The 128,082-nt window shown below is 43.6% G+C and overlaps 6 protein-coding genes and 1 non-coding gene across 16 annotated transcripts in view; 5 read left to right on the forward strand and 2 right to left on the reverse strand.

Annotated features, from left to right (window-relative positions):
• Nucleotides 1-14,985, forward strand: part of slc8a3 (solute carrier family 8 member 3) — a 174,163-nt gene extending 159,178 nt beyond the window's left edge. For 4 of the 8 annotated variants that reach the window (XM_086158582.1, XM_086158562.1, XM_086158553.1 and 1 more), the window contains 4 exons: nt 1,446-1,567; nt 2,195-2,294; nt 5,698-5,970; nt 7,423-14,985. In XM_086158582.1, the coding sequence (XP_086014708.1) occupies nt 1,446-1,567; nt 2,195-2,294; nt 5,698-5,970; nt 7,423-7,799 (872 nt within the window). In that variant the 3' untranslated portion in view covers nt 7,800-14,985. The remainder of the gene's footprint in view (nt 1-1,445; nt 1,568-2,194; nt 2,295-5,697; nt 5,971-7,422) is intronic. The other 4 variants (XM_086158603.1, XM_086158571.1, XM_086158611.1 and 1 more) reach the window with 2 other exon arrangements.
• A 1,482-nt stretch (nt 14,986-16,467) lies between these two features.
• Nucleotides 16,468-40,056, forward strand: map3k9 (mitogen-activated protein kinase kinase kinase 9). Its single transcript, XM_086158623.1, has 11 exons — nt 16,468-17,356; nt 19,632-20,045; nt 24,618-24,798; nt 26,162-26,310; nt 30,234-30,409; nt 30,472-30,712; nt 31,439-31,561; nt 31,633-31,774; nt 32,454-32,566; nt 34,719-35,450; nt 35,596-40,056. The coding sequence occupies exons 1-11, from the start codon at nt 16,954-16,956 to the stop codon at nt 36,048-36,050; spliced, it is 3,129 nt and encodes a 1,042-aa protein (XP_086014749.1). The 5' UTR covers nt 16,468-16,953; the 3' UTR covers nt 36,051-40,056.
• A 570-nt stretch (nt 40,057-40,626) lies between these two features.
• On the reverse strand, nt 40,627-40,698 carry trnae-uuc (transfer RNA glutamic acid (anticodon UUC)). The gene has a single exon. It is a non-coding gene; the product is annotated as a tRNA-Glu (tRNA).
• A 3,718-nt stretch (nt 40,699-44,416) lies between these two features.
• On the reverse strand, nt 44,417-51,386 carry ttc9 (tetratricopeptide repeat domain 9). Its single transcript, XM_086158634.1, has 3 exons — nt 50,690-51,386; nt 47,060-47,242; nt 44,417-45,337 (listed from the first exon to the last, which is right to left on the reverse strand). Exons 1-3 carry the CDS (start codon nt 51,192-51,194, stop codon nt 45,255-45,257), a joined length of 771 nt encoding a protein of 256 aa, XP_086014760.1. The 5' UTR covers nt 51,195-51,386; the 3' UTR covers nt 44,417-45,254.
• A 3,923-nt stretch (nt 51,387-55,309) lies between these two features.
• med6 (mediator complex subunit 6) lies at nt 55,310-60,453 on the forward strand. The gene is made up of 8 exons (XM_086158644.1): nt 55,310-55,352; nt 56,690-56,849; nt 57,130-57,221; nt 57,578-57,660; nt 57,752-57,860; nt 58,218-58,333; nt 58,495-58,522; nt 59,341-60,453. Exons 1-8 carry the CDS (start codon nt 55,331-55,333, stop codon nt 59,469-59,471), a joined length of 741 nt encoding a protein of 246 aa, XP_086014770.1. The 5' UTR covers nt 55,310-55,330; the 3' UTR covers nt 59,472-60,453.
• A 1,667-nt stretch (nt 60,454-62,120) lies between these two features.
• pcnx1 (pecanex 1) lies at nt 62,121-105,388 on the forward strand. 3 transcript variants are annotated; one of them, XM_086158655.1, is made up of 36 exons: nt 62,121-62,428; nt 65,884-66,098; nt 69,864-69,969; nt 70,965-71,001; nt 71,799-71,864; nt 71,949-73,682; nt 76,598-76,727; nt 78,756-78,949; nt 80,792-80,885; nt 82,186-82,243; nt 83,567-83,802; nt 84,783-84,936; nt 85,480-85,512; nt 86,983-87,154; nt 88,350-88,460; nt 88,611-88,702; nt 89,361-89,470; nt 89,812-89,917; nt 90,711-90,803; nt 90,886-91,036; nt 91,401-91,542; nt 92,452-92,629; nt 93,470-93,578; nt 94,222-94,351; nt 94,459-94,517; nt 95,689-95,904; nt 96,718-96,971; nt 97,054-97,284; nt 98,447-98,547; nt 98,819-98,969; nt 99,053-99,283; nt 100,112-100,386; nt 101,168-101,346; nt 102,132-102,562; nt 103,252-103,392; nt 104,096-105,388. In XM_086158655.1, exons 1-36 carry the CDS (start codon nt 62,276-62,278, stop codon nt 104,234-104,236), a joined length of 7,014 nt encoding a protein of 2,337 aa, XP_086014781.1. In that variant the 5' UTR covers nt 62,121-62,275; the 3' UTR covers nt 104,237-105,388. The 3 variants fall into 3 exon arrangements, with proteins under 3 accessions (XP_086014781.1, XP_086014791.1, XP_086014798.1); XM_086158665.1 differs by having other exon boundaries at nt 83,582-83,802; XM_086158672.1 differs by lacking the exons at nt 62,121-62,428; nt 65,884-66,098 and adding an exon at nt 68,770-68,880.
• A 1,178-nt stretch (nt 105,389-106,566) lies between these two features.
• Nucleotides 106,567-121,636, forward strand: lgmn (legumain). The gene is made up of 14 exons (XM_086158684.1): nt 106,567-106,667; nt 106,962-107,114; nt 108,956-109,053; nt 111,714-111,795; nt 111,886-111,968; nt 112,372-112,447; nt 113,363-113,425; nt 113,568-113,634; nt 114,399-114,517; nt 115,713-115,802; nt 116,607-116,816; nt 117,552-117,722; nt 118,352-118,419; nt 119,238-121,636. The coding sequence occupies exons 2-14, from the start codon at nt 106,974-106,976 to the stop codon at nt 119,278-119,280; spliced, it is 1,311 nt and encodes a 436-aa protein (XP_086014810.1). The 5' UTR covers nt 106,567-106,667; nt 106,962-106,973; the 3' UTR covers nt 119,281-121,636.
• Nucleotides 121,637-128,082: the final 6,446 nt, after the last annotated feature.

Genomic DNA, 128,082 nt, shown 5'->3' on the forward strand with positions numbered 1-128,082 from the left:
GTGTGTGTGTGTGTGTGTGGGCTCCTGGTTTATTATGCATGCTTCCATGCATGTGTGTGTGTGTGTGCACGCTGGCACGGCCTCCTATCAAAGGGAGTTGGCTGCGATCTTTAATGGCAGAGTAAATATTTAATGGGAAGCCTGTTGTCAGCAAAGAGCAATGGGCTTATATAAAAGACGACAAGGTCTCTGCACCAGGTGGCTCTGGTGGGAGTGGGAGTGGGAGTGGGAGTGGGGGGTCACACTCAGAGCGAGAGGAGACCCCCTCCACTCGGGATGGATGGATGGATGCGGGAAATGTTGGGCGTGCAGCTGGTTTTTCTGCAGGAAGTGTTGATGAAGCTGTGCTAAGACCTGATTAGCATAAGGCTAAAAGAAATAACTCAGGATGCATGTATGTATGTATGTATGTATGTATGTATGTTTATGTGCACTAAAATAAAGGGAACACTAAAATTGCATATCCTAGATTTGAAGGGATAAAATACTCTTATTTCAATACGTTGTTCCTTACATCGTTGAACGTGCTGACAGCATAATCACACAAAAATGATGAATGAAAATCACATTTATGAACCCGTGGAGTTCTGGATTTGGAGTCACACTCCTAATGAGAGTGGAAAAACAAATCCTGAAAACAAGTCAGTGATGCTTTCTAAGTGGAGAGATTGATTTAACACAAGTGTGATTCAATTTTATATATATATATATATTTTATAAATTAATTGTTTTAATATATATTTATATTTATACATTATATTTATACATTTTTTTGATTTAATTTATATTTTTTCATTTATATTTTACACTTTATATATATATATGTGTGTGTATATATTGTTTTTTTATATATCTATACATTATATTCTATACTTTATATATTTTTTTTTTATTTCATTTATATTTTTCATTTATTTTTCATACTATATATATATATATATTTATTTTTTATTTTTTATTTTTTTTTATTTTAACCAGTCACCAGTCTTATAGTGCTTATTTTCATTGTTTCTCTTGGATCTGAATTTTGTGGATGTGTACTATATCCTTAAAAACAAATGCATTATTATTCTTTTTATAATTATTTTTATTTATTCATTTTTTTTGAGAAGCGGGATCGACACAGGACATATTGTGAACTTCTCACAACTTTCAGATTGAATGTAAAAATAAAGAATCACGGCAAACAAGTTGTAAAAGGACTCGTCTGGATCCAACGGCGAGTCATAAGTAAATAAAGAGGGTCAAATCGAATGCAGGTCAAACATGAAGTTCTTCCAGGATTGGAGGTTCTTCACGTCCTGTAGCGTCATGGAGACGAGACCTTCTCTGGAGATCATCAGGACCACAGGCCTTCAATTAAAACGCATCATTGTTATTATTATTATCATCATTATCGGGTATAAAATCCCACCTGAGGTCTGACCTTCTCTTTCTTCACCCAGACGTTGACAGAAAGTTGACGACGGACGAGGAGGAGGCCAAGCGCATCGCCGAGATGGGGAAGCCGGTGTTGGGGGAGCACGCCAAGCTGGAGGTCATCATCGAGGAGTCCTACGAGTTCAAGGTCGGGACTTTGTTTTGGGGGTCGCGACCTCCTGGCGTGTTGACGTGTTGCCAGCGTGGAGATGACGGAGATGTTTGCAAAGCAGCTCGACTAAACTCGCGGGCAGCACTGCACCCATGTGGCCAAAACACGTACCTTCACCCTCGGCCCTCAAACCTCGATGATGATTTATTTAGGATTCTTGACATTCTGAATATTATGGTTATAACTATAACTATAATTCAGATATATATATTCAGATCTAATAAAATTGATTTTTACCTTTAATTATCTACTATTTATTTGACTTTTATTGTGCGATACGCGATAGGTTTAATTTGACAAACATTATTACAAATTATTTTGATTATCATGCGAATTGTGAGAGACAAAGAAGCGTCAAAAAATGGTGAAATGAGCAGGAAAAAAAATAAAAATAGAGCAAAGAGTCAGGAAGAAAAGGAAGTAGTTTATCGAGCCTCTCGCCTCTCGGAGTCCGATCCGTTTATTGCCGTTATTTAATTCACCGTGTTCTACAAAATACTGTCAGGTATCGATTGGATGTGGAAACGTCAGGCTGAAAAATGTCTCACTGGAGGAGGAAGAAGTGGGTTTAACTCCAAACCCCGCTTGTGTTTGACGCCGCAGAGCACGGTGGACAAGCTGATCAAGAAGACCAACCTGGCCCTGGTGGTGGGAACCAACTCCTGGAGGGAGCAGTTCCTGGAGGCCATCACCGTCAGCGCAGGTACGCCGGCCGGCCCCGGCGGCCATCTTTGTTTTGGGCATGACTCCGGTTGAACCTCCTGAGGACCAACTTCTCCAAAATTAATCAGTTATAATGGTTATTCTTCACATACAAACCGGTGCCCTCGAAAGTATTTTTCTTTTTAAACTAGAGAGGATTAAGTCATTTCAAACTGATTATTGGATTATGGATTTTTACATTGCCTTTATGTCTACAATTGAGGATAAATTTCATAAAAATACATATATATATAGACACATTATATACATTTTTATGTATTTCATCTATTAAATCAACAGCACCCAGAAACTGTGACAACCTAAAATTGTTTTTTTGTTATTCAGCTTTATATAAAAAACAAAACATAGGCAGCCTCAACAAGAGCAGTAAAGCTGATTGACATCAGCTGGAAACATCCCAACTGTGCAAGAAATTATTTGAAAAACTAAGTTAAATATATTTAAAAAAAAGACGATCTTAATATTTCTTAAAAATGAAAATCACCCAGAACTTCGATCGGAAGGAAAATAAAATCCCAAACAAGAAATCTCTCAGAAATCAGAGGAAACTTTCTGTCAGAAAAAAAAATAGACAGATATTCTCAAAAAAAAAAAAAAAATCAGCAGTTTTCAAGCAGCTTTAAATGTTATGAAATCATCTTAATCCTAAACCCAAACACCGGCCCGGATAATCTAATCCGCCATCGCACGACGGTGCAGAAATATTCAATTTGGGTGGTGTTTTGTATTTTTCATGCTCCTCCTGTGAGGAGCTGGAAGCCGACCAGCAACCCCAACCCAACCCGCCGCCCCGGGTTTGGTATTTTTAGCCGTCGAAGGACGACCCCCTTCAATCTGGGCCAGCTCGACTTTTCGGGCGGCGGCGCCGAGTCCTTGAAAATCAGGACAAAGTCATTTGTTACAGCCGTCTGAACGCAAAGACATAAGTAATTACACATTAATGACAACTTGCTAAATCATGTATGACGGGGCATTTAGCTCATCAACGTTGACCTTAAGATAAATCGAATGAGCTTTTAGGTTTTTATTTTCGGCGAGAAAATACTTTATACTGCTTTTTTTGTTTTTGTAAACATCCTGTAACCCAGAGGTGTCGAAACTTTAAGCAAAGAGGGCCGTATTTGGATATTTGGAGCCGTGAAAATGTGTACAATTTTTTCAACCATTAACATTAAATGCAAATGAATTTTTTTAGTGCAAACGGCATACTTTTCATGTCTTAACACAGAACACAAATGTAAAGTTTTTACCCAAATCGCTGTCTTTCATATTTAAGTTGATGGGCCATACAATGAAGTTATGGGAAAGAGTAGTGGAAACTAGACTGAGAGCAGAAGTCAGCATTTGTGAACAGCAGTATGGCTTCATGCCTAGAAAGAGTACTACAGATGCACTATTTGCGTTGAGAATGCTAATAGAAAAGTACAGAGAAGGCCAGAGGGAGCTGCATTGTGTTTTTGTAGACCTAGAAACAGCATATGACAGGGTGCCAAGAGAGGAGCTCTGGTATTGTATGAGGAAGTCTGGAGTGGCAGAGAAGTATGTTAAACTGGTGCAGAACATGTATGCTCGCTGTGTGACACTGGTACGGTGTGATGTAGGGGTAACAGAGAAGTTGAAGGTGGAGGTGGGACTCCATCAGGGATCAGCTCTGAGACCCTTCTTGTTCGCAATGGTGATGGACAGGCTGACAGATGAGGTTAGACAGGAATCCCCATGGACCATGATGTTTGCGGGTGACATTGTGATCTGTAGTGAGAGCAGACAACTGGTTGAGGAATATCTAGAGAGGTGGAGGTATGCTCTGGAAAGGAGAGGAATGAAAGTTAGCTGCAGCAAGACAGAATATATGTGTGTGAATGAGAGGAACTCAAGTGGAACGGTGAGGCTACAGGGAGTGGAGATCAAGAAGCTGGAGGATTTCAGGTACTTAGGGTCAACAGTCCAGAGCAACGGAGAGTGCGGAAAAGAGGTGAAGAGACGGGTCCAAGCAGGTTGGAATGGGTGGAGAAAAGTGTCAGGGGTACCAAGAGATAGAAGAACATCAGCCAGAATAAAAGGAAAGGTGTACAAGACAGTGGTGAGACCAGCGATGATGTTTGGACTAGAAACTGTTCCAATGACCAAAAGACAGCAGGCAGAACGAGAGGTTGCAGAGATGAAGATGTTGAGGTTCTCTTTGGGAGTGACCAGGATGGAGAGGATCAGGAATGAGTCTATCAGAGGGACGGCACATGTTCGATGTTTTGGAGAGAAGGTCAGAGAAGCCAGACTGAGATGGTTGGGTCATGGACAGAGGAGGGATAGTGAATATATTGGTAGACGGACACTGGAATTGGAGCTGCCAGGCAAGAGGTCTGGAGGAAGACCAAAGAGAAGATATATGGACGTAGTGTGAGAAGATATGAAGGTAGTTGGTGTGAGAGAGGAGGATCCAGAGAATAGGGTTAGATGGAGAAAGTTGACTCGCTGTGGCGACACCTGAAGGGAAAAGACCAAAGGAAAAGAAAAATTTGTCACAGGGATGCAGGACATGTATGACCGAGACAAAGTGATGATTGAGATGGTTTGGACATGAACAAAGGAGTGTTCATGGTGAAGATCTGGGTAGAAGGTTGCTGAGGGTGGAGCTGCCAGGCAAGAGGTCTGGAGGAAGACCAAAGAGAAGATTTATGGACGTAGTGAGAGAAGATATGAAGGTAGTTGGTGTGAGAGAGGAGGATCCAGAGAATAGGGTTAGATGGAGAGAGTTGACTCGCTGTGGCGACACCTGAAGGGAAAAGCCGAAAGAAGAAGAACTGTCTTTCATATTTGAATACCACATAAAATTAGGAAAAAGAGAAAAAAAACATTCAGAAACATGAAACATATCTAAGTTCTTTTGAGACACAACATATTATTCTCTATTAAATGCTCACTTATACATATATATAAAGTGATATAATAAAACAATAACAGTGATACTATTCAGAAATACAAAACACTGAGTATTATTGATTTTATGACAGAGGCCGCGGGCCGGTGTGGGTTTGGACACGGGCCGCATTTGGCCCGCGGGCCGGACTTTGGTCCTGCCTGCTTTAAGGTGTGTTCAGACCTTCATACTTGTAATTACTAGGTAATAACAGATTTTCAAACACACGCTTACCAAACAACTGATAGCGCGGATGAGCTGATCCCCCCACCGGACGGGACGGCGATCACGTCTGAACCACGGCGTCTCAGCTTCGGGTCGTCCCTCCTCGTCGGATTCTGAGCGTCAGCCGCCGTCGTGGAAACGAGAGGCGTCTCTCTGAGGGATCGGCATTTTTAAGTAACTTTTGTTCTCCTTCTCTGTCGTCCATCTTCCGTTTCCCCGCCGCTCTTCCTCGCTTTTCCCCCAGAAGACGAGGACGAGGAGGACACGGGGGAGGAACGTCTCCCCTCCTGCTTCGACTACGTCATGCACTTCCTCACCGTCTTCTGGAAGGTCCTGTTCGCCTGCGTCCCTCCCACGGACTACATGAACGGATGGGCCTGCTTCATCATCTCCATCGCCGTCATCGGCCTTCTCACCGCCGTCATCGGGGACCTGGCGTCTCACTTCGGCTGCACCATCGGGCTGAAGGACTCCGTGACCGCCGTGGTGTTCGTGGCGCTCGGAACATCCGTCCCAGGTCCGTCGCCCGTCCGGAGAAGCGCGATTTGACTTGATGATCGCTCGCGATGATACAATTAGGTGGACGTCCTTCTTATCCTTGTGATAAATAGGTGATAAATCCTTCAAAGACGTCACATAATCACATCATTTCCATTCGATGTCTGTGACTTTCAGTGTCAGGTGAAGCCGTGAGGCAGGACAACCGCGTGCCTCACCTAGTGGCTCCCCGAAGCCGTTTTACAATTGCACAGGACAAGAAACTAGTAACATGCGTACAGTTGCTGACAAAAAAAACACCGTACATTGCAAAACAAAACATTTTAGCAGCGACACACAGAGAGACGGCAATGCGGACTTAGCGCACAGCATCATTGCGCAATCCAAGTTGAGGCTCAACAGTCGGCAGCCTCACCGCACGTCTCTTCACAGGATTTGAACAGTAAATGTAAAAATCCAGTCACTTTGAATAAAAAAGAATCTAAAAGTGAAATGAAAAATACGTTAATGTGCAAATCACCGATCAATATAACCAGTTCGCTCTTTTTACTTTTTGTTTTTTTCCAAGATTGGCAAGTGAGGCACGGCCTCTCCTGCCTCACCTGACTGCAGCTCACTGATGACTCCAACCACAGCTTAGTTTTTAAAAGTCTGAACTTCGGTGTAAAGAGCCGATTCGAGACTTACCTCTTTATTATTAAATATTAATGATTCAACAATCATGGCTCTTGTCACACGTTAGCGACCATTCATGATAAACATCACTTCAAATTTAAAATAGTGACTTACGTTGCAGAGGTAATCTAATCAATGAAGTCAGTACAATTATGTGCTAATATTAATATTAATATTATGATATAATATACACTATATATAATGTAATATATAATATATATAGAGAGAGAGAGAGAGAATATAATATATAATATTAATATTAAGGTTTTAGTCATCCCTTCAAAGTTAATGTTTATTATTATGATTTATGATTCAAATACGATATTTTAATCTAGCATTACCATCGCATTGGTGTTCAATACGATGACTATATTAAACACCGATGTGATGGTAATGCTAGATTAATAAAAATATCATATTTGAATCATAAATCATAATAATAAACAATAAACTTTGAAGGGAAAACCTTTATGATTAGCAAAACATCCATAGGAAGACCTTATGTTGTCGTCAATCATGAGGTTAATAATCCTTATACACCTTAACTTTATGCTACAATATTAGCACATAATTGTATTGACTTCATTGATCATGTCAAGAGTCCGTGGCTCTCGACGACAGGGACGTATTTTCCCTCGTATTTTCAGATTCGACCCGTCGGCTGTCGATCGCAGAGCGTCAGATCGACCGATCGGAGGGCCGTAAAGGTCCATGTCTATTTAAACGCTATTTCCGGCCGGTCGTGTGGACTGAGCTCAGGTGGATGAACCCGATCCTGTCCTTTATCCCCCTGCAGACACGTTCGCCAGCAAGGTGGCCGCCGTGCAGGACACCTACGCCGACGCCTCCATCGGGAACGTGACCGGCAGCAACGCCGTCAACGTCTTCCTGGGAATCGGCGTGGCCTGGTCCGTGGCCGCCATCTACTGGCACACGAAGGGGAAGCCGTTCGTGGTGGAAGCCGGCTCGCTGGCTTTCTCCGTCACCCTCTTCACCATCTTCGCCTTCCTGGCCATCTCGGTGCTGCTGTACCGGCGGCGGGCCCACATCGGGGGGGAGCTGGGCGGGCCCCGCGGACACAGACTGGCCACGTCGGGCATCTTTTTCAGCCTCTGGTTCCTTTACATCCTGTTCTCCAGTCTGGAGGCGTATTGTCATATAGAGGGTTTCTAGGAAATGAATCTAAAGGGGGGCAAGTGGGGCGACCTGGGGGTCCAGGTGGGACCGTCGTTCCCTCTCTTTCTCTTTCGCCCTCTCTCCGAACCCCCTCTTGTGAGGATGCTCGACGGTAGTTCCCCCCCCTTCCCGACCCCCAACTCCGCTATCGAGGGGTCCGGGGATCTGGAGCCCGGTCAATCAGAAGTCTATATTTTTCTCAATGTCCGACAAGAACTGAATTCTTTTTTTTTTTTTTTCTTTTCTTTTTCTTTTTTTTTTTTTCTTTTTTTTTTTTTTTTTTTTAAACAAAACCAAAAAAAAAAAAAAGAAAGTATTTTGGGGATAAAAATACAGAAAAAAAAAAAAAAAAAATTAGACAAAACAGACACGCGGGAAAAAAAAAAAAAAGAGTCAAAGGAACTATTTTCTGAACAGCGTGTTGGGATAATAGATTATATTCCGGATGGGATTACGTGGCAGGAGTGACGGAGTCATAGTATTTATTTTTATTTGCATAGTTTTCCTAAGGAGCTGAAATCTCAGAAATCACACAGAGGAGGAGAAGACGGCGGCGACGATGATGAAGGCGCGACGGCGGGAGAATCGAGGCAGGTGAGGATGAGGAGGGACACGGCGGACGTTCAAACTGCCCTGGACATCGCTTCCGTACTCGCTACGTATCTATATATAATATATTTCCATATTTTCTGTATATTTTGAATATTTGTTCAAATGTGGTCACTTCCAACAGAGGATTTGCTGTGTCTTTGGTTGGGGGTTGGGGGGCGGAGTCAAGATCTGGGGGCGGAGTCGGGGGCGGGGCCTCAGGCAGGGGGCGGGGCCAGAGTTGGATCGACTCTTGCAGGAACGATGTCTTCGCATTTCTAAGAGTAACATGTCTTATATGGTTTTAAAAAAAAAGAGTGCGACATTGTATTTTATTTAGTTTAACAATATAGCGGCCTCTCTCTCTCTCGCTCACTCACGCACACAGACACACACTTAACACCAACACGCAAACACACACCTTTTCAATCAAAGAGAAAAAAAAAAAAACAGCTGTTGCTGTAGAGAGAAATTGAGTCAATCCAGATGTATTTTTCTACTCTTCCTTCCATGCACTTTGCTGTATAGTTCTATTTATTTTAATCGAAGTCGCCCCTTTCGGAGGGAAAACGAAACGTAAATCACCCGCCGCTTCGGCAGCAGCTGAGGAGTTTCCACTAAAAATGGATGTTTGTGTTTATAACGGGTTTTACTGAGGTCACAGTAGTATCCCTGTCAGCGATTGGTCGATTGGACGGGTACGTGTTTTCTCAACCAATCGGGCGGCGCCTCGGATCGACCGAACGCCAGCTGATTGCTCCAAAGGCCCGCGGCGTGCAGAGCGATGGTTTTTAAAAAACCCTCAGCAGCCAAATTGAGAAAATTTCCAGAGAAACCAATCAATGAATAAGGTCAGCAAAGGAAAACGTGTTAGCCGCTGATAACGTTAGCATTAAGAAGAAAAACATCAACAAATTTAGAATTCAATTTTTTTACTCCGGTCCTGCTAGTAATCAATTTTTTTATTTAACGCTAATATGGCGTTCTTCAGTGGCAGGCAGTGCGTTTCACACCTTCAGCGGTGTTCCATTTATCAATCCACTCCTCAGTAATTGTTCTTATTATGCAGAAAAAAAGTTACAGACAAATGCCTTTCCTCGCAGTTGCTGGCTGCTAGCTTCGGAATAGCCCGACCTTTTTAACGATGTCCAGCTTTTCTTGAAAAAAACCTTTGACTAGTAACGTGCAACCATATCTTCTCTTCCTTCAGCCGTCATGAGTTGACAGATTAGCCATTATATCAACACAACTATGTGCAGCTCGCTACAGATGCAGCCTGCTTGCTCTGGCTAGCGCACTCTGACTATCGAAGAGCGTGTGACACGCTGACGTTACCATCGCCTTCTAGAAGGCCTTGGTGTCAAAACTCAAAATCGGATCGATTGAAGCAACAGTTTCATAGGCACTTCTTTTTTGCCAGAGCGCCTGCGAATCTGATTCTGCAGGCTTTCTTTGACTTTGACCCTGCCTGGCAACAAATAATGGCTGAAATGTGATTGGTTAAAAGCTTTAATATGAAAATACATGACTGGAAGCAGCGCGGCGCAGGAAAAAGCTATGAAAGGAAGCGGACGGACCATTTGGAATTATTTAATATTAAATTAAGTAATATTGAAGTATTTTTGGACAAAACATAATTAAAATCAGTCTGCGATTCAGCAATTCAGATATTTTTTAGGCCAACAGAGAAGGCCGTGCACTGGCGATCTGACATTTCCGAGAATTTTCCGAAATGATCGATCATTAGCTTCTCTTCGTCCAAAGTATCTCCCAGGCCCATTTTTAGAGGGAACTCCGCAGAGCCGGTGAGGTAGCCTCCTTTGCTCCTCCCAGAAGCAGCAAAGCAGCTAGAAATTGAACGCTTGTTTATCACAGACAGGTGCTTTGCTTTTTCCAAAAAAAATAAAAAATAATGTAAAAAGAAAAATATTCAAAAAAAAAAATCCTCGAGAGTAGCAGAATATCTTTATTGGTGGCTAATATATTATTTAATATATTAAATAAATAATATATGACAGTATTAAATAATATATTATTTAGATATAAATAAATTCTCTAAGATTTTCACCAAAGAGGTAAGAAATGAGGGTGCAGTGACACCGTGCGTCCACAAGGGGGCGCCAGTGAGCGGGCCCTCTGCTCCCTCCTCCTCCCTCCTGCACTGAGCGGTGATGTAAATAAGTCTCATGGCTGAATTTGGAGTCGTCTTTTTCCCCGGCCAACATCACCGACACACACCTGCTCGCCTCACGACCGCCCCCAAACACACACACATCGGGATGAACACACACTTAGACACACAAGTGCACGCACAATGGGTAGAACCATGGGTCTGCTACTGCACAAGATGGAGGAGCTTCCCATTGGAACCAACACACACACACACACACACACCTTGTACATAACTCTCAGTGTATGTTTACATGGATACTCTCACCGGTGTCCGGAAGTGAAAAGCATGTCAACAACTGTCACGTCTCATCCCACCGCTTCATCTGAGCCAACTCGCATTCTTTTTATTTGTTTTATTCTTTTATTTATTTTTTTTTTTTTGTTGTTGTTTTTTTCTCACTCGTGTTTGAGTTTTCCCTCTCGGAATTTGCTTTCGTCATCCTTGTTAAAATCAAGAGAAAATGTTTAATGGGGAAAAAAAAAAATAGGAAGTGCTGTGTTTTCTCTTTGCAGAGCTGGACGACATATGGAGACGTATATTTCTATATAACTCCGTCAGCGGTTCGTCCATCTATGATATCGTGTAGTGATTTTGTTTTGTTTTGTTTTGTGCTGCAGATTTAAAAAAAAAAAAAGTCTTGGTTTGAAAATCAAATATCTAGTATTCTAGTAAATTGTTTTGACTCTTGTTTTTGTTTTCATTTTCCTTTTTTTTCCTCCGTAAATCAGCGCCATCACGACAAAGTGACGACAAGTCAATAAACCAACCAGACCAATGGGACTCGTAAACAGGAAGTGACATCATACCAGGAAAGGTGATGTAATAATTAGCAATACAATTTAAAACAATCATAAAAATAGGAGGCACGGTGGCATAGTGGGTTGAATTTTCAGCTGGAAGGTCCCTGGTTCCACTCCTACAGGCCTTTTCTGCGTCCAAAAGTCCAAAAACCCCAAAATCTAGCAAGTGAATGGTTGGATGTGAATTTTGCAACCTCTTGTCCAATGACAGCTCCTGCAGTGCAAGATAAATGCTATAAATAATGATAAAGATAATTCAATTCATAAAAAAAATAGGAATGTAAATAAAATTCTATTGGAAAAATTGCAAAAAATTAGTCAAAAATTAACTGTTTCACCCTCAAGTCGCTCAGGTCTTGTATTATTGATTTGGTGTGTGTGTGTGTGTGTGTGTGTGTTGGTCGCTAGTGTATGAGCAAAATGTTCCAGCCGCATAAAAGAAGCTGTCACACACACACACACACACACACACACACATATGCATACTTTTCTTTCCTCTGTTTTATTGCTCCTTTCTCCTCCCGTCTCTTTTTTCCGTCACAGCAAAGAGGCAAATTTAAAAAAGAAAAAGTGTGTTTTCCCGACCCGGGATGAGATGTCAAAATCTTGCCTGAAACGATCAATTCTTTTAGTTTTCTTCTTTTATTTTTTGATCAGGCTTGGCACACCTGGAACTCACGTGCTTTGCTCAGAATTTTCAATGTGAAACTTTTTTTTTTTTTTTTTTCACCTCAGAATATGAAAGAAATGTTTTCAGGCTTGTGAATAAATTGAATATCACTTCTACAAAATAGATCAAATCAAATCTGAACAACCATCTTGAGTCGTTTCAACCTTAAAATTGATTTTGTTGCTTTAAATAATCATCTTTTCATTTCCATCAGTGTAGACCGTAAATTATATTTTATTATCATTATTCCCTTTCGTGCACGCTTTCATTGGAGTTTTAGTCTCCCCAATTTAATGTACTTTAAACTTTAAATTTTATTTTGAAAGGAAGTTTTCCAAACATCCTGTCGCAAAGAACGGATCAAGTACTTTCAGACTTTGCATCTCCCAAATTTGGTCGCTCAGGGTTTGTGAGGTTAAAAAAAAAAAAAAAAAAGCACAAATGTGTGTGTCGTATCTTGTCGTTTTTTTCCACCTTGTCATTAAACTTTAGTTTATCTTCTGTGCGTCTCATCAGACTCTGAAACCTCTGAACCTTTCTTTTTCTCCAAGATGCCGTAAAACCAGCCAAGAACTGCTTTTAACCCGTAAAAGATCCTCATTCCTTAGTTTCTACAAAACAAAAAAATCTTTTTGAAGGAGCCAAGTGAGAGAAAAACAGATCGTGGATGAAAATGTTTTCAATGTCCCAATGAAAATGTAGCTTTTCCTCTTTTCTCTCACGGAAAGACTGAAGAGGCACATAATGTAGCATCCGTGAGGAATAATCACTCAATAACAATCTTTTAATGCTGTGTAACATCAACTGCGTTTTTAACGCTTTACACTTCATGTTTTAAAAACATAGCTTGAAATGAATTGACCCATATTTAGTCATAAATATCACAATGGTTTTGCACTGTTTAATGACAAAGCAGAACTAATGATAACGTGCATCCTTAAATATAATAGATGCTTTAATCCACATACATTTCATTTTTAACACTTTGGTTCTCGTAACCGTTTCCGAAATTCCCAAATTGAAAAAGAAACTATTCAATGGTTTGAAATAGAATTGTTTGAAAAGAACAAATCATTTTCTAAGCTTATCTCGGTATGATAATGAAAATGACAGTATTGTTACTATGGAAACCAGGCAAATGGAAACCAGCGGAAGCATTCAGTGCAGAGTCTTGTTAAAAAATGTAAACTTTTCACCGACAGTGTCCAGCTGTTTCCTGCTCCTCGACCCCATAATGTCTACATTTTACAGCTTCAGACTCGAGAATAATACATTTGAAACCGAAATTTTCTCCCCCCTGGCCAGAAGGAAGTTCAAAATGTTCAAGTTATATTTTATAATAAAGTTCCTTGACCTTTGGTGAAGATCCAGAACTTGACTTGGGATTTGAATTTAACACCCGGACTTAATTTCAAAGACACTCACACACACACACACACACACACACACACACACACACACACACACACACACACACACTCGACCGCGTGGCGCCAAGATAGGAGTCAGGTTCAGGTTTAGAAAACATTCAAGATTGTGTTTTCAAAATAAGCAAACAGATGTCAATCAGATTAAATAAAACACACATTTGAACTGATTTTTAAACATGATTTTAATGGCAGGAACAAGTTTATTCGACGATGAAATAACCTTTTACCAACTCTGTCCAAACAATTTTTTTTGTTGTTTTTTTTACATGTGCGTTATTCAAAACAACAGTTGGAAAAATATTGAATATTTTCCGTCAAATTTTACCAAATTTTCTGCCTTTGAAATTTCCCGTGGACGAACAACATTAATTTCCGAGTGAAATTGTAAACCTTTCATTGAGACATTGACTGGAGCGAAGTCATATTGTGTTGGATTAGGACATGATATCTGAAATTAATCAATGCTATATTAAGATGAAAAGACGCTAGTTAGCTTAGCATAATGAACGGACCACTTGCAATCCTCCGTCGAACCTTAGGAGTTCCAGTCACCGGACCCAAACTCCCTTCGGAAATCAAATGTTTTAAAAATTGTTTTCTTGTTATCCGCTGCTCAGACGTGACAACGCAGGAATGAAATTTCAAAAGACTCAGCATTGTGTTTTTGTTACATCAGCTTTTTTTTTTTACAGTCAACTGTGATTAAAAAATTGGAGACAGCTTGCCAGACAGGGCCGCAAACTCAAATATCTATTCTCACTATCGTATTGGTTGTATTTTATATTTTGTGTATTTATATTTTGACATTTTTGACAAACTTTTCGTCACACAACTGTTAATTTTACATCCTCAGGTTCTCACAGCTTGGGATTTTTTTGGTCTGTTTTCCATTTTTAGGACGCAAAGGTCTTCCATATGTTGTCGTGTTTCCCATTTGCTTCCTCTGTCATATTTCATTTCCCTCATTTCTTGTAATTCACCGTCTTCACACACTTGGAGATTTTGTGATGCATTTTTATAATAGACGTGCATACCAATCCTTGTGAAACGTGTGTGTGTGTGTGTGTGTGTGTGTGTGTGTGTGTGTGTGTGTGTGTGTCGCAGTCAGTCCTCATCATGCTGTTTCTTCCTCATGTCTCAATTCGTATAATACTTTTAGTTTGTGATCATCACGTTCAAATGAAATCAGTAAAACTGATGAAAAATGATGTTGAACAAGCTATAAGCACACACACACACACACACATACACACACACACACACACACACACACACACACACACACACACATTGTCTTTGTACTCTCTTTCTTGGCGTCATTGAAGCTGTGATTTTTCTTGTTGATTTCCTTTGATATGCCGACTGTTTCTAACTCTTTGCCGTAAAACCTGATTTTATTTTATTTGGGGGAAAATGCATGAAATTTAAGTTGAATATTTAGTTGTTTGATTTGTCTGGTTCTCTTTCTTTCTCTTGCGGGGTGTCCATAACTTAATAAAAGAGACAACTTATCAGAGGATAACTTATTTTGTGCATTTGACTGGTGTGTATATGGTTGTTTTCCATTCAACATGATTAGGCTGATGACACATTGTTTTATATTTGCATATATATCAGCGACTCGTTGGTTCTAGCAGCTGAAAAACACACTGTTTTACCATAGAATTGATGAAAATCTTCTTTCTTGGTCTTCTGAAATTACAAACTCTTGCAGAATCTTTGTGAATCAGCTCTATTTTTCGCTCGTGTCCAGTTGTGAGTTAAAACCCTGCCATTTTTTATTTCAAATTTGGATTTAATCTCCAGTAATGCATTCATGGATCTCGTCCCGGTCGGATCACTGGGACGAGCGTCACCGACGCGTCCATCCACTTCATTTCGAATCATTCGAAACGCTACTGATCAGACAAACTTATCGTTTTTAAAAAGTTTAATGATTACTTTCTAATGTTATAAGGGCTAAAAAAGTCAAATTAGCCAAAACATCCTGATACCCTCTTGCAGGCCCTCAGCCACTATTTCCCCTCTTGAGATTTAATCCAAAGGATCTGCAAAAACACTTATGCCTCCAAGTCACTTTGAAAGCATCACTATATCCGCCCTGCAAAACTGATTTTACTGTTTGTGTCTCATTGAACTCTATCATGATTCGTTTCAACTGTTTGTCTGTTGTTTTTAATTGTAAATAAAACACTTTGGAACTTGTTTTTGAAAAGCGCTTTCAAAATAAAGGTATAATTACCACATTGGCTGCTTATCTCTGCTTCCCGGGTACTGCTCGGATCACAGAGGTTTGGATTAAAAAGGTGAAAAGGGTCTGATGGTCCATCAAACCTCTTATGTCTTTAAATGATGACATTACAGTGTGTGTGTTTGTGTGTGTCTGTGTGTGGGTGTGCGTAAGTGTAAGCAAAGGAAAAATAAAACATTTGAATTATAATTAAATAAGCAACCATAACAAGGTTGAAATCAAACAAATTAAGATAAAAGTGTAATTTCTATATTGCAATCCTGATGCTTTTATCTGCCTTTGTAATTGTTATTTTTGATTTATTTATTTTAGATGGTTGATTCGCTGTGGCAACCCTCGAAGGGAGAAGACAAAAGGAAAAGAACAAGAAGGTTTTTCGTTCATGTATTTTGATTTGTACAATAATAGTGGTTGAAAAAGACATGGCAGAAGACAGAAATTTTATTTTAACCAATCTTTCCTAACTTCTTAAATATGAACAAACACAGGTAAGTCTCAACATGCGTCGAAGACATCCAGACTACATGAGGGAACACACACTGGGGGATTTGGCTTTCTGGTTTTCCAATTAGATCTGCAAAAGTAACTATAAGAGTATAAGAATAAGAATAAGAACAACTTTATTTATCCCGAAGAAAATTGTTGTGCCAGAGTTTCAAGTAAAACATAACAATAATAAATAATAGTAGGAGGGAGGGAGAATAAGAAATACAAATAAAACTATAAAGCGTCAAAGTCAAGGCTATAGGTGTTTTAAGGTCTTAAAAAGTACAAAGATTTGAATATTAATAAGAATAAAAGAGAGAAACACAAATTTATATTTTAAAAAGCTAATTAAAAAAAAAAAAAATCATGAACAGGAAAAAAAATCTGTGCTTCCGGGAGGGGCGGGACCTTGGGTTATTGACGTGTCTGTCCACCAGTAGAAAGCCGGACCAGACCCGCACATTCGCACAATTGGCTAATCCCTCCAGGTTCCACGCTCTGATTGGCTAAGGGATTGTGCATGGGGGCGGGGGCGGAGAGAAGGGAGGCGGGGATCCGCTCGGCGTCTCTCCGCGTCCGGGCGCCCGCCGCCGGTGACTGACAGGCGGACAATGCGGGGAAGCGACTCGGTCGGTTCGCTGCGGCGTCCGTTTGCGGGATTAGCCGCTACTTAGCTCGGCGTGCGAATGCGTGTGTGCGCCAGGTAGGTGGACGCGCCTGCAGTGATCCCGGCCGCACCTATGGATCGCGTCCATGGACGTCTTCAAGCCCGCCTCGGATAACAGCCCGAGTCCCAGGGCGCGTCTCTCCTCCGCGGGGGAGGCAGATGTGTTCCGCTGGCCCGTACCTGACGGCGGCGGCGGCGGGGGAAGAACCGCCGCGGCTTCCGCCACCGCCACCGCCGCCGCTCCGGGATTCTGGACCGCCGTATTCGACTACGAGGCGTGCGCGGATGACGAGCTCAGCCTCCGCCGGGGAGACGTGCTGGAGGTGCTGTCCAAAGACTCCCTGGTGTCCGGGGACGAGGGCTGGTGGACCGGCGTGCTGGCGGACCGGGTCGGCATCTTCCCGTGCAACTACGTCAGCAAGGGGAAGGGCCTCCCGGAGGAGATCCGGGGCGGCTCGGAGCGCCGGTTCTCCGTGCCTCCTCTGCACCGTGAGTACCGCTTCCCCTCCCGGTTGTCGCCGCCGCCGCCGCCGGAGGCCGGACGTGCAGCTGCTGCGTCACGGTGCCTGGAGCCCGCAACCGTCCTCACACTCGCCCCGCACGGGGAGCAGATGTGCGAGGAAGGCCCCACCGTCAGACACACACACACACACACACACGCAGTGTCAGCTTCACTGAGGTTTCGAGCCTGACTGGCACCACATTACGCATTTATTATGTGTGTGTGTGTGTGTGTGTGTGTGTGTGTGTGTGTGTGTCCTTTATGTTTCCTTGATGCTTCATTTCCAAGTTGGTGCTATTTGATTCGATTTTCAGTTTCTTTTTCAACTGAATTATGCAGGTAGATGGGATTCATCCAGCTCTTGAGGTCCCCAGTGTTTTACATCCTTTTTGGATATTTTTGTGTATTTCTTGCAGCTTTTTGCTAAATTCTGAATTAAGGCGGCTTGGCGCAGGAGGTCGAGCTTTCCCGGGTCGATTCCCGGCTTGTCAAAGTGTTGTTGAGCAACACACTTGAACCCTTAACCCTCACTTTTCATCCAGGACGGCTTCATTGCTGGGAAACAATTTCCCCACGAGGGATTATTAAAGGATAAATTATTATTATCATTCATTTCCCAGTGTGTTGCAGTGTGTCTCGCCGTTTCTGCAGGGGTTTCCTCCGGGTTCCTCCACAATCCAAAAAACGTGCAGCAGGTTCCACTGCCACCCTGAAGATAAAGAATCAATGGATTTATTCGTTTCCCACCGTTATTAGTGTTGATTGTCATTCAGGCCATTTCTCACGCATATTCAAGTCATTTCTTGCTGCATTCAGAATATTTCTGCACCATTATGGAGCCTTTGTCCTGATCCACGGCCATGTGACAGAATGAAATTGTTCTTGAATTCAGTGTTTTGCAAACAAAAACGTCCGATCGTGGAGTTCACTATCGTCAAATCACCATTTTAAGTAGCTAGCTCGCTAGCTAAGAGCCACACCTGATGTCAGGGAGAATTTAGAAAGACACAAACAAGAATGAGACATGAACTTGTTCTAGCTTAAAACCCATTCATCGCTTTTAAAGATGTGGGAAGGAGAGCGAGTTTGCAACAACGCCAGGAGGGACTTTTCAAAACAAAGCTGCAGGGCATGATGTCATAATCAACAAAGATGAAATTCCGCGACGGTCGTTGCAACGACGACGTCGCCGACGGACGCCGGAACATCCGCGTGAGATTTACAGTAAATTTCCACCCGAGCGTTGCGTGGCGTCTGCGGAGCGGAGAGGAGAGTGGGTTGGTGTGTAAACGTCCGCCTCCTCCGCTGGCTGCTGGCCTACTTTCACCACCAGCTCACCTGAAATATTCATCAAGGTCAGTCTGCTCGGCAGACGGGCGGGAATCTGAAGGGACCCCAAAACATCTTCCTCCTTTTCTTCTTTTTTTTTTTTTTCCCCCAGCCTCCTCTTTCGGCGTCTTTGCCAAAGGTGGAACCGGCTTGGAGGACAGATGTTTGGGGCGACGGGCAGAACGCGACCCAGTTTCCCCACCAGTTTGTTCCCACCAGCGCCTGGAAAACCAGACACTTTCTTTCTTTCTTTCTTTCGGGGCGAAACAGAAGAAGTAAATCTTCTGGAAAATGATCACAAATAATAATTCCCCCCTGGATTTGCTGTTAAAATGACCTTCACTGAGCGTCATAGATGACACGCAGATTCCTCACGAAGGATACGGTGCAGATGCTCGACTGCAAATCCCTCCTCGCCGGTGCCCCAGCGGTGACCATCAGGCCTCTGGAGCTTCTTCAGAAGGCAGCAGCTCACCTGGTGTTCCACCGTCCCAAATTCTCCCACACACTCCCCTTCTTATGTCCCTACACCGGCTCCGGGTAGCCGCCCGCATCACGTTTAAGACCCTGGTGCTCGCCACCTCTCGGCGACCATCCACCCCGTCGCTCAGAGCCCCTCAGAGCCAACTCCCGAAAAAGGTCAGAACAGCGAGATCGCTGCCCATCTTTCGCCGTGAGCTGACAACATACCTCTTCACCAAGCGCTATCCTGCTAATCGCACTGATCCCACAACCCCACACAAGAAAAGAAATATATATGTATGTATATAATTCTGAGATGGCTATTTGGTTGAGCGATCACTTCTGACTTCCGTCTACTGTCAATGACTGTCATGCAAAAAAATGTAATGCGAAGGCCAAACGGCGCCGTCTTGAAGATGGGTTCGCGATGGTCTCGGTGTTGACGCGCCGCCGCTTCTTCTCCCCCCTCAGTGCTGGAGATCGACTTCTCCGAGCTCACCCTGGAGGAGATCATCGGCGTGGGCGGCTTCGGGAAGGTCTACCGCGCCGTGTGGAGGGGGGCGGAGGTGGCGGTGAAGGCGGCCCGGCGCGACCCGGACGAGGACGCCGAGCAGACGCTGGAGAGCGTCCGACAGGAGGCCAAGCTCTTCGCCATGCTCAGCCACCCCAACATCATGGCCCTGCTGGGCGTCTGCCTGCAGGAGCCCAACCTCTGCCTGGTCATGGAGTTCGCCCGGGGGGGGGCCCTCAACCGGGCTCTGGCGGGGAAACGCATCCCGCCGTGCACGCTGGTGGACTGGGCGGTGCAGGTGGCCCGGGGGATGCACTACCTGCACAGCCAGGCCATCGTGCCCATCATCCACCGCGACCTCAAGTCCAGCAACAGTAAGATCCTCATTTTTTTACCTACCTCTGCAAACGCCGTGATCCCGTATCCCGGCAACCGGGTACGTCCGCCCGGCTCGTCTCGCCGGTAGCGCCGTTCCTTCGGACAAATGTTACAGATACAATGTCTGTGGAAGTTCTCAGTCATCCAGGTTAGGGCGAATTATTGTGGAAATCTTCTTGTCTTGGCAACTGGACTTGAATTTCTTCACTTGAAGACGTTTCGCCACCTCATCCCGGAGGCTTCTTCATTTCTGAACAACTTGATTTTATTTTTATTTCTATTTTCATTTTCATTTTTATTTTTTATTATTTTCATTTTTATTTTTATTTTCATTTCCATTTTTATTTGTATTTTTATTATTATTTTCATTTTTATTTTTATTTTCATTTCCATTTTTATTTGTATTTTTATTATCACTTTCATTTTTATTTTAATTTTCATTTTTATTTTTATTATGTTTTCATTTTTATTTTTACTTTTATTTGTGGAGGTTCTCAGTCATCCAGGTTATGGGGAATTGTTGTGGAAATCTTCTTGTCTTGGCAACTGGTGAATTTCAAGTGAATTTCTTCACTTGAAGACGTTTCGCCACCTCATCCCAGAGGCTTCTTCACTTCTGAACAACTTGATTTTTATTTTTATTTTCATTTTCATTTTTATTTTCATTTTCATTTTCATTTTCATTTTCATTTTTATTTTTATCTTTATTTTTAAATTTTATTTTCATTTTCATTTTCATTTTCATTTTCATTTTTATTTTTATTTCTATTTTCATTTTCATTTTTATTTTCATTTTCATTTTTATTTTTATTTTTAAATTTTCATTTTCATTTTCATTTTCATTTTTATTTTCATTTTTATTTTTATTTTTATTTGTGGAGGATCTCGGTCATCCAGGTCATGGTGAATTCTGGTCGATATCTTTCACCCTTCACCCGAGAGACTTCTTCACTTCTGAACAACTTAATTTTAATTTTATTTTCATCTTTATTTTCATTTTTGTCCGTGGAGCTTCTCAGTCCTCCAGGTCACGGCAAATTCTTGTGGAAAATCTTCTTGTCTTGGCAACCGGACTTGAAGATTTTTCGGCCTTCATCCCTTCTTCAGTTCTTCTTCTTCTTGACTTCTTCTTCAGAAATGAAGAAGCCTCTCGAATGAGGTGGTGAAACGTCTTCAAGTGAAGAAATTCATATCCAGTTGCCAAAACCAGAAGATTTCCACAAGAAGTGAAGAAACTTGTCCTACATCTGGTGGCTTCTGTTGTCAAAAAAACATTCACCGTTGGCTTATATTGACTAACGCCAAACAATATTTGTTTACAAACAATTGTTCAGATACTGTTTTCGTATCCTGACAGCGATGGCAGGTTTTCTCATCGGTCTTCATTTGTCGGGAGGTGAGTTGAAAAGGAAAAGCGGTTTGCCTGTTTGACCGCGGGGACGCTTGTAATCTTGCATTTCACCCAACCGGATCCCCTAAATCCCAAGCCTATTAGCGCGGATTTGCCCGGCGACCCGCCTCCCTCTGGGCTCCCATTGGACGCCGCCGCGGCGCACACAAGCAGCCGCGGCCCGCCATTGGCCCGCCTTCCCGAGCTCTTCACTTCCCATTGGCCGCTTGAGTCGTACGGGTTGCCATCCTTCCTGGTCATGTTCTTTTCAGGGTGTTAGCCGTCCAATATGGCGTTCGGCCGATTCCGTCTCTTAGCGTCTGTTTACTTTCCAATTCTATGTGTTTCCCAGAAGCTGCGAGGACGTTTACGTTGGTTTTACCGTCAAAAAGACGATCGCCGTTTTCCACATTTCCATATTTGACGTCTGATACGTCCAACATTATTTTCCCCCCTGTATTATCGCAGAGAGCAGGATTCACTGATTTCCTTTGGTACGGTCAATTAACCATTTTTACTCGATGAGGAAAATCTCCTGGGAGGGAATAAAATAAAAAAAAGCACACCGGTAGATTTTTGGGGGTTTGATTTCAAAAATGTTACAGCAGCAAACAGAAAATGAAAGCGTTTAAAGAGTCAGTTTCGTGTCATTTGCTCCCCCTCTACAATCTAAGTCTTACTTCCTTAAGATTTAACAATAAGATCAATATAAAAGCAACAAATGAATAAATATAAATATAAAGTGAACGTGCACGGTGATGTTACCGGGTTTCAAATCCGGGTATTCTTGGTTCCTAGGATGTATTTAGCTCAAAGTGGTAAATACATAAATTCATCACAATAAATGGGAAAATCCAGTAATATCATAAATCTGAAGTTGTTGTTAGATTGTTTGAAATACTATCCCAACCTCTAGTTGTCAATATTAGCCAGCGTCGTTTCTCAAGACAATTGTATTTTAATTACTAACTTTAATTACTAATTGCTATCATGAGATGATGATGATGATGATGTCATCTCATCTGATCATAAAATCAATGCTAGAACACCAATTCAGAGTCAATAGTTAAAAAAATGAAATTAAATTTTATAAACAGACACCCCTTTGTATTCCAGCTGCAATGTAATGAAAATAGATTGTGGCAAATTCTAATTTTTTATTATTATTTTGCAGGATCAGAGTGCATTAAAAATGTATTCATCTTTTTTTTTTCCATCTTCCGACCCTCATCAATAACCCAGAATATTTGAAATTAAACGTATTTTGTTCTTTTCAACAATTCTTTTTTTTTTCTTTGTTCCACTGGTGCTCCGGCCAAGCATCTGGAGCTGTTTTTACAACGTCACAAATCCAACCGTCTGTGTTAAAAAAAAAAAAAAAAAAAAAAAAACAAGCTTGTGGCATCTTTGCGGTTTCCACGGCGACGCTCGGACGTCCAGCTGCGGGTCGCCAAAGGAAACGCCGGTTTCCCGCGGCGGCACACAGCTGTGAATCTCCCATGAACCCGCCCGTATTTTTAGACGGCGGGGCCGGTGACCCCGATGTTTAACCCCGGGGCTAATTGTCGGTTGCAGACGTCCCTCAGAAGTTGCCGTGGCGACGCTGAGGAGGATGTGGTCAGCCGGACACACCCTGTGACGTCACCCGATGGCGCCTTCACTTGCAGGTGGCCATATAACTCCGTTTGTAGCAAAACTCTGAACACAGGGCCAAAAAAAACAAACAAAATTACATCAATCCACCCAGAATACATAATTCTAATCATATATTAGAATAACCAAAGATCCCTTTTTTCCCCAAACCACCAGCGTCTGTCAGACTGCTTAACCCCAGTGCATTTTGTTTTGACGCCACACTTTTACATTAAAACGTAAGGTTTTTCCACTTTGCTCTGTTTCTTAGAAACACCGAGGAGGCACTCGACCCGCCTGGTCTTTCGCCAGAATAAGTCTGAGTGCTTCGCTTCCTGTGACGGCAATATTGTTTCATCGACTGCAGGAACTTTTAAAAGCCGATCATTGATTTTCGCCGGCCCTTGATGGGTTTCGCTCGCCGTGGTTGGATGCGCGTTGGAAGCGCTGCGTGTTGCGTCTTTTACACATCCAGAAATTTCCAAAATAATGCAATGGAGGTTCATTGGAGCTCCTTCATTTTATCTCATCGACGGACGTTTTGGTTCCAGGCTTTTTGGCCAGAAACTAGAATTTGGCTTCTTGCTGATGTGACTTCCCCAAACTGGCCACTAGAGGGCAGCACTCCGATCTGGATCTGAAGATGCTGCGTTCAAGTGCAACCCGGACTAAGAAGAACAACTCAAACAACGTCGTCTTACACATGTTATTAAAAAAAGATCTGTCATTTCCAACGCTCACCGCGATCACGCTCTTAGGGTTAGCCTTCGGTCCCGGCCGGCGCCGGAACATCACTTCCTGTTTCTTGATGCCACGATGTCACAACAAAATGAGTTTCCTGAGCGCATCGGACAGAATAAAGCAAATTAAAATGAAAGGTGATTAAAAAAATGTGTACAACAGCGCATTGTTTGTGCAATTAGCCATGTATTTTTATGCACTTTGGTGGAAAAAATATAAAAACCTAACTGATGGATGGGTTTACGGCCTGCAGTCGGTGCATTTAATCTTACGTCCTCCCCACCCCACTGTTTTTGACGTTCGGCTAAAATTTGAAAGGAAAGAAAAATAGCGCGCGTGTTTAGAGCCCGTTGGTTCACGGCTCCGTCTTTTTGCGACGCGCCCGATTCCCCCAAACCAGACGGTGGGGGTTTTTGTCGCTCTGATGAGCAGCAGATGAAGGGGAGGCCCCGTGGACAGCAGATGGCACCGGTTCTAGAGAGACAAAATGTTTGGTTGCTCTTGTTTTTAGCGTTTATTAGCGTAGCCGGGTGTCGCTACGTCGTTCTCAGCTTCATTCAAACGTTTCTCTTTTCAAAACCACCGCTTTTCTCACCGTCTCCTGGTTTGTTCTTCCTCTCTCTTTCCCTCCATCATGCCCTTCCCCGTTCTCCTCATCATCCCCACGTTTATCTTCTGCTTTGTGTTTGCACGTGCGCCTTTTTATTTTCCGTACGATCGACGATCGCCCCGCATCCTCCGAACTCCCGCCCGTCCTCCCAAACACCCTCCATCCCCACCCCGGTGACCCACATATTCACTCCAGTCCTAATCCTGGAGCGGGTGGAGATGGAGGACCTCAGCAACAAGACCCTGAAGATCACTGACTTCGGCCTGGCGCGGGAGTGGCACCGCACCACCAAGATGAGCGCGGCGGGCACCTACGCCTGGATGGCGCCGGAGGTCATCCGCTCGTCCACCTTCTCCAAGGGTAGCGACGTCTGGAGGTGGGCAGAGGGGGAGTTTTATCTGAGCCCTTACGGTGTGAGCTGCAAATGGAAACATGTATCCAGAGAGGGGAGGGGGGGAACAAAAAAAAAAAAGTTAGTCTCGGGAAGCAGTTGCCATGGCAACTAAGCTCGGGAACAGTGTGTGTTGGGATTGGAGCGGAGCGCACGGAACCTGTGCCGGAGTGTTCGTGATGGAGACGACGACCAAACGTTTCAAACTGAGACAGAACGAAGGGGAGGAGGCGTTAGCGACGTTAGCGACGTTAGCAGACGTTAGCAGACGTTAGCAGACGTTAGCAGACGATACATCCTATATTTCCCATCCAAATTCAGGACTGCAACTTAAACAAAAAAAAGAAAATCAGACCGAATAAAAAAAAAAAAGCCATCCGAAAACGTGGAAGGATCTAAACTGAAAATAACGTCTAAAAACAAAGGGAAACGACAAAGGAAGTGACATCACAACCCCAACAATTATCTCCGTCTCTCCTGCAAGGGAAGCCCCCACTGCTCAGCTTTCTGTTGTTTTTTTTTTTAATTTCTCATTAAATTTTGACTTTAATACGACAGGATATATTCCACTCTCCTTAATATGTCAGTCCGAATGACAAATGGTGGACAGAAACTCACGATTGCACGATTGCACTCACTCCTTCTGACAAGGGTGGATGAGATTAATGAACTACATTGCAATGTCAAAGTCATTAGTTATTATCTCTTAATTTGGATCAGTTCGTGCGTCACTATATCTAATAGTGAAGTGTGTGTGTGTGTGTTAATCCATTTACTTTCATTAGTAGTTTTGTTCTCCGAGCCTGAATATAAACAACTGCTCTTTTTCTTCATTTCTTTAAGTCATATCTTATCCACGGCTCCAGTTACAGTGTAATAAATGTTTTATTATCCAAATCCTAAGCTTATCCGTAAACATGGTTTCCCAGCTTTGGGAAAACGGGTTATTTGGACAGAATTTTGTGTCCCGGGTTTCCCGAGAGACTTATTCTAATGTTTGATTTGACCCGCGGGCGGTGATTTCTTTGCTCGCTTCCATCCGGCCGCCGCCACGTCTGCGATTCTTCCATTCCCTCCTTCTCCGTCTCCCCGTGATATTTTCATCGCTCTCCTTTTCTTCTAATCCACTTTTTTTTTTTTTTTTTTTTTGACATTTACAGAAGCAAAGTAGGTCACACGCCCGGCAAACACCCCTCCTTTCCCCGCTTGACATTCATTTTATTCACACACACGTTTTGATAACCCAGGGATTTTACCCAGGCTTGTAAACGCTGGCAGATGATAACCGCTTTTTTATTTATTTGTTTATGTCCGTTTTGGATTTTTCTTTTTGTCTAACCTTTTAAAGTTACGGCGTGCTGCTGTGGGAGCTGCTGACGGGAGAGGTGCCGTTCCGGGGAATCGACGGCCTGGCGGTGGCGTACGGCGTGGCCATGAACAAGCTGGCGCTGCCCATCCCTTCCACCTGCCCCGAGCCCTTCGCTCGCCTGATGGAGGGTGAGAAGACGATTCTCACATTTTATTCCCTTTTTCGCGGTTTTGGTCGCGCGTTTTCAGGAAGTCGGATTTTAAACGGTGACGTGTGAATCCGAGGTAAATACAGTCATTCAGAAGAGGCAATATATACAGGACTGTCTCGGGAAATTAGAATATTGTGAATATTAGAATATGTTAAAGTTCTTTATCTTTTGTATTGCAATTCAAAAAATGAAAATGACTTTTTCATGATATTATAATATTTTGAGATAGGATTTTTGAGTTTTAAGAATAAGAATAAGAACAACTTTATTTATCCCGTAGGAAATTGTTGTGCCAGAGTTTCAAGTAAAATATAACAATAATAAATAATAGTAGGAAGGAGGGAGAAAGAGTACTGCAGATGCAGTATTTGCGTTGAGAATGCTAATAGAAAAGTACAGAGAAGGCCAGAGGGAGTTGCATTGTGTTTTTGTAGACCTAGAAACAGCATATGACAGGGTGCAAAGAGAGGAGCTCTGGTATTGTATGAGGAAGTCTGGAGTGGCAGAGAAGTATGTTAGACTGGTGCAGGACATGTATGCACGCTGTGAGACACTAGTACGGTGTGCTGTAGGGGTAACAGAGAAGTTCAAGGTGGAGGTGGGACTCCATCAGGGATCAGCTCTGAGACCCTTCTTGTTCGCAATGGTGATGGACAGGCTGACAGATGAGGTTAGACAGGAATCCCCATGGACCATGATGTTTGCGGGTGACATTGTGATCTGTAGTGAGAGCAGACAACAGGTTGAGGAACATCTAGAGAGGTGGAGGTATGCTCTGGAAAGGAGAGGAATGAAAGTTAGCCGCAGCAAGACAGAATATATGTGTGTGAATGAGAGGAACTCAAGTGGAACGGTGAGGCTACAGGGAGTGGAGATCAAGAAGCTGGAGGATTTCAGGTACTTAGGGTCAACAGTCCAGAGCAACGGAGAGTGTGGAAAAGAGGTGAAGAGACGGGTTCAAGCAGGTTGGAATGGGTGGAGAAAAGTGTCAGGGGTACCAAGAGATAGAAGACTTTCAGCCAGAATAAAAGGAAAGGTGTACAAGACAGTGGTGAGACCAGCGATGATGTTTGGACTAGAAACTGTTCCAATGACCAAAAGACAGCAGGCAGAACTAGAGGTTGCAGCGATGAAGATGTTGAGGTTCTCTTTGGGAGTGACCAGGATGGAGAGGATCAGGAATGAGTCTATCAGAGGAACGGCACATGTTAGATGTTTTGGAGAGAAGGTCAGAGAAGCCAGACTGAGATGGTTGGGTCATGGACAGAGGAGGGATAGAGAATATGGAGCTGCCAGGCAAGAGGTCTGGAGGAAGACCAATGAGAAGATTTATGGACCTAGTGAGAGAAGATATGAAGGTAGTTGGTGTGAGAGAGGAAGATCCAGAGAATAGGGTTAGATGGAGAAAGTTGACTCGCTGTGGCGACACCTGAAGGGAAAAGACCAAAGGAAAAGAAAAATTTGTCACAGGGATGCAGGACATGTATGACCGAGACAAAGTGATGATTGAGATGGTTTGGACATGAACAAAGGAGTGTTCATGGTGAAGATCTGGGTAGAAGGTTGCTGAGGGTGGAGCTGCCAGGCAAGAGGTCTGGAGGAAGACCAAAGAGAAGATTTATGGACGTAGTGAGAGAAGATATGAAGGTAGTTGGTGTGAGAGAGGAGGATCCAGAGAATAGGTTTGGATGGAGAAAGTTGACTCGCTGTGGCACCTGAAGGGAAAAGCCAAAAGAAGAAGAAGAAGAAGAAGGAAGGAGGGAGAATAAGAAATACAAATAAAACTATAAAGTGTCAAAGTCAAGGCTATAAAGTGTTTTAAGGTCTTAAAAAGTACAAAGATTTGAAGATTCCCTTCGGCTGAAGAAAGAGGAATTAAAAAGTCTGATAACCTCGGGTAGGAAAGACCTCCTGTGGCGTTCAGTGGAGCTCCTTGGAGGTATCAATATAGTGTGAATATTAGAATATATTAAAGTTCTTTATCTTCTGTAATGCAATTCAAAAAACAAAAATTACTTTTTCATGATATTCTAATATTTTGAGATAGGATTTTTGAGTTTTCTTAAGATGTAAGCCATAATCGGCAATGTTAAAATAATAAAAGTCTTGCACTATTTCAGTTGATTTGTATTGAATCCAGAATGTATGATATTTTTGTTTTTGTAATTGCATTACAGAAGATAAAGAACTTTATCACAATATTCTAATTTTCTGAGACAGTCCTTTATATATTGAAAATCCTATTGTATTCTAGAGACTCCTTTTTGAATATTGAAAATTGAGATACTTTTATTTTAGTGTCTGCATCCAGACAGGATTCATTTTTCGGGTTCAAATATCAGAATATCATGAAAAAGTAATTTTTGTAATTGCATTACAGAAGATAAAGAACTTTATCACAATATTCTAATTTTCTGAGACAGTCCTGTATATACACTGCTTGGAAAACGAGTCAAACTGGACGGTTTGATTTCACAGACTTGGAGTTACATTGTGTTGTTTACATGTTCCCTTTATTTTTTGGAGAATATATAATTCACACAGATATATCAGCCAGAATGAAAGCGAAGGTGGACAAAACAGTGAGACTGTACGGTTTGGAGACGCTGGCAGTGACCAAAAGACAAAGGAGGTCAAAAGGATCAAGATGTTGAGGTTCCAGGATGGAGAGGATCAGGAATGAGGGACGGCAGGTGGTAGATGTTTTGGAGAGAAGGTCAGAGATGGTTGGGTCATGGACAGAGGAGGGAGGGTTGGTAGAAATTGGAGGTCTAGTCCAGGGGTCGGCAAGCCGTAACACCCAAAGAGCCATTTGGACCCGGTTTCCTCGGAAAAGAAAACACTTGGAGCCGCAATTACTTTTTGACGTCTAAAATAAAGGTACCACTGTATATATTGCTTTTTATTACCTTTACACTTTGTATAAACAAGTGTGAAGTGTGTTGATTCTGAAATTCACAAAGTATTACGGAGAAAATTAAATTTTATTTATGTAATGAACTCATTTTGAGCTTTGGGCTTTCAGAGCGTGTAGCGGAGCCTTGACCTGAATTTTAAAAATATATCGGGAAAAAATCACTGTGTCGGTAAACAATAAAAAATAAATATTTGCAAAATATCTTCATAAATATTTATTTTACCCGGTTTATGGGTTTATGCTCCTGAACTTCTGCGCACAGGATCTGCAAATCGGGACTTTACCGGCCGGCGGGTATACCGGCTTCCGTAAGTGTGACGTTATTTTGAGCGGCGAAAAATAATAAATACAATTTTATTTAATATTTCAAGAACTAAAAGTAAAAAAAAAAAAAAAAAAGAATTAGAACAAATGAAATACACTTCAATTAAATATTTATAATTTATTTTCCCAAGCCACTCGGAGCCGCGGGTTGCCGACCCCTGATCTACAGGAAGGTTGTCGGTGTGAGAGAGGAGGATCCAGAGAAGAGGGTTAGATGGAGAAGGTGGATTGGTTCTGGAGACCCTGAAGGGAAAAAGCCCAAAAGAAGAGAGGAGATCCAGAACCACCGGGGTATCTTTCAAGATGTTTTCAGAAAGTCTGATTTTAAACAGTAGCAGGGTTTGCAGGGCATCCAAGTTAAATACGTCAACGAGCTGTTGGGATTCAGATGATCTCGATATCACAGGAGACAATATACATGATATAAATAGATCAAATCGAAATAAATCAAAATAAGCAACTCGGAGTCAGCAGACCTCCAGCCTTTCCCTCAACGTGCGATCAGATCGCGGAACTTAAAATTGTTTTCGAACGTGTCGAGCGGGAAGAGTTACGCTCTCGTCCGACTTTATTGCGCTCAGGTCGTCATGGTAACGTCTCCGCGAGCGGCGTCGGGTCGCGTAAGTGAAGGCGAGCCTCTTGGTCATGTGTTGCCGCAGACTGCTGGAGCGCGGACCCCCACTCGCGGCCGCATTTCACCACCGTCCTGGAGCAGCTGACCGACATCGAGGAGTCGGGCTTCTTCGAGATGCCGGCGGAGTCCTTCCACTCCCTGCAGGACGACTGGAAACTGGAGATCCAGGAGATGTTCAACCAACTGAGGACCAAGGAGAAGGTACGGAGGTTTTATCGAAACGGATGTCGGGTACGACCTGAGCGCGACCTCCGCCGCTTCAGGAGCTGCGGTCCTGGGAGGAGGAGCTGACCCGGGCGGCGCTGCAGCAGAAATGCCAGGAAGAGGCGCTGAGGAGGCGCGAGCAGGAGCTGGCCGAGCGCGAGATCCACATCCTGGAGAGGGAGCTCAACATCATCATCCACCAGCTGTACCAGGAGAAGCCCCGGGTGGAGAACAGACAGGGCAAGTTCCGGCGCAACCGCTTGAAACTCAAGGACGGGAACCGGATCAGCCTGCCTTCAGGTACCCGCCGCAAACACTACGTCTCGGTTGAAGATACAAAAAACAATGTTAGCGAGCGCTTCCTCAAAGAGTACTACAGATGCAGTATTTGCGTTGAGAAGGCTAATAGAAAAGTACAGAGAAGGTCAGAGGGAGCTGCATTGTGTTTTTGTAGACCTAGAAAAAGCATATGACAGGGTGCCAAGAGAGGAGCTCTGGTATTGTATGAGGATTATGTTAGACTGGGGCAGGACATGTATGCTCGCTGTGTGACACTGGTACGGTGTGCTGTAGGGGTAACAGAGAAGTTCAAGGTGGAGGTGGGACTCCATCAGGGATCAGCTCTGAGCCCCTTCTTGTTCGCAGTGGTGATGGACAGGCTGACAGATGAGGTTAGACAGGAATCTCCATGGACCATGATGTTTGCGGATGACATCGTGATCTGTAGTGAGAGCAGACAACAGGTAGAGGAACATCTAGAGAGGTGGAGGTATGCTCTGGAAAGGAGAGGAATGAAGGTGAGTCGCAGCAAGACAGAATATATGTGTGTGAATGAGAGGAACTCGGGTGGAACGGTGAGGCTACAGAGAGTGGAGATCAAGAAGCTGGAGTCAATCAAGATTTGTGAAATGTCAATTTGACCTCCGCGGTTCCTCCATCCCTGTTGCGAATAACTTAACCATTTTTACGATTTTGCACGTCAAAAAAAGGCCGGACATACATTTAAAAACTTCATTTCTTTTTCAGATTTTCAGCACAAAATCACGGTGCAGGCGTCCCCGTCGCACGACCGGCGCAGGAGTTTACTCAGCAGCGGCTCCAGCCCTCCGACCAGCCCGCCCATCCTCCCCCGCCTGAGAGCTATACAGCGTGAGAATACACCCGCCGTTAGCAACCGCGGATTCAAGTAGACAAAAATTAAAAATGCCCTCTTTTGACAGTGACCCCCGGCGAGGGCTGCGCCGCCTGGTGTCGCGGCGGTGGTTTCCAGCAGCACGAAGACGAGTGCGAGAGGAAGGGGTCCAGGAAGAAGGGGAGATCCCGAGGCAGCGGCCCGCTCAGGGAGCACAGCGCCGACGCCAGGTGACACCATCCACGCCGAATTGACGATAGTCCTCGAATTTTGAGCCTTTTGAAAGCAGGACATTCAAAAAATATGAATGAGTATTTCATTAAAAATGTTTTTTTTTATTTGAGTTTGGTCATTTTTTTTAAAAATGGCGTTTTAAATTCGAAGATTATGGCGATGTTGTAATTGCAAAATAAAATATTTAACACGTGCCAGTAAGAGGATGACAGTGCACGAAAAGAGGACGGCATTTTTGGTTTGCTTCCTCTGGATAATTTAAGTTTTTTTTTTTCATAAATAAAAGAAGGACTCAAATAGGCATGGACTATTTTACCTAAAAGTAACCTTCAACCCAACAGCTTTTTTTTTTTAGATTTCATTTTTCATGCATTTATGCATGAAATTAATGTCATTTTGCTTTCTCTGCAGTTGTTCATTGAGTTAAAAAAATGCTTATACATAGCATAAAATGCAAAAAAAAAAAAAAAAGTTTTTTCCCTGTGTGCATTCATTTTAAATTTCAAAAGGGTCGTGTGTCTCCCGGTGTTTTCTTTACTGCAAGGAATCAGCTCCAAAAGTGGTAAATGTTCCTTCCCGGAGCTCCTCTGCCCTCCTGCATGCCCGACGTCGGCACGAGTCGCACATCTGGACACCTGGAATCTATAATTCTTTTTGTTTTCTCCCCCCCGTCAGCGTGAAGCCGGCGCCCGAAGGGTGCAGGCAGCGTTCCTGCAGCGCCCCGAACCTCCGCAGATCCCCCAGACACAGTCCGGCGGTGCCCGGCGTGCCGAGCCTCGTGGAAACGGGTGAGTCGGACCGCCCCGGCAGGTATTTTCTCGGGAACGCGAGCGGCCTCGTCGGAAAGGTTACGGGCCGAGGGAGGTTTCTTGGAAAACACGTCACGGGAATGAGAGGGAGCTACTTAGTGGTTGACCTGGGAAACTCACAAAGCTTAAATAGGCTGTTGCTGAAAAACCATCATGCAGACTCAGCGAACTTCATCTGCATGCATGCAAGATAGAAGCGCTCCGGTCTCTTCATGTTTAAAGGATGCCCTGCAGAATATTCATAGCGACCTAAAAAAAAAAAAAGGGTGTCTGACATACTTTTGGCCGCTATGACCGCTTGAAACTCCTTAAAATGCCACGTACTCCTTCATTAAAATTCAAAGAACACTGGATTATGGAAATCATTATCTTTCCAGAAGTAGCACCGCTTGACACTGGATAGCTCCTTCAGATTTAGGACAATTATTAGCGGTCGTAAATTGAATCTAATGTGTGTGTGTGTGTGTGTGTGTGTCCAAGCTGCACGAGGACACATCACAGTTCTTAAATGAATTGCTGCTGTTGACATTTTCACCTCATTAACATCTTGTTAATGCCAAATTAACTCCTAATCTAATCTTAATCCGTTCATCAACGCTCACCTGGTGAGATCGTAAATTAAATCTATTGTGATCAAGGATTAGCTGCCGACACACTCGATAGGTTCAGTTATTTCTTGCCGTTTCTAAACGTAACACATTAGATCAGATTTGATGTTTCACCCCGGCACGGTTTTCAGTGTCACCATGACGACCGGTGTTTGTGTCCTGCCACCATTTATTGGATGGAAGTTGGCATCAAAATATGTGTGTCAGACTCTGTACATATGTTATATATTTATTCTACGGTTGTACATAAGAGTCCTGTGTCCGTTGCCATTTAGTGGGGATGGACGGATCCTATTTAATGCAAAACGCTGTTGTTACACAGGATGGCGCAAACGGCAGATGGAATAATAAGGATAATATTTGTTGAAAAGTTTTCAGCTGGACGTCGTCCGGGCCGACATGCAGATACCTGTTCATAAATGCTAAATCCTCCCGTCACTCACCCTGAGGATGATCTTCAGAAACCACTAAATCTATCTTTACACCGCGGCTCCGAGCGGCTTGGGAAAATACATTATAAATATTCAATTGAAGTGTATTTCATTTGTGTTGGTTCCTTTTTTTAACGTTTAGTTCTAAGTTGGAATATTTTTGTGATCTTGAAATATTAAATAAAATTCTATTTATTATTTTTCGCCGCTCAAAATAACGGCACACCATTAAATATTTGCAAATATGAAGATATTTTGCAAATATTTCTTTTTTATTGTTTACTGACATTGATTTTTTTTCCCGATTTATTTTTAAAATTCAGGTCAAGGCTCCGCTGCACGCTCTGAAAGCCCAAAGCTCCAAATGAGTTCATGACATAAATAAAATTTAATTTTCTCTGTAATACTTTGTGAATTTCAGAAGCAACACACGACATACTTGTTTATACAAAGTGTAAAGGTAATAAAAAGCCAAATATTCAGTGGTACCTTTATTTTAGACGTCAAAAAGTAATTGCGGCTCCCAATGTTTTTTTTTCCGCGGAAACCGGGTCCAAATAGCTCTTTGGGTGTTACGGGTTGCCGACCCCTGGACTAGACCTATAAACTTTTTGCCTCAGGGGCTGCATTGACTTCTCAAATTTGTCAGACGGGCCGGTTCAGCACAAGATACGATACATATTTTAAAAAAAAAGGGCATTTGTTAACAGTCCATGTCAGACTCGTCTGACGTTTGCTTTGAAAATAAAACCAGCTCGGTTTCGAAGGCTTTCCCTCGTAGCTTCACGTGCAGCTCATTCATGTGTGTCAGTACGTCCGCAGCTAATGCTAAATCACAAAGACAATCTGTGTCATTCAGCTCAGGAAAACTCAAGTCTCTCCAAATAATCCCCCGTTTGTGGTCCCACATTCATTGATTCGATCTTTCACTCGTTCACATCAAGTATGAATTCCGTACCGATCTTTGGCGGGCCGGATTTAAAAGACCAACGGGCCAGATTTGGCCCGCGGGCCGTAGTTTTCCCACCCTTGCGCGATACAATATGAACCTATCTGCAGTTTGGCAATCAGCCTGTGAATGATGCTTTCCAGAGAACGAAGACTGTTGCTTCAGCGTGGAGCCAGGAGCAGCTTCTGGACAGTCCTACCTCTGCATCCCCTTCCAGAAGGACGGCCAGGCCTCTTCCGACGCCGTCGGGGAGGAGCACTTCCCCGGCGGCCCGACCCCCGGCAGGAAAAGCCCGGGGGGCGGCCGTCGCTCCGACCTGGTGCTGCTGGGCTGCGGGGCCCTGCTGGCGGCTGTGGGACTGGGCTGCAACCTGCTAACGTTGGCCCAACCGGAAGAAAGCGTCAAATCGCGTTGGGAAGGCTTCTTCCACAGAGCCGCGGGCCAACGGAGGAACGTCAGCCCGCAGACCCACACACTGTTCAAGCGGGATAGTCCGCCGAAGCCGTCGCTACCGGAGCGAGGCGCCCCCTCCTCGTACACCCCGCTGTCCTTATCGCCCATGTCCGACTGCAACTCCACCCGCTCCCTGCTGCGCGCCGACAGCGAGGAGCTGCCGGTCTTCCGTCGGGCCTCGCCGCCGGCGCCGCCTCCCGCGGCGAAACTCCTCATCCAAACGCCCGTCAACCCGCTCGTCAACACCCAGCTGGAGAGCTTCAAGCGCAACCCCCGCCAGTCCCTCACGCCCACGCATGTTCCCGCCACGGCCGGTTCCTCCAGGAGCCTGCGGAGGACGCCGTCAGACGGAGCCATCAAGAAGAGCTGCCTTCCCAATAATCTCGAACCGTTGCCAGAAAAGTCGGCGTTAGAGAACACAGGTAATCCCCCGTTCTGTGACCCCGGTCCCAAAGCCGCCAAAAGTTATTACCCTGAAATACCGTTTCCTAGGCGCTAAGGCGCTCTCTTGTATTTTGGAAGTCAATACATTTAAATCTGAGACGTCCTTGTCTGATTTTTCTTTAGGTTGCTTTAGAGATTTTAAGGAAGACTGTTCCGAGGTTCCCCGGCTCCCTGATCCCAACGTGGTGTTCCCCCCGACCCCTCGTCGTCGCTGCGCCCCCGAGCGCCCCAAAACCCTGGACTTTGTGGCGCGTCCGCGGCCGTCACCCCGCGTGCGCTGCGACGTCTTCTGGGCCGATCCGCGACCCAGGGGGAACGGGATGACCCTGGGCAACGGCGAATCCCCGGCGCACACCTCCAGCACCGAGACTCCTCCCACGGTGGAGTTCGGCAGAGACCCCGTCCTCCTCCCGACCCCCATGGAGGTACCGACACCTCGCTCTCCCCGCAAGAACGAAAACCTGTTGGATCAGCTGGATGAGGGACAATGTCGGGACGGAACCGTCCCGCTCTGCAGACCCGATATCGGCCTTCCCAAAGACTGGCAGTACCACTACCGAGCCGGATACTGGTCCTGACTTTGCCTCGTCGGTCCCGAACTCTTTGCGGGCGGAGCTTCAGGTGGGGACTCTCCGCGCTACAACTACTAGCCTTTGAATATTTGGAGGTCCGGGTCCATTAGCAACGTGTTTTTAGCTTTAACCAGTGCTCGACGGGAGCGGTCGTCCTTCATCACCGAAATCACAGGAAGACTTTTTTCCTTTACCTCGCTGACGTTTCCTTCGATTATCGTTTGTGTCGGACGCCGATAAATCGGTAAAGCGAAACCGCTAAGCTAGCGATTCCTCGCAGTTGATATACAGTTCGATGCAATTTTTGATTTCTTTTTTTTTTTTTTTAAAAGGGATGATTTGGTGGTTTTTATTGCACTGCGAAAAACCAAGTCTCGCCAAGTACACCGGTCCAATTCCTTTTTTTTCATTTTTAATAAAATTGTCATGAGACTTTATGTTTGACAGAATCTTAAAACTTTCTTCTGTTAATGTTAAACAACGGCTGACCTAATATTATTTTCTTACGTAGCATATTTCTCCTGAAATACTGTTGCTACAAGTGCAATGATCTATTTATTTATTGATTAATTTATATTTCACCCAGGCGTTTCATTAGCAACAACGCCAAACTGTGGCATTTTAGGTTTTTAATTTCTCTTGAAGATTTAACGGCAAAGGGTTTCGCTGCACTGTCTCAAAATCTTGCCAAGTATATTTATCTTGTTTCTCATCTGGAAATCCGATTACTTGTTATTTAATATCTTAAGAATAACATTTTCCCAGGTGGCATTGTGTTTTCCCTCTTAAAAGCTCGGGCTGAAAGTTGGGACGAATCTATCGGCGAAAAGCAGCATTTGGTGAATTCGATGGGGTTTATTTTGGTTATTTTATCTCACTTAGTCATCTACCTCCTCAAAAGTTGGCCTCAGTGAAAAATCAATGTGACGGCGAGTTAACAGGCAGGGATGTCAAGCCAGGTTAGCGCATCATGCTACGTTGAAGAGACGCTAGCATCGCTCGGTCTCCGATCGACCGTCGTAATTCTGTGTTTTCTCTGAAATTCTCACGGAAATACCAACGATGCAGCACAGAGGGCTTTCTTTTTCCGTCTTCTTAGCGTAGCTAGCTGCCCCACAGCTAATCAGTGGGAAGAGCCATTAGCTCACTTAGCCTAGCGTGCTACACCAAAGGCTGCAGCCCGATATCCATATCGCTCTTCGTTGTCGCATTTTAGGTAAAATAATCTCCCGAAGCAAGCCGACGCTACTCGTACTCGTTTCTTTCCCATCGTCTTTAGTTTTTTTCTAGGCGACTTTTTCTATTTTCCCGGTCAGTAATCAGACATAAATATACTTGTGAGACTTTGCGTCTTTCCCACGTTACGACCGCACGTTCAAACAAACATCCACACGGCTTTACAAAACCTGAGTTGAAGATTGTGCGTTTAATGAAGTGTACTTTTGGAAAGCGCCATGATTGTAAATCTTCATGTTGTGTTTGCTTTTTCTACAAAAAAAAAAAAAAAAGGTTTACACACTGTGTCTGTCTGTGAGACGGATTGGCGTCGGTTGGGTTTGTCACGTCCCGTCACCCCTGCAGAAAAGGACGCTCTTGTAAAATGCGAGCACTTCTTTCTTTTAAACACCGTCGTGAATCCTTGTGTGTACCATAACGTCCAACTGAGGGCTGGGCGATGTATTGATTATATTCTGAATATTCGCTCTAAAACTGCATCCCAGACGTTTTTATTCTTTGTTGTTGTTTTTTTTTTTTTTTAAATGAATATTGTGATACATAATCACAAGTCGGTTGGAAAATAGTAGAAATCATCAGAAATGCGGCGGCATGGTGGCGCAGTGGTTAGCTGACAGTATTCCCGTCCGCGTGGGTTCATTTTAAATTCGTTCGAATTTAAATCGAATTTGAATTGGCAAGTATTGTATAAAAAAATATATGAAATTGGGATTAAAATGTGCGCAAACTGGGGAAAAAAAAGGGCATGACGTCTGCAAATCTAATGACCAGGGAAGTGAAAAGACATTTAAAAAGGTCTAATTATGGTTTCTAGAGTTTACGTGCTTGCAAACAGCTACTTTATTGTTTTTCTCATGTTTATTATCAATCCACACCTTGCAGTTTCCATGTTTTGACACTGGATTGTATTTGCACACCAATAGCGGGAGAGTTTCAATGCAATTTGCTAATTCGACCATCGGGTTCGGCGTCTTACCAGAGGATTCTTCCACATGCAGACAGGAATCGAACCGCCAACTTTCCGCAACTGAGCCACAGCCGCCGTCGAAAAACAAAAATAGATTTGGGATGAACCTACTCCGCATTAGATTTCGGCCTAATTGAATTTATTCGTCGTGTATCGGACTTCGGCGCGCATAAGTGCAACTTCACGATAACAGTATAGAAAAAAAGATGTCCTCTGATATTGTGATATTAATATATATATATATATCGCTCAGCCCTTGTCAGAGTGAAAAACAAATGTCTTTCGCTGCGCTGGGTTTTAATTGGCACCCAAAAGCTGAGAGAAAACCAAAAAAACGGAAGTTTGAAAAGTCTGCATTGCAAGCCTGGCGAGCGTTGAGGGATCTGTGTTTTAGATTCTGTGAGCGAGATGAGGTGAAGCCCTGGCGGCAGGACCAAGTTCACGCCACCTCATGTACAGTCATTTGTTATATAACTTATGAATATATTTTTTCAATGATTGCATTTGCCTTGATTTTTTTTGAAGTTCTTCACTGCAGGTCTATATTTTTATTTTATTTTATTTGTTGAGCCTGATGAGGCGCCTGAGAAAATGCATTCATTCACTTTTTTCCATGTACGTATCCGGCATGAGACGCTTCTTACTGTCTGTCAAAGTTTGCATCGCACATCTTGTTTATTTTTCTTCAAAACCCTAATTTATATCCGCAGTTTTGCCATGGATCGGCAACGTAATGTCAATATGTCCACTGACTTGCAAATGTTTTTAGGATTTGGAAAAAAAAAAACCACCATTGGACAGCATTTTGATTATTTGTTTATTGTAAAATTATGTCAGGTATGTGCTCTAATTCATACATGCTAATATAGGATATTAAAAATTAGTCCAAGAATGTAATTTCAACAATATTTAACAAATGGGTAAAAAAAGAATATACATATAGATATAGATATATATATATATCTATATGTATATATGTGTGTGTATATATATATATACACATATATATATACATATGTGTATATATACATATGTATGTACATGTATATACACATATATATGTACATATATATATACATACATGTATATATACATGTATATACATACATATATATATACATGTAATTTCAACATTATTTAACAAATGGGTAAAAATATATATATACATATATATATTTACATACATACGTATGTATGTATGTGTATATATATGTATGTATGTATGTATGTATGTATTGACTGCAGCTTTTGGAGGAAAAAAAAAGGCAGGAATGAAAAGAAATTCAACTTAAGTTTGATACATTTTGTTTCCACAGTTTGTGTGTTCGATGATCACGTCTGTTGGTTCTGTTGATTTGTAGCGCGACCCACCATGAGTTCACTGCACCGAGGGAGAAATGACAAATCCTTAGATTGTAAAAAAAAATCAAGGAAATGAACACGCATTCACGTACCATTTTGAACGATATAATTTCCCGACCCCGGTCTTGATGCCTGTTCCTTCGAGTTTGTCCCCAAATGCCAAGTGGCCTCCAGAGGTTTGATCTCTCCAAGTGTGAACCTGCTGTTTATGCAAATGTGACCGCTTTCTCTCCGAGGCTGCAAGACGTTCGAAAAACACAGTATTTCAAAGAAAGGGTGCCAAGCGAAGGTGTAGCTAATGTGTCGCTATGTGTCTGAGACGTTACCACGAATAAGCTGAGCTTCCCGTCGTCGATGGACTTTGTTTCAGACTGGAAATCAAACTGTCACTGACTGACTTGTATTTGCACTGGAACACACTGATTTGAGTAAAACGGTAGTAAACGATGCAACCGGCTGGTCTGTTTATTTTCATCTGCAGGGGAGTTTTATTTCATTTTTTTTTCATCGTTTGGGAATTCCTTGAACTCTTTTTAATCTTGCAGTAAATTACGTTTAGAACGAGAATGGTCATATTCTGGAGGGGAGAAAAAAAAAAAAACGATTATCTCGGGATTTTTTAATCTTTGTCTTCCCTCTGAGTCCAATCAAATGAGAATGAGAACAACTTTATTTATCCCGAAGGAAATGGTTGTGCCAGAGTTTCAAGCAAAAACATAACAGTAATAGATAATAGTAGGAAGGAGGAAGAATAAGAAATACAATGAAATATAAATTGTCTTAACTGTTAACTGTTAACTACAAAGATTTGAACATTCCCTGCAGCTGAGGGACGAGGAATTAAAAAGTCTGATGGCCAAATATGTCTCTTTAACCCAAAACTAAACTTTACTTTCACCATTCTAATTTGACGGCTTAAAGATAACAATTTATGAATCACTTCGGGGGAATTATTCTCTGCAACCGCAAGTATCTTGCTCAGAAATTAAACCAGGACTGCTCTACCTGGTGAAGGCGTTCCCTGACCGGGAATCGAACCCGGGCCGCAGCGGTGAAAGCGCCGAATCCTGACCACTAGACCACCAGGGAACGATTTCTGAAGAAAGTTTTTGTTTATCGACACACACAGATATGAACGCAGATATCCACAACTGTTTCCATGCATGCATACATGTTATTTCATTAAATCCTGGGCTCTTGTGGGTCGGCCACGCCCAAGCAATCGCCCAAGCAATCGCCCAAGCAATCGCCCAAGCAATCGCCGGTCACAGCCCAGGTCCGGATCTCCAGCCAATCAGGACTCCTTTTTGAAAAGCCCACACCTGTCCTGAGTTTCCCTGATTCATCTCACCTGTTTGGGTCGCTTTAAAAGAGCCCCTTTGAGAAGGTGTGAGTTGGTGATGTCGATCATAGGATTCTTTGACGGTCCCAGTGTTTTGGATGTTGTTTAGAGTCTCAGGCTTCTGTTTGACGTTCAATCCACAAGGTGCTGTCTTTGTTGACTTGCGGGTTCAGATTAAGATTGACATTCTCGAGGGTTTGTAACAGAAGATCAGGGACTTGGCCTCCAACCTATTGCTGAACTTGTGACTGAGCCTTGCAGTGCATGTCTGCAGTCGTCCCACGACGATCCCAGTAAGCCACCCTTTGTCTTTCACCCTCTGCTTGCAATGGATTTTTACCGCGGTGTTCACCGATTTGAGACGCGGCACTCAAAGTTCCTGACTGAACGACCAAGTCCTCCAGACCGAACCGTTCACAGCTTGATTGCTATCAAGGATGGAGGAGTTGCTGGCCTGGGCAAGAATGAAAGCCATAAAAGAGCTGGGTGAGATCCTCAACCATCGCTACAGGAGGTCGAGCCCATCAGCTGCAGGGGGCAACACAAACCCCCAGTCACTGCCCCAATGCCAGGAGACCTTCTGGAGTTAAAGGGATGAAACGTGGATGAAGGGGGATCTCTGGCTAATGACCCAAGGCCACTGGAGGAGACGTGACAGGCAGAGATACCAACTACCAGGCCACCAAGTCCCTTTGCAGTGAAAAGGCTGACAAGACTCGACCTGGATGAAGGAGAACCTCCACAGGCCCAATTTGGGACGACCACTGTTTGACATTTGTGGTAGTTGGACAAGACTCCCAGAAAGAAGGGCCTGCATTTCAACTTGCAAAATAGGGTCACACTAAACAGCCTACATGTACTTTCCTTGGACAAGGGACCGAGTGGAGAGCCTTCAGAAAGTGCAATGAGAAGTCCGACACACTTCATGGCTGTTCTGGAAATCAAACCCACTAGGAAAAGGGAAGAAACCTCCCAGTTCGTACATGGATGAAATAAGCAGGTTTATCGAAACCGCACAGGTTGGTCAACATGACACCCGCAGAGAGACAAATGGGATCCTTCAAAGCAAACTGAGTAGGTCCAAATTAAATACTCCCATGGAACAGGACTGACAAGAAGTGGGTAACAAGCTAAACCCCATGGATATTGGCATCCTTTCTAAGAGCCTGAACTTTGCAGTCACACCTGCCGGATCCCAACGGTAGACCTTTGCACAGCAATGGCGATACGCAACACCCACCTTTCCAATACAGAAGCTGAGCAAGTCTGCCTCAAGCTCCACTCTAGTGCCAAAACCACCCCTGTCCAATCAAACACCCGAGGAGAAAAATGCACTTTTCCCCCACTCCAGAAGAACGAAAACCTCCCAGCCGACAAAAGTAAATGCAGTCGTACTGGATAGCATAGATGGACCGTTGCCTCAGGGATGCTACCTATTAAACAGGAGTTACAAGAAGTGGTCAGCTGGCTACGGCATCTCAAAAGATACCACCATAGACAGAAACCATTAGCTCACGCATAGTTTTTAACCTATGCAGGAAACTGAAAGCAAGGCCCTCGCTTCCTTCAGGGGAGCGTCTCCAAGCCACCGGTTCAGGTATGCGGACGATATCGATCGGGAATAAGAGGTGGACGCACTTACTAATCACCAACTTGATTGACACCACATTCATCACAAGGGATGACGGACGACCGCAAATGACTAGCTTCCTTTCTTGGACTGTTGCAATATTTGACAGGGACCTGGACATAAAGATTTGCCAAAAGCCAAAGCATACAATCAACATTCGCTCTGACTCCTCACCCCCTTGAACACGGATTTGGGGTTATCAGAACTTTACACCACGTCAGGACTCTGCATTCCATCTACAGCTGAAGGATAAGGGCTGTTCCTTTTCAAGACTCAAGGTTTGCATCCTGGCTACAAGGAATGTTGTGCACTTTTCTACTCTAGCATAACATCGGGCACCGTTTGTGGTGCAGTGGACGAGGCTAGGTAAAAAGGAAAAATTGTAGTGTAGCTGTTATGAAATATTGCACAGTTTTTGTTTTTTTTTAGGTTAAAGATAGGTTTTTCTGGTTGGTTTAATGTGAACATACAGTTCCTATCATCAGTATTCAACCCCTTGGATGTTTTTGTGCTTTCATAAATCAGTCAGTAGAATTTGGCTTTTAACACAAAATTTATGGGGAAAAAAAACTAATGTCAAAGTGACTAATTGACAAAGTAATGTCAATGAAATATGATTTTTTTTTTTTTGTGGATGCACCTTTGGGTGCAATCACAGCAGTGAGTCTGTGTGGATAAATATCTAAGTCTTGTTCATCTGCCCACAGCAATTTTGCTCCATTCTTCCTTGCAGAACCGCTCAAGCTCTGTCAGGTTGCTTGGGTATCGGGCATGAACAAGTCCAGCCACAAATCCTCTACAGGATTGAGGTCTGGGTTTGACTGGGTTCGGATCATTGTCTTGCTGGAAAATAAATCTTCTCCCAAGCTGTACTTCTCTTATAGACTGAATAAGATTTCAGTATATTTTGCAGCATTCATTCTGCCGTCTCTTTCCAACCCCTTCCAGGTCCGGCTGCTGAGCAACTTCCCCACGGTACGATGCCGCCACCACCATGCCGAACAGCAGGGATGGTGTTTTTGGTTTCCGTCAAACATGACGTCTTGTCTGATGGCCAAAAAGCTCAATTTTTGGTCTCATCGGACCAAAGAATCTTCTTCCGCGTACTTTTTGGCAAACTTTGCTTTATGCAGTCTCACCCATCTCAGCAGCTGACGCTTGTAACTCCTTCAGGGCAGTCGGAGGGGTGAGGCGAGATCCTGGACCTGCTTCTAGAGTTCCATCAATCCCAGCTCGGCCAGCAGGGTCGATCACCTTCCAGGGCCATTCCTTAGGAATCGGGGGCAGTAGAGAGCTCAGCCTTTGCCTCATAGGAGTCCATTAACTGGCCACATCCACTCACCTGGTCATCCCTGTGTTCAGCTGATCAGGACTCCGTGCGGTTTCCTTTAAAATTCCACCAGGCATGAGTAGTCTGGTCTGGTTTGAGAAGAGTCCTTTGTTTCCCAAGTTCTGTCCGCTCTTGTGATTCCTGAGGCTTCCGGTGTTTTCGAGCTACGCTCAGTCGTTTAGTTTGTTGTACGATGTTCAAGGGGCTGTTTTTTTTTTGTTGAATCGCCATTAAACATTAAGAACGGAGCTGTTCTGAGTGACTGCAGGTCCATAACAAAAGTGTTTTATTCTCAAATGTCAAGTTTTGACAAAAAAAATCCAAAAATCAGGTTTAAGAATTTGTCCATCTTAAAGTCCGCTGAAAATGACCTGGAGAAGGGTGCGCCATGGATGTTCTACTTTACCCGCAATGCACACATTTAGCAGGAATAAACTGGAAGCAGCTTCAAGAAAAGGACAATCAGAACGTTGGGGAGCAAATAATTTAAAAACCCATGTTTCCGTTAGCTTTGTATCACGTGTTTTATTTACATATGTGCTCTCATTAGCATTTCGCCACAGTCATTTTGTCTCGCGAAATGAAAACCACTAAATTTTATTACAAACCACGACAAAACAAAAACCACTTCCCACGATACACGTCTATCACACTCGTACTTGCACGGTAAACTTGGACACACAGTATTTGTCGATACTTTAAATGCTGTGAGTGAAGTGCTTTGTTTCTTTTTGGCCTTAAGTCATCAAGATGGAAATATCACGTGATTTCTATAAAGTTGCCTATTTACACGGTGATATGTCTAACTGTTAAATCAAACTGGAGTTAGCAGCCGTCTGCGCGCCACGTCCTCGCCGTCCGTGTCATTGAGCACCGTTTGTTCGGAGTCTAGCAAGATCACAGAAAAAGAAAAGTCTGGATCTGTGCGTTTAAACTCCGAGTGTGGGCTGTTGTGGCTTGTTTGGTCCGCGCCGTCGAAGGCGGGCGATCGTTTCCCGTCTATCACAGGTGTCGGCCCGTATTTTGCAGCGTTTGTACTGGCAGTGCTTCACTTTCATTGTTTTTTAAAAAAGAAAATGGGGTTTGAACTAGATAAACTTAGTGATCTGGTGAAACTCGGCTGGTATGTTTTTTTTTTTTCTTCCTGTTTTTAAATATTTCGAGCACACTGGTTAAATTTCAATCACATAACTCGCAGCCTGGATGCTGTGCAAGGCAAAAGCAAACGAACATCAATTCACACCGAGGGCCCCTGACTGGCGGTGCTTGAGTTCCCCGGTGGCGCGATTTGTTGAACGGAAAAAGTTACCACGGGTTCAAAAGGTCATCTGACTGGCGGACGCTTATGTCGCATCTTTCTTTTCCCTTTGCGCGTTTCGGCGAATCTTCATCTCGGTCAGCTGGATGTAGCGGATGACATTGGTGTCTGGAAAACAAAGACAGGAAATTAGACCGATTTATTTTGCGCTGGGACAGGAAAGTCCGTGCAACTTCCATTTCGACTGAGAGGAGTGTTTGGAGGAGAAAGTGTAAACATTTGTTTCAAAACTATGTGTTTTTTTTTCGGCTGCTCCCTTAAGGGGTTGCAACAGTGAATAATCGTTCTCTATCTAATCCTATTCTCTGTCGTGTGTGTGTACATTGTTTTTAAAGTGTTCACGGCGTTATGTTAATTGGAGTTGATCGGTAATTTCCTTGAAATGCAGCAATTCATACGCACTCATAGCCTAGCAACGAGTGTTGTTTAGCCTGGGAACGGAGCGCCGTAAAAGGAAAGAAGAAAAAAAAGGAATTTAAGTTACAATTACATGAAGAGGAATGATAAAATCGTGGGGTTTGTCAGATCTAAAGCAAGAGATGAGTTTAGCTTAGCGAATGCGTTCATGTTCAAGTTAAGCGGTAGCGTGTCTGTTTTGTTCTAGCTAGCGGCCCTTAAGCTAGCTAACCTTTAGCGGACAACCGAGGAAGAGGAGGAAGAGAAACATGGCTTCCTCCAGGTAAGACGATAAAAAGAGCTGCTTTGTTGGCTTCGGTTGACATTTGGGTCACAACAATTAGCCTTGGTATTTAATGGGGAGGTGCTGTGTTAGCGTAGCGCCCAGGACGGGGGCTACGGCTACTTGAAGTACTCGGCAATATTTGTCTATCTGCTGGAACCGTGGGGTGTTATTATTCTTTTTTAATTGCAACAAAATAAAAAAAAGACTACGCATTCTGGAACTAATGTAACAAACAGTTAATATAAATTACAACAAGGTGGAGAGGAAAAAATTCCAGCTGTTTTTTAAATCTGAAACTTCAGATTAATATATGTGACTGTCAGATATAAAATCCTCATTATATAATTGTCCTAACATATGGGAACGTGTGTGTGTGTGTGTGTGTGTGTCACTGGGTGAGATGCAAGATTAAACCTAGATATGTCACCTGTCGATCACAGGACACGTATAAAAACATCCGACGTTCACCCTGTCATTCACACCTACGCACAGTTTACAATCTTCAACAAATATGCAACATGTGTTTGCACAAACGCGAGGAACCTGGAAAGAACCCGTGCAGACGCGGGGAGAACATGAGGACTAAACGTTCCTTGTTAATAGGACGGTGCCAAAATGATGCGTCGGAGGTTTTCTTTAAATTGGCAAGATTGATATTGTAGAGAAACTACCCAGAGCCTGAAAAGAAGCCAAGAGTTGAGGTAAAATCAGAGGGAAAAATCAGCCAAAAATGAAAAGATCTTCCAATAAACCAGCAGACCTCACCATTAAACAACAACTCAGCTAAAACTGTGCAAGATATTATCACCGGGAAGTTGCAGAATAAATCAAAAATTGCTTGCATAGCTTAAAAGCTACAATATGACTTCAGTTTTCATTAAAAATATGCTCTTGCCCAAGACAGCAGGGATAGACTTCAGCATGGATCCACACAAGAACAAATCATCAGAGGGATTCATTGAAAATACTAGAAAAAAAAAAAAACGCCATCCCAAAAAAATTTGTAATCTCTCTTATTTTGTGCACTTAAAACGTAAAAGAACATTCGGCCGATTTTTGCAATCCTTAAAAATAAGCTCATGCGTATAATTTACAGGCTCCTCCACGTGGAAACCTCTTGCAGCGTGGCTCCGAGCGCCGGCCCTGACCTGAGGGTTCCTGCTTGTGCGACTCCTTCAGGTAGTGCAGCGCCTTCTGGAAATCCCCCAGGTGGTAGTAAGCCACGCCGGATCGATACAGAGCCTTGAAGTTCTTTCCCTCCTTGTGCAGTACTTTCAGGCAGTATTCCTTCACCCGCTCGTAGTTCACCAGCTCCATTTGCAGCAGGCAAGCTGTGCGGAGAGAAGAGGGAGGTGAACACACGCCGACTCGCACTACTTTTAAACATTTGTCCACGGAAAGTAGCGACCGAAGCCGACATGTTGTGAATTCTGTAAATCATATCGGCGGATGTGAATGACAACCTTTCATTTATTCGTCTTTAAATCAGGGGTTTCAAACTCATCATGGTTGCTCTCAAAGGGCCACATGTAACAGTATAAATGTAACCAATTATAATGTACAATAAAAGTAATTTATCCTGAATAACTGAATTTATTAGTCATTCAAATCCAAAATGAGAGATGAGATGAGTACAACTTTATTTATCGCGAAGGAAATTGTTGTGCCAGAGTTTCAAGTAAGAAACATAACAGTAATAGATAATAGTAGAAAGGAGGAAGAATAAGAAATACAATGAAATATGAATTGTCTTAACTAAATGTTGCATATGCATTTCCATCTTTCTTGAAACAGCCTTCCATCTGCATCGACTTTTCCTGAGCTTTTAGACTTCTTTTTTAGACTTTTTTCAGAATTTTTAATTCCTCTTCCTTCAGCTGCAGAGAATCTTCAAATCTTTGCACTTAAAACACTTTATAGCCTTGACTTTGACACTTTATAGTTTTATTTGTATTTCTTATTCTCCCCCCCCCCTTTTTTCATTTTATTTAACTGTTATACAATTTCCTACTATTATTTATTATTGTTATGTTTTACTTGAAACTCAGGCACAACAATTTCATCCAGGATAAATAAAGTTGTCCTTATTCTTATTTAGGGATCATTTTTCACTTGTTGAAAATCCTCTTGATGTGGATTCACCGCGATCACTTCACGGGAACATGATCGTCATGAATCGTGTGAACTGTAGTTTCTGGTCAATGCATGCATTTGAGTTATTCATTTTAAGATAATCAGACCTTTTAAGATGTTCTTGCGCGCCACGTTTGGCCCGCAGGCCTTGAGTTTGACACATGTGCTTTAAGTGAATATAATTTAAAAAACCCTGCTTGATGTCAAAAATGCACTGTCCAATCGTAATAATAAATTGAACTTAAACAAACAAAACCACAGATATTGACAATTTATAACTACATTCATGTAAAGTCATTAAGTTATATTGTTTGGTTTTTTTTTTCTAAATATCAAATGCAGCATTGTGATTTATAGGAATCAAAATGTTCAAATCATAATCCAAAAGTAGGTTAAAAGTTATATAAATTTTATATAAGATTATTATATAATATTAATATTAAAGATAAAGTTTATTAATTTGCTATCTGTCAAGAAAAGAAATTTGTTATAGACGTCCGTGGCTTCAACTCGAAGAAACCCACATTAGCTTCTCGGGGTGGAGGGAAGGATTTCTCATTTGAAGAAATGACAATATTTAAAAACAAAGTTTGTTAAAGTGTTTTGAATTAAAAATAGTGATTTTTTTTTATTTATTTAATTTTTTTATTTTGATAGGTGAGCACGTGCAGGTCTTCCTTCCGCAGTCCATATTTTAGGACCGGGATCTGAAGACTCCCACTTCACTCACACTCTGTGAAAAGTGTCGCTATTTATAATGGCGTCACTATTGTACCTCTCAGATGTTTGACTGCCATGAAACATGTGGCTAAAACCTCCAAAAAAAATGCCAATCATAATGAAACATGTGAAATGGGATATATGTCACCTTAAAGAATGAAAGAAAAAGAAAGGCTAGGTGGGTGTCGTTCTTCTTTAAAACTAGAGCAGCAACATAGTGACCTCATATTCCAAATAAAGTAACCCCCCCCAAAAAGAAACTAAACATGTGTTCAAATCAACAAGAAATAATATGAAACTGCCTCGCCTGTAAATTGGGACAAACTGTATGTGACCTTGTGAATGAGAGCAACAAAAACATCTTCAAATTAATAGAGATAAAATTCTGCATTCAACGGCCTTAATATTGATTAAATAGCATTCATGATGAAGATCTGGAATAGTTTGATCCATCTTAGTGAGACAAACACCATGGATACTAGATAGATGACTAGTGTGTGTGTGTGTGTGTGTAATGTGTATGTCTATATGTATTTGTGTGTGTGTGTGTGTGTGTGTGTGTGTGTACGTGTGCATATATATGTGTGTGTGTATGTCTATATGTATTTGTGTGTGTGTATGTGTGCATATATATGTGTGTTTGTGTATGTGTGAGTGCATGTGTATATGTGTGTGTATGTATATATGTGTGTGTACGTGTGCGTATGTACATATGTTTATGTATGCGTATTTACGTATGTGTGTATATGTCACTGCGTGTGTGTATATGTGTGTGTATTTATATATGTGTTTGTATGTATATATGTGTGAGTATGTACGTATGTATGTGTATACGTGTACCTGTATGTTTGAGTAGGTAGATGCATACGTGTACTTGTGTGTGTTCATGTGTGCGTGTACGTTATTTGTGTGTGTGTGTGTGTGTGTGTGTGTACATATGTTTATGTATGTGTATGCGTGTACATGTACCTGTATGTTTGTGGAGGTAGATAGGTAGATGCATACGTGTACTTGTGTGTGTTCATGTGTGCGTGTATGTTATTTGTGTGTGTGTGTGTGTGTGTGTGTGTGTGTGTGTACACATATGTTTATGTATGTGTATGCGTGTACATGTACCTGTATGTTTGTGGAGGTAGATAGGTAGATGCATACGTGTACTTGTGTGCGTGTGTACGTATGTTTATGTATGTGTATGCATATACATGTACCTGTGTGTTTGAGTTGGTAGATGCATATGTGTAAATAGGTGTGTTCATATAAGTGTATGTGTGCGTGTTCGTGTGTGAGTGAGCGTACTTATGTTTGTGTATGTGTGTACATGTACCTGTATCTTTGAGTAGGTAGATGCATATGTGTACTTGTGCGTGCGTGCGTGTGTGTATGTATACATGTACCTGTATGTCTGAGTAGGTAGATGCATACGTGTACTTGTGCGTGTTCATATATTTGTGTGTGTGTGTGTGTGTGCGTATATTTATGTATGTGTGTATGTGTGTACATGTACCTGTATGTTTGAGTAGGTAGATGCATATGTGTGTGTGTGTACATGTATTTGTATGTTTGAGTAGGTAGATGCATACATGTAAATGTGTGTGTTCATATATATATATGTGTGTGTGTGCATGTACCTGTATGTTTGAGTAGGTAGATGCATATATGTAAATGTGAGTGTTCATATATATATATGTGTGTGTGTGCATGTACCTGTATGTTTGAGTAGATAGATGCATATATGTAAATGTGTGTGTTCATATATATATATATATATATATATATATGTGTGTGTGTGTATGCGTGTGTGTGTGCATGTACCTGTATGTTTGAGTAGGTAGATGCATATATGCAAATGTGTGTGTTCATATATATATATATGTGTGTGTGTGTGTATGCGTGTGTGTGTGTGTGTGTGTGCGCGCGCTGCTCACCGGCCAGGCTGTTGTAACACTCCAGCTCTGCATTCTCCATGGCGCCCTTCTGCTCGTCCGTCAGCCGGCTGGACTTGCTGAGCGCGGGCAGGAGGGACGGCGGCGACTTGGCTCCGGCGTCCGGGTCTCCGAGCACCCTGCACAGCCCCTTGATCTCCAGCAGAGCGCGGTGGTACTTACCGATCGCCTCCCGGTACTTCTTATCCTTATAACACTGCGTGCCCTGGCTCTTGAAGTCCAACGCGCGTCTCACGACGTCTGCGGGCTCTGCGCCGTGCGACGGCTGCTTCAGCATGGATCCTCCGTGGTGCCGCAGCTGCTGCTGCTGGAGCTGCTGCTGGTATCTGGCATCCTTGGAGCGGCCGCCGCCGCCGCCGCCACCACCACCGCCGCCGCCGCCGGGAGGCTGCGCGTACTGCTGGAGCTTCGGCGAGCCGCCGCCGCCGCCGCCGTTTTCCGCGCCTTTGCCGTCGTGGGCCGCCTGGATCACGTTTGCTTTCGACATTACCTCACCCCACCTGTCCCGGTTCCTGCGCCTTCACTGCATCCCGTCGGGTTTGCGTGTTCTCCCGGACAGCAGTGTCGCAGCTACGTCCTCCCTCCTCCTGCGGCTGCCCTCCACACACACACACACACACACACACACACACACGCACACACATGCACACCCTCCCCCTACGACTCCGTGCGCGCTCCCGCAGGCGCGCCCCCCCCCTCCCTCCTCCCCTCCCCGCGATTGCTCGATAAATAGACAGAAATAGAGCCGATGGCTGGGGATAATTCATTACCAGGATTTAAAAAAAAAAAAAAAAAAAAAAAACGAGCCGGGGACGTGCACGCCAGGCTGTGGAAAATATACCGTGACAGAAAATCCCACGGGGGGAAGCGGGGGTGATATTAATAAGAGAAAAAAACAGGAACTGATATATAAACAACAACAAAAAAACAAGATAAACATGGAACAAAGTGTCTGTGGAGGTTCTCTTGTCATTCATGTTGAAATCTTGAATTTCTTCTCTTGAAGACGTTTCAGCTCCTCATCCCAGGAGATTCTTCACTTCTAATCACCTCTGGGGAGTTTCCCAATACAACCAGTTATAGTCAGTTATATTCAGTTATTTTCAGTTATTTTGGGCCTCACGGCAAAAAGAACCCTGGTTTGACTCCGACGCTTCTTCCGGCGTCTGCGTGGGTTTCCTCAGGTTCCTCCCAGGACAAGCTCCAGCATCTCCACGATGAGCAGATGGATGGATATTCACTTATATCACTGATATACGGCTCAATGCAAGTGAAGAAGCCTCTGGGATGAGAGCTGAAAATGTCTTAAGGTGAAGAAATTCAAGTCCACTTGCCACAACGAGAAGATCTGGACATCTAGAAGTTGGATTGGACAAAAACATGTACTGGATGTCGTGTGTTGGATCAATTATTTTTAAAAAGGGAAAGAAATCAGACATATCAGCTAAGTAGGAATCACGCTCATCTGTCCTGATATTCTCAAGAAGTCACATGAAAACCAAGTGATAGAACATCAGACATTGAAAGTGACGTAGAGAATTATGAATAATAACGATAATTTGCGGTTGAGGATGTGTATTTATGACACAATTATGACACTTCTTATTGATCCATTAGGTTTTGACAGAGGGACAGCACGTGTTTGATGTTTCGGAGATAAAGTCTGACCGAGATGGACGGGTGCAGAGGAGGTAGAAGGAGTATTTTGGGAGAAGAAGGAGGAGGAGGTCAACCTCCCGTAGGCATCCCGAGTTGTTCTCAAATGCCTGGTAAGCTTCTTGCATGGCAGCTCTGCCGCCATCGGTGCTTGTGTGTGTGCGTTTTCTAGTGTAAAGCGCTTTCTAACCGCAAGGTGTGTTTGAGTTCAGACCATTTAAGGATGGAGTGAAAGAGAACATGAAGATAGCAGGTGATAGAAGGAAGCAGATGGCGACCGCTGAAGGGTGCAGCCACCAGGAAGGGAAGAAGGAGAAGAAGAAGAAGAAGGTTTCATTCACCCTGTTCCTGTATCTCAGCCCTGAGATGCTACAAGTGTTTATTGGACACATGCTTGCTTCTTTAGCAGATATTTTAACCTTTTTTTAATGGCCAAAATAGGCTATGGAAAAGATCCAGCATGGATTTATTTACTTTTGTGGCCAGTGCTTGAACTTCTTTGCACTTTCTGTTTTCACGTCTTTAACTTAGCATAGCTTCTAAAAGATCCATTAGCATAAGAGACAGAGTTTTCTTTTCTTTTTTTTTTTGTGATCTAAGTTACTTTAAATGTTACCAAAAACTTTTAAGCACACGACATAATCAAGAATAACAAACATTGATTTATGCATTTATTACTTTATCTATTTATTCATTCATTTATTTATTTTTATGAGGTTGCTTGAGGAGTCACCGGATTTTTTATGACCACGGTGGCCGCATAACACTGACCGACAGATGACACATGTTAGACATCTGTTAACTATTTTTACATCCTCCTGGCATGTATTCCTTGTGTTGACTATCCCCTTGAATCTTTGAGACTTAAGCGTTAAAAGAAGGCATCATCCGGCCTGTGTGCCAAAATCACTCTCGATTAAATGTGCAGGAAAAAAAAAATACATTGCTCCAATAACCTTTTTGAATAACTGCCTTTTTTACAAATATGTTTGTAACCCGGTAGTCATTTTAGCCCCTCTGTGACGCTCTGCAAATGCAAAATGTAGCCATACGTGTATCTGTCTATGTAAAGTCTAGACATGGTAGCATTTCTTAAGCCATTGGACTCAATTTAAAGCCCCTCTTGCAGAAAGTTATGAGCTGCCATTACTCTTCAGTAGGATAATATTTGCTACAATTAACCCTGTGTTAATGTCTTTAACTTGTGTCAGCAGGCATTAACCATCTGCAAGCAATCTTTTAGGCTTTTAGTCCTGTGGTGCGACATTTTAGTTGTTCATCGGCGTCTTTATTTGTGAAAGGAGTGCACTGATGGACATTTACATACTGTAGCTCTTTAAGGGAGTCACCAGATGCATTTTGGAATAGGAATAATAAATAATAATACCCTAATGTAATGGCGTCCTTTGAGCATGCTCTATGGATGGATATATATCCAATATATTTCCCCTTATTGGCCATTAGCCCAACGTTTTTAGCTTTCTCACCAAACTAAAATAGAGCTTTACAAGCTCCTCAAACCATTTTAATTTCGGTAGGATCTTTTGGTGGGTTGATATTTCACGAAAAGTGAGAAAAGTAACAGTTTCACTTGTGTGTTAGTAGAATCACTGATTGTAGAATTAAGCCTCAGAGTTATGCTTAATTGTCTGTGACGGAGTGTGTGTCAGCCATGTCATAAAGTGGAGCCACAATCAATGTAATAGGTCAGGGGTGGGCAATTATTTTGGCTGGCGGGCCACATTTTATATTCAATTTTTATGCGCGTGCTAACTAGGTATCATGTAAATTGAACAAAATGAAAATTGCACTTCAAATACTTGAATTTTTTGGCATTTTATTTTAACTATAAAATCATGAATGATCATGAATGAATGTAATCATCCATACAAAATCAAACAAAAGGAAAAAAATACGGAGTTTCTAAATTCAATATTGATTGAAAATGCTTGTTAAAATATTCAAAGAAAATTGTTTGTCAGGCCGGATCAAAAAGCAAAACCGCGGGCCGTAAAATGAAAGTCTGTTATAGGTAGACACTTGACGGAAGCTCCTCCTTCTCAAACGGGTCTATTTGAGTATCTTGGTATGATCTCAAATTGGAGGAATGCAGTCAGCCTTTTCCACTGAGACGAATCAGATAAAGATGATCAAGCCTGTCTCATCTTGCCCGAGCAACATGCCTGTCTGCCTCTAATCCCTCATTACGCAGCATGATGTCACTCATACTGCAGGTTATAATGCACGTACTAGCTTCGCGAGCATTTAACGTTTCAGTGTGAATGCAGGCACCCATTTGGCAAATAAAGCCTCTTTTTTTTCGCTTGTTGATATGTGAGATTATCATTTTGAATGCAGGCTTATAAACAACAATTTCAAAGTGCTTTTGGATCCATCTGTGCTGTGCGACGCCCACAGGCCATGATTTCAGCTGTCTGGGTGTGTCTCTGGAATCTACAAATGCTGATGACCACAAATAAAGACCATGAAAGAAATAAAAGTGTGACTGGTTATGAAAACCCTTTTCAATGTCTGCCTTTGTATTTTCCTAATTTTTTACGTAATAGCAGAGAGCACACTAGAGCCGTATTTTAACAAAACTATTACTGTTTTCCTGGCCTCATGCAGAGAAAGCACAAGTGTTGGTTGTTACTGAAAAACTATTGTACATTGTGTGTTTAAGTGTCATCCTACATTCCTGTTGAAGAAAAGACAGTGGGTTAGTTGATCCGCATTATTGGTTACTAATAGTACCACATCAGAAAATATTACTTATTCATGATGTGTTTTTGAGCACAAATTATTCAATAAAAATACAACATCTGCGACAGTGCAGAATTAGGATGAGTATTTTAGGTTCATATTTCCCCAACAACGTGGATCAGCCGGTTGATTACGTCATAAAAAGGCAGACTGCAATGCAATGGATCTTGCGACGTCATCTTTGTGCGACAGAGTGTTTACACCATGGCGTCGGTGGACTTCAGAGGTAGCTAAATCGCCGTTTTCTTATCGGTTGGGGGGAGTTCTGTGCACATCTTTCTCGTAAATGCAGTCCATATAATCTTAGATAACAAGTCGTCGCATCACGTTAAGACCTTTTTTAAAAGAGCTAATGTTGGGACTCTGTCTTCTAGCGCAAGAAGCTAAAGTTAGCAGTGGTTAGCATAGCCACCTTTCCGACTGGCCTCACGACGAAAGCGGGACGCTTTCCTTTTCTTTTCAGTCCTTTTCGGACACTTTCACATGAGATTTTCAACCAATTATATTTTTTAATGCACTTACTCCGTTATCGGGTGATTGTCTTTGAGTATGACGAACAACGTGACTTACTTTTCGGGCAAGGCTAACTCACTGTATGAAAGGACTCTTTCGTTGTTACAGTGACACTGGACTTAAAGTCAAAATGATTCAAATAGACTCTGGTAGGCGAATCTACTTATGTATCCTTTATGTATCGTCCCACGTCCTACTAGTACCGGTTTTAGCTTTAAATATTTAAAGGTAAATGTCTGAAAATAGCAATTGATCATTACACAAGTGAACGCTTCAAAAATCATTCTGATCTTTCACATCGATGTGGAATTAAAATCGATCATCCTCAATGCACGTATCAAATGTTTTGATTTGTCACAAGGATAAAAAGAAAAATCCTAGTGTAAAAGCCCCGGCGTACATGGATTCTGATGATATCGGAAGAATTTTGCAACCTATGGGTACAAATGGTTACAGGTTGCACGGAAGAGCAAGAAAAGGGTTGGTTTCACAATGAGAGCGTTTCTCACGTTTTTATAGATCTTTTAATATTCTACTGTTATGGCTGTATAGATCCACGTGACAACATTGCCATTGGAAGGGACACATTATGTTACAAGCTATATGGAGCACATTTTCTATAAATTCAAATGTACCATGAATAGAATTCCTTGAAATGGCATGATTAATAGTGTGATTTTTCTCAAAAAAGCTCCCTATTATTGAAATCAGTACATGCCTAGTTTTCTTCTTTTTTTTTTTTTTTTTTTATCTGCTTGATTGTCACTGTAAAAAGATTTGATAAGTCCCGGAAAATGGCCTCCCAAAATCCCGCAGATCCCCAAATAAAGTCGAAATTCTAATTCATTTTGTCATTCTCTTTGAAATTGAGATTTGCAATTTCCTGTTTTATGTCAGAGGCAATAAGCAGGTTAGTCAGATTTCTGAAAAAGAAAAAAATCAAATAAGTTCATAGCAATTTTGAAACAATAGTTCCAGCTCCATTCCACTCAACACTGCACATCTGTAAAGGTTATCCTTTAACACAGCGACTCCGCCTTAAACTTTCAGACAACCCACTTGGGATTTCCTGGGTGGACAGCGGCTGGGTGCCCATTCTGAACCCCGGAAACGTCCTGGACTATTTCTCTGAAAGGAGCAACCCCTTCTACGATCGAACCTGTAACAATGAAGTGGTGAAAATGCAGCGTCTCTCTCTGGACCATCTGAAGTATGTAACACCCCCTTGAAAAATAGACAAAAATGAATAAAATGTACTTGCAAAGACTTAGGTGTCGGTGAAACACAACGATCCGTAAAAGATCTCAAACAGCATTATGTAATCAAAACGCAAGGGATGTGTCGAAACGGCAGCATTTTGGCCCTTTTTATATCAAAACATTTTCACAAGGAGAAGAGGTTTTATTGCTGTGCTGTTGTATATCAGCGTGTTGGGTTTATCCAGGTGTTTGCCTGCTCGGTTTATGTGTGCGCGTCTGTTTACCCGTCAGGCAGATGGTGGGAGTGGAGTACATCCTCCTTCACGCACAGGAGCCCATTCTTTACATCATCCACAAACAGCAGAGGCAGTCGCCGACACAAGGTGAGCAGCCCTACGTGTTTCCGGCTTGTCTGACTTTTATATCTTGAGTCTGATTTAAATAGATCCTGTCAGTTCCTGTAGTGTCAGATGAGCGCGGTCGATGTCGTATCTGTCCAAGATCTTTGTTGTCGTTGCAGCTTTGACACCGGTGTTGTTGAGACGCTGATACGTGGTTAGATGTAGGTGGTAGCTTGGGATTATAATGTGCTATTTTTAAGGCGTTGTTCACCGTCGAACATACACCATCTTCCAATCATTATACAGATACTGATCAGTCTGATATCGGATATTGGATTGGATCATAAGACTGACGCAGAGTGACGGACGTTAACACGGACTTTGTTTACCCTCTGCAGTGATCCCCTTGGCTTACTACTACATAATAATCGGAGTGGTGTATCAGGCTCCTGACCTCGGAACAGTAATCAGCTCCAGAGCGGTAAGAAGTTGTGAAAAAAAAAAAATGACATTAATATGTAGGCGGTCGAGTTTTTTTCTTTGTGGATTCACGTGACTCTTCTCTCTCTCAGCTCTCCGCTGTCCACGGGATCCAGTCGGCGTTCGACGAAGCCATTTCATACTGTCGCTATCATCCGTCCAAAGGCTACTGGTGGCATTTTAAGGACCAGGAAGAGAGAGGTGCGACGGCTGCTTTCTTACCGGGCCGTGGCGCGTTCGGGGTTCGGAATCTGTTCCCGGAAAACACGCGGCCAATCGGCAAATGAGACAAAAAGCGCTCTTCACAAAGTGACAAGTAACTGACTGAAGAATCCTGAATATTTGGTAGATATTTTTTCAAACTATAATTTGGAGTACAGAGCTTTTTTTGAGAGCACCTTAAGATTAACAGAGTTCACTGAATGTGTGAAGGAAGACGTCTAAATGACCGGATTGTTGTGGAAAATATCCAGGAAACTGAGCGAGAACCTATTAAACTCACTGCTTCTGCCTTCCCAGATTTTCTTTTTGATGGATAACAAAGTCCTCTTCCCGCAGAAAAAGCCAAACCCAAGTCGAAGAAGAAGGAGGAGCCCAGCTCACTGTTCCAGAGGCACCGCGTGGACACGCTTCTCCTGGACCTCCGGTCCAAGTTTCCCCCGACGTTCTACCAGGTGCTCAGCCAGGCCTTCTTTGCCCGCCGCTCCCAGTGAACGGGCTTGGATGAGCCCCTCGTGCACAATTTCATTTTGCTGGTGTGGAGAGAGAGTTGGTGCTTCCAGAGTTTGATTTTTTTTTTTTTGTTTTCATTGTTCTTATTCTCTGTTTCTTTCAGCCGAAGCCCGGCGAGAAGCCCATCCCAGGTAAGAATGGCTGACAAAGACCAGTGGTTTCCCTGCAAGCTGCTTCCTCCTCCCAAAGAACATGTAACACTATTTTTTGCAAGCATTTACTCCCAAATATGTGTGCTGTATTTTTACAGAAACACACACACACACACACACTCACTTTGAAAGTGTAGTCGCTGACCCTGTTCAGATAAGGGCATCATTTCATATTTCTTAAATATTAAAAGGTGTAAAGTTATTGTCATGACTTTTGAAAAGAAGTCAGAAATAAGAATAAGAACAACTTTATTTATCCCCGAAGGAAATTGTTGTGCCAGAGTTTCAAGTAAAACATAACAATAATAAATAATAGTAGGAAATTGTATAAACAGTATAAAAAAAAGGGGGGAGAATAAGAAATACAAATAAAACTACAAAGGAACAGGAAGTGTGTGGTTTTATTTTCCCGGTAGATGAGTTTAAACGTCAAAATTTACCACTGCATATAAGCAAGACAAATAGACATTTAACAGCCAGTAAACAGAAAGCCTAAAATGGCATTTTTTATTGACATAAAAAAAAAAAAAAACAAGAAATGATTTGCAATTTATATGAAAAAATTAAGAAAATACTATTTGCAAATTGAATAAATTACACAAAAATCCTTGAAAAAAAATGTAAGGGTACATGCAACTCTGGATGAAATCAAGGTAATAAAACACGCAAAAAAACAAAACAGAATCCAATATAAAACTGGAAATATTACATCTAGTCATCAGGGATTGCTTTTGAGCGAGCGGCAGGTTTTTGTCACAGCGAAGTCAAATCCCCCGTTTGTCCTCCTGTCTCGGCAGTGGAGGTGAAGAAGGAGCCGGAGCCTCCCGCCGAAGCCGTCAAACCGGACGAGCGGGAAACAGCCGCCAAGTCGTCGGCCCCCGCCCCCCCCGGCAAGCCCCCTCCCGAGAAGCGAGCCCGGCTGCAGTAACGGCCGCCGTCTCTCCGCCGGCTCTGGAAAATGCCGCCGGCCTGCGAGGGATTTGGAGAGGATACGGCGTCCTCCTCGCGTCCTGACTGGCTCAGTCCACCAGACAGCGAGGGGGGACTTCCTGTCTCGGCGCCGTTTTTTCCGCCGTAGAACCGGCTTAGAACACATTCCAGATCCTGACACCGCGGACGGCGTAGGAGGGGTCATTCGTCAGAGACTCCGGAGGTCAGACGTGCCCCGGCTCGCCGTGGCGGCGCCGCCGCTGTCCCCTGGTTTTCTTTAATGGAATTGAAATATCAACTGCCGTGCTTTCATTTCGACAAGGAGACACGTCACTTTACCGCCCCATCAGATGTAGCCCATTTTTCTGGGCGAAACGCAGACACGAGTCGTGTGGTTCCCACACGTCCCGGAAAATAACATGGGAAATAGCTGACTCCAGTTTCCAGCCATGGAAAACACATCGGGAACGGAAGCAAACGACCTTGAAACTTGTTGACGTTTTAATCATCATGTAACACAATTCAAAATGTCGGACAATTGAAACGAAATTCAAAAAGAGTAGAAAATGATTCAAAAGTTATTTTATGAAAAAAAAAAAAAATTAAGTTTAGTTAAAAATGACCTGAAAACACCTAAACAAGAGAAAAAATTCTGAAAAATATTTTAAAATTTCAATTGACTATAGAGGCAGATTCCAAGCAACCTGGAGCTGCAGATGGTAGACGGTTCTGCTCCATTAAAAACAAATTAAAAAAATAGTCACTTCATACTTGCTTTAAATAACTGAAACATGTTAAAATAATCACAGTTATGGTAAAACGCATCAACAATGTATTTGGGGAAATTTGCTAAAACACAGAAATTAGAAACCGCTGGACGCGCAAAAAAACCCAGATTCCCTGATCTGTTTGAAATGTACCCAGTCTTGTCTTGTTTTATTTTTATTTTATTATGTAATAAAAAAAAAAAGGAAAACAATCTGGCTTGTTTTATTGCCGAAAAAACGGTTTCCATTTTGGCTTTAGTTAGCGTTTCATATTGAAATTATCTGGGAGCTGGAAACATGATCAAACCCCTGGATTCCAAACGCTTCCTGGAAACCCTGAGTCATGGGAAGTGAGAGATCATGCCTTGCGAAACATATTGAAGCCTTTTGTTTTTTTTATAACTACCAGATTATTTAACTGTGTTTGAAAACTTTTCAGAAAATTAAGAGGTTTTGTCCCAGGTTTTAAGCCATAGAAAGGATGCAGAAAGATACGTCCGGCCAGAAATTGAACAAAAAATTCGGTTTTGGATAGTTTTTTTTTTTTAATCAAATTTTTATTTAGCACCTATAACCGCAAACGTTGTTTGGAAATCCCTGAAACAGAGTAACAGGTCACCTCATATATTTTCGATAACTTTAATTATCAATGTATCTATATCTTCTTTGGGCTTTTCCCTTCAGGGGTCGCCACAGCAAATCAACTTTCTCCATGTAATTCTATTCTCTGGATCTTCTCTCACTACGTCCATAAATCTTCTCTTTGGTCTTCCCCGAGACCTCCTGCCTGGCAGCTCCATTTCCAGCGTCCGTCTACCGATATATTCTCTTTCCCTCCTTTGTAAATGACCAAACTATCTCAGTCTGGCTTCTCTGACCTTCTCTCCAAAACATCTAACATGTGCTGTTCCTCCGATAGACTCATTCCTGATCCTCTCCATCCTGGTCACCCCCAAAGAGAACCTCAACATCTTCATCTCTGCAACCTCTAGTTCTGCCTCCTGTAGCAGATAATTATCAATGTATCTGTATAATATCTGTATTTTTCCCCAATTGCCCTCCGAGGATAAATAACGTTTTTCGGATTCCGATAAAACCTGAGGGGGGGATTTGTGGTGAAAATGGTTAGGCTGAAAAGTTAAAGTTGCTGGGTCTTTTGTGTGAACTTAGTAGAAATTAAATAAGTCAAAGAATATACACTGCTCAAAAAAATAAAGGGAACACTTAAATAGTGTTCCTAGATCCCAATGAATGAAATATTTGTATCAAATACTTTGTTCTTTACATTGTTGAATGTGCTGACAACACAATCACACCCATGGAGGTCAGAATTTGGAGTCACACTCAAACTTAAAGTGGAAAAACACATGGCAGGCTGATCCAACTTTGATTTAATGTCCTTAAAACAAGTCAACATGAATCAGCGTTGCTTTCAAAGTGGACGCTTTGATTTCACACAAGTTTGATTAACTTGGAGTTACATTGTTTTGTTTAAATGCTCCCTTAATTTTTTTGAGCAGTATAGTTTTTACTGCGTTTGACACCAATAAATGATGTTTGGGAAAAAAAAGACATTTCACCAAACGGCCACTAGATGTCGCTGTTTGCTCACTTTTGCAACCACGCTAATTCTATATTCTATACTGACTTTTCCGCCGTTAAAGTGTTAAACCCCAACCGGGAAAGAGATGCATATTCCCACCCGTAAATAGACTTCGGAATCCAAGCGGGGGGGAAAAAAAGATGAATCCCTTCCCGGTCCACGGGAGCCGCTTCCATGGCGACGCCACGAAGAAGAAGCGTCTCGCAGGGCGTGGTGGGATAGGAGGCTCCTCGCTGGAGGACTGGAACACTGCCCCAGCTGGCCGGCTGGCTGGCTAGCAGCGCAGAAGATGGCTGCAGAGGGGATTTTCGGGCCGGTGTGTGAAAACAGAGCGCCGTTCGGTATGTTCGCCGACGACTAGCCAAGCGCGTCCGCCCCGGTTGTCGAGTCAGGCGGGTCGGGGGTTCGGATCCGGCGGAGGGGAAAGAAGCCATGGGGTCGCAGACGCTGCAGATCCTGCGGCAGGGGGTCTGGGCTTCCATCACGGGCGGCTGGTTCTACGACCCCGACCAGAACACCTTCGTCAATGCGCTACATCTCTACATCTGGCTCTTTCTGCTATGTTTCCCCTTCACGCTTTACATGGTGAGTGTTACCACCTCCTTTATTGTTTCTTTTTTTGTGTGTGTGTGTCTGTTTTTAATATCTTTTTAATCATGTGAAGACTCCCCAACCCGTTAGCCGTTTCCGGACCCAATAACGGTCGCCTGTCTATTATCCGAAACAACTAGCTAAACGTCCGAAAATTAATCCCCTTCGTGGGTTTTTGCTCCGCCGTTAAACTACATCGCTTGGCAGAAAAACGTGAAGTAAACCAACGGGGAACCCGAAACGCTTTTTTTCGGTGTTCAATTCCGTCCCGGTTGTGGACCGGGAGGGGGGCCGTTAGCCGCCGGGTCGCTCCCCGGGGATTCGACCCCCCTCCCCGGCCGAGCCGCTCTCCGCCCGTCGGTAGTGATCCGGTGGGGTCGAAGCGACCAGCTGTGACTGGAAGAGCACAGCTGACAAGGATCTAACAGTAATCTGTCACTCCGAGAGGCTTAAACCCACCCGGAGGCTTGTCTTCTGACATTATTTGTCACCGTGGGTGTTTTTTTATTTTTTATTTGTATTGTTGTTATGTGTCTACTTCTCCTGCAGATCCCCTCTAAACTGTCCAAACGGGACTCCAAGTGCAGGTTCTCCAATAACAATAACAACAACATAAAGAGATGTTGTCTATGTATACCGTCTTGGCTATGAAACTTCTTCTTTTCTTTCCGCTTTGGGCTTTTCTCCACATCGAATCCACCTTCTCCAAGGCAAACTTTTTGGCTTAGGGGCCGCATTGACTTTTAAAATTTGACAGAAGGGCCGGGTCGGCACAAGATACGATACATATAAAAAAAAAAAAACGCATTCGTTAACAGGACATGTCAAACTCATCCGACATTTGTCTGACAAAATATAACCAGCTTGGTTTTGAAGTGTCTGACGTTTTCTTGCATTTCATGCACAAACCGTTTTTTCCCTTGTAGCTTCACGTGCGACTCATTCATGTGTGTCAGTATGTCCAGTGTAAAGGCTAAATCACAAAGCCGATCTGTGTCATTCAGATCAGGAAAATTCTTAAGTAGCTCCAAAAATGAAAAAAAAATCTCCTGTTTGAGTTCCCACAATCACTGATCCAATAATTCGATCATTCACGTCAAGTATGAATTCTGTACCCAATCTTTGGCGGGCCGGATAAAAAAGACCAACGGGCCGGATGTGGCCCGCAGGCCGTAGTTTGCCCACCCCTGATCTAACCCCATCTCTGGATCCTCCTCTCTCACGCTAACCTTCATATCCTCTCTCGCTTCGTCCATCAATCTTGTCACTGACCTCCGATTCCAGCATCCGTCTAGCGATATATCCCCTCTCCCTCCTCCGTCCATGACCCGACCATCTCAGTCTCCTCATGGGACAGTTAATACGCGTCATGTGTAAATGTCCATCATGTCAGGAAATTTCCATCCGAGAAGTTTCAGACGGGGCCTGCGGTGAGCTTCTGTTTCCACAGCGAAATCACACGGGTCAGCTCTGCGGTCTGTGCAGGTCTGAGCGCCGCCGCCGCCGCTGCAAACTGGAGCAGCTGGTTTCTCAAGGACGGTGGAGACACAGGAGCTCAGGCGCCGAGTGGTTCCCGTCCAGGTGTTGGACACGGGGGTCAAAAAGCACCCCGGCGTCAGCCTGTCACAGCCTTATAGAGTGTCTGCGATTGATCCAACCCGCCGATCACGAGCTTATCAGTGAAAGATCCGTTCTGTTGGTCGCATCTCCGTTCCCCGCTCGTTCAGACGTGGACGTTTGGTCGATTCCGGGCTGTGGCGTCAGCTGTTGGTGTTCAGACGTCGATCGCGCTGGATTTAAACCGCCGGCTAACCGGGATCCGTCTTCCAAATGTGAACATCCACGCTGGCCGGAATCGAGTCCGTCGACGGGCTCCGTCGTCAGCCAGATTTTCATATCCAACTCAAATGTCACGTATGAAATGATGTGTGTCCGGAAACAAGTTGACATCTGTCCGGCGTCAAACTCACCATTTCGCGACGTTTATTTGCCGTTAAATTGTGTCACAATTTGTCGCGTCAAACCGAGCTCCTGCATGACAACACTAAAATACCGCTCGACTAAAATCAGAAAATCCGACAATTCACAAAACCAACCGGAGGGAAATGTACTTTTTGTGCTCGTAGTGCACGTCAGCGTCATGCGCTTCATACCATTTAGCTAGGTCATCCGTAAGAATATCTATTTATCGCTGTCAGACTGTTGTACCTCCACCTGTCGGGTTGGCTCCAGAGCGGAGGCCGCTCTGCTATCCGCCGCATTCAGGGAACCAACTGTTGTGGGCTAAAGGTCAATGGTTTTCACTCAGCTGATCCGAAGGCTGCTCCTCACCGCCGCGCCGTCCTTCGGGGAGACAACGGAGGAACGAGGAGACGCGACCCTGCCTGCGCCCGCGGTTCGGCAACGGCAAAAAACTCTGCATCTTAAATCGCTATTTGGACTCGGCCGTGTCGGACGGCGTGGCAGCAAATATTGTAGTAAACCGTGACGTGCTTTATTATCAAAAGATGCACGAAAGGTTGTACCCGGTACTTCCAGGTGCAGACTGCAGGCTGGTTCAATTCTGTGTTTAGTTTTTGAGGATACTTTTCCTATTTTTTTTTTTTTGTGTTGTCCTCATTTCATCATTTCATGAAAAAAAAATAAAATAAAAAATCATTCTATCTGTTGACGTTCCTCCAGGACAAACGAAATACTGAATTCTCAAACGCATCCGGACGTCTTCGCTTTAAATGTCAGCCTTGCCGCCTCAGTCCTTCCTGACGTCTCCGTGCCGACGGGCCGGACGTGATGCGGCACGGAGGAGTATCCATCCTCTTCTCGTCGCGCTGCTCACCTGTAGATGCGTCATCCATTTGGCAAACGTCATTTCAGGGTCGGTTTTGAGGTCACCGTTTGCGACGTGTCGAAACCTCGAGATACTTGATTTTTGTTTGTTGTTGTTGTCTAATATCAGACTCAGTCTGTGTGTGTTTGTTTGAGGCAGTCCAGCGTTCATGATGAGCAGCTAAATGATCCCAGAATATTAAAAACAGAAAAGCAGGAAATGCCGTTTTGTTTGAATGGATAATGTCATTTAGGTTGTCACGGTAACCGTTTTATTTGAACGCCTGACAAATTTGGGGATTCTAATATTACTTTGATATTTACCAGCAGGATTTTTAAAACCTGTTCATTTGCGTCCCTGAGTTCATATGATTTCACATCGACCGCAGGGTCCAGTCCAGGATCAATCTGCACCGCAGATGTTTTGTCAAAGCATTGAACGTTGTCGTGTTCTTCGCCCAAAGAGTCAGCGTAGGACTGCGTGGTAATGAAAGTTGTGTTTCATTTTACCCCGTGAGTTCTCTAACGACGCCAGATGGCCGATGAAGGAAAGATTAAGACAAGCCAGGTTAAAGGGTGCTCTGTTCCAGCGGCGCTCTCAACGTCTGTGCGTGATTCCCCAGGCTCTGCCGCCCACCATGGTTATTGTGGGAATCTACTGTGGTGTGATCGCGGCCATGTTTCTGCTGCTGAAGACGGTGAATTACCGGCTCCACCACGCCCTGGACGAGGGGGAGGTGGTGGAACACCAGGCCAAGGAGATGCAGGGCGGCAGAGGTGGCACCGAGGGGGCGAACGACGGCGGCGTCACTCGTCGGGAGGACAGCAACGGCCCGGGGTGAGTTTGCCTTCCTCGTTATTTGGCGGTGGATGTCTGGGGTGCTTCGCGGTTCGATCCGCAAATATCGATTCTACGCCGCTCTGTCATTATCTGTGCTTTTGCTTCCTGATTTGAAGAATCCTCGGATCAATAGCTGTAAAATATCCAGTTAGTCGCATCTCCCCTCCCGGCTCTGGACACCTGTGACGTTCAGATGACGCTAATTGGTTGAATGGACATGGTGACGTCCGCGCTGCCGTATCAAATGGCGAACGTTTCAGTCGTAACCTGACAACAGCCGCCGTTGATATTGTGTTGCGGGCTAACAAAAGTACAGTGTGGCCTTTTAAAGGTGTTTTGATAATTCATCGGTTGTAGGTTCAGCGTTTTATCTTAATGTCAGCCTGATTTCAACGACTATCCGATACCTTCCCTTGTGTTGAATCAACGTCTGCTGTCGCCGGTTGTTTTCAGAGCATGTTCTGTCTTAGAATGAGCTGTAGCTTGATTCACTCGTGCCTCAAATATTGTCCTATCTATCCACATTGAAATGTGAGGTATTTCATACATGTAGGTGTTCAATCTCCTATATTTCTGGCCAACACACAGAGTGAGTGAGAGTGAAAATAGTTGGCTTTCACGCTCTCTCTCATTTTATTTATTTTTTTTTTGACGTCACTTAATAAAACAATGACAAACAAATCCGTTCCGATAAGCGACTGTGTAACCGCTTTGTTGCTCATGAGTAAGAGGATGTCGTTCTTCCCCCATCGATGATTGTGTTACAATGAGCGCGATTGTGGAGTGAGTCCAGTCACTTTAAGGTGATGTCATGGGTCTTACACCCCGGGTCAAAGGTCAGGTCCTCTGCGGCCGCTGTGTGATAGAAACAGGCCGTGGAACAGAAGATCGCCGGGATGTTTTGAGTCTGACAGATGGCCGCATCATGTCCGGTCGCGGTGGCCGGGGTGTGTCTGGGGCCGGACGCAGGCTCTCTACCTGGTGTTTACATACTTCGTTCCCAGCTGGACGGTAAACGGTGCGGATCGCCGGGCCGGACGGCTCCATGTCTTATCGCGTATTCCGTGGGCGGAGCTGCGAAGGAGCGAAGAGCACAGTCTAAACCCTCCTCCCTGCACCGACACCATTTATGCCTGCTATTTACAACAGACGGGCCCCTATTATTAGTGATCAGACAGGTGTGCGCAGGCGAGGTGAAAAACAGGGATTTATTTTCCCGCTATGGTTGTTTATTTATTCATTTTCCTCTATCCTAATTTTGATTCGTCCACAGGGACCTGGCCCAATTGAAAAACACACAACGCATAATATTTATAAAAGCCAAACTAAGTGAAAATGCTCATGCCCCAGTGGCGTCCAGGTATCTATCTATCTTTATACGGTACGGAGTCCAGAAATCACACCCTCGTCCGGGACACAATCAGGGCAGAGACCGATCATCTCTGTAACAATTTATGGTTTATTGTGGTTGTTTTATTTTTATGGCTCCGCTTTTGTGCCCGTGAAACAAAAACATTCATAATAAGAACAACATAATGGGAGTGATGTCCCCACTTCAATGTCGTCTTCCACCCCGAAGTTTGTATCCATGTATTGTGTTCCTGCTACCCTTGTCGCCGTCCCCTTTCTTAGTGCTTATCTTGCAGGGAAAGAGTGAACACGAAGGGGTCGATGCCTCTCTCGAGTCAATGAAATGCATTCGATATGAATACGCCCACCTTTATGCAACGTACACATGTATTTTTCCTATACCATGTCAAAGATTTAAATGCACACACACACTTACATCCCTTCTTAGCACCTGGCCCTGTCACAGTGAGTGTTTTGGGCAGCCAGACTGCAGAAATACTGGTCTGCTTCTTGGTCATGGGACCCAAAAAGACTTTTCCTCATCGCCTTAAATTAGGAGAGCAGCAGATGCACAGCGGTGGAGTCCCAACCTCCAAGAAGCGATCTGTTTAACTGCCCTAATTTGATTCTTCTGGCCTGATAGCATTTTGGGGGACTAGAAGAGCCACAAGATTCAATTATTTTATCACCCTCCAGGTAGCCAAAGGGCGAGGCTGATATTAGCGGCGCATGTATTGGGCAGCTGCGGCTCAGCTGGGCGAGCAAACGTCTGCCCTCCCCCACGATATGAAGGTCGGCGGTTTGATTCCTGATTCTTCTTGGCCAAGAGAGTTAGCGTGCGTGTGTGTGTGTGTGTGTGTGTGGATAATAATCCAGTATAAAGAGCTTTGAAACCTCAAGGTGATGAAAGAAATATATAAGTGGAAACCGTTTACTGTTTAGTGTCGTTGCTCTATAGGCTCACCGCGTAGAAGAATAAACCGGGGCGTCTGAAGCTTTTGGCGTCAAGAGCCGCGGTGCAACTTGTCATAGAAAATAATGGAGGCTCTGCCTCCGGCGCTCCAGATTACTTTCTACATCCTGCGTCTTCCCTTTCTAGGTTAGTCAACAACGGTAGCGGAGAGGCGAATGTAATGTCATCGGATCATTTGTGCAGCTGCGCGGACAGCGGCGAGGCACGTCTGAGAATCTGCCGAGGGTTGAATTCAGCACTGCGTCGTTCGCTAGTTCGGTTCAGCAGATGTGTTGTGTAAGAATGTAAAATATTCTTTATTTACTCTCACTTAACACGGCCATGTCGGGTCGCCGGTCACACGGACGTAACTCTTTCCGGTCTGCGGGAAGAAGTTGGCGTCCCGGGAGCAACTCATGCCAAGGTTTAACCCGGCTCTTCTCTCGGACTTCAAAACAAAGGGAACGGCGTCCTGAGGTCATTACCAGACATGATATCAAGTTCAAAAATGATAGATTTAAAATGGAGGACATGGAGGCCTTTTTTTTTGTTTTTTTTTTTTATTTGTTTGGATAACGGTGTTCTCCAGCACCTTTAGAATTTTAAAGGTCAGGATCGGCGAGGTTTTGGAATGAAACCGCATTTTACAAGGGGAAAATTCTGTGCCATCACTTACCAGGAATGATACTTCTAAGTGCAGCCGGGACATTAAGGAACGCAGAATAACATCTTTCACCGAGTCGAAAAGCCAGTCCCCAAAAGCGGGAACAAAAGCCAGCGAGGTTGCAGCATTTTACCGCCCGTGACTCATGTTCACATTCCAGAGGGGGTGCTTAGCTGGACCCTGAAAGTAGGGAAAGGCAACAGAAAGAAGGCGAGCCTCGGACCACAGGGGCACATGGAGCCGCAGCTTCGCCCGAACATCTGCCGCTACATTCCAGCTTGTTTGAATTTACAGTAGAGCTGACGAGCGGGGATGAATTTGACGAAGGTGTTTTCATACCCACTGCAACAGCCCCTTTTCTCTCCGCCGCGCCGTCTTCTCGTTTCATTCAGAGTGTTTGTTTTGCGTTTGACCCGCCATGAACCGCTTTTTGGCATATGGAAATGATTTATAGGCAACCGCTGGCAAGCTGTTTGTTTCAGCATACCAACCGATTGGACAAACATGTCTCGGCTAAATATAGGCCAGGAGAAAATGCACATCATCTGCTTTTTTTTTTTCCCCTCTCCACGATATTGAACTGTGTTGGTGGTGTAAAATAATGGTTTGTTTAAGCGATATGATTATTACCCGTCACGTTGAGGCAGATAAGGGCTCATACAGCGGGTAGAATTAGAGCAGGATAAATGACACATTCTGCTCCATGCCCTCGATTCAAATTTAATGGCAGGAGGCTAGTGTGAGTGGTAACAATGTGTGTGTGTGTGTGTGTGTGTGTGTGTTTTCGTGTCAACAGAGACCCGGGAGGGGGGATCGAGATGGCAGACTTCATCAGACAAGAGACTCCACCAGTGGACTGCAGTTCCCGGAACTCCTATATCGGGATGGAGTCCAACCAGCAGGTCAGACTCTGAGACTCGTGTCTAATTCTTTTTTTTTTTTTTTAAGGCAAAATAAGGAAGTCAATATGAATTAGAATATTGATCATGCAAAGTTTGGGGAGGGTGAAGGGGCGGTAGCTTTGAGCGTGTGATTCCATAGAAACAAACAAAAATATTTTTTCACACGTCTGTCGTCTTTGTTAAAGATGCGCCTTGACGTCTCAGTCCGGGGGGCTTCGTCAAGACTTTTCATAACGTATTCTCTCCCTTCCAAAAGACCTTTTCTGAGGAGGAGCCCAGAAGGGTCTGGCGGTCTCAAGAACCTTTGTCACCTTGAATCTTTTTTTTTTCCTCGCAAAATATCTCGTGAATGAAAGTGTGGCGTGCCCGGCGGACTGACACGTCCGGCGCTTTTTAAATCAAACACCACCGCGCACGTGACACCGGTGAGGGGGAATCTACTCGGATCATTAGGGATTTGACTCCTGGACGGCGTAACACACTTCGGAAAGAACGCTCCTGCTGCATTCTGCCGGTGCGATGCCGCATCCACTCATTTATTCAAAACAGAAGACACATATACAGGGCAAAACGAATTCCTTTTTTCTGTTATAATAGAAGAAGGGCATGTCAGCGTGTATCAAAGACTAACTAGATGTGATCCTCACCTATGTTGCTTTTTTAATATTCCAATCTATTTCGATGTTTTTAATTTGGGAGATATATTTAATCTCCGAAGCCCCCTGGGCCTTCTGTGTTTTTGCTGTTGTGTCCTTGAATGGCTAATCAGCCGGCACGCTGCGCTCCGCAGTGCTGCTCAGGAAGCTGAGCACAAACTTTTCTCTTGAAAGATGCTGCGCTATTTTTATTTATTTATTTTTCCAGGATTTCTCGCATCTCTATCGCAGGCTTTATCGGTTCGCCCCGATCGACACTTCGCTCCGGAAAATTGCTTTTTGATCGCCTATCACCGCTTTGCGAACATAAACCCATTTGTCTTTCCGTTCGCATTTCAGATGGCATCCAATCACGGCAGAGCAACAGGAGCCAAAGGTATCCGAGCCAAACTACTACCCGGTCACGTATGACTAATCAGTTATGTGCAAATTTGTTACCATGGGATCAACGCATCCCTTACCGTGAACATTCCAGCTGCAAAGATGAGGTTTGACTCTGCATCGCCGTGACCTCCACCGTGACAGTAAGATGATGCAGCTTTAGGGAGGTACCGCTGCATCTGGCGGAGAGAAAAACATTGGCTGTAAGCATCGAATATCTTCTGAAGAAGGTGTTCTCTTTATTAGATACCGCAGATAACGGAGCAAATAAAGTCGTAGCTCTCCTGGGAGTCTATCGTATTGAGGTGGTGGCTGTAACCTGGAATTCAGCGCGTGTGATACTGGACTCGTCAGCTGGCGATTTGTGACAGAAATGGTCCGACGTGGGACGAGTGAAGCTTCTCCAGTCCTCTCTGATAATTCCTACTCTATAATGATAAAATAAGATCAGAAATTCCCCGAATGGATCTCCACGTGGGGAAATGCGGGTGTCGCCGCAGCACAGGGCAGAGGACAGGAAGTAAAGTGCCGTCGTCGCGAAAATCCGATAGGAGCGTCTGAAGCGTAACGATACATTTTAAAATGTCGTTCGGGGTTTATCTCACCGCATCGGGACATTGGCAGAACCGGTGCCGAACTAACGCTCAAATCCGGCAAAAATGATCGGCGCGTACGTCTCCTCATCCTTTGCAGACACGGCTTAATTGCGGGCGCTCAGAGATCGTGTTTGCAACCGCATTAATAATTGATTCTACCTGTCATCTCCTAATTGCCCGCTTCCTATCTTTGCAGGAGATGTGGGAAAGACTTCGGACGACATCAGTTTGACTCTCGTTGAAAGCTGCAGTCACGATCACGGTAAACGGCCGTCGGCCTGGAGACGGAATACGTTTTTTCAAAGTTTCAGCGGCGCCCTCCATGGCCGTCTTTGTCTTCCCGCAGATCTGCTGTCAGACACAAAGATGTACTGCCTTGTTCCCAACGACTCCTTCGCCTCCATGCAGCCGTCGACGTCGCTGTGTCCTTCCGAACTGTCCAGGGAGCCGACCGATCTCTGTAATTCCGCTGCTTATCACTTCAGCCTGTCGCACTCCTCCTGCGACACGGAGGCCCCCGCCCACGCATCCGCACAATCCCAGAACTTTAGGAAGGAGCTCCGTTCTCGGGGCCTTCCTCGGACCTCCAGCTCGGCGGGCTCCGCTTTCCCCGACCCGTGTCTGCCGGACTTTGCTCTCTATCCTCCATCCAGGAGAAGTGGCCTTGACCCCGTGTGCGAGCTGGAGGCGGCCAGGCCTCACCGGCAGGGGCTTTGCGACGGCGAGGCGGCCGAGCGGCCGTACCAGCAGGAACCCGCCGTGGCTTCCACTTCGGGAATGGAGTGTTTCCGGCACAAAGACCCACGCAGAGTAGCCCGCTCTGCCTCCAGGGAGGCGGGGGAAGGTAGCGCGGGCCTGTATCAGGTGGAGGTGGGCGGCGGCGTTAAGGGCGCAGCTGTCGGAGGGAAATCCCAGGGAGGGGAGCGCAGCGCCGATAGCTTGAGGAGCCTTAGCACGCGCAGCAGTGGCTCGACGGAGAGCTACTGCAGCGGCACGGACCGGGACACCAACAGCACCGTCAGCAGCTTCCACAGCGAGCAGACCAGCTCCACACATGTGGAAAGTCTGCTCTCGCTCTCAGGGGACGAGCGTGTTCGGGACAAATTAGATGCCGTATGTGGTCCCGCGGACGGCAGGACTTCCAGTCTCAGCAGCGTTTGCTCTCGCGGTTTCGCGAACCTTCCTTCCAGGGAGGCCAATAAAAACCCTCATGCCAACGAGCTGACTGCAAAACATCCTTCTGACGCCGCTTCCCCAGTAACTCGAGAGCTCATAGACGCTAATAGATGTCAAGAAGAGACCGGCGTCAGGACCAGCGGCGACGGCTCTATCGGCGTGGCTACGATGGAGCAGCAGAAGGTAAAAGACGACATTCAGCCAAAGTCAGCCAACCTGGTGCAGAGGACTTCTTCTCTCTCCACGGGGCGCAGTGGACGCCGACGGACCGGCAAGAAAAGGGCAAGTAGCTTCGACGCCACCCGTCACCGGGACTACTTGTCTTTGCGCGGTATGGCCAAACCTTGTAGTGCTGTGTTTACCGGGGGTGGAGAGGAAGACTCCAGCGATCAGAGCGAACTCAGCTGTGCCTCCAGTCTCCATTCCACCCACCATCTAAGCACGGACAGCTCCTCCAGCGCCACCTCCCGCTCCTGCCACTCGCCGGAGGGCCGCTATCGGGCCCTGAAAGCCAAGCACACCGCAGCCAACGCCGCCGCCGCCTCCTCCTCCGCGCTAAAAGTCGTGACCGGATCCGAAGCGGTGTTGCGGACCGGAGGGAAGAGACGCACCTCCCGCCGTACCCCCAGCGCCGGCAGCGCCAAAACACACGCCAGAGTGTTAAGTTTGGACAGCGGGACGGCCGCCTGCCTTAATGACCCCAGCCGCCTGGGAGCGCCGACCGGGCCTCGACCCCTTACCACCTCCAAGTCGGACCTGGAAGCCAAAGAAGGGGAAGTCCTGGATGCGGCGTCTCTGCTGGGAAGGGCCTCCCAGCTGGAGTCGGTGACCCGCTCCAGAAACAGTCTGCCAAACCAGGCGGCTTTCGCTGAGCCTCAGGACGCCACTGCCGCTTCCCTGCGAGGTATGCGACACAGCACGCCACGTTCTATTCCAGAGCGTTGCCGGTCTTTAATGTTGAGGGCTCAGCGTCATCACAAGTATGTCATAATGAAATGGTTCAAGGCCAAACATGGACATCCATTAGTAACTCATTAATGTTTATGATCACTCACCGTTTGTCAGGATTTCAGGCCTATTAGCTGCAGCGTTATCATCGAGTCCGGTCCGTAAACGTGACGTAGCTCGTACCTCTTTGTCAAGGCTAATGTGTGAGCGAGCGCTTGTGTTTGTCGCCGCGTACGTCGCGTTCGTCTGCCTCGGCCAGTCAGTGTGTAACCATAGCGAGTTTCCATTGTGTCCCCTGTGTAGATCACCGTTAGCATGATAGCACAGTGTGTGCTTTGTACCGAGGTTAGACAAACAGCAGCTCTCTTATTAGTGTCATACACACTGGGTCTAATAGGCACTCCCTCCCACACATTCTTCCATCTCGCGGTCCGATATCTTGCATTTTCACCGGGTTCTTGTTCTGTGGCTTTGGTGCGCTGCGTACGTTTGTGTTGAGGAGTTGTCCTCGTTCCCAAGAGTCCTCCCCTGCAGGGACGTATGATATTAGAACCATGTTACGCCCGGGCATGTCAGCAGTTGGAAGGCAGAACTTCTTTCGCAGCGGCTGGTGGATCATTATTTAATCCCTCCTGACTTGACAGAGGCGGTCACTTGACTGGGGGGGGTTTAAATCTGGTGGGCCAGGAAATGACTGGTTAAACATGTTCCTTTTAGTCGACGTCAAGTCGTGGACGCCGGTTGTCGGGACTTTGTTTGACTCGGGGGGCAAAGAAAGCTGGAAGTTTGGGTTATCTCACAACGTCACGTGAAGATGCGCAGAACTCACTTTGACTGCGTTCTTTAATGGGAATTAAAGGTATAATTTGAAGCGGATCATTTTTAGATGGAAGGAGCTAGCACCGCGTTGTCGTCTTTCTCTAGCTCTCTGCAGCTCCTCGCTTCACGATAGTGACTCATTAACGTGACCGGACGTCCGCGGTTAGGCCGAGTTAGGAGTTACAAGCCTTCCGCCGGGCTCTGCAACCGCTGGCCTCACATCGCTGCCTGATGTTTAAGTACATATCTATTTTCGTCACCGCCTGATGTTTTGAATGAAATCAAAAAGTCTGTAAGATACATATGTTGACACACCGAGTCAAACCGCTTTAGATGTGCTTTGTCAGATCAAATTTAAAAAGTGGGAAAGACCTCTGGGATGTCCTTATTTTATCCCCAGTGATGTGTTTTTAGATTTGATGCTCCAACATATCAAGCTCGGTCAGTCGAAGTCTCCGAGGAGCTTCTCCACGGCCCTCACAGAGTGGGACGAATCAAATGTTTTCGGTTTCGTGCACCGTTGACCGTTTCCACATCTCTTTAGATGCCCGCTTGAGCCTGAGACCACAGTTAGGTGTTGAACTTATAAGTTGGCAAATCGAGGGTTTCCCTATGGGTATAGTTTGTGTCTCTTTGTGCTGCACAGCCAGGATGGGTGCAGCCTCAGCATGAAGCGTTAGCATGATGAAACTGGCTAAACATTAGGAAATATCCTTCATTTGAACTCAGGACAAATTAAATCAAAAAAGCGATCGCTAGGTCTCCCTGGATTGTCTTCTGAGGTAGGACCCTAAGAGAATCCCAGGTCCAGATAGCCACCCGTGAAATGGCCAAATGTCATTCGATATTTTGATTCATGAAACAAGTCGCTCGCCATGTCCTCAGGTGAAGACTGATGTCAGACAGTAGACGAGCATCTGTTTCTGATGAAGACCTGCTAATCAGAATTGCAAATGGCAACAAATCACGGAATCTGTTGCAGCGATTTGCCCCCTCCTCAGTTACCTCATTGGATATGGATGCATAACAGATTCATAAACTTGGTTACAGACCCTTTTTATTTCCAGTGATTCCTGACCAGCCGTACTCGCTTAACCTCCCATTTGTCCAACTGCGTTAGGTCAGACAGCTAACTACTGTTAGCATAACACGTCATAGGCAGAGGCTCACAGTCCAGACAAAGAGCCGGTGCCTCCGGTCATTCGGTGTCTCGACTGATGAAAAGGTAGTTTTGGTGTCGATAAAAATACTAAGTGTCCATAAATGCTGGAGCGCTGCACTGTGTTTCGGACGATCACGATAATGACCGTGGTCGAAATGGTTGGCGGCTGTGTTACCATCAGAATTTTCGAGAGAGCTACAGCTTATCATAAAAAATTGTCTCCATATTGTTGATACTGCTTCTGTTCCCAACAAATCATCTGTGCCATTTACAGTACTGATGTTTCTCAGAGTCAGTGCTTTATTTTTTATGTTCCAGTGAGCTCTGCAAAAAAAAAACCAACATTGTCATTGCCAACACACTGGCAGTGTGGCAGTTACTGAAAACACATGACATCAAGTCCCCCTCCCACCATTGTAAATTTTGACTTCAGCTTTCTTCTGTCTCTTCTTCTTCTTCTTCACCAGTTTCATTCATGTACAAGTTGAAGTTGTGGCCGCAGAGGTTGCCATTCAACGGCTCACTTGAAGTGAGACGTGACTTTTGGCAAAGCGACGGACAGGTTTCAGTTATGAATGAAGCGATGGGTGAATCATGACACTTTGTGTCAACATGACTGGACACAGACCGGCAACGCCATTTCAGCGTCGCTCATGTTTGATCTGCCGTCACATTTTTAGTGATCGGTCTCATTTAGGGGAGAGATTGTTGCATCTGTTTCTTTGTTTGTTTTTTTTTTTTCTTATTTCCATAAGTTAGTCGAATCCCAGGGGAACAAATGGGGAAAACCTGCTACCGCTGCTCCTTTTTCCATATAAAGCTCTCCAAAAAAAAATGAAAACACACCCCCCCCCCCTCTGACCGGCCCATCATGTCTCTCACCATGACAGCCCCAGGGAGCGAGGAGACGGTCATATTTCGTCGCGAACGTAGCACGTTTCGTCGGCAGGCAGTGCGGCGGCGCCACAACGCGGGGAGTAACCCCACACCACCCACCTCCCTCATTGGATCTCCTCTCAGGTACGACACGGAGCAGGGAATCGTTTCTCTCTTTTGTGACACCTGGTATGAGCATGTGACCAGGTGACGCCTCCCTTCCCGCCCCTTCACCACCCCCCGTTTCCATCTCCAGCCTTTGCACCAAGAGACGTGACCAAGTTGCGTGTCGCCGGATGCATGTCTCGCCTCTGCATGTGATCGTCCTCCTTTTCTCAAGACTTCACTCTAATCTATCGAACTCTGCATTCCGACAACCGACAAACGTTGGAGATCTTAGAAATTCGAGGGCTCAAGGCCGCAGGATCCGGCTAACGAGGTCTCGAGAACGGTGCGCGATCCATTCAATAATAGCGCCCTGTCCTTTTGTAGCACTCTTCCGAGGAGAAGAGCGAATATGATGTTTATCACTGGAAAAAAAGTGAGAGATTTATGTCTTTCTAGCTGCCTGACCCCAAAAGAGTGTCCCAATCAACCTTTTAAGTCACAACCGATCACAGGAGAAAGATGTTTTTAAACGCGCACACCTTTGTTCTGCTCCAAACGTCTCGCTATTATTTAAGGGTAGATGCTCGTTTCTTCCTGTAATTCAATCACAAGTGTGGCGCTTCACCCAAGGGTGGCGTTTTTTTTACATCCTGTGACTTCTATTGTGTCGCCTTTCGGGGAAACTCTTTAAACCCTAACCTTTGCCTCAGCCCTGATACAAGCGCAGGCTTCTTGTCCCTGAGAACCAGCTGCCTTCAATGTTTTAATGGGATAAATTATTGTTAATACTCCAAAAAATGCGCAGAGCCGAATGTTTACGTTCCACTCGCCGTGCACAGTGGGGATAGACGCAGGCTTCCTGTGAGGTCCGCACGCCCCCAGCGCGGTTGTACGAATGCCAGCAGCTATTTGCTGCTGCTCAAGGCTCGGCGTATTCGTTCATTCATCTTAGCGAGGTCACATTTCCAAATGTTGAGCCTTGACGAATGTCAAGAGAATGACTGTGCAAAACATTACTTTTGCAAAAAGTGGCAAAAGACGTCCCCTCGGTTCCCCTCACCTTCTCTCCCTGTGCCTTTTCAAACATGTCAATGTGTTAGTAATGCCATGTTTGTCAGTTGAAGCGACATGTTAGAGGATTGCCAGTCCTGTTGGCGATATAAAAAAAAAAAAAAAAAGAACACAAGCAGGAAATCCTCAGCTGCAACTGAAAAACAAACGTCAGAAAAAAAACAAAAGGTAGCAAAGAGCAATCATCCCAAATTTAACTTCTCATGAACGTTCTCAGAGAAGTGGTTAATCATGATCCAAAAGTGGAATAACTTACCCTAAAAACTGGAAGACGTGAAGGCTCTTGCACATTAGCAAGGGGGTCTGGTTGTGTGTAAATGCTCAAAATGTAAGGACAAATAAGGTTTCAAATGATTTTTAAAATGAAAAGCAAAGTACTAACACGGCTTAGATGTAGAAATTACAGAGGGAGCATATCAGCTGTAAGCATTAGAAGAGATCTTATTATTGCAGTTGGGCTGTTTGGTAAATGATCTCTTGAAAAGAGTGGCAACCCAGATACTGTGGGTTATCATGAATCGATATTTTTAATTGTTATTGTGCAGGTACAGTGAAGATTTGATCGTCGAACCGTGTTTTGTCTGAATTGTCACACAGGACTTGAAACTTTAGCAAAACATTAGATGAAGGACACCAATGATTGAGCCCCAAACTCATTTGAAATGTCCTTCCAGTTTTTTGCAAATACGACTAGAACGCTCCAGATTTGCCCCATGCGTGAAATGAATCACACGCATTGTGGTAGAAAAATTATAACTCTTAACATCGGTAGACGATAGACCGTCCTACCGGGAATGATCCCTCGACTCGCCGTCGTTAAAAGCCCGATTATGTATCGTCCCCTAAATCCCCAATTTTCAAAATGACCGGTTTCAACCCTCCTCCTCTGTAAGGCGTCTGTCAGCGGCGAACGCCGGCGCCCGCCATCAGCCGCAAACCCCCCCGATGTGCTCCACGTCTCATTTCCTCCCCTTCTCCCTTCTCCTCCTACAGTCTTCAGGAGGCTCTCAGCCAGGCCTCCCAGCCTTCTACTTCCCAGGTGAAAAGTCAGCCATCTAGAACGTCATCCCAGGTGACCGTGCTAAGCGCAAGCACCTCCCTGCTGGCCAGGAATGGAAGTGCACACCTGGAAGGTTCTCAGGACAAGGCCTCGACCGTCGGCACCACCAGCTTGCAGGACGACTTTGGTAGGGAGAGATCCGAAGAACATCGGAAGCCACCTCGACGGGTGTCGAGAGGCCATTTTTTTCGTCTTCTTTAGCGGTCACCGCGGTGGTTTGAACTAGTACAGGTCACAGATTTAGCCGTTGCACGGAGGGGTAGTAGAGCTGGATTATCCACAGACGGTTGCAGTCGGTCAAAGCTGATCATATTATTCCTGCTCCAATTATCTTTGTCTGTGATCGCCGTGTCTGTAGACATTACTTGACCTCACCGGGAGTCACTGCCCCCCTGCGCTGACAGCGCTGTGTCACTTATTACTGCTGACTGAGCCTCGCCATGTTTTAACTGCAATTGTTTCGGAAGGTTCTATAGAGGAGCGTTTTTTGGTTTTTGTTTTTTTTTGTTCTCCAGTAAAACAGTTGCTGGTGGATTATTGCTTCTCCGTTGACCGATGCTGCTGCAAGGAAGCCGGATGCGTCCGAGTGTGTTTCTGTGCTTGCATTAGTAATTATTTTCTTTGTCCTCCACTTGATTGTCATTATTCCCAAAGAATAAACCCAAAGCACACACACACACACTCGCTCGCTCTCTCAAGATAGTTACACACACACACACATACACTGTCAGTGTGATGATAAAACACTGCAGCAGCACTGTGGTTTTCCCACATTATACACGGCGGTGCATGAGGCTTCTCCTCCAAAATACTTTCCCTTTGTAGTTCCCTGAATATGTCTTCAGAAGGAAATAAATAGCAGGAATTGAGCTGAGGTTATTCGCTTGCCAAATATCTGCAGACAAATCACATTTTATTTTGAAGTGTTTTTAAGGCTCCAAGGGATTCCCCTTGTTTCCATTAAAAGTTTCTGTGAAACAAAAATAATGGTCGTAACACCCGCCAAACACAGTGATGTGTTTGTTTGTTTGTTTTGTTTTTTGGCACTCACACACAAACCCACGTGTGTGCATATATAGTCTTTGATATGTTTGTTTTTTTTTTTATCAAAAAATCTGAGAAGCTGAAATAGTTTCGATAAATATTCTGATGATGTGAGAAGCGTTGAAAAGCAGCACGCTAATTACATTTCATCAAGAAATGGCGGCAGTGGCAGGTCTTTCTGTTTCACGTTTGCATGTTCTCCCTGTTTCCACATGGGTTTCCTCCGACAGACCATAAACATGGAGTCAGTTCATGGGACACGAATGAGAGGTTCGATGGGTTGCATGTCTCGATATTAGGACCCGATAACAGCTGACGCTGATTCTCCCCCGACCCTGAGTGGAGGATAAATGAATATTATTCTAATATATTCCTCGCAATCACCGGATACAGAGAGATGAATGAATTCAAGAATGGAGTATGTGAAAGGGATGACAAAATTAAAAACAAGAGCTGTTAAAAGAAAGATGTTGTTCGGTATTTAAAAGGTTACATCAGTAAGGCTGCGTTTGGAGAACCTTGATTTCAACTGTTTTTACAGATTTCTCCCCGGAATTCAAGTGAATTCCCAGAGTTCCATAACCTGGGGAATTACAATAGCAAAAGAAATTAAAGAAAGGAGAAGGTTTTGAACTCTGCCCAGCATCAGGCCTCAGTACAGGACAGACTGAAGCGGAGCTCCTCAGAATTAGCGGCGAAGGATTGGGTGGAACCTCGGTGAATTTCAAGACAGGCAGGAAACTACAGACACGCCCGAAGCCTCTCTGGGAGGAGGCGCTCGCACAGTAATCCCATTAGCTCCGAGGAATAGCGTTATATTACAGCCGCCATCGAATCCCCTGCATGTAAACACGCAGTTTAACCAAATTACGCCCGCCGAGTCACACTTCATCTCACGGCGCTTCTCCCGTCTTCTTTTTTCCAGGAAAGATAACCCCCTCCTTGTACGAGGCCGGCGGGTGCGACATGTCCCTGGTCAATTTCGAACCTGCAACCAGACGAGCCTCCAATAACATATGGTTAGTGACGCCTCACCGTACGTGGTTCCATCTGGGCGACTTTGTGGAGAACTTCTGTTCTGGTTGGGGGGGGAAGGGAGGACTAACTGATTTTAGGATAGTGAGGCAGGACGGTTGATAGATGAGCCGGTCAAGAGTGGACGACTTCTCAAGACCTGAAATGATCTGTGAGATAAGTGGCATAAAAACACACACGCCGGCAATATACTGTTATTACCTTCCTTCCAATAAGCTCCGGGGTTGATATTCATGATTGGCCTTTTGTGCACATACACACACACACACACACGGGTTGGTTTTATTGTAGAGCTATTAATGATATTAATAGGCTTCATGATTAGCATTCTTCACTGAAAGTTGTATCTTTGGTATCTGGAGGTCTAATACCAACCGTGGGATTCCGGTCTTTTGTATAGTGATGGGAAGTTGGGCTTCTTCACTCTGTTTTTTAGTATACCGTAATTTCCGGACTATTGAGCGCACCTCAATATAAGCCGCACCGGCTACCCGATCGCTATCTCGGGCTTCCTCCTGCGCACTAAAACCGTCAAAGTCGTCTTCTTCGATGTCGGAGTTGAACGGACTCGGAATTTCTCGGTCATTTCATCGGTCCGGTGTGACGAGGATAAATGTTTTAGCGGCGTTAAGCTCGTTAGCCCCCCCAAAAACATCCATATATTAGCCGCAGGGTTGTTTACGTGAAAAAAGTCGCGGCTTACCGTCCGGAAATTACGGTAACTGGTTTTAATATGCAGATTTTGTTATTCTGTCAAATTTGGATTTCATTTGTCAGCAGGAATCATCAATTTGTATTTTACTAGATGAATGAATGATTTAGGGGGAAAAAAAAAGAAAAAGTGTGTGTGTGTGTGTGTGTGTGCGCGCGTGCATGTGTGTGTTCCTCCCCCAGTTGAGGCATTAAACTAACATCCAGCACTGCTCCACTTTTCAACAGTGTCTTGTTGAAATTCGCTCCAGTGTGATGAAAGCTGGGTAATCACATGACTGACCCATTTCCGAACCGTTTACGCCCAAATATTAGCTCCAGAAGTTCAGTTGATGTCAAGCGTCTCGACGCTTCTCTAATCTCGGCGCGGTCGGCCCATCGCCGTTTTGCCCCGGACGACGCGTCGCGTGTGTTTTGCAAACGATACGACATAAAACCTTACTGTACCGTCGCCTCGCCGACGGCTTTCGGCAATTCGGATTTTAGGTCACCGGGAAATGAGTTGTGATTTAATACGGCGAGCGCGCCAGTGTTTCCTCCGTAAGTGTTCTCATTTTGTCTGATGCCCCGCAGGGACACCGACTCCCACCTCTCCAGTTCTACCTCAGTTCGCTTCTACCCTCATGACCTGGTGAGTCCTCAGCCGCTCCGCCAGCCCTGAGCCAAGAGAGGCAAACCGGAGTGACTCTCGGAGAAAAAGGCCGAGGCAGATGTCAACAACGTAGATGATCTCAATATACAGGACCGTCTCCGAAAATTTGAATATTGGGATAAAGTTCTTTATCATCTGTAATGCAATTAAAAAAAAAAAAATCATGATATTCTGATATTTTAAGATAGGATTTTTGAGTTTTCTTAAGATGTAAGCTAAAAGTTCTTTATCATCTGTAATGCACTTTAAAAAAAAAAAAAAAACTTTTTCATGATATTCTGATATTTTGAGATAGGATTTTTGAGTTTTCTTAAGATGCAAGCCATAATTCGGCAATATTAAAATAATAAAAGGCTTGCAATATTTCAGTTGATTCGTTATGAATCCAGAATGTATGAGGTTTTTGTTTTTGTAATTGCATTGCAGAAGATAAAGCACTTTATCACAATATTCTAATTTTCTTTGACAGTCCTGTATATATTGAAAATCCTATTGTATTCTAGATACTCTTTTTTTGAATATTGAAAATTGAGATACTTTATTTTAGCGTCTGCATCCAGACAGGATTCATTTTCCGGTTCAAAGTTCTGCTTGTGCAAATGTTCTTTTTTTGCCAGTTTTTTCACTTTCTGTTTCTTGTTATGAAATGGACTTTTTCTTACCGTCAGTTTACTTGAAAATTGCCCCCAATAAACTAATAAGGAACGCGTACGCACAAAGTCTATAGACACAGCACTGTCATTTATTAGTAAAGATTTGAAATTAAAAATGTCTGTCCAGTGACGGTGTATCAGCCTTCAGCTGCACTTCAGCTGTATCTAAATGAAAATGGAATTAAACTGCTCTCCATTAATCTGTTTTGATAACTTCACACACCAAGAAGCATCTCGATCAACACTGCCGTCAAAAACGGCCTCCTCGACGTTTTTGATTTTTATTTTTTCATTTTTCCCCCTGGCGCCAGCAGCACATCGCTTTTCAAAACTGACACCGGCTGTGTTTGGTAAGATGTGCTGATGCTCTCGCTCTGCGTGAGGCTGAAAGAGGCCTTTGATCGGCCGCCGCTTTTCTTTTCTTCTTCTTCTTTTTTCGAACAAGTTCAGTAATGAGAATCCAGATGGCTCGGAGTGGGCGGAGTGGCTGCTTTTCAGTCCTTATTCTGGGCACCAAAGTCAAACACTTGGTCTTTCTTCAATATATTGTTAGCTTAAAGCGATGCTATATCAACCCTCTGCCGCTTTTCTTTGCATCTTAATTTCCTTGTTTTTGAATTTTGTCAACCCGAGTCTGACCGTGAGGCAGCTCTCCCTCCCTCAGATCCGTCTCAACCGTCTGCTGACGATGGACCCGGAGCTGCTGGAGCAGCAGGACGGGGACCTGAGCCCGGAGCTTCAGGACGCGCCGCTGGGACAACACGACCCCGCCGCCGCCGCCGCCGCCGCCAGCAAAGCCAAGCAGTACTACCGCCTGTGGCTCCTGCCATACCTGTGGGTCGGCCTGCATTTTGACCGGCTCACCCTGCTGGCACTGTTTGACAGGTAGGACCCATCCTTGTCAGATCATTGACTCCACGGTCAGCTGGTTACATAACTGGCACAGTAAACACAGTAAACTGCCTTCTCGCGTGATATGCAAAGTCTATCTATCTATCTATCTATCTATCTATCTATCTATCTATCTATCTATCTATCTATCTATCTATCTATCCATCTATCCATCTATCCATCCATCCATCCATCCATCCATCCATCCATCCATCCATCCATCCATCCATCCATCCATCCATCTATCTATCTCTGCATTTATAGTGTGTGTATATATCTATACGTGTGTGTGACGAACAGCAATTCACCTATAAATGTAATACTATCCACCAGCGTATAATGTAACATCAAAAATGACAGTTTAAGAGCCTGGAGTTTAAGAGAATGCAGCTCAATCAAATATTTTGTTAAAGGATGCATTATTATTTGAAAACATAAATAAACCTGAGATGAAGGCGTGTCTGGGGTCGAACCAGCAGGTTTCCTTTTGGTGGAAACCCCCAGCCTGCAAACTAAACGATGGTTCGCTAAGACCTGTGTGATTCCAGCATGGAACACTTTGCTTTCTGCTTCTTCTTGTGTATATCTTTTCAGATACACAACACCTAATTTACATGATGTCACATTCTATTGTAGTTTCCTTGCCTGCGATGATGTTATAGATGCTATAGATTACCAACCCCAATGTGGAAATGAATTACGACCCCCCGAAAGAAAACATTTCAAAGGCTCTGCAAGAAAACAAAACGGACCTAAAATAGATCATCGCCTCTAACATCTGATGACGAGTCACTAAATGTTCTTGGTTACAAAGGCTGACGGGGCTTATTCACCGCCGTCCCTCGCGGAAGTTTCCGTCTTAACTCGCCGTGACGTTTAAGATCGATGTTTCATCTTTTAATTTCAACCGACTTATCACAGGCCAGATGGGATGCGGGAATGCGGAACCTGCCGAACGTTCCCTTGTGTTTCAGGAATCGTGAGGTTTTGGAGAACGTGCTGGCCGTGATGCTGGCCGTCCTGGTGGCCTTCCTGGGCTCAGTGCTGCTGGTCCAAGGCTTCTTCACTGACATCTGGGTTTTTCAGTTCTGCCTCGTCATTGCAAGTTGCCAGTATTCCTTACTGAAGGTGAGACCTTTCCATAAAAAAGAAAACAGATGTTTTTAAAATAGGATGCATGTTGTTTTTTTTTTGTTTGTTTTTTTTTAAACAATCATTGCAGCCGAGGGTTCTTTTCAACAGACATACCCCGAAAATTGATATCTCTGCATTTATTAGTTTGTCGCCTGTGATAGGCACGACAAAACCCAAGATTTTGTTTTGCTTTTTTTTGGCATCCCTGTGAATTGGAGCTGTTTGGAAAATGTCAGAAACCAAAACAAGTATTCCAAATTTTAATCCAAATTACGCGGGTGAGGCACGAGGATTGCATTGAAGCCGATCCAGTGGTAAAAATGCCCTTCTTTAACTCTTCCCCGACCGATAACAACAACCCTGTAATTTATCCGTATCATCTGATGCCTGATCAAGGGACCTTTCTCTGACCAGACTAGTTAAAGCAGTGTTGTTATTCTCAATTTCAGCATTCCCAGCCAATTAAACTGTGTTTAATGTGGGTTTTTTCTTTCTTTCTTTCTCTCTTTTTTTTTTCCTTTTTCTTTGGATTGACAGAGCGTTCAGCCAGACTCCTCTTCTCCTCGGCACGTAAGTAATGATCTCTCCTGAATCGTCGCTTTGTCTCCCTCACGTTTGTGTCCACGCGATCCTCATTTTCAGTCCTGGTTTATGCCGTAGCCGCTGTGGTCACCGTGTGTTTTTTATTTTTTGGGTTTGTTTGGGGAGGTTTTCTAACTCCTGATAGAGACGCCACACAGAAAAGCTATGTTGTACAATAATTGGCCTTTTTCTGTCATGAGAGACGGCAATCTGATTTCATGCTACAAAGAGTTCAAGCGCGTTCAAAGGGTTGAGTTACTTCACTGAGAAGTTGAGCTAACAGTGGAATGCTGAGTGCAAATGACCGGAGATAATTCTTTGATTTCAGTTTTTCCTCCTCTTAAACAATTACCTGTTAATGATGACAAATCATATACATGTCACATTACTTATTTTCTTTGCCCCTTCAGTGGTCAGGATGTGACACAGCAGCTGCAGGAAAGTCTGGGTTAAACGCAATTTTGTTTTGTTTTGTTTTTTTTTTACCTTGTAAATGCAAAACATTAATGACAAACGTTAACGTGAAATTATTATAGTTTAGTTTCCCGGGACTCCCCAAATGTTTTGGTGGTTAATTTAAATCATGCCGACTCGCGCAGAAATAATAAAAACTTCCACAAAGCAATGTGATTGAGAAAAGTAAATACACCAAAGGGGCCGCTAAAATTTTTAATAGGCTTTTAACTTCCAGGTTCTTCTTCCGAGATCATAAGTGATTCCAATTACGTAAATAACCTGAACTCTAAATCAATATCAAGAAGCGAAAAAGAACTGAACTAAGCCTTTTGACCTTCTTTGAGACGTGTTTTTTTTTTTTTTTTTTTTTTTTTTCCAATTCTGTGTGTGTGTGTGTGTGTGTGTGTGTGTCTTGAGAGATGATGCCGCTTTTTCCCCTGCGAGTGTGTCGCTCCCTCCTCCCTTTGCGTCAGTATCCCGATCTGAAACGGCGTCTTTTATTAATGCAGCTCCCTCTCTGCTGCAGGCACGAGCTTTAAATAGCTGGGCAGAGTTTCGACCACAGCTCCCTCGCTCGCTCGCTCGCTCGCTCTTTGTCTATATTTCCATTCCTCTCCCTCTCTTCCCGGCCCTTCTCCTCACCTCATCTCACCTCCAGGACTTTTCTTCCTTTTCCCTCGTCGCAGCGTCGTCGGGACATGTCGAGCGAGCCCGGTCTGTGTAATCTGATTGTTGGCGCATGAGTGACACGGATAAAACCCGCTCATAGTTTGCCAGCATTATTTCTTTATTGCCCTTTCTCTCTCTCTCTCTCTCTCTGTCTCGTCTGAAACATTATACTCTGTTTCTGTTTATACCTGATGACAACGATGCGGCTGAATTCATCTTTTGTTTTTTTTTTCCCGATACCGCCTCATGAGAACGACGACCTTCAAATGACCACCGCGAGAACGCCATGACGAACCCCTTCCCATCCCCTTCCTTTTCCTCTCCTCCCGTCAGGGTCACAATCGTATCATCGCCTACAGCCGGCCTGTCTACTTCTGTTTGTGCTGCGGCCTCATTTGGCTGCTCCACTACACCAGTTTGAGGACCACGTCGGCGCGCATCAGCCTGTACGGGGTCGCGCTTACCAGCTCCCTCATCTTGGCCTCAGCCAGGGACCTGGTCATAGGTAAGGTCTAAGTGAATCGGTAATAGTGGTGTGTAACCGTCCCGTCGAGCCGCTCGGGGCCGGAGGCGAGTCGCAGTTCACCAAAGAGAGCGATGGAGGTGGAGGCTGAGTGGATACACGGCCCCTGTTTTGACACTGTAATATTAATATTATGCAGCCTTAGGCCGGAAGTGTGCGTCTGTCCTCGCTGACGCTTTAGAGCAATAAAACAACCGATATTCATATCACCGGCTCCCGGCTGCCGGGTCGCGACCGAGGACACTCCGAGAGTTGTGCGGGAGTGGCAGGGAGGAACGTCAGCTTTATTTAGAAGTCAACTGAACGTCTTCCACGGGTCTTTTCATTTCAAGGACATACATTTCCCACAATGCACTGGCAAAGAATAGCCCAGAGGGACCGTATGCCATGATGTCACACGAGTCCGCGGCTCACGCCAGCCATGTGGCCAAAGACGAGCGTGACTGATTTCTTCAAATGTGACAGAAAACCTCAGTAAAGCCCGATTGTGTGTTTGTGCCGTTCTTTAATGGGTTGAAAACACACATTTCGAGATAAGAGACATTTATTACAGTGAGTTTTATCCCATTTTGTACTTAGTTTATGACTACCGGATTGTTTCATGGTTTATTCCGTGTGTGTGTGTGTGTGTGTGTGAGAAGTTTTTTCAGTTCATTCATTAAGCTTCTCATGTATCTAGAGTTTGGTCATAACTTCCTGGGCAAGATAATATGCTGAAGAGAGCTATAGTTTTCTATAGTTTTTTTTTTTTTTAGAGCCTCGACAGAATAATTTGTTGACCAGTAAATTTATGGGCGGGGAGGGTTTCTTCACAAGTTTTCTTTTTTTAGTTGAAAGACGGACCTGCGACGTCACGCCACAGGAAAAAGATTCACAAATGAACCATGTGACGATGAATGAAATGCACGGCGATGTGAAGGAGCTCCATCCTCATCACTGCAAAGACCTGTTTATTTGCTTTGAGAGCGTTTGAGCTGTTCCATCAAACTGCAATCAGCTGTAATTGTTGTAGTTGCCATGGAGACGTGCACCAGTGTAAACCAATAATATTTGTCGCTCGCTGATAAACACGCAGAACAGCCGTTCCTGTCCTCTGCAGAGTGTTGCCCTGGATGTAGTTTTAACATGAATAAGCTATTTTTGTAGCAACACTGTCACCTTGTGTTTGCCTCCACAGTTTTCACTCTGTGTTTTCCCATCATCTTTTTCGTGGGGCTGCTGCCGCAAGTCAACACCTTCGTCATGTATCTCTTCGAGCAGCTGGATATCCACGTGTTCGGGGGCAACGGTGAGTCGCGGAGTCGTCGCGCCTCCGTCCCGGAGACTTTGACCTCTCCGCAGTGAGGAAAGACACCGCGTCCTCCGAGCGCTGATTTGCATTCTCGCCGGGCCGTCGGCTCGAGCGTCTCTTTGCTGACGCCTTCTGTGCTCCCCGCAGCGTCCACCAGCCTCCTGTCAGCGCTGTACAGCGTCCTGCGCAGCATCGTCACCGTCGCCCTGCTCTACGGGTTCTGCTACGGAGCTCTGAAGGTGAGAGCGAGGGGGATCCAATCTCCGTGGCCCGCGGTCGCCCCGCTCGTACCCGCAACCACCGAAATACGTCTGAACGCAGTGGAAAAGTGTGCTTGGCTTCTTTTGGCTCATGAGAAACCAGCGGTCATCAGTTTTTAGGTTGTCTTAATTCTCCAGATATTTTTTTTTTTTTTTTTTTTTTGTTACTCCCTCTGAATTTCCTGCCACCGTTTGGGCCAATTCTTGAATTTATCAGACAAACATTCCACGACTTTCTCCCACCAAAAATGATTGGTATGTTTTCTCACCAGCTTTATCCGCTGGAAATTTGAATTTGCTGTACAAAACAAACAAAGCTGTATCATCGTACTGCGCGCTCACCGAAAGCCATGACACAAACTGTCGTCGATGTATTTGCTTTACATTGCAATTGTAACACATGAATGTCTATTTCAATATAGTTGTTACCGTCTGTTGTAAAGTCACTTATTTCGTATCTAATAAGTGCATTTTCCTTACTTGGTAAGTAACGTTCCCCCAGTTAATCCTCTAATCCACCCGCGTTTTAAATCGTGGAAAAAAGCCACTATTAAGAACGTCAGCTCTGTTGAGGATGACGGCTAAAGACACCGACATTCTGTACGGGATCATTCTAGATGTTCTTACTGTGCCGTAGGAAACCTGGGAGCCTCACCATATCCCCGTCCTGTTCTCCGTGTTCTGCGGCCTGTTGGTGGCAGTGTCCTACCACCTGAGCCGGCAGAGCAGCGACCCTTCTGTCCTCGTGTGAGTTTGCCGTCGACTTCACTCTCGAGCGTAACCGGAGTATCCGGGGCTGAGTCACAGCTTCTCAGGGAAATAGATACCGCGGTGTTTCATATTATCCGGGGCCAAATCGTCTCGAGACGAAAACCGCTCATTCAAAGTTTTTCCGTCCCCGCCTGCCTCGCGCCTGTGAGAGAAATCGGTGTCAGAGGAAAACCTCTGTGATTTTTCTCCCACTTTGGCTGTGGATTTTTCTGAAATTAGTTCAGGAATATTTATTTTAAAGCAGACCTCCTCCTCCTCCTCCTCCAGGGGCGTCACCATGTTGAAATCAGCTAATATTTGTGCTTGTTGCTTTCCAGCTCGCTGATCCAGTCCAAGATTCTGCCCAATTTAAAAGATAAAAACCCAGAGGACCCTCTATCCGAAGTACAGGACCCTCTACCTGGGAAGCTGAGGAACTCAGTGGTTTGTTTTCGTATTTGTTATTTACCGAGAAGAAAGGAAAATTGGCAAACTCCAATTATTCCTTATGTTTGGTGCTGATGCAGTGTTGAGCCAGACGCCTGTCACCGGGTAATTAGCTTAGCACGCTAAAGGGAAGCGGAGGGACTCCTTTACACGTCACACACACTAAAAGCTTTTGTACCCTTCCACTGAGGACAGTGATTGTACGTGATCGTGCTAGCATGCGCGCGCACACACACACACATACACACACACACACACACACACCAGTCATTGGAGTCCAATCAGAAAAGAAGCATTTCGAAGGCTGTTTCCTTGTAATGCTCAGATGTAATAAAAAAAGGAATTTACATTTGGTGAGAATCAGCATCGTGATTTTACTGCAGAGTCATTTTAATCAGTTTATCGCCGTTAAAAACTTTGGGAGCTGATGTTTTTCCCGATGAGCTCTCTACAGCGTGAGGCTCCTGCGCAATCACTGTTCCCAGGGGTTGTCGGCGAAAGTAGTTCGGCCTTTAGATTTGCTCCGAAAATTGCAACGTCTGTTATTATTTCATGATGACGTGAAAGAGCGAGTCACAACATGGACTGTGCAGAAGTTTCATTTCATGAATGTACTAACTCTACTACCCACCATCTACTATACCGTAGGATGCCACCCTTCTCCCGTAAGTTAGATAGTACTAGTTATATTTTGTTTATTAAAAGCAACAGTAGCCGTTCCCCAAATCAACTTTTAGTTCTATTGCTGTTCATTGCTCCACCTCAAACGCTTCTCTGCTCACCTGCGTAGAATGAGCGTCTGCAGTCGGACCTGATCGTCTGCGTGGTCATCGCTGTCCTTTACTTCGCCATCCATGTCAGCACCGTGTTCATCGCCCTGCAGGTACAGTAAATCTCCATCCCCTTGGTCGGGTCGCCAAAAATGCCTTTTTACCTGCTCATGATCCCGCTCTCCGTCCTCGCAGCCTTTCCTGAGCTACGTCCTTTACGCCCTGCTGGGTGCAGTGGGCTTATTCACCCACTACTTGCTGCCTCAAGTCCGCAAGCAGCTGCCCTGGTACTGCTTCTCCCACCCGCTGCTCAAAACCAAGGAATACTACCAGTTTGAAGTGAGAGGTAAGTCACCGGACTGTTTCCCCTGCCGTGACGGGAACTCAATGTACATACGCTTTATCGCGCTACTTTAACACAAAGTGCCTAAATGGTTGCCCACAAGTTCATTACCCGCGTTGAACGCATTCGGTGACTTTATGATATCTTCTTCTGTCAGCGTACCTGGAGATTTCTGAACACATAGGGTACTTCAGCATCTGCAGAAGTTCTTGAAAAAATATTTCCTGGGAAAGTAAATGGAGAAAATGTCATTTAGAAAAACAGCTTTACGAATGTAACCATTTCCATTTGAAATATTTGTCTGCGATCGCGTCTCGGTCTTTTGTCGAGCATCTTGACTCGTTTCAAACCCGTCGGCCGTGACCAGATGCAGCGTACGTGATGTGGTTCGAGAAGCTTCACGTGTGGCTGCTGTTTGTGGAGAAGAACGTCCTGTATCCTCTGGTGGTCCTCAACGAGCTGAGCCGCAGCGCCAGAGACCTCGCCAGTCCAAAGAGGCTGGACACAGAGTGAGATCTCCTTCTTCACAACCACACCTCAGTTCATCTTTATCGTTCCATTTCCTGGTATCTCCGTTTTGTTTATTTTTATGCCGAGCCCAATCTTGTTTCTTTTCCTTTTTTGTACGGTTTTGTTATGGATCTGATTTTTTTTTTTTTTTTTTTTTTTTTGAACATTTATTAGAGCGGGTTCCTTAACAGAATCATACACATTCTTACAAAATATCATAACAAGATACACATTATACAATATTCTTTATAGGTCACTTATTTCCTCAATAGCAAGCGAAAAATAAAAGAAAACTTAAAAAAAAAACACCAAAAAAAAAACCCACAAAAAAAACATCTTGCTCATTCAAATAGAGATAATATCTTCAACTCTCCAAATATTTTTTAATGGGTGCCCATTTGTCAAGATATAGGTCTGTCTGAAGTGGTAAGTTTGCTGTTCTGCGTTCCATGCAGTTTCCATCCTTAAGCCTCTGACGCCGCTGGTCCAGTAGGTTTGTGGGGTTTTAGCCAGTTTACTGGGATCATTTTATGTGCAATTAATAGAAGAACTCTGAGCGAAAACACCTGGTTTTTCCTTAAGTCGCTTGTTGATGCTGTACCCATAATAAATTGCTGTGGATCAATTGGTCTGTTTAGTTTTAAAATCTCACTTATTTGTTTTTTTACCTCTTCCCATGGATCTGATTTTAATTCATGTTTTTGCCATAATTACAAACCTAATTATCGAGCTTGTTTATACACGATCCCAAGACACCTGGAAAACTTGAAAAATCCTGTGCAAACTCGATCTGCTGCCCCAGTCACAGTTACAGTTAAATGCTCTGAAAGAGGAAACATAAACTACATAAATACCGATGCCCTTCTTTTCAGGGTTATATCTGATTTCATATGAATACTGTCGCACAGGCTGGGCGCTCTGATGATCACGGTCGCAGGCCTGAAGCTGCTCCGCTCCTCCTACAGCAGCCCCACCTACCAATACGTCACCATCCTCTTCACTGTCCTCTTCTTCACCTTCGACTACCGACACCTGTCCGAGACGCTGCTGCTCGACCTCTTCCTGATGTCCATAGTTTTCAGCAAGGTGGGAGGATTATACCAGATTTGCTCCGTCTCTGCAGAGAAAAAAAAATGTCGTCATATTTGACATCGTGATCGTGAATGCGACAACATTTGATTATTTTTCAAATGTGTTGTCAATGTATGCGACATTGTTAATAGATGCTAACACATGGCTAAAATAGGGGTAGATAATTAGATGGATAGATAGACTTTATCAATCCCAAAGGCAAATTAATTTGTCATAACATTCACATAAGGGTCATCGAATATTCTGCTGATAATAGGTTACAGTTCTTTATAGTTATAGTTCATTGAAATGCAATTCCTATTTCATTGTATTTCTTATTCTTCCTCCTTTCTACTATCATCTATTACTGTTATGTTTTTTACTTGAAACTCTGGCACAACAATTTCCTTCGGGATTAATAAAGTTGTTCTCATCTCATCTCATAGCAGAGCTTAAATGCTAACACATGCTAACAAATGACAAGAAACAGCAAACATAATAACATCGGGCTATTTCACGACGACAATGTCATGAAATACTCAAAGCTTTAAAAACAAACAGACCAATCTAATTGTAGCAGCATTTCTACAACGCTGAAGTGAGACTATCACGTGGGTAATTCAGAGACTAATGTGTTTACATGCCCAACACAAGCACAACGTGGATGTCAATGTAATTCCTAGCCAACGGATGATGCTGCTTGTCCAGCGTACGCACCGAGCAGCTGTTCCATTCGAAATGACGATCATCTCAAACGATTCATAGCTTGTGTTTAGAATGTATTTGGTTTTAAATTGGAATATTTGCAATATTTTTGGTCTTTGTATTCACAAATGATTTCTTTCTTTTCACCAGCTGTGGGAGCTGTTCTACAAGCTGCACTTTGTCTACACTTACATTGCCCCCTGGCAGATCACATGGGGGTCAGCCTTCCACGCCTTTGCACAACCCTTCGCTGTGCCTCGTATCCTTCCGCCGACTTCATTTACGGTCTATGACACACTTTGAACACATGTTTACCAGGTACATCTGTACCACGAAAACAGGGTAATAACCCTTATTTTTACAAAGTTGCTGTTAATGGTTCCATTTTGTGAAGGTGTTGTGGAGGTCATGTTTGCAACAGCACCTTCTGTCGGGTCAGATTTCGATAGAAAGTATATCAAATACCAACGATATATAGTAAAAAAGGAAAAAAATCTAGCATTTGTGGCGAGTCTTTGGTTAAGCAACGTGTTGAATAAAAAGCTGGGCTCTATAGCCCTTTTCTTCATCACTCATATAAATGGAGCTATCAGCTAAGGGTTGGAAGTGCACGAGTCAGACGTGATGATTGTAATAAATTACCATAGTGACCAGTATGTTGAGTACCAGCTTTCAGGTATTTCTTTTTTATAGTAAAGTGATTTTACCACTCCCAATTTCCCTTTTAAATTCTGGCATATTTTCAGGACAGATGTATTTTCTTTTCTGAGTAAAAGGTGACCTTTTAATGGCCTTAATGTATGTAGACATCCAGTTTTTATTTACAATAAACACGATGTGGGATACTGCGGATTCTCTTGACACACATGTATCTCTGGCGACCCTTGACCTTTGCCCTTCAGATTCAGCCATGCTGTTTGTCCAGGCTGTCGTGTCAGCGATCTTCTCCACCCCACTCAACCCCTTCCTAGGCAGTGCCATCTTCATCACTTCCTACATCCGCCCCGTCAAGTTCTGGGAGAGAGACTACAAGTGAGGAACACACACAGCAGAAATATTTCAGACTTGAATTTTTCCTCTTGATTTCAAGCCATAATTTGCAGCTGAAATGAACTCTTTCGTCTTTGGTCTTCACGCAGCACCAAAAGAGTGGATCACTCCAACACTCGGCTCGCCTCTCAGCTGGACAGAAATCCAGGTGGGGGTTCAACACCTTCGTTTATTGTCTTGAATAAATTCCCATGATCTGTTTAATACAATTTAACACCAGCCGCAGTGTGACACAAATATCCTCCGCTGGAAATAATGAGAGCTGCTACACCGGATGGAGGGATAGTGAATATTTTGGTAGAGGGATGCTGGAATTGGAGCTGCCAGGCAGGAGGTCTGGAGGAAAACCAAAGAGAAGATATGAAGGTAGTTGGTGTGAGAGAGGAGGATCCAGAGAACAGGGTTAGATGGAGATGGTTGATTCGCTGTGGAGACCCTTGAAGGGAAAAGACCAAAGGAGAAGACGACGACACTGGATGGAGTTAGAATTGGGCATGGAAAGTGACCCACGCCAAGCGAAATACAGCCTGACATTTCGCTCAGGGATCTTAAAAGCAGCCTGGTTTTACCCACCTAATCGGAATACCGGTGTAAACGGTGGCCACTTTTAATTTGCTACGTAAACGTGAGCTGCAATTCTTCTTCTCCTTCTTCTTTTGGCTTTTCCCTTCAGGTGTCGCCACAGCGAGTCCACTTTCTCCATCCAACCCTATTCTCTGGATCCTCCTCTCTCACACCAACTACCTTCATATCTTCTCTCACGACGTCCATAAATCTTCTCTTTGGTCTTCCTCCAGACCTCTTGCCTGGCAGCTCCAATTCCAGCATCCGTCTACCAATATATTCTCTATCCCTCCTCTGTCCATGACCCAACCATCTCCGTCTGGCTTCTCTGACCTTCTCTCCAAAACATCTAACATGTGCTGTTCCTCTGATGGACTCATTCCTGATCCTCTCCATCCTGGTCACTCCCAAAGAGAACCTCAACATCTTCATCTCTGCAACCTCTCGTTCTGCCTGCTGTCTTTTGGTCATTGGAACAGTTTCTAGTCCAAACATCATCGCTGGTCTCACCACTGTCTTGTACACCTTACACCACTGAAACACTCGCTGGGCGGGACTGAGACATGAAATGTTTAAAGTACTTTACAGAAATGTGGCAACATTTTTACAAGATAAACGCGTCGACACCAATAAACACCAAAAATGCTATGCCGCAGGGAAGGCTGCCGAACAATTTAATCCTTGAAATAAAACGACATGGTAAACATGCAAGGCATTGATCTGCGCTCCTCTCTTGCTCGTTTCACCCGTTCCAGGCTCAGACGATAACAATCTGAACTCCATCTTCTATGAGCACCTGACGCGCTCCCTGCAGCACAGCCTGTGCGGAGACCTGCTCCTGGGCCGCTGGGGAAACTTCAGCACCGGCGACTGTTTCATCCTGGCCTCCGACTATCTCAACGCCCTGGTGCACCTGATAGAGATCGGCAACGGCCTGGTCACCTTTCAGCTGCGGGGGCTGGAGTTCAGAGGTGTTTTCTCCAAACACATTGTTTATTTTACCAAAAGTGTGTGTAGTTTGGTTGAATACAAATTTCCTCCTGACTCACCGGTGCTTTATCGTCCCGTGTAACCGAACCGATTCCTTATCAACGTAGCAACGTGTGATTTTAGAGGGGAGAAAAAGCCCTTCTAGCAAAGTTACTCTGGACGGATAGAAAACGAGGAACTCATCTAAGGATTTGAAATCATCACTTGTGTAACAGCAAAGTTAAAAACTCCAGCATTGTCAATTTACTGCTTTGAATGCAGTAGACAAAAGTAGTTTTTTTTTATTTATAATTCCTTTTGTTTTTTTGTCAACTGTGGGTTCTTCCTCATCCTCCCACGGAATACAAACAGTCTGTAGGTTCATTGAAAAATTGTCTGTGTGAATGGTTGGATGTCTCTATATGTAGCCTTCTTGGCCAGTGACAGCTGGGGTTGGCCCCACACACACACACACACACACACAGGCATACATACATGCAGGTGTGAACAGAAAAAGGCTCTTGTCTTCAAATGACAAGTATTGATTGAAAATGAATAAATAATATTCTGTGAATTAGATACGACATTGCAGAGGATGCAGAACAGGGTTGTTCCAACATTATGAAGGAAAGGAAGCAGATCTAGCATCTAGGAAAGCGGAGGAGCCGGATTCTGAGGATCCGAAAAACAATCATCGTGGAGAATTCGTGGCTATAAATCAATGGCAATGTGACGGGAGTGAAATTGTCTGACGGAATTTGTTGTAACATGATAAACACTTCGCTGACATTACTGTTGAATTTTCTACTCTGCAGGCACTTACTGCCAACAGAGGGAGGTGGAGGCCATCACTGAAGGAGTGGAGGAGGACGAGGGCTGCTGCTGCTGCGAGCCGGGCCACCTCCCTCACATCCTGTCTTTTAACGCCGCCTTCGGGCAGCGCTGGCTGGCCTGGGAGGTGCTGGTCACCAAGTACGTGCTGGAGGGCTACAGCATCACCGACAACAGCGCCGCGTCCATGCTGCAGGTGTTCGACCTGCGACGCATCCTCACTACCTACTACGTCAAGGTCAGCGGGTGAAGGAGTCGGAGGCTTTCTTGATATTCACCGCCATTTATAGAAAGGCAAAATGACCTCCTCCCACCCTCAGGGTATCATCTACTACGTGGTCGCCTCCCCCAAACTGGAAGACTGGCTGGCGAACGAGACCATGAGAGACGGCCTGCGAGGGTGCAGCGAGCGGAACTACGTGGACCTGGACCCGACCTTTAACCCCAACATCGACGAAGACTACGACCACCGGCTCGCCGGCATCTCCAGGGACAGTTTCTGCGGCGTTTACTTGACCTGGATCCAGTACTGCAACTCTCGAAGGGCCAAGGTAAAGTCCAGAAAGTCGATCTGATCCTGACAGTGGGGCTGGAGTCTGTTTGGCAGATACCGTTCTCACCTCCATAACATTAAATAACGAGCATATAGATTCCACTTGTCAAGAAGAGAGGAGCTTCGAGTAGTTTACCTGTGAAAAGCAAAAAAAGAAATATTCACCTTTTGGAGAAAAAAAAAAAGTGTGAAGGTTTGATTTTATTCATTAATTGGAAAAGAGCAAATACACAAAGCATTTAAAGCATTTCAATTTGATTCATTTCTAACAGCCTCAAACCGACTGATGGCACTGTGCATATTAAATACGCTGGCATGTGTTTTTTATGATGCAGATTAAAGTATTACGATTGTCATATTCATGAAATTGGTCTTTTCAGTTAAAATTATATGTACGTCATTTATCAAACATCATCTAAAAAATGATCAAGGCTTTGTGAGTCTTGATCATTTTGCTTAATCCAGCACGAAATTTGGAGGTCTGCATTCAAATATTTAGAAATGAGGTAAAATGATCCTAAACAATCGCAAGCGTACCAAAAGTAAATCAAAATCAAGACAAATAATTGGATCAATGGATTGACGCATATTTGTCGAGATGCCAGATACTACAATGATGTCATTGAAAAAAGGATATTCGATCAATAAACGAATCGCAACCGATTCTGGATGTCTGCAACGGGAGAAAAATGAGGGAAATTAAAACGATGCTGCTCTGGCGGTTCCAGGGGGCCGAATATGTCACCCTTTGATCATCTTTAGCACTTTCCTCCATCCCTTCCTGGTCAATGACTTGCTTTTAAGGAATAAGAATAAGAATAACTTTATTTATCCCGAAGGAAATTCTTGTGCCAGAGTTTCAAGTAAAACATAACAATAATAAATAATAGTAGGAAATTGTATTAACAGTAAAAAATGAATAAATAAATTAATTAATTAAAAAGGGGGGGGGGCGGGGGGATAAGAAATACAAATAAAACTATAAAATGTCAAAAGGTCTTAAGTGCAAAGATTTGAAGATTCCCTGCAGCTGAAGGAAGAGGAATTCAATCAAGGAAGTTTGATGTGAGGTGAAAAAGAGACACTAAGATGAATTGCTGAGAGCCATCCCTGAATAGAGTCGTGTGTGTGTGTGTGTGTGTGTGTGTGTGTGCCTGCAGCCTCTGGACAGCGAGAAAGACTCCCCCCTGGTGCTGCTGTGCTTCGGCCTGTGTGTGCTGGGAAGGCGGGCCCTCGGGACGGCGGCTCATCACATGTCCAGGTTGTTCATTGACGGTCGGCGTGACGAGTCAGCCATTTTAAAACGGGTCAAGGACAGAGACGATTCGTGGAGGGCAGACATGCCGACTCCGTGTCAAATCGTAATAAAATCGACATCCCTGCCCGTGCCGTCCCCTCCGTGCGCTCTGAATGTTCAGCCTGGAGAATTTGACAGTTTCAGTCCTCTATCTCCCGTCTTGTTTATGTTTACTATTTGTGTCACGAAAAAACACTGACCGACCCGTGTCCGCGCTTTGTGTTCTCCGCCACAGCAATCTCGAGTCCTTCCTTTACGGACTCCACGCGTTATTCAAGGGGGATTTCCGCATCTCGTCCGTGCGAGACGAGTGGATCTTCGCCGACATGGAGCTGCTCAGGAAAGTCGTGGTGCCCGGAATCCGAATGTCCCTCAAATTGCACCAGGTGAGAAACGGCGAGCATTTTCACCCCTCGGGGGTCGAGCTTTCCGTAACCGTTGCCTCCCCCCTTCCCCCGGCCGCCGCCAGGACCACTTCACCTCCCCCGATGAATACGACGAGCCGGCGGTTCTGTTCGAGGCCATCTCCTCCCACCAGCAGAACCTGGTCATCGCCCACGAAGGCGACCCGGCCTGGAGGAGCGCGGTGCTCTCCAACGCCCAGTCGCTGCTCGCCCTGCGCCACGTCCTGGACGAGGGGACCAACGAGTACAAGATCATCATGCTCAACAGGAGATACCTCAGCTTCCGTGTGATCAAGGTGGGCACGGCATTCTGCCGGGAATCAACTTTGATAAAGTCTGGCCGACCGATCCAGACGAATATATTGGTGTCAGTTCATGAAAGCGTTGCTCATCAGTGCTTTTCTCCGTCAACGGTCTGATGGGTCTGTTGCATCCACGCTCTCTCCGGCCCAGTTCAGACTTCGATATTTGGTTGACCGGGTTTCGGCGTCCGTGATTTCAACCATTTGATTTAAATCCCTTGTTTTGAAACCCAGGCCTCCTCCAAGAGTCTGTATTTTAACTTTGACACAATGATATTTTTCTCGATCATTATATATATTTTTGAGCATTGATGTTTGACCTTTTTTCTTCGGTCCTCTGGGGATTTTAAATCAGAACAAAAATTGTTGACCATTACATTACATTTGGCAGATGCTTTTATCCAAAACAACTTACAATAGAGGACATAAGCACTGCAAATAACACTTGCAAATACAAGATGCACAGGAAATATACAGAACAGTAAGCTGGGGTTTTGTTTTTTTTGACAAAGACGTACACAAACATACACACACACACACACACACACACACTGCATAGCCTAACTTGGTGCCTAACCTGATCTGGGGCAGCTCAAGCATCAGCGCAGTAAAACAGTAACAGACTTATGTCATTAAACCAAGTGTTTTCAATCTTACGTCGATTTTCTTTTCTGCATTTAAAGCGCGCAGCTTGTTGTCGGAGACTAAGGCTTTTCCGTGCAGCTCAAACATTAGCCAAGTCATTCATTTCACTCTAGTTTCCGTGCTTCTGGAACATGATGTGGATCACGGCGCCGGCGTTCAAACAGGTTTTGCCCACAGGTGAACAAAGAGTGCGTCCGAGGCCTTTGGGCGGGACAGCAGCAGGAGCTGGTGTTCCTCCGAAACAGGAACCCGGAGCGAGGGAGCATCCAAAACGCCAAGCAGGCCCTGCGGAACATGATCAACTCGTCTTGCGACCAGCCAATCGGATATCCCATCTACGTGTCTCCGCTCACCACCTCCTACTGTAACTCGCACCCGCAGCTGGGACACATCCTGGGAGGCCCCATCAGCATCGGCAACATCCGCAACTTTGTGGTCAGCACCTGGCACAGGTGTGTGGAGATGCAGGATAGCAAGCCTCGCTGACGCGGCGCTGAAACGTTTAGTTCTTGTTCCGCATCAACATGAATTACATGTCACAGTTGACGTTCTCAGCTGGTCACCACTGGATGGGCCAGGATCTTCACAAGAGAATGAAATGAAAGGCTCTGTTGACGTGTCCCGGAAAACACAGAGAACAGCTAAATATCCTGAGAAATTTAGAAATGAAGTTTGACCAAGATTAAAAATGAACATTAAAATCATATTACATTACATTACATTACATTGCATTTGGCAGACGCTTTTATCCAAAGCGACTTACAATAGAGGACATAGGGACTGCAAATACACTTGCAAATACACGATGCACAGGAAATATACAGAACAGTAAGCTGGGGTTAGTGAGGTTTTTTTTTTTTTTTGGACAGAGACACACAAACGTACACACACACACACACACACTGCATAGCCTAACTTGCTGCCAACCTGATCTGGGGCATCAGCGCAGTAAAAAGTCCAGAAAGAGAAACGTTTTTACCTGTTTCTTGAAGGTTGAGAGAGATGATGCTAGTCTTGTTGCTTCTGGAAGTTTGTTCCACCACTGAGGTAGTAGAACTGAGAACAATTTTGCCTGAGATCGCTTAGAGCGAGCAAAAGGTACTGCTAGTAGGTTTGAATTAGAGGAATCCTAACCTGTAAACTAAAAAAGGAGATAGAAATGACCTGAAAATGACTCAAAATGTCCTGAATGTAAACCAGGAAAGACTGTCGCCATGTCCCCGCCTCCCGCAGGTTACGGAAAGGCTGCGGCGCCGGTTGTAACAGCGGAGGGAACATCGAGGATTCGGACGCCGGCGGGCTCTCGTGCGGCAGCGGCAACGGGACGGGGGGCGACTCCCAGCAGAGCTCCATGTCGCAGGGGGGGACGTCTGGACCCGTCCCACCGCTCTCATACCAGCCGCACACTATAGGTGGGTTTAAAACCAAGCCTCGGATGTATGCGTTGCCCCCTTTGGAAGATCTGCGCACCCTTAAATATCAGCAAATAATTATCAACAAAAAACAGTTCTGTGATAATTAAAACATTTTCAACGGATCATAATGTTTTCCTTTTTTAATTTGTACTGCCGATTGTACTTGTTTTTAGCTTTATCCAGCCCACTCGTAGTTTTTAATTTGATCTCATTTTTTACTTGTTTCGAGTTTTATCTACTGCTTCCGTACTGTCTTTAATTCAATCACATTTGCACCTGTTTTTAGTTTATCTACTGTTTTTTAATTTGTACTGCCAATTGTACTTGTTTTTAGCTTTATCCACCCCCTTGTACTTTTTAATTTGATCTCATTTTTTACTTGTTTCGAGTTTTATCTACTGCTTCCGTACTGTCTTTAATTTAATCTCATTTTCACCTGTTTTTAGTTTATCTCCTGTTTTTTATTTTGATCTCATTTTATTATTGTGCTGTTCTCTGCTTTGCTTGTAAACTTGACGACCCTGAAAATGAGGGAGACCTCAGTGGTCTTACAAGTATAAATAAAGGTTATTATTGTTATTATTATTATTATTATTATTATAACATTTTTCGAGATCGCTTTAAAATCAGCAAGAATTTACCCTAAAGAAGCAAACTGAAGCACGGTGAAAGATGCTCCATCAATAGCCAACAAACTCATCTCTGTACCCATTTCATGGAGTCTAGTCAGCAGATCTTCAGCGTCACTCTGTCGTCCTCCTCTTCTTCCTCCGTCTGTCCAGGAACCAGTCAGAGTTCTCAGTCAGTTCAGTCCGGCCTGGTCCGACAGTCCCCGGCTCGGGCGTCGGTGGCCAGCCAGTCGTCGTCGTACCGCTACAGCAGCAGCCGCCACTCGTCCCTGCGGACGTCCACCACGGGGCTGGAGCCGTGCCGCCGCTCCTCTACCAGCCAGCTGTCCTTGCGCACGCTCCCCACCTCGCTGCAGCTCAGGCTGGGCTCCACCTCGGACTCGGCCGGCCCCTCCGCCTCCCTCTCCAGCCACAGCATCCCCCCCTGCAAGCGCCACACCCTGGTGGGCCTCCTGGGTAACGACGGCCTGAGCGGAACGGCGGGCGACCCCCTCAACCAGCACCATCACCATCACCCCCACCCGCAGCAGCACAACCCCGCCGCATCCACCATGCGCAGGGACGACATCTCCTACAGGGTGCAGGTTTGTGATAGTCCCCCCCTCCTCCCCCCCCCCCCGGCAGGTCTAGAAAACACAAGACGACGGTTGTTATTTTGTTTATTTACGATGTAGTTAGGTTTTAATTCATTAAACAGAGATGCAAAAGAAGTTTTGGCGATTCCCAACAGAAACTGACAGGCGGAGCTTCCAGTTAAATGTCGCGGCTGGAAAAAAAATCTGGATTGTCCAGACAAAAAAAAAAGAGGCGCAACATCTTGGTTTCCTTGAATATCTTGTGTTGCACTGGACACATGACCAAATGATGTAATCCATTCCTGTCATTTTAGATGCCTGAAGTATGAAATGAACTGAGAGCGAACAAAAAGAACTACCAGCAAAATAGAAAGCAGTCACCCTGAATCCGTCCAACGTCAATACTTCACTGAAAAGACCCAGAATGAAGTAGAAATGTACGGCAAATTACTGACACATAATCTGAAAAATAGCCAAGGGACATGTTGTTAGCTGGAAGAACGTCATCGTTTCCATTCTTGCTATTAGATCCTTGTTCAAATAGAATCTGTGAAAGGGGCGGGAACCTCCAAGCCTCCGGGGCAGCTGCTTTTAACTTGATCATCGGGGTTTAATACGTAAAAGAAAATATTTGCTGAGGGTTCGGCCGTGGAAGCTCCGTATCGCAGTAACCGTGGCACTCGTTTGCTGTCAAACAGATCATGGATGTGAATCAGGTGCTGGAGAACATCAACCTGTCCAAGAGGAAGGAACTGCAGTGGCCCGACGAGACTGTGAGGCTGAGGGCAGGACGCACCTGCTGGAGGGACTGGAGCCCCATCGAGGGCATGGAGGGACATGTGAGTCCATGACGGTTTTCAAACCGACCGATGGCACTGTGCATATTAAATACGCTGGCAGGTCGTTTTTTTTTTTTATGCAGATTAGAGTATTACGATTGTCATATTCATGAAATTGGTCTTTTCAGTTAAAAATGATATGTGTGTCATTTATCAAACATCATCTAAAAAATGATCAAGACTTTGTGAGAATATCCTTAAACCAGCACGAAATTTGGAGGTCTGCATTCAAATATTTAGAAATGAGGGGAAATGATCCTAAACCATCCTAAGCGTACCAAAAGTAAATCAAAATCAAGAGTATGTATGATAATGAACAAAAGACCTTACCTAAAAAAAATTCCAAGAAATGTGTTCAGTCAAATTCCCCTGAATATCAGTAAGAAATGTATTTCAAATAAACAAAGAAATAACCAGACACATTAAAAGAATGTTCAAATACAAGGATCATAAATGTATGAGTTCAGATCAGTGCCGCTCTCCCTTTTTATGAGAATATTGACTGGTTTTCAAATAAATTCCCCAGCCATTCAGTCACTTGCCCTCATAAGTCAAAGTACTTGTTCCCATCATCATCATCCGGTTTATACCTGTGTCCCATTTTCCAGTCTGCATCTCCCGCTGTGACCTACTTGCTCCACTATAAAAGTTTCAGAAACCCGAACGGACTTTTTCAAATGCATCCCTCTGCCACCCCCTGCAGGTGATTCACCGGTGGGTGCCTTGTAGCCGAGACCCAGTCAATCGCTCCCATATCGACAAGACCATCCTGCTGGTACAGGTGGAAGATAAGCTAGTGCCCATTATTGAGACTGGAGTCATAGAGCTGGGGGCCGAGGTTTGACACAAGCACACCAACACACTCGCGCGCACACACACACGCATCCATACGTACACGTCATGCGCGGCAACCTTGTGTGAAGACGAGGCCTCCCCTGGCCGCCGGCGGGACGCGGGAGCCTGCCGGAAACCAGGAAGCGGAAGTTGCGTTGTACGTCGTTCCCCCACACCCCCCTCCCCCATCCCCCCCATACCTGAGCGCTGAGGGGGGGAAAGGAAGCCAGGGAAAAGTGCAAGCAGAGGCAGAGTGCGTTCATCCAACATCCTTTCCTGCATTGGCCAACATCCACTGAACCTGCCTTGCTTCGCATCTCAGAAATGCTGCATGACAGTAAAAAAAAACGAAAACAAGAGAAATACAAGAGAGAAGTTAGTTCTTGCTAACTGCCGATTAATTTCTATGCATTTCATTGACTTTTTGTTGGCGGTTCTGACGAAGCTGAGTGTAAACGAGCGCATGGAGATATTTCTCATGTGTGTTTTTGTTTGTCTTTGCATAATTTTGCCAAATAAGCCTGGTGTCGAAAATCTGCCATGGTTTCACTTATGAGGAAGCTTTTTTTTTTTCGTATTCTTCGCTGCCATGACAACAGAGGACAAGAAGACTTCAGTTTCTCTGTTGTCATTCCCTTTTGGATTAGTCTGAAATTTGCAAGATTACTTTGCGCAAAGAAAAAAAACTTGCACTATTATTTTGTTTAGTTTTTTTAATTTACAGCGATGCACTACAATCTTTAAATAATATCACATTTTATTTATTACAGACTCTGAATGGCCATGGTTACTGATGCCTTGGGAATGAAAAAACAAATGCAATCACCGTTCCATTTTCAGCCATTTTTATTTTACTATTTTATGTTTGATAAACTTGAAAATAACTTTTTACTGTATATGATTACATCTATATCTATATATATATTTACACAAATATATATATATATAATGTCAATGTATAAAAGATTTGTTTTCAATATTTATTACTGTGAACATGGTATTTACACTTTGTTACAATCCTTTTGTTTTTCTGTTTTGGGGACAAAGGTTAATGTATTAAGGACCATTGGTTGAAAACAAGATGCCGAATTTTTTGGATGGATTGTTTAACTATTTAACTTAATTATTTTCTATATTGAAAAATAAAAGTTTGATTTATTGCTGACATCTTTTAAAAGTTCTCCAGGTGATCGTCGCCATCGTTGTTGTCATTGTCAAAATTCAAACATTACCTGAAAATGTTAAAGAAAAAACGAGACGGGGAAGTGGATGAGAAATCGCATTTCTATTTTTTTCTTCTTCTTAATCCGTGAGTCAGCGCAGACAGTATTTTTTGTTTCTCAAAATATAATTTAAGGTTGAGGTCCAAAGTGTGGGTGGGGATGCCCCACAAGGGTTTTGATTCTGGGTAATGTTAGATTGGTTTTCCAGAGCTCAAATTAATTTTAATGTTATTACAAAAAGCCCAACTAAGCCTCTAATATCACAACATTTTTTTTATGAAACAGTGACATTTAAAGAAATTCAAATATGTTTTTTGAAGTCATGTTAGAGGATATTTGAACGATTTCAGGGTCTCAGGGGCTGAGAAATGTCAATGGGGGGGATTTATAAATATCAGGTGCATGTGTTCAAACGACTACATTACAAGCAACAGAAGCGGCATTCAAAAGATTTTCATATCCTCTTTGGGATTTTTTGGGGGGTACTATAGTGGTTTAGATTCATCGACCTTTTTTACAATTTTCCTCAATTTTGTTTTGTTGCTTTCATGCTGATCATGTGTTCATTTTAGTGCTTGCTTTCACATTTATTATTTCAGTTTTTTCACAAAGTTAAGGGAATGATACCAAACTATAGAAAAGTCAAAGATGGCAAAACCTTGACAGAATGAAATCATTGAAAGCCTATGAGTTGAATGTACTAGCAGTCTCTATAAAAAGGGCTGGGGGATGAACCTCTAATAGGAGTAAAAAACAAATGAGCCCTGACCTCAGAACTAAAATAGGCAATGGAATGGTAAAGAATGAGAAAGCACCTACGGTCGATAACATCCCCTTTTATTATTTTTTTTACTTTTTAACTTATTTGAATAATACTGCACACTAAAAATGCCACCAGCCCTCCACAAAATGCCATCAGCCTCGCAATTTTTTCATAAATCATTTATCAAGATTAGTCCGTTATATTTTAGACTGCCATTTGTAAATTCAATTTGCACAGTTTATCAGAACGTCTGTTCAAACCGATTTGTTTGTTTACTAAAGTTCGAGACTCGCCTCGATCACGTGACATTTTACCGGAAGGTCGCCCCACGCGCCCCAACGGCGCGCTCTGATTGGCCGCCGCTGTCACGTTGGTCTTCCCAACGGCACATATAAATATCCCGAGACTTATCTATTTTCACTGCTTTGTCACTCTTCCCTCAAGTCAAACCACAGGTAAAACCTTTTTTTCATTATTTTAAACGTCATTTTTTGTATTTTAAACGTCATATAGATTCACAACTACTACTTTGACACCCTTATTCCGGCTCGTTTTTATTGTTTTACTTGACCGGTTAGTTAGCTTATCACTAGCTAGCAGTAGATATGGGCATCATGTGACGGGCAGACGCTCAGGTGTCCAGTCTGACCCGGTTTTCCAAAGGACGTCAAAAAGTCGGACCTTTACGACTCGGTTTTCCCAGATCTGTGTCCGCTTCCCTCATCCCCGCCTCCCTTGTTTACACCCAGGGCTCCCTCAGGATGCGTCGGTCGGTTCGTGTCGCCGTGCTCGGCCTCTGTTTTGCTCTGGTCAGTGCGTTTCCCAGCGAGCTACCGGAAGGAGGGAAGAACTGGGTCGTGATCGTGGCCGGATCCAACGGCTGGTACAACTACAGACACCAGGTGAGGAAAAAATCAAAACCCTGAAAAGATCAGGTTACTTTTAAATTCAACTTTCATATATATATATATATACATATATATAAAGCTTATCCCGTGGAGACGCAGGGTCTCAAGAGGGATGTGTAACTGTGTTGGGGACCTTCGTGCTGTGGGGAAGAAATGGGAAGCACCACGCCTTCGTGCAGGAAAAAAAATGTAAATAAATAAATCACTCACCCAAATAACAATTCTTACTGAAATGCATAGGGTTTACAAGAGTTTTCAGTTATTCTTTCAATACGTCAACAGATACAGGACTGTCTCAGAAAATTAGAATATTGTGATAAAGTTCCTTATCTTCTGTATTGCAAAACAATTTTTCATGATATTCTAATAGTTTGAGATAGAATTTTTGTGTTTTCTTAAGATATAAGCCATAATCAGCAATATTGAAATAATAAAAGACTTGCAATATTTCAGTTAATTTGTAATGAATCCAGAATGTATGACATTTTTGTTTTTGTAATTGCATTACAGAAGATAAAGAACGTAATAGCAATACTCTAATTTTCTGAGACAGTCCTGTATATATAAAGCCAGACTGTGATGGTTGGGTCATGTACAGAGGAGGGATAGTGAATATATTGGTAGACAGATGCTGGAATTGGAGCTGCCAGAAGGTCTAGAGCAGGGCTGGACAACCTTTACCACTCAAAGAGCCATTTGGAGGCGTTTCCTCACATTCAGGGAAGACACTGGGAGCCACACAACCCTTTGGAAATTTAAAATGGATTAACACGGCATGTAACGCTATATATTTCTTTTGCCTTTATGGTTTGTATCCAAATGCACTGCAGACAGCAAAGGAGGAATTTTACTGTACAGGGAAACACTGTGCATGTGACAATAAACGCTTTGAATGTATAAACAAAATGTGTTGCAATAAACAACTGCTGAGAAAACAAAATGACATTTCTGCATGCAACAAAACATTTTGAGCTCTGGAGAAAATAAAATGTTGTAGGTTACTTTTAAGAGAAATATTCAATGTTTATTTGAATCCTTGTATATATGGAAAAAATAGGTGAACTTAAATTTTCCACAGGCAGCAAAAAGTTCCCAAAGTCACCCATTCCAGTGAGGAGGGAATGAAAGCTAGACAGTCCTTGTCTAATTTTTTTGTGGCTACCGGACTTAACTCTTCCTCTTGAAAACGTTTCGTGTTCAAATGTGTTCTTCAGAACCGAAAAAGCTTCTTGGTCGACAGGTGAAACGTCGAGGGTCAACCGTGACCTGGATGGCCGAGAATCTTCATAGACATGAAACTAGACCACTTCAGACTTTGCTGCAGCGTGGTGTGGGCTGGGTGGGAGCTTACAGCAGAATTTTTTAATTTTTTTTTGCCATTCTCCGTTTGGACAAAGAGAACTGTGAAAGTAATGTAGTCCTGGGATGGTACGTTACAGCTACACTGAGTTTGTAAAATGGCGGAGGATAAATTTGATGCCAGCAAGCCGAGGATAGATTTAGAGATGAAACTATACCAATGCATGAATCTGTGTACGAACAGGCATACAGTGCACTGGCGTGTGAAAGGTCTCCAACCTCTAAAGACTCTTAATACTCACTGATAGACAGCATCTAACGCATCTAGAGAGCGAGCTGAGGCGTTCCTGTAAATAACCTCCCCATAACTGAGACGAGCGCAAGGATGTGGCAGCAGCGAGCCTTTTCCGAGCGCTAAAAGAAAAACCGCATTTGTTTCTGAGGAAGAAAGTCAAGTCAAGTGTTCTCTGAGGTTGGGTAATGTGCAGCTGATAAGTGTCTCTCTCTCTCTCTCTCTTGTGGCCGATGCCTACCAGGCCGACGCCTGCCATGCCTATCAGATCGTCCACCAAAACGGAATTCCAGATGAGCAGATCGTGGTCATGATGTTTGATGACCTGGCCTTCGATGAACAGTAAGTCAAATCTGTGCGTCCTCCTGGAAAGCAGGCTGATGTTTTAAAAAAAAAAAAAGAAAGAAAGCGTTTGTGACTTGAAGAAGATTTGAAATGAGGACACATCGCCAGTGCGTTTAAGAAAAAATGGAAACTAAATGTTAAAAGAGCACAATGAAACCGAAACCCTTATAGATGTATTTATCAAATCAAACATACCAAAAGAAGAGCTGAAGCCTTGAAATTGATGAAATGTACAGATGAATAGGCAATACATCAAAGTCCATCATAAATAATAAAAAAGAAGAAACGAGTTATCATATATTTCCAGAGTTGGCCAGGTTTCCCCTCTGGAGTGTGATCTTTTAAAAACCCAAGAGGTGGCTTGAAGTCTGGCCTCCTGTCGTGTTTTCACACTGATCCTCATCCTGACTGAAACAGAAAGCTCTTCTTTCACGGCTGCTCCCCCTCCGGTCACCATGTCAGTCATTTAATTCCACATGGCCGGGCTATAAGGAGAGCGAAAATAAGTTACTTGTGACTTGTCTCTTCTCTTCAACTCACCTTCTTAGTGGCACAGTTGGACATGGAAACTGGCCAGCATGTAGCCAGTCGGCAGCAGCTTCAGAAACACTGGCGTGATCCCGTCGGTCTTTCCGGAACTCGAAGATAACCTGCAGCCACGCCTCCTCGGTTTCCCCCCTACAAATCCAACTTTATTCCACTGCGATTGGTTAAAGAGGTGTAAGAAGGGGACGTAAAGCAGAATCTGCTGTGCTCTGTTTCCAGGCCGACGCTCCGGGGCATTTTTTTTAGTCAACAGAACAAAACCCAAAGATAGGACTGAGATGAGTTTGTTCTGTTTCGGTCACATTCCAAAATAGATCCCCGCACTGCATTGGAAGGCCTGCAGATAAGAAGCCAAAAAATTCAATTAGATCAAACGTTTTTCAAATTAACTCTTTCCATGTTTGACAAAATTACATTTAATTTGATTAGAGAAAATGTTATCAGGTCTAAATTCTGAACATTTTTGTGACTTCATTTCCCTTTTGAAATTGTGAAACATTTTCTGCACACAACTACTTTTTTTTTTCTTGAAGTTTTAATCACTTTTTTTAATGGCATTTTTAGCAACAAAGTGGGCAAAACACTTATCCATACCCAGTAAATTATGCAGACTTTTTTTTTGCCGTGCTCTTTCTGGAGGTGAACTAAACTGCACGCCGCAAACTACAAAAACAGCTCTGCTTCAACAGGGGTTGGCAAGAGTCAGCAAAAATAGGAGGCAGAGCATCTTTCTGTTTGCAGTATTTGGGTTTCATTTGACAACTTCTTACTTTGCCGCAGTGCAGCCAGATAAGTATTCATTTATCAATACTTATCTGGCTGCACTTCGGACAGCAAAGAAAGAATTTCATTGTACGGGGAAACGCATTTCCAGACAAAATACCAGCAAATAAACACTTTGAATCCTGAATTTGAAAATGAATCTAATGTGCTGGATAAGTTGAATTATTTGATTGCTTTTTGTTTTTTTAAGATGCGAGCCACCTGCACATTTCTTCACGTCTGTTAAAATATTGCAGTGTGGCAGTATTTATAGTGATAAATCACAATGTGACACTTATGGTGTCATTTCCCTGCCTGTTTTACACGATAAGCAGATTTTCTTTTTTTCTGTCTTCCACGCCCTCCAGACACTTAACATTTAGTTCCTGTCATCAGAGTCAAGCTCTATCATACTATGAAGTTAAGGGAAACATCCAGTTATTAAAAACAATGTCACTGGGTCAGTAATCAAAGGTTGTCTTTTGAAGAGGTTATGTAACATGGGTCATGTTGTGTCCGCTCACTGACACAAATGGCTGGTTAATAATTGACCTCAGAAATGTTGCAGTCGGCAGAAAAGTGATTACAGTCCCCTCAAAAATCAGGATCGGCAATGAAAAGTCTCATTATGAACAACTCCCAGCTTTTCAACTGACTTGATTCATTTGACTTCTAAAACTGCCTCATTATTGTCATTTGAAATGATTCCGCTGCAGGACAATGAAAGGACTTTTCAATTCTTTCATACAGATGAGATGCACAGAAAAAACAAACTTTCTAAATGACTTTGGAATATTTATTGATTGTTATTGCAAAATTAAATTATCCTGAGGTGACAATTATGATGATATGTTAACCCAAATACTTTTTGAAACAATTTCTTTTGTAATGTGAAAAATTTTTTTTTATCACAATTTCAACCCCCCATAACTTTGCTGTTTAATGTCCGTGTTGTAATTATAATATATTGCCTCAAGCTTGATTTATCAAGGTCAATAACTTTCTTCATATTTTGTTTATCCCTTACTGGAGGAAATGGGCTTACATAAAATAAATGGGCAAAAAAACGAAAACAAATTTGTTGAATCAGGCTTTTCTGTGAGTCGATATTTAAAGTCAGTTTGTATGACTTCCCTCAGCTGAACCTCCTCTGGTTCTGAGCCAAAGATGTGAGCACAGATAAATCTTACTGGTGCGTGGAGCAGGAGATAGTGATTCAGCAGTAAGAGGAAGAAACTATTTGGTCGGTTGCTCTTTCCTCCCCAAGTACAAAGTGTTTTTCTTTTTTTTTTTTTTTCCCAGCCGTTTTCACTTCCCACTGTGAGCTCGGACCTTGTTTTTGATTGCAGAAACCCCACCCCTGGCATCCTGATCAACAGGCCCAATGGCTCAGATGTGTATAAGGGGGTCCCCAAAGACTACACCCAGCATGTGAGGGCCCCGGCGGCCGACGGCCAAGTCAACGCTAAAAATGGGGCGGAAGAATCAGATCGTCAAAGCTGACGGTGTTTTTGATTCCAGGCGGTGACTCCTGGAAACTTCTTGGCGGTGCTGAAGGGCGACGCGTCCCAGGTGAAAGGCGGCTCTGGGAAAGTCCTGCAGAGGCAAGTGATACGAGCAAAAGACTGATAACGTCTGCTTTTCAGCCAACCGATTACCTGAAAGTAGAAAAGGCTATAATTGTAATATACTTACTTGTCACTCAAGAGCGCAGTACAGACGTGTACACAAAATACAGATTTCAAAGACACCATAAAAGTGAAAAAGTGGTATGAAATACAAAAGTGGCAGAGCTGTTGGTGTTTGATGGAATAGGCTGTGATTTGAGTTGTCATTTGAAGTGGGAGAATCAATCCATTAGTCTGAGTCGGGTGGTTGCAGATGGCCTTGAATGTTAATACAGGATTTTGTTACAGAGGGATGAAATCATGTTATGGGTGAATAAATGTCACATGAGGCTGTCGGCTCATTTCTTTTCACTTCCTGCAATCTCTCCTCTCTTTGCAGCGGCCCAAACGATCACGTGTTTGTTTACTTTACCGACCACGGAGCACCTGGAATACTGGCTTTTCCGGAGGACGATGTGAGCATATTTTTTCCCTCCCTGCCTGCAGGACACTGACAGATAAATCAATCCTGTAAAAATAAAAGCAAGCCCGGGCTGGTAGTTCCTTATCATGGTCTTGTGGGGTGACTTTCTCCCATACACTCTGCTGTTTTTCCTCTCTAGAACATTAAAACAAACACAAGATATCCTAAACTTAATATGTGATAAGGATTATAATTTGTTGTTTTTTTTTTTACAAATTTTTTGGCACCATAAACATTTAGTAGGATGGATGCAAAAGAGTGACAGCACCAAGGAAGAAGATCCATGATCCATGATCCATGACCATGCGATATACTGTACATATGTGCCTTTTAATGTTATCTCAAAATATTCTTCAATACTTGGAAGAAATTCAGTAAAATGCGACACCGCTGTCCAATTGCTAATTTTCGATGTTTTTTTTATCTCTGTAGTTTTGGTTTTTAAAGTTATTCACATCCAATGAGCTTCCTATTTTCCTCTCAGCCATGCAGATTAGACAGCGGTGCCATTGGAAGGGGTAGTTCTGATCATGATAATGATCATATCACCTGCTGGGGGTTTTTGCGTTTTCATCATACTTCACACTCCTCTCTGGTTCCTGGCTCACCAGCTCTTTCTGTTTTTGGTTGCCAGTGGGGTAATTGAAGTCCCCTTCTCAGTGTTTTCCTGAGTCTAAATGAAGCTTTGAATTGAGTAAACTCAGTCAAATGGGACCAGAGTATTTTGAACTGTCAGTACATTTTGTATCTTTGATCAGATATCTTTTACCGCCTAGAAAATTGGAATATTCACAAGCTTTTCACCAATGGCTGAGTGTGACTCCCAAAAACCCGGTGCTTTGACTTCTTGTGGCTGTATTCAATGGAAAGTCTGAAAATGTTCCCCGTTCCCCGTCTGTCTCCGCAGCTCAGCGTCAAAGATCTCCACGACACCATCAATTACATGCACGAAAACAACAAGTACAAAAAGGTAAGTGAGGTGGACACATGTAGACGTGCACTTTAGCACGTAGCCTAGAGAGAAAACCCACTCCAGAGATGATGTGGTTGCGTGGAAATATCATGTGCTCACAGGCTTGTTGTTTTTCTGCCTAACCTGCAAACACTTACAGATGGTTTTCTACATTGAAGCCTGCGAGTCGGGGTCGATGATGACCCCCCTGCCCGATAACATTGACGGTAAGTTGAACTAAAAATTCAACTTTCCAGCGAAACAGAGATAATAAAAGATCAATGAATGCATGTGACAGTTCAAAAAACTTTGCTTGATCTTGACATTTCCTCCTCAATCTGTGACACAACCTTCATCTCATGTCAGCTGTGAGAAAACAGAAATTGACTAATTTAATTTCTATATCAGTGTCCACAAGTCATTCTAAGTTTGTTTATTTTTTTAACTATTTTGTTTTTATGACCAATTCAAACCAAAAGAAATACATGGAACTCATGAGTAGTTAAAACAAAAGTCAAAAGGAAAGTATGATCAGGCAAGTTTCGGAAATAACTGAAGCAACAGAAGAAGAAACAACAATCGAGTAAAATTACCTGACAAAGACCCAGTAGATAGGAAATGAAACACATCCCATGAAAAATAATTCATGACTCGTTAGGATTCTGAGGTGCGGCATTTTCTAAAATGCTGAGGTCAGCTTTAAACCTCTTTGTTCTGCATTTTTTATTCTCTCCATCTTTTTGGATCTGATTCAGCCAGTCATGTGTTCAGGCTACATGTGATAAACTGCTGTCTGCTAAAGTTCTCCTTTTATTGTCTTTATCACAGTGTCGGGACATTTTTTTTTTTTTTTTTTTTTTTTTTTAAATTCATTTTTATTTGCACTCTGCAGACAAACAATGGTGTGCGTGTGTGCAAGAGCATTTTCACAGTTAGTAAACGAATGACTTCCTTCCGGTCAGATTAATTTGAGGATGTTTCCATTTTTCAGTTTACTCCACAACAGCCGCTAACTCCCATGAGTCTTCCTACGCCTGCTACTATGACGAGGCGAGGGACACGTACCTTGGAGACTGGTACAGCGTCAACTGGATGGAGGATTCTGATGTGGTGCGTCGCCTTTCTGCCCCGACGTCAAGATCATGGCTCTTCAAGTAGTCTCTGATTCAGAGGGAATTTCAAAGCGAAAACAGCAATTTAAAAACCGGTCCTGGACCAGGACTCTGTTCGGGTCTAGTAATACTCGTTCGGGAGCAAAGTCATCTGAGAAGTACCCAGGTCATCCTCAGACTACTGTCTACACGATAGTGATGTTTGCCTTTTTTAACTCCCAGTGACACCTATCCTTCTTTTTGTCATCTCCACAAGATATCATTTCACCTTTTTGGGGAAAAAAAAGGTGAATTTAACATATTTAAAGTGAACAGCGTCATGGCTAAGATGATGATTTAATGACAGGCTTACAGTTTTGCAGGAGCTAAAAATGCAGCTGAAGCTAAAACTAACAAAATACATTACTTACATTACTTCTTACAAATAAAGTGAAATAGTCAGTCTGTCCAAACCCATTTTGATCAGGTGATTCTAACCTGGAGGAAACCGTTCCATATTTGGTTTTGCGATGGGTTAAGAAGACACAGCAGTGATACAACAAAAGCTTGTTGTGGAGATACAGCGTGCAGGTGCAATTCAACACAGGCTTCTCATGGTTTTACAGAAATACATGTCAAGTTCCTTTACAGTCTCCAACACCTGGTTTCTGTTCTGCTTGCATCAGTCAAATGTCACCAGTACTGAACTCGTGATCTTTTCCAAATACATGAACTACTACTGAGTGGAGACAAAAAAAAGGACCTCACTGCAATAATAGGTGAAAATTCTGAACTCGTGCTACAAGAGGCCTTACAAAGATATGAAACAGTTGATTTAAAAAAAAAAAAAAGGAAGGGGTTTTGCAATTTTATTGAAAAAGAAATGTTTAAATCTTAGCAAGTCCTTGAGTACTTCAGATGTTAAGATTAAGAAAAAAAACACACGTTACTGCTGGATCAATAGTTCCTGAAAGGGATCCGTTATATTTTTTACTTCCATCTGCAAACCCTCCCTTGAACGAGCTGCTAGTGACTTTTTCTTCTTTCTCTAAACTTGAGATTATTGTGAAGTGGTTGTTAAACATCGCTTCTGTCTAGTGTGGCGCTCCCAGCTGTGCAGAAATCTGGGAGGGGAAGTGTGTGTGTGTGTCGGGTGTTAGTGTTAACCACTGAGCGGTAGTCGTACTGACAGGACTTTCTCCAAACTCCTCCAGGAAGATCTGTCCAAAGAGACGCTGCTGAAGCAGTTCCGGCTGGTGAAGAAGCACACGAACACCAGCCACGTCCAGCAGTTTGGAAACAAGGTGAGAGGACGGAGCCTGGAATCTTCAACCGGGTGAAATGGAAATTCACCCTTTCCTTATCTTGATGTCCTACACAGCAGGTGTGACCAAACATTTTGGCTTTTTAAGTCAAAATGATCTACCAATACAATAAACAATAAAAATGCTAAATGCTAATGTACATAGAAGAGCACAGAGTATACTTTGTATTTGTTCACCTTGGATAACAGCATGAACATGTGTGGCACAACACAGTTCTGCAGCTTTTTGTCCGTCTCCTTACTCCGACCACGTCTGAATGGAGTCGTAGTCCAGACGGCCGTTGCCGGTAGCCGGGCCTCAAACGGACTTCCAAAAGATGGTCAGTCATGGTGGGACCATGTTTAACCGGCTGTTCTGTGTCTGTCAAATGCCACAGTGGGAATGAAGTGACGGTTAACAGGTTGTTCTTTTGTTGTTGTTGTTTTTTCTTTCAATGACTTGTGAGCTCGCCACACTAGCTGTTCTGTAGCTTATGGAGTTTCATGTGGTTCACTCCATTTGTGCTGTCTACTGTTAACTCATTTGCTGGGAATTGTCATGGGATTCCATGCATATTTTGACCAATTTTCATTGATATTTCTTGTTTTCTCATTTTTATTCAGCTTTGTTATGTTTTTGGTGCATTTTTTTTTTTAGGTTTCTTTCTTTCTTGGTGATTTTAACTTTAAGCTCTCCCCTGACTACACTTCTATATTGAGTTTCTTTCCCAGAGAAAAAAAAAAACAAAACTTAAATCTCTCTCTAAGTTCCCTGATGTTCTGGCTTGTCTCGCACCCTCCACAGACCTTGGCCCACATGAAGGTCATAGACTTTCAAGGAAACCCAGAGTCGTATTCTTCACCCAAGTCTGCCGCCCCCTTGGTGCCGGTGGCAGATCCAGACCTGATCCCGAGCCGTGACGTTCCTCTGGCCATCCTGAAGAGGAAGTTGAGGCAGCCCAATAATTTACAAATGAAAAGGGGGCTTCTGTGGGAAGTAAATGCCCACCAATTGGTAAGGAGCCCTCATTTCTACTTTCCCTTCTTATTTCCATGGCTCCCGTTTGACTTGATAACCACAGAGATGCAAAACTCTCTTTGGGGAAACATGATTTGAGTATTAGGGCATCTTATTTCATACGCTGAGAATAAAACCCAGACATTGTTTTCAGCGTTGCTTTGTAATCTTAAGGGTCGGTGGGTTAAGATGTTAAAACCATGTTTTATGATAAGAACAGCCTGGTTTGTGTTTTACTGATTCATTGTTATCAATATCACCCAATTCTCCAGCTGCTAGCTTGAGACAAAGTTGTTTGATGTGATTAAAAATGAAGGAATTGACAAAAACAAATTTGTGGATTTCGCGGTTTAACAGAAATGGCTAAATCTTGCATCTCTCCTGTCAAATTTCAAATGTTTTGTTAAATAGAAAATCGATAGGAAAGGAAAATACCGGGAAAAATTAAATTCAGGTCAAGCAGAAATCACCTCCATGAAAAGACAATGAATCAGCAGGAATCTATAAACCTCTGTCACTTACATGAAAAATGAGCAAAATGCTTCATCCTTTCCTGGAGATCAGAGACGTGATGAGAAGAAGCTTTATTTTCCAAACTCGTTCCCCGTAGGCTTTTTAACTCCCGACAGGAATCCCAGCGTGTGCCTCTGGTGAACACCACTGGGTGGGGCCGGTGAGACCCAGGAACGCCAGGCATGATGGTCTTACTGTGTGTGTGTGTTTTGTTTCCAGCTTAGGAAGACTATGTTTGCCACCATGGAAGGAATAGTGAAGAAAGTGACGGGCAGTGAAACGGAAGCCGAGCAGATCCTCCAGGAGAGAAGAGAGCTGTCCCAGCACGACTGCTACCAGACCGCCTACACTCATTTCAAGACGCGCTGCTTCAACTGGCACAAGACAGAGGTGAAGAAACCAAAACCGCAACGCCGGTTGATAAACGGGTCTAGATGACGGTGACGGACCTCCGGTTGGATCCTCTGCTCTGCTGAAGCTGAAGTCGTAGGTCTGTTGAAGCTCCACGCATGTGGTTCTGCAGACACATGATGCACAGGGGCTCCTTTGACTTCCACAGCAAAGCAGCAGCTACGCCGAATAATGAGGGGGAGAATCGATGTCCAATACCCTTTTCAACATCGCAGACGACGATGAAAGCTTGCAGTCTATGACCGGTGTCACTCAGCAACAGATACTACTTTTAAAATGTATTTATTGCAAATTAATCTAACATTAGGTGTCACTGAGAGCTGAAAGAGAACCTTAGATTAGAACAAATCGTCAAATCTGATTTGACTCCCCAGCACTTTTTCATATACCAAAATACGTATTTTTAACTTTAAATTATGAGGTAATAAAAAGAATACGACCAATCAAATGATATACTTAGGCCCCCAATGACGACTGGGATGTTTCCTCCTCAAGTTATCTGACCTGTATGACCTGTAGGCTCCGTTGAATGTTTTTGATTAGTTTGAAGGACTGAGTATTTTAAACGAAACCTCATCAGATGTGTTTTCGATCCTGTGTGTTTTCAGTTTGAATACGCCCTGAATTACCTCTTCGCTCTGGTCAACCTGTGTGAGAGAGGATACACCGCCGAGAGGTACTTGCTGCCCGTCCTGACACAGCTTTCCAGACACATCTCAGATTTAGTGCTTCACCTATGAGGTTCTGCAAAATATAACATTTCTCAAAGAGCAACGTTCCCTTTCCACCTCTCTGGGGGGAAAATACTTTAAATGGTCAAGAAAATGTGCAAATAATTTTCTGGACTTAAGGACACTCAAAGTCTATCTTAGTGAACAGGGGGCTCAGGGTTTTTATGCACACACACACACACACACACACACACACTGCTGAATACCAGTTATGAAAGAAAACACAAGTCAGAGGGTAAGCAGTGATCTGAGTGACTTTACTGACCAAGTTTTTTTCATCTCTGCTTAAAAAGTTGTCAAAGGCTAATTTTGATCACAGGATTATCATTCAACTTTCTGTGTTTTTTTTTTTTTGTTTGTTTTTTTTAATCTTATGTCATATTAGTTTAGATTCTATTTGTTCCAAGTGTCATTTAATGCTGTTGGTTTGCTTTTTTTTTTATTGTCTATTTTCAATTACAATTTGATGAACACAGGTTAAATTTTATAATTTTAAATCAATTACATGCCAAATTTCTTTTGGCTACTATGAAGTAAACTGAATTTATCAAGGATGATTTAAAAAAAAAAAAAACATCTCAATGTCAAAAATGAAGAAAAAAACAAAACATGCTCAGGTATCATCTTTTTAAATGCTGGCTATTTCTCAGCCCCAAAATAAATACATATCATACATTTGATAAAACAAGTTGAATGTTTCCATGTAAAAGATTTGGGATTTAATGAGTTTTACTAATTTCTCCTTTTTTTTGCTTGTCTGCAGCATCCTGTCGGCCATGGACTCGACCTGTGTGTCCCAAATCTGAGGACCTTCTGCAGACGGAGAGGGCCGAGCTTCGTCCAGGCACTGCTTGCAATCAATGTGACATTTTATCCACACACACTACCCGCTTGTCCTTTTAAAATGCCTTGATTTTTACTGGGATTGGTTTTTTTTTTTTTTACTTTAACAATGAGTTGCACTATCAGTGTGAAGAGTTTAAGGAGCTTATTTTACTGATTTTTATTTTATTTTTTTATGGACTTGTTTTGCCCTCAGCTGTATTTGAAGTGAATTCACTGTGAGCATGCGATTGAAATGACTGAAACTTACAAAACCGAATGGCAAATTTTTTAAATTTTGAAAAAAAAAAACAATTTGATCTTATCCAAAAAAAATCTAGATGACAGTGTGACTGATGATCTCATATTTTACATCTTTATTTTCAGTTGTTAAACACGTCTTGGGACTGTGTGGAAGGGCGAGGCTGCAGGGAGTAGAGATAAGTATATGGAAGATATTTAAGGACCAAGAATTAAAAGTACAGCGCAGTAGGCGGATTATTCTCTTTTATTCTGGGATAAAGTTTTTTTCATGGGTTTCAGGTGATTCTGGGGTTCACCGCATATCTTTGCACACCTATCGACACTATAATGTTGTTATTGAGGAAAATAAAAATGAAACCTGCTCCCAGAAAAAGAAGTCACATAACCTGAATCTGTAAGAGAAATGTTTTAAAAAAATTGCATTTTGAAAAAAGTACAGGAGCTTGAACTAATAAATAAATGAGTATACTCAGAATGTGGCCACTATGGAAATGAGAATTTATTCAAATGAAACTTTTTAGAAGCTGGAAAATTACCCGAGGATTTACCAAATTATCATCCAACTGCTTATCCAGGTCTCGGTCACACCTGCAGCGGTCGGCCCAATAATTAAATGTAAAAAAAAAAGAAAAAGAAATATATATGGTTCATTCAATCTTAAAAAGTGAATTAGATTATAAAATTTTGATTATTTTCTTTAAAAAACAATTTATATTTACTGATCAGCCTGAAGGACGTCCCGTAGCTTTATGGGATGAATTTCTGACATAGATATTTGATTGTTGACCGAATCTTACTGAGTCCCACTGAGTCCAAACCAAACAGGAAAGACAAGTAGAGGATGCAAACTGCAACCTCTGGTGGACACAAATATCCACAAGCAGAGGGAATAATGGATTTCAGGGGAAAACGGGCATATTTGACAAAAATATTGAGAAGAAATTCTGAAAAAAGGAAATTTAGCATCTTAGCTGATGTGAAATCACTAGAAAATATGCAATCCATTTAATTACTTTTTTTTTAATTGCAATGATTATAAATTTGATCATCTTTTTTATATTAACTGCAGATACATCTATATTTTCCAATTTATGATTCTCGAATATTATAGCAGACACTGAGCTTTTTTAAACCCGTATTATATCCGATGTGGAAAAGGTTTACTGATCAATAACTTACTGCAGGGGTCACCAGCACCCCTGCTCCCTTGCATTGGTGTAAATTTAAAAATGACAATATTCAAAATAAAAAACAAATATTAAAAATGTCTCATAGAAGATCCGAAAGGATTTGAAAGTGTGGACGATCTGCCAAAGTAGAGATTGTGGAATCTTCCTGTATGTAGAGCTCAGAACAAGAAGAATGAACCTCCACTGGAGTGCAGGTGTGTGTGTGTGTGTGTGTGTGTGTGTGTGTGTGTGTGTGTGTGTGTGTGTGTGTGTGTGTGTGTGTGTGTGTGTGTGTGTGTGTGTGTGTGTGTGTGTGTGTGTGTGTGTGTGTGTGTGTGTGTGTGTGTGTGTGTGTGTGTGTGTGTGTGTGTGTGTGTGTGTGTGTGTGTGTGTGTGTGTTAAACGTAATGCTTCCCATGAAGGTTTTTGCAGAAGCATAAAGAAGTGCTTTTCTTGGATCGAAGAGCAACTCGCTATCATTCCTCTCTGTCTTCTCTGAGCTAGAAACTTAATCAAAGCATTATTTACCAAAAAATTACTTTTAATGACTCTTGAGGTAAAACTGTAAAAGCAACTAGACCGCGTTGGACATATACTCAGTATTTAAGCATGAACTAATTATAATTAACATCAAAACACTCAAAAATGAGCACTTTATCAGAATGGACTTCTCCTTGGCAGATTTGGTGATTAAGTTCAAAATAGGATAAGAATTATTCAAAAATCTGAAAGTTGATTTTTGCATTTTTACACAATTGGTAATATGTAAAAAACATGATGCAGTGTGGTGCATGATCACCGGTAGTCAAAAAATCAGAGTAGCTAGTTAAAGTGGGACTTTGTGATTTCCTATGAATGTTGTAGAATTCATTATATTCTAATTATATAAATAAAGTGTTTCGTATTGTTATTTATCTGTTTCCTACTTTGTTAAATCACTGTTGGTATTATTGAATTAATGAATGTCATTAATTGGTAATAATGATAATATGATGACTCATTTCCTTGTGTACAAAACTGGCCATAAATTGGATTTGCAGGGTGTTAATAATGTGCATTGACGATTAAACCGCCGTCATTGGAAAAGACTTTTTCCGACACGAGACTTTCCATGGTAAACAGTGCAACCCCGGGCCTGTTTGTGTGGAGCTCCAGGCTCGCAACGCCATCTAGTTTGCCAGTAAGTCCATTTTTTTTACTCAAATCAGTAAAATCAATGCTTCATGCAAGGCCATCAACCATCTCCGTGTTCCTGCTCCCTTAGATTCATTGTCTGAGTTAATCCTCAACTTAAAATCACCACTCAAAAATGATCTGTTTATCCATCTGACACCAACTACACTTATATTTATTTCATTTTAGCATAATTTTCCCTAATTGCCCCTCGGGGATATGTATATATATATATATATATATATATATATAATTTTTTTTTTCCATACGTTTGTCCCTGTAATTTTTAATCCTATTCATTTTCTCTCACACAACTAACTATATGTGCTTTTTTCCATTCCATCCATAAATCTTCTCGTAATCACAAATGTATTTCACCTGCAGTAGAGTATGTTTTGTTCTTTTTTTTTACTTGCCAAAGCGACTTGCCATTCATATATTTGTCCCATATATTTACAGCACTTGTCCAGAGGCCGCAGGTGTCCATGTTGTAGCGTAAGATATTTACACACAAACACTTTGGTACAATCACAAATACGTACCGGAAAAGCTTTTTTTTCCCAAACTATCCGCTGTCTGAAGTGGACGGCTGCAGAATTTCATGGGTCTGATGTGACGAGGCTAAACGTTTTGGCGACGTGAAGCTTATTGGGCCAAAAAAATCCACAAATTAGCCGCACCGTTGTTCAAGCCGCAGTGTTAAAAGTGAGTGGGGAAAAAAGTAGCGGCTTATGGTCCGGAAATGACGGTATTTACTTGTCAAGTAACTGCCCGATTTTCATCATATCTCACCATTAAAACAAACCTTTTTTAGTCATACAATGACTAGCTTTTGGCTGATAATGGTAAAAAAAAAAGCATCACATTTCTCTTGTGCTAAATACAACCCAGCATATCGCATCCAACCAGGTGTAACTGTTTGGTATTTGGAATATCCAAGATGAGCAGCACTGTGTTCCTGGAGGAGGTTTGGGGAATTCTACTCAACTTGCTATTTGGGAGTTTCCCCTGGCGGTGGCGCCAAAGTATCACCAGCCCAAAGGAGATTCCCTCAGTATATTTACTAGTGACTTCTTGTGTTAAAACAAATCTGTGAAGGCTACAGTTTAATTTCAAGCTTCTTTCTTTTTTCCACCTCCGGCGAGTCTGAGACACCAGATTCTGCAGCGACCCTGTTTGCAGCGGGAAGTTGCTCGACACCGCGGTCTCCTGCATTCAGTCCCGTTAGCGCTGGTCTTTCTGCCGGACTTGCAGGCGAGTCTGAGACTCCCAATGCTCTTGTTTTTAGTCCTGTCAGGCATCGGCTCGTTTCCGGAAACAAATTCAGGTCACACAGGGATGAATAGAAAAACCGCGTTCAAACCCCGTTACGTTGACATGTTTTTCCCTTCAGTGGCTCTTTTGTTTTGTCGGTTTGGACCGACGAGCCCAGGCAGTATCTTAAGTTTGCAGCCTCATTTTAGACTTTTGTTGTTTTTTATTTTTGCCTTCGAGTTGACATGAAGCTTTTTACTCATTTGATGTCTGTCCTCATGATTAAACATCCATCTAGCCATCCGTCACTCTTCCCCCGCTAATCCGGGGTCGGGTCACGGGGGAACTGGCTAGTCTGTCCTGCATGTCCTGGGTCTTCCCCACGGTCTTCTGACCGGATGCCCGAGCCGCCTCATCTGACTCCTCATGTTATCTCCGGAGGAGCAGCGACTCTACTCTGAGATCCGAACTTCAGCCCCAATCCCTTAGGGAGAGTCCGGCCACCCTGTGGAGGAAACTCATTTCGGTCACAACTTGTGACCGGTGAATTGAGAGCTTCGCCTTCTGGCTCAGCTCCTTCTTCACCACCACAAACCGGTCCAGAGTCCACAAGGATCCACCCGTCCATCTCCCGCTCCATCCTTAACTCACTCCAAAATGTAATTTCATCTTCTACGCTGTTGTGTGCTGGGGCTGCAGGCTCAAGACAGCTGACACCAACAGACTCCACAAGCTCATCAGGAGAGCTGGATCTGTCCTTGGAGTGGAGCTGGAGTCTGTGGTGCAGGTGTCAGAGAAGCTCCTCAGCATCATGGACGACGTCCATCACCCCCTGCATGGACACTGACGTCCTGTCAGAGCTCCTTCAGGCGTAGACTGAAACCATCAAGGAGCTCCACTGAACGCCACAGGAGGTCTTTCCTACCTGAGGCTATCAGACTTTTTAATTCCTCTTCCTTCAGCCGAAGGGAATCGTCAAATCTTTGTACTTTTTAAGACCTTAAAACACTTGATAGCCTTAACCTTGACACTTTATATTTTATTGTATTTCTTATTCTCCCTCCTTCCTACTATTATCTATTACTGTTATGTTTTTGCTTGAACTCTGGCACAACAATTTCCTTCGGGATAAATACATTTGTTCTCATCTCATCTCTCAAAACAAGACCCCGAGATACTTGAACTCCCCCACTCGGGTCAGGACCTCTTCCCCGACCCGGAGCGGTCACGCCACCCGTTTCCGGTCGAGCGCCGCGGTCTCGGATTTGGAGACGCCGATCCTCATCCCGGCTGAGAACCGTTCCGGTGAGAGCCGGAGATCATGGACCGATGAAGCCGACACAACCACATCATCTGCAAAAAAGCGGAGATTCCGACCCGGATCCCTTCACGCCCCGGCTGCACTTAGACATTCTGTCCAGAAAAGATACAAACAGAATAGGTAAAAGGGCGGCTCTGGGGGAGTCCAACTCTCGCCGGAAGCCGGTCCAACTTACGACCGGCAATGTTCTTTCAAAACTAATTAAATCTTTGAAGGGGAAGATCGTTTTTTTTTCCAAGTTTTACTTTCTTTTTCTTTAATCCTAAGATTTCTTGCATGCAACAAGCAGTGCGTTCACCTGGCCGTGGGAGAGCCCACATTAGAATGTCAAAGAGAGGATTGTTCAAAATGAAGTCCCTTTTCAAGTTGTTCACCCCTGTTTTCTGTATAGACTGCTTTTCCTTTTCACCGCGCCAGAACAGAAAAACATCCTGGAGAAACAAGGACTTGAATCGGGAGCAGAGTTACCAGATCATATCGACCAAGAATACTAATACATGTTAATTCTGCTGATTACAACTATTTTCTTTCCTCTGAAGGCACTTCCTTATAGCTTTATATTTACGGTTAAGCGCCCACATGCCCTCTGCAACTTCCTTGTAATTGATAACACGGCCAAGAGTTATATCCGGTAAAACCATAAAGGTGTGACATACACAACAGGAAGTGTTTATCAACATTAATAACCAGAGATAAAATTATTAAACCGCAACAGTACAACTCAGAAACTTGCAGGTTTTGGTGATGTTACTTTAGAGACCGGAACAAAATGTTGCAAGTGAAATCCATGCATGCCAGACTTTGCAACTGGATCATTTTAATGTCTTTTTTCCAGAAGAGTGTTGAAGGTCTGCAGAACTGTCCAGAACGTGGCAGCCAATGAGCAAGTCAGTGTTTGAGCACATTATTCCGATGCTGGTCTCTCGCCGCCGGCTTCCTCTCTGGGCGAAAGCAGATGAGATGCCACCTGTGCAACAAATCCTAAATATTCCACCGTCTACATGGGAGTGTTTGGCAACGACGGTAACTCAGGTCAGCTGCTGCTGAGGCGCATCGCACCAAGAGGTCACCGACTTTCTGCAGAGTCAATGGCTGCAGACCTCCAAGCTTCATGTGTCCTTCAGATGAGCTGAAGAACAGTGCGCAGAAAGCTTCATAGAAAGGCCTTTCCACGTCCGAGCAACTGCATCCAAGCCACTCGTGCAATGCAAAGCGTGGGATCCAGTGGGATAAAGCGCGCCGGCACTGGACTCCAGAGCGGTGGAGATGCTTTCTCTTGAGTGATGAATCGCACTTCTCCATCTGGCAATCAGATGGACGGGTCTGGGTTTGGCGGTCGCCAGGACAACGCTACTTGTATGACCGCATTGTGCCAAGTGTGAAGTTTGATGGAGGGGGATCCTGGTGTGGGCTTGTTTTTAGACCCTTTGTTCCAGTGAAAGGAACTCGGAAAGCTTCAGCACACCAAAGCCTTTTGGACAATTCCATGGGAACCGTTTGGATTTGGACCCTTCCTTTTCCAACATGACTGTGCACCAGAGCACAAAGCAAGATCCAGAAAGACGTGGAGGACAGAGAACTTGACTGTCCTGCACAGAGTCCAGACCTCAACCCCATACAACACCTTTGGGATGAAGGAGAGCCAGAGAGCCAGGCCTTCTTGTCCAACATCACAAATGCTCTTCTGGAAGACTGCTCAGAAATCTCCCAAAACACACTCCTGAACCTTGTGGACCCAGAAGAGTTGAAGTTGTTCCAGCTCCAAAGAGTGGACCCACGTCATATTGATCCCTATGTTTTAGGAATGGGATAGAACTTAGGTTCATATGCGAGTCAAGGCAGCTGAGCCAATTCGTTTGGCCATATAGTGTGTGTGTGTGTGTGTGTGTGTGCGGTGTTTAGCACCTCCGCCTGTGGATTTCCTGGTTCCTTTCACAGTCCAAAAACACACAGGAGGTTCATCCGGAGCCTCTTATCCCATCATGTCAGAAGAGATGATTTGAATATTTCCAACTCCTCTCCTGCTCTACTTCTATGGATATTTTATATTTATATTTTAATATTTTTCTTAAAACACCTTTTATCAAACCAGTGACGAATGGAAAACAATTGTCGTCTGATAATCTAAGGGTTCCTGATAGTGAGTTATCAAGACATTCAGTGGGGGAAAGAGCCAACATTGTAAACCACTTAAAGGTTAATAAGTGTCTATTTAAAAAGCACATGTTAATAACTGATAAATTATACGATGGCTTCTGCTACTGCGGATCCCATGCCATATATCGTAAATAAGCCATTTAAAAATACATCAAACTCAGACGCTGTGATACAATTTTTTGTTTTTAGTTTTTATTTTTCTTCAGTTAATACAAAAAAAGACAAGAAGTTCGCACAGAATAAACAGACCCGCTTCCACCGGAGTTTCTACACAGTCGATCTTGGTCTTTTTTTAAGGGGGTGATATTTTGCATCTCAAACAATCCTGATCAATGTTGATATTGTTTTTACATGTTTAATGAAACTAGTCTATATCAGACGTGCTTTCAGGTCCTTGAGGATATTTTAAGGAACGACTGTGAAAAAGGCAAAGCAACATAATATCTTTGAAATGTATGATCACATCTTTGGTTTGGAGATCCATAATTGTGTTGAAACTTTGAGCTTGGAAGTATCTAGATTTTAGGACTGTTAGTGGTTAATTTTCCGTTATTCTTTTCGAGTTATTTGTTACAAATATTTGCTCCTAATTTTTTCCTACACGCTTATATCTAGGTTTTTTTTTTTTTTTTTTACTTTTAGATCACTTCCAAGGCAATATGTTGTAATTGTCTAAAAAGGGTAATGGAGCAAATCAACTGGCTGCTTGCTTTTTTTTCCTCTAAATATTTAGGCATAACAACTGAATTTTCTTGCTATATTTCCTGGTTATTACTTTCCTTTTTTTAAGATTCTTGCTAATGTTTTTTTTCGGAGAATTTAGATGTTATTCCTTCCTGCCCGCCCCTTATTTTCAAAACTTGTTTAAGTTTTATACCTTTCAAATGAGCAAATCTTGCTTGTGTTAATAATTTGACCCTGATATCTATATATGTGCGTTTGAACTCACTGCTATAGTTTTGAATCAGGGGTCTAAACATGAAGTCGCCTGCTTTTTTTTCAATTCATTTTTAAGTCCCGCTTGCATTGATGTGAATTTAAAAATGATAATATTTCAAAAAATACACCTCTCAGATCATGAAGGACTTGAATGTGTAAATGATCAGAAACGATAAGAATGATCCTCCATCTGAAAGCACTGACAAGCTCAGAGCTCTGTGTGTGTGTGAGTGTGTGTGTGTGTGTGTGAGTAAACGTAATGCTTCACATCTAGCAGAGGCTGTATTTTCTTGGATCGTCTCACTTGAAGCACGAATCGTTGTCAATTCTCTCTCTGTCTTCTCTGAACTGAAACATGATGACATCACATCTATTAAGGTTATCTCCTGATAAGAAAGCATTATTGGGTTAATAATTACTATTACAGTAAAACTCAATCAATCGGGTTTGTTTGGAAATGCGCTCAATATTTGAACCTTAAATAAATCGCATTTATTCAAGGGCCTCTG

The sequence above is a fragment of the Fistularia commersonii genome, chromosome 1 (genome assembly GCF_037954325.1).
Source record: "Fistularia commersonii isolate RoL2024-O1a breed Wild chromosome 1, RoL_Fcom_v1.0, whole genome shotgun sequence".
NCBI classification, from domain to species: Eukaryota; Metazoa; Chordata; class Actinopteri; order Syngnathiformes; family Fistulariidae; genus Fistularia; species Fistularia commersonii.

Coding starts and splice junctions, on each gene's coding strand:
- map3k9 (XM_086158623.1), top strand. CDS start 16,954: ATGGACGTCTTCAAGCCCGCCTCGGATAACAGCCCGAGTCCCAGGGCG. Junction 17,357..19,631: donor CTCCGTGCCTCCTCTGCACC/GTGAGTACCGCT, acceptor CTCCCCCCTCAG/TGCTGGAGATCGACTTCTCC. Junction 20,046..24,617: donor CGACCTCAAGTCCAGCAACA/GTAAGATCCTCA, acceptor TATTCACTCCAG/TCCTAATCCTGGAGCGGGTG.
- ttc9 (XM_086158634.1), bottom strand. CDS start 51,194: ATGTCGAAAGCAAACGTGATCCAGGCGGCCCACGACGGCAAAGGCGCG. Junction 47,243..50,689: donor GTGTTACAACAGCCTGGCCG/GTGAGCAGCGCG, acceptor CTCTCCGCACAG/CTTGCCTGCTGCAAATGGAG. Junction 45,338..47,059: donor GCACAAGCAGGAACCCTCAG/GTCAGGGCCGGC, acceptor TTTGTTTTCCAG/ACACCAATGTCATCCGCTAC.
- med6 (XM_086158644.1), top strand. CDS start 55,331: ATGGCGTCGGTGGACTTCAGAG. Junction 57,222..57,577: donor GAGGCAGTCGCCGACACAAG/GTGAGCAGCCCT, acceptor TACCCTCTGCAG/TGATCCCCTTGGCTTACTAC. Junction 57,661..57,751: donor CAGTAATCAGCTCCAGAGCG/GTAAGAAGTTGT, acceptor TCTCTCTCTCAG/CTCTCCGCTGTCCACGGGAT.
- pcnx1 (XM_086158655.1), top strand. CDS start 62,276: ATGGGGTCGCAGACGCTGCAGATCCTGCGGCAGGGGGTCTGGGCTTCC. Junction 83,803..84,782: donor CTGCTGGCACTGTTTGACAG/GTAGGACCCATC, acceptor CTTGTGTTTCAG/GAATCGTGAGGTTTTGGAGA. Junction 85,513..86,982: donor ACTCCTCTTCTCCTCGGCAC/GTAAGTAATGAT, acceptor TCCTCCCGTCAG/GGTCACAATCGTATCATCGC.
- lgmn (XM_086158684.1), top strand. CDS start 106,974: ATGCGTCGGTCGGTTCGTGTCGCCGTGCTCGGCCTCTGTTTTGCTCTG. Junction 107,115..108,955: donor GGTACAACTACAGACACCAG/GTGAGGAAAAAA, acceptor GATGCCTACCAG/GCCGACGCCTGCCATGCCTA. Junction 111,796..111,885: donor CCAAAGACTACACCCAGCAT/GTGAGGGCCCCG, acceptor TTTTGATTCCAG/GCGGTGACTCCTGGAAACTT.